The 142,260-nt window shown below is 44.7% G+C and overlaps 1 protein-coding gene across 3 annotated transcripts; it reads right to left on the bottom strand.

Annotated features, from left to right (window-relative positions):
* Positions 1-51,238: 51,238 nt before the first annotated feature.
* On the bottom strand, positions 51,239-127,636 carry B4GALT5 (beta-1,4-galactosyltransferase 5). Of its 3 annotated transcripts, none has more exons than XM_072735585.1 (9): positions 127,315-127,636; positions 71,557-71,691; positions 61,831-61,944; positions 60,889-61,013; positions 59,756-59,872; positions 58,938-59,125; positions 58,057-58,179; positions 55,326-55,427; positions 51,239-54,433 (listed from the first exon to the last, which is right to left on the bottom strand). In XM_072735585.1, the coding sequence occupies exons 1-9, from the start codon at positions 127,427-127,429 to the stop codon at positions 54,286-54,288; spliced, it is 1,167 nt and encodes a 388-aa protein (XP_072591686.1). In that variant the 5' UTR covers positions 127,430-127,636; the 3' UTR covers positions 51,239-54,285. The 3 variants fall into 3 exon arrangements, with proteins under 3 accessions (XP_072591686.1, XP_025870429.1, XP_025870428.1); XM_026014644.2 differs by lacking the exon at positions 127,315-127,636 and adding an exon at positions 126,505-126,529; XM_026014643.2 differs by lacking the exon at positions 127,315-127,636 and adding an exon at positions 71,848-71,875.
* Positions 127,637-142,260: the final 14,624 nt, after the last annotated feature.

Genomic DNA, 142,260 nt, shown 5'->3' with positions numbered 1-142,260 from the left:
TTTTTAAGATTTGTTTATTCAAGGGTGAGGCAGAGGGAGAGAGAGAGAATCCCAAGCAGACTCCTTGCTGAGTGGGATCTGGTGATGCTGAGTTCAATCTCATCACCCCTGAAATCATGAAGTCAGATCCTGTAACTGAATCCTACTCAGAATCCCCCATGGCTCCATCTCACTCAGAGTAGGGCCCCAAGTCCTTACAAGGTCCTGGAAGGACCAGCGTGATCTGCCCTTCCCCTCCCCTCCCCTTACCTCCCTAACCTCACGGCCCCCAATCTCTGCCTCCCCAAGTCTGTTCCAGCCACATTCATCTCTTGTCCTTCCCCAAGTGTGCCAAACTCACTTCCACCTCAGGGCCTTTGCACTTGGTATTTATTCCCTCTGTCTAGAGCTCTCTTTTCTCAGACTTGCACAGCTGGCTCTTTCCATCACATCCCTCATTCCTCTGTCTCTGTTCAACTATCACCTCCTCAGAGAAGCCTTCCTTGACCACCTGGTCTAAATGGTCATACCATCATTCTCTATTGCTTTAACCTGTTTTTTTTTTTTTTTTTTTTTTTAGATTTTATTTATTCATTTGAGAGAGAATGAGAGGGGTGAGGGTCAGAGAGAGAAGCAGACTCACACTGAGGGGGATGAAGATAGGGAAGGGGGTACAAGGATGGGACAGTGATGTGTGGGCAGAGGGGGGAATATGGTGAGTGGGGTGGGAGAGGCCCACATTCTGCCTACAGTCTCTACCATCGCAGCGTCCTCCTCAGTCCTGGGTGACTGAGCCACCCAGATGCCCCTGTTTTTTTGTTTTTTTTTCTTTCTTGACAGTACCTGATATTCTTGCTATCATGTTGAAGATTCATTTATTTGCCTGTTTAATGTTGGCTGTCAAAGCAGCTGGATGACCCTCATGTGTCCTCTGGATTTAGAACATCAAGAGGCGAAAGGAGTTTCCTGAACCTCTTGTTTATTTATCCAGCTTATCTGCCTACAAAGCCAACAATCCCAAAAAGGCCACAGAACAGGCCTGGAGAGTTTTCTCCAAATTTGGGGAGCACCATGGGGCGGCCTTCTGGCAGTGGGGTTCACAGCCCGGCTTGGCCGATGCTAAAGTGTGTGACTCTGAGCAGTCTGCTCTGCCTGAGCCAGGGTGCTGCATCAGTGGAGTGGGGGTGAGTAAATGACCTAATCCAGGGGACACGCCTTGGAGTGCCGGCTCCACAGGTGAGCATTAGTGACAGTTAACTGCTGTCAGCACTTAGCCCAGTTCAGCCTCTCACCATACGTGGGATTAGTGTTTGGTCTCTGTTTTGTCATCTGAAAAATGGGAAGAATGGTTCCTTCCCCACAGATCTGTTTTGAGGACTGAATTAAATGATGAGAGAATGAAATCACCCAGCATGGGGCCTGGTACACAGTAGGTGTTCAATAAATGTTAGCTCTTCCACCACACATCCCAGGCTTGAGTGTAAACCAGCAGCACCCCAGTCCAAATCACTCCCAAATAGCATGTCTCTCCTCCCTGCTCAATCCAGGGGCACCCCTCACCCAGGGGAAGAAGTTTAAGAGAACAATGTGTTGGGTCCCCTGGCCTCTACCCTTGCTAATGAAACCTGATTTTGTTCAGGAATTAGGCACATGCAGAGCGCCTGGCTGGCTCAGTCCATTGAGCATCTGCCTCCAGCTTGGGTTATGATCCTGGGGTCCTGAGATCAAGCCCCACGTCGGCCTCTCTGTTCAGTGGGGAGTCTGCTTCTCCCTCTCCCTACACCCCTCCCCTTGCTCGTTCTCACTCTCTCAAATAAATAAATAAAGCCTTTAAAAAAAAAGGAATTAGGCACATGTTCAGGAAGATGGCCCCGCCTTCTTCCCATTGGTCTGAGCCAACTGGGGATATCCCTCTTTGCTGGGGATTGGTCCCCAGACAAGCCAAGTGGGTGCCTTCTGGACCTCTGCTGGGGTTTCTAGGAGAATTTTTCCTCCCTATTTGCCTCCTGTCCCCTGGCGGCCGGCCGTTGTGTGAGAATGTGATGGTGGGGTGTTATAAGGAAAGGCCGGGAAGATGATTGCAGACCCCAAACCAGAGCTAAAGAATAACCATCCCAAGAACCACCTAACTCCAGCCTTTCGTTTATGAAATAATAAAATATCTGTGTTGCTGAAGACACCATGAGTCAGATTTCCTCTTGTATGCAGCCAAAAACATTTCTAGCTAAAACAAACTGCCAGCTGTGGCTGTGGTGAGGACTCCGTGAGGTCAGTGCATCCAAAGTGATTCTCACAGTACCAGCCCTTGCGAACTTTCAAATGTGTCCCTTCATCTTATTATTTTCTCTCTTTTTAAAAAGATTTTATTTATTTATTCATGGGAGACACACAGAGAGAGGCAGAGACATAGGCAGAGGGAGAAGCAGGCTCCCTGTGGGGAGCCTGATGCAGGACTCGATCCTGGGACTCCAGGATCACAACCTGAGCCAAAGGCAGATGCTTGACCACTGAGCCACCCAGGCGTCCCTATTTTCACTTTTATTACAGGTCAGACTTGCTAGCTTTATTAAGCTAACAGGGTATCCTCTTCATAGGGTATCCTAACTCTATGGCTGTGGCATCTTGCAGCACAAGCAAGCTCTGGCAAGAAGCAGAGATTCCAAACTCTCCTGACCCACGGGGCCTGACAAGGCTGTGCTGAGGGCTGGTATGGCTTTAAGACTAAAGATGAAGGAAAACTTCCCCAAGGGCCACCCCTCCAGTTCATGGTGGAAGGGCTAGGACATTCCAGGCTTGAGAGCTGAGTTCAAATCCCAACATTACCACTTGCTTGCTGCACAACCCAAAGCAAATCACTTCTGCTTGCTGAGCCTCAACTACTTTATCTGTATAATGGGCATGTTGCTGGTAGTGGTGATGGCAGGGAGTCACCCAGTACGGTTTCAACCCTGGCATCCAAGCCTTCATCTGGGGAGTGAAGCCCTGTGTCAGATAGAGTCTCAGGAAATTCCTTCTTCCCTCTACCTCTCCCAGGGGCAGTCACCCAGTAACAAGCATCCACATGTTCCTCTGTAGGAGTCTTGTCTCCAGATGTCCACTGTCCAGTAGACACAAGACATCTGGGCAACTCTCTGATCTCGCCCAACCTCTGCTCTCTTATCTAGCCGTAATAGGGTCATGAGGACAATGTCAAGACCCAACTCCAGAAAATGGGGGGCTCTGCTGGGAAAGGACGGCCCTTTCTGACCCACACCCCTGTTTTTTCTCTTCCAGGGACTAGATCTGGTTCATGTCTGCATCCCAAAGACCACAGACAAATTGTATTTGGAAAGGAAAATATGTGTGTTGCCTTCTTCAAAGCTAAAATCCAGCCCCATCAGAGAAGGCCAGTTTTAAGTATTTTTGTAATTATGGCTCTAAGTTTAGTTGGTAATTTAGACCATTAAAAACACGTTTTTCATATTAACTTGTCTAATCCCCACAAGACTCTATAAAATGGGTACTATTTGTACTCCCAGTTTGCCAGTGGTAAATACCAGGCCCAGAGACACTCAGTAAGTTATGCAAGGTCACACAGCACTTCTTTTGATAGGCTATAGCATGAGGACTTGAAGCCTTCTTAGGACAGACTAATTTCCCCATGTGGTATGAACACACCTTAGGGTTTCCTACCTCCCCACCTTTATTTGTGCTGGTTACCTGCCTGGAAGCTCTTTCTTCCTTTCAGTTCATCCAAACCTGTTATGGGAAGGAATGTTAGTCCAGGTCCTCTGAGAGAGCCAACATGGAAAAAAATATTCAAGAGATTTATTGGGGAAAATGCCGGGATGAGAGGTAGGGAGTGAGGAGGTGAGTATGGAGCCAGTAGAGGCTGGGAGGGAGGGAGGAAGGAGGGAGAAAAGAAGATAGGGTGGTTGTAGACTGCAGTGGCTTTCTAAGAAAGTTCATTACGGCTGACAAAAAGTCCTTATGCTTCCAGAGGAGCCCTGTGTCTCCTGGGAATGGGCCTGCCTCCTGCCTCCCTGCCTCCCTGCCTCCCTCACTGATTAACTGGGACCAGCCCCTGGGAAGTGTGATCTTGACTCAACTGTTAGGATGAATCCATGGTCTGTTGATTAGGCTCCATGCCAGAGGCTTGACAGGTGCATTTTCATGGCTGCAGAGGTAAGGAAATACATTTGCCATCTAAAACAACAACCGAAAAAATTAAATCAGTCAACAAGCTGACTATATACACTTCTATAGGCATGAATTCCATCAGTGCAAGAATACATTCTTCCACTTACAGACACTGGGCCAGGTTGAGGGGGGAGGACAGGAAGGGGAAGGAGAGACCAAAGCTGCAAAGTTTCTACTGTTTTTATGCTACTAAAGAGAGAGTGGCAAACTCAAGTCTCCAAAAAAGTCTGATAAATGAATGAATGAAGTGACCTGTCATATCAGGAAGGTGATAGGGAGTGGGGGAGATGGTGGAAACTGGAGAGCACTGCCCCATCCCAAGGGAAGCTCCCTCTTCTCAGCACAGCCAACGATGGATGGGCCATGTACAACTATGTGCTCAGTGTGGTGGCCAGGTCTTCTGATTCAAGAGAAGCCAGAAAGAGTAGCTCACATTATTTTAAAACACCTCAGAGGCCAGGGCACCTGGGTGACTGAGTGGTTGAGCATCTGACTTTGGCTCAGGTCGTGATCCTGGGGTCCTGGGATTGAGTCCTGCATCGGGCTCCCCACAGGAAGCCTGCTTCTCCCTCTGCCTATGTCTCTGCCTCTCTCTGTGTGTCTCTCACTAATAAATAAATAAAATCTTTAAAACAAAAATAAAATACCACATAGTCCAACAACACACATCTGCCACCTGATTTTGGCCCTGGAGGTTAGCTGTGCCAAAGGCCAGTGGCTAAGCCATTTGGGGATATGCAAAATAGATCTGGAGTTGGGATGTGGAACTCAAGTGCTCTGTAGAATCAAAGAAGGAGAATGGAGTTTTATTTTATATTTTCTTAAAGACTTTATTTATTTGACAGAGAGAGAGAAAGCAAGAGAGCATGAGTGGAGGGAGAAGGCCAGAGGGAGAAGCAGACTCCCCACTGAGTAGGGAGCCCGATGACGTGGGGTTTGATCCCAGGACTCTGGGATCACGACCCAAGCTGAAGGCAGATGCTTAACCAAATAAGCCACCGAAGTACCCTGGAGAATGGAGCTTTAGAAGGAGGCCTGAGAGACAGGAGGTAAAGGCCAGGCTGACATGAGGGCAGGTAGGGGCCCTATGCAGAAAGGCTGCCAAGTGAAATTCCCTGTGGAATTAGAAGTGGTCAAATAGTCCCTGCAATCGGAGGTATGTAATACTGAGTATTTATTCGTTTGCTGTGTTGGGCTAAGGAATAGCAACACACACACTCACATATAACACACACACATACACACACTCATATGTCATCCCCTCATTGCCCAGAAATGTTCAAGAATAATCTACTACACACACAGGGTGACCAAACTCATTCTGTTTGTCCAGACTTTCCCGGTTTTCATTCTGAAAGCACCACATCCCAGGAAATCCCTCAGTTCTGGACGACCAGGAGGGCAGGTCACACTATCAACACACATCTGCAGTATGTGAGTGGGTGGGACCGGTGGAGGTTGGTTCAGTGCTGTGGCAGCCATCCTGGGACCCTGAGGAGAGTCATTGCTAAGCCCCACAGTTAATTAGCATTCCTGGATCTGTCCTGTGGTAGATGAGACCATGGTGTCCAGTTCTTACACTTTCTCTGTATTAGAACTAGACATTCATAGCCTTTACCACATGTCTGCAGTGCCTCCCACTGTGGGCAGAGAGTATCTCCCTGACCAGTGATGGTGGACTTGGGCGTATGACATGCTTTCACCAGTGGGAAGTGAAGAAGTGATGGCGTGCCAGTTCCGAGTACAGATTTTAAGAGGAACTATATATTTCCATTTGACCTTCCTGGCTTCTGCCATTAGTCATGACACACAGAGAAACCTGAATTCAATCTGGAAACTGAAGCAGAGATTTCTCAGCAGACTTAGGAGTAAGACAAATGGAGAATTGTTATTATAAATCATGGAGCTTCTAAGGTTTTTGTTACCAGCAAAAACCAACTAATGCAGGCCTTATCTCTGAACTTTTTTTGTGTCAATTTGGGTAGATGTCGTTTGCATCAGTTATGTACAGAATAGGCTGCTTTTCATGCTTGGAATCCTGGTTTTCTCATCTGTACAAGGGGATAATGACAGGGCCCCCTTCCCAGGGTGGATGGGAGGATTCAAAAAGATCGTGTGCCAATACATACAGTAAGCACTTAATAAAATGGATGAAGTGTAATTCTTTCAGCACAGACTTGCTGAGTATTTCTTTACCAGCACTGTGTAAGCCTCTTTATCAAGAATTTTGAAGGAAGTAGGAAAGAAGGCCAGCCTTCCGTATTTGGTCATTTTCGTACAGGCATAGGAAAAAAAGAGAAAAAAAAAAAACATGTCTGGATTGGAGGCAGAGGAGGGAGGGAGGAAATGATCTGTTTTCTGACATCCAGGCCTTGCTGCTGATTGTCTCTATGATGGGGGCACATCCTTGGGTTAGGAGATTTGAGGTTCTCTAATGAACAAGGTTTTCAGCAGCCACAAGCTAGCCTCAGGCATCCGCCCCCAGGAGAGCCAGGATTATGTATTTATGTATGCAGGGAATGCAGTGGGCAGAGAGCCCGGGGGGGGGGGGGGGGGGGGGGGGGGGGGGGGGGGGGGGGGGGGGGGGGCAGCTCTCCGGACACAGGCAGGCAGAGCCGGGGAAGCCTCCTGTGCAGCTTTCCCAGAATGTTCTAGACTGGGATATGATGCCCCGGAGTGGTCTCGTCCTGCTTCCCAGGCTGCCTGCCCGAGGGGATGGGTGCTGGGGGAGAGAGACCACAGCAACCTCCCCTCCCTTGGTTTCCCCTGGACGGGAGTGCAGGCGGCCCCATGGATCCCAACCAGCTGCCTTGGCCCTTTGGAGTGGAAAAACTGATGCCACCGGACCTCAGTCTCCTCCACTCTTTACTGTCCTGCCTGAGCGCTAGCCTGACGTGGAGGACAAGGAGAAAACAGACCTGTGTTGATCCGATCTGTGGACAGACTCCAAGTGCTGGAACCTCCTGCCGCCCTGCAGCACCCTGAAAGCCTCAGAGTCTCTGCTTCCTCATGTAGGAAAATGGGGACAGCGATCCTAGCTGTTTGGTTATGTCTCAGAGTAGCTAAAGAGGACCCAGTGAGATAACAGGGGTAGGAAAAGTGGCTGCATATGGCAATATTTTCTCCTTCTCCATCTTGAAATTATACCAAAGCGTCAAGGAGAGTTAAAAAAAAAAAAAGCCTCACAAAACTCCATTTTTAGCAACATCAGTAGAAGGACATAATCCATAAACTTCACAGTGTGTGTAAAGTTTTCCAAAAGCAGCTTTAAAATAGGGCAGAAGCCACACAGGATGTAGTGAGTGGGTTCAGTGGTAGCAAATCTCAGAAAGCGAGTGTTCATCCCTGAGATAAAGGCTATCCTCCTTATTTATAGAAATGAGTGTAGGCTGGGGGCGCCTGGGTGGCTCAGTGGTTGAGGGTCTGCCTTTGGCTTAGGTTGTGATCCTGGAGTCCCGGGATCGAGTCCCACATCAGGCTCCCTCTGCCTGTGTCTCTGCCTCTCTCTCCCTGTGTCTCTCATGTCTCTCATGAATAAATAAACAAACAAATAAATAAATAAATAAATCTTTTTTTTAAAAAAAAATGAGTGTAGGACCCAGGGTGAGTAGTGTTGGCAGCAGAAGCCCTCTTGGATCTGGTCTGGTTCAGAGAAACAGAGTATAACAGAGAATTACAGAGAGGATAGTCACAGGAAGCAGTCTGGCTCCCTGGCGGTAGAGGAGATAACCATTCGCTTAGGAAGGCAGGCAACTATCCTTCCCCACATCCATGGGAACAATTGGCAGATAGGTGACCTAGGAAAAGCAAGCCCTTTAAAGTGCAAGCTTTAAAAAATAAACATAAAAGCCTGGCTCCAAAGATACTGTAATAAACCCTGCAGAAAAGAGCATTAAAATCTAGCAACAGATGGAAAAGGTTAACATGGAGAAGATGAAAATTGCCTCCAAATAATTTTGGCATGAATAAAAACTGAATGAGCAATCACCTCTCTGAAGGAAAACAATCAAGCAGAAATAATTCAAGAACTCAGAAAGAAGATGGTTCACAGAAGAAGCGAACGATGATGAACCAGCAGAGCTCAGGAAAGAAATAGAAGGAAATAAGATCACAGAAAGCAAGACCGACTTGGAAGACACACGAAGAACAGACCTTGTGGAAAATCCTGTGCGGAACACAGATGACAGAAATGAGGAAATTGGGTGGTGGGGGGGGAGAAAATGACATAGAAGACAGCGGAAGAAAGAAAATGATAGGAAGAGGAGACAAGACAGTGGAGAACCAAAGCGTGCAGGACTGGAACCTACAAAGAAGAAATACAAAATGATTGAACAGAACAGACACTTAAAGATATAATTCAAGAAAACTTGAAATGAATGAAGGCTTGAATCTACACAATAGGAGGTCACAATCTGTGCTAGGGAAAATGAACCAAAGTGGCCAACACGAAGCCACGTGCCAGGAGGTATTATACATTCAAGACAAAGAACCCTTTGGACAACTGGGCAAAAAATGAATGGTGTTGGGGTGCCTGGGTGGCTCAGCTGGTTAAGCATGTGCCTTCAGCTCAGGTCATGATCCCAGGGTTCTGGGATCGAGTCCCAAGTTGGGCTCCCTGTGCAGTGGGGAGTCTCTTTCTCCCTCTCCCTCTGTCCCTACCCCCACTCATGCTCTTGTTCTCTCATAAATAAATAAATAAATAAATAAATTCTTTAAAAATATTTTTAAAAAGCTGAACAGTGTCCTTTTTTAAAAAATTTTTTTATTTAAAAAAAATTTTTTTTTCTGAACAGTGTCCTTTACAATACTTGGGAGTTGGAGCCTATAATTCAAAGTTGATCCATCAAGGGTTCGAACGATAAGTACAAAAGTAAATGATAAAAATTCTTGACTAAAATCAGGGAATGGAGGGAGAAGAAGGAAGGAAGGAGAAAATGCTCCTTTCACCAGTGGGAGGTGCAGAAGTGATGGCATGCCAGTTCTGAGTACAGATTTTAGGAGGAACTATATTATATATCCTATATAAGAACTATAGGATCTTATCAAAGGGAACTAATAGACACTGTCTAAAGAAATAAGGGACTCAGGCTATCATATGTTATATGCACAAAAGGAGCCATTAGAGAAAGACTCCAAACTTATTAAATATTGGAAGAAGTACCTGCAAAAAACAAAACAAATTTTGAAGATGCAGACTTTACAGTGAAAGACTTTTAACTCTCCCCCCAAAACTCCCAAAATGACAGAATTAAGGGGGTGCTGGCTGGCTCAGTCAGATCATGCAACTCTCGATCTCTGGGATTTGAGTTCAAGCCCCATGCTGGGCATAGACATTACTCTAAAATAAAATAAGATAAAATAAAATAACATAACAAAATTTTTATAAAAAGGAATTACAGAAGAAAACAAACTGAAGGAAAGCAAAAGTAATTAATACAGAAATATGGAAATCAATCACTCTCCCCCTTGTTTTAATGAGTAGCCATGTAAAACAGGGGGGAAAGGAAGACTGATAAATAAATTCCCAAAGCTGGTCCTTTTGATGATGGCAGAGAAAGGCATCAACAGTGAAACAGATCAACCACTGGTTAACACAATCCCGAAAAAATGGAGATAGTGCAAGTGTGTATAATAAGAAACTATAAGGGGAGAATTAGCCACAGAAAAAGAGAAAATTGAAAGGATCATGAGGGTCTACTTCGTTCCTCTCTATAATTAAAATTGAAAATCTGGATAAAAAGAATTCTCCAGGAAAATATAATTTACCATATTTGGCTTCAGAATAGAAGGAAAAACAGACCAATTCCCAAAGAAGTACTTCTCTCAGGAACACACAGACCACATGAATATGTCATTAAAATTCAGATTCTGGTTCTGGGATTTTGTCCGAGACCCTCAGTACTCCCAGATGCTGCTGCTGTGTCTGGATAACGGTAAAGGTTGTGGGAGAAGTAGAGAAGGTTGTTAAAGATCTGCAACCTGCATCACCAAAAAAAACCTACTTTAGGTAGCCTCACAGGGAAATCCTATGAAACTTTTAAATAGTAAACCATTCTAATGTGTTTAAAGTTGTTTTAGAACATAGGCAAAGAAAGAAAACTTTGAAATTATTTACAGGAAGTGTGAGGTTGATATTAAAGCCTGGGCTGGCACAAAGAGAGTAACAACTTTCACTTGTAACTATTCAGGCAAAAATTCTAAATAACATGTTGGCAAACAGAACCCAAAGCACAATAAAAGAATAACACATCATCTGGCTCCTGGCTGGCTCATCCATGGAGCATGTGACTCTTGGTCTCAAGGCTGTAAATTCAAGCCCCACATTGGGTGTAGGGATTACTTAAAAAAAAGAATAACACATCATGGCCAAGTGGATTTTACTCTAGGAATGTGAAACTAGTTCAATATTGGAAAATCTGTTAATAATTTTTTAACATATTTATTTATTTATGAGAGAGAGTGTGTGCACTCAGGAGATGAAGGAGGGGCAGAGTGGGTGAGGGAGAGAGAATCCTCAAGCAGACTGTGCTGAGTGCGGAGAAGGACATGGGACTAGATCCCAGGACCCTGAGATCATGACCTGAGCCAAAATCACGAGCTGGCTGCTTAACCAAATGAGCCACCCGAGCACCCCTGCTAACATAATTTATGATATTAACAGATCTGAGGAGAAAAGTCATGATTCTTTCTATGCTAAAAAGGCATTTGAGAAAGTTCAGCATCCATTCTTGATGAAAACACATACACATGCATTCAATAAATAAGAATCCATGGATACTCAGTAAAATAGAAATATATATCTGCCTCTTTACCACGATAAAAGACATCTAAGTACATCATGCTTTTTGGAGAAATCCTAGAGGCATGTCCGCCAAAGGACCAAAACAAAAACATCCATTTTTACTACTATATTTTATTTTTTATTTTTTTTCACTACTATAATTTAAAACAGAACTGGAAAAATAAATAAATAAAAATAAAACAGAACTGGATATTTAAGATAGCACCAGTCAGTGCCAAATCAGATGGCAAAAGGGTTATAGAAGCATAAAAACTGAGCAGATGAAGGTAGAATTGCCAGTATGATACATATGAATTGATCCTATATGTAGGAAACCCAGGATAATGCAGTAAGATGTCAAGATACAAAATTAGCATGCATCAATCAATAGCTTTCTATATTCAAACAATCATCAAGTGGAAGATATATTGAAAGAAAATTTCCGGGGGTCCCTGGGTGGCTCAGCGGTTTAGCGCCTGCCTTCGACCCAGGGCATGATCCTGGCGTCCCGGGATTGAGTTCCGCATCCGGCTCCCTACATGGAGCCTGCTTCTCCCTCTGCCTATGCCTCTGCCTCTCTCTCTGTGTCTCTCATAAATAAATAAATTAAATATTTTTTTTAATGAAAGAAAATTTCCCACTTAAAATAACAAAATCAAGATTGAATACACTGAGAATAAATTTTTTTTTAATTTGTATTTATTCACTTGAGAAAGAGAGAGAGAGAGCATGAGCAGAGGGAGGGGCAGAGGCAGAGGGAAAAGCAGGCTCCCCACTGAGCAGGGAGACAGACCTGGGGCTTGATCCCAGAACCCTGAGATCATGACCTGAGCCAAAGGCAGACACCCAACCAACAGAGCCATCCAGGCGTCCCTTTAGGAATAAATTTAACAAAACATATTTAAGACCTACATGGAGAAAACTTGAAATCACTACTGAAGGACACATGTATTTAGTATATTTTTCAAATACTTGAACAAAGGAATACCATGATTTTGGATGGAGAGTTTCATCATTAAAGCAGTGTCTGTTTTCCTTAAATAAGTTCAAAGTTATCACAGTAAAAGTACCAACAACTTTTTAACCAGACAAGCTAATTTAAAAATTAATAATACAAAAAATTAATAAGCAAAATTACCCAAGAGATCTCTGGAAGAGAGGACCAGTGAGGGGAGAAGAGGTCTATCCAACATTAGACTATATTATATGATCTCTCTCTCCTTTTTTTTTTTTTTTTAGATTTTATTTATTTATTTGAGAGAGAAAGAGCATGAGCAGAGGGAGGGGCAGAGGGGGAAGCAGACTCTCCGCTGAGCAGGGAGCCCGACGTGGGATCCATCCCAGGACCCAGGAATCATGACCTGAGCTGAAGGCAGATGCTTAACTGACTGAGCCACCCAGGCACCCTTGCAATGAACTAGTACTATTAGTACTACTAATAGTACTACTACTATTTATAAAGAAATAATATTTTTTCTTATTTATTTATTTATTCATTCATGAGGGACACAGAGAGAAAGAGGCAGAGATACAGGCAGAGGGAGAAGCAGGCTCCATGCAGGGAGCCCGACGTGGGACTCAATCCTGGGTCTCCAGGATCAGGCCCTGGGCTGAAGGTGGCACTAAACCGCTGAGCCACCCAGGTTGCCCAAGAAATAATATTTTTTTAAATTGTTTTAAAATTTTAAAAAGTTAACTTTAGTACTTTGTGTATTAGAAACTACTATACGCTTTTCAATTTTTGTATTGTGATTATTTCTGGGTTTCTCAACTTTGGGCTCTGAAATGAGTTGGGAACTGAGATAGTGACACAACTATACACTCACACAGAAGCTTGTTGGGGGTTGACTTTCTTTCCAGAACCTTCAGAGAAGATGTCTAATCATAACAAAGTCCTTAGAAATTGTGAAATCTTATAGTTTCCAAACTATTCCTTGGGGCTTCTGGCTTCTGGAACCTCTGGGAAAGGAGGGAGAGTTGGGGCAGCCAGACAGGCCATGCAATGACTCTTCAGCCCCACTCCCATAGGCATCAGCTCCTAGATCTGTTCGACATTCATATAAGATCTCACGTTAAAAAAAAAAATCCACTGATTTTCTTAAAAATTAGAAAGCCTTTGGGTAGCTATGCAGCCAAGCCTCTAGTCCACAGCTCCAAATTCTGATGCCCAGGCCATCACCTAGTCCAACTGTCTATGGTTCTGCTTTCACAGAGGTGCTGTAGTGTAAAAGCTTGAGCTCCAGAGCCAGGCTGAGTGGACTCAAAGTCTGGCACCTCCACTTAAAAGCTGTGTGGCCTCAGGCAATTTCTTAACCTCTCTGTGCTTCAGTTCCCCATGTATCAAATGGGGATGGCCATAGAACCTACATCACAGGGTGGTTGGGAGGATGAAAGAGTATCTGAAAGCATTGGAAGCACTGGATAAATAAACCCTGTTAAACATACGTATCACAGCCTTCCAACCTTCTTCCATTAATAAAAATTTTAAGAAGAACCACATAAGTGGAATAAAGGGAGATCTATAGCTATTTCCCTCACTTTGGTGAAGGAAGATGGCTCCTTCCTTTGGTGATCAGGATTTCTGAGCTGGTAGGATACTGGGGCCATGTGTATTCTTTTCCTGGAGAGAGCTATCTGAGCATGAAATCAACTTATAGGGAAGCATAGCCAGGAGATGGGGAAAAATTGATTTCTTTAGGTATAATCTGAACCTCTGGATCCAGCCATGCCTGAAGCTAGCCTGCTCCTGACTACAGGAATAATTAAATTCTCTTTTTGGCTTAAGCTGATTTGGGTTGGGTTTCTGTCACTTGCAATCACAAAAAGTTCTCCATTCTGAGGATTGAATAAAATAGACCATGAGAGGATCTGTTCCATATCTGGTGCTCAAGACAGGGGAATGTAAGGAGCCCAAGGACACACAGCAAGAAAGGGATAAAACCCGGAATCACATTCAAAGCCCAAGTTAATAAGATCTACATGCCAGTGTCTCAACAATTCCTCATGTTTGGGTGGCACTTTGCAGTTACTCTAGTGCATAGGATGTGGCCCTCACACCAGGCTTAGAAGCAACAGCTGTCACCCTGGCATCAAGCAGAGTCCTTGGGGGCCAAGCAGCAGAAGCCAATCCTGGCTAATTTAAGGAAAAACAAAAACAAAAAAAAAAGGAGAAAGTTGGGTAATGGAAGAAGTTGAGCAGCTGGGACTTGGAAAGGACAGTAACAGGTCACCACCACAGGAAGCCGGAGGCTGAACCAAAGGGCCAGGTCTTCGGCCCCAACTGTTCCCCATCTTAGCATTAATTACCTTTAGTGGCTCTGCTCCCAAGAGAGAATCTGATTGGCTGAGTTTGGGTCATGTGACCACCCAACTGACCTTGACAGACAGCCAGACAAGGTGGAAGTTGTAGATCCCGGAAGGGGGGTTGGGGGCCAGGGGAGGCTTATTTTTTCAAGATGCAAGATACTTCATGCATCAAAACAAAATCTGTCTGGGGGGAAGCAGCCTGAGGACAGCCCACATTGTAAGTACTGGAATGCTCCTTTGTGCACCCAAAGATTAAGGTCCCACTACTACTAGAGCTTACACTACTAGGTTGCAAACTTCCTTACTTTGAATTTGGGTATGCAAAGAAAAATAGCCTTTGATACCCTCCTTAGAGGCCATCTAGTGCAATGATTGAGAGTGAGGGATATTATGGAGCCAGATGACCTGGGTTCAAGTCCCAGCTCTGCCTCTTACCGTATGACCTCAGGCAAGTCACTTGATTTCTCTTGGCCTCCATTTCCTTTGCAGGACACATGTAACCAGAGTCTGGCATATAATAAGTGCCACCAAAGGTTCTGCTTATGTTCCTGGCCTGATCTTGTCATGGACCTTCATGTGGGAAGAAATACAAAATCTTAAGCCAGGACAATAATTCCCACTGTTTGTTCAGATAAGACTGGTCTCACTTGGGTGCTTCTGGGACAAGTGTGCTTGTTCAGTTTTCTTTCCTCCCTTGCTTCTCTCCACGATGTCATCTGCCTGCACCCTCCTTAGTCACAGGGAAACTGAGCTCCAAGGAGAAAAGTTGAGGTTCCCAAGTGCCATTTAGTGAGTGTCCCCTCTGCACTAAGCAGGCCCAGGAGCTTGAGGCCCTCAAATTGTCATAATCCACCCCCACCAGGCGCCCACTTGTAGCAGGAGGACTTGAGAGTGCCTTAACCAGTGTTGGGAGCTTGCAAGTAATGGAGGTGTCATGAGACTCCAGGTGTTGGGCTCCAAAGCCTGGCTTTTCTCTGCTCCCATCAACTGTGTTCCCATTCTGAGTGATGGGACAAGATTCAGAAACTCCTATGCTCCTATTGGCCTATGTCACTTGATCCCTAAAGGAAAAACTCTCTACCTTATTGACAAAATGTTCAGTATGAGAGCCATTTGTCTAGAATAGTTGATATGCTTTTGGTTGTAAGGGATAGAAACTCAACTCAAACTGGGAAGAAGGAGAAGGAGAAGAAGAAGGAGAAGAATTATTTCTTGGCCCAAGCAGGACAAGTCCAGGGGTGGAATCCTGCCTGACTTCAGGGATCTGCGGAAAAACAGCTTCAGGTACAGCAGGATCCAAGAATTCCAAGGATGTTGTCAGGATTGGTTTCTCTCTGTCTCTCAGCTCTTCTTCTGTGTTGGCTTCACCCTCAGGTAGCCCCTCCCTGTGTGGCGTCAAGGTGGATCCAAGCAGCCCGGCACCTTGCTAGCTCAGAAACCCAGGGGAAACCAAAATCTAGCTCAGATTTTGTCAGCAATCTTAGTGAAAGTCCAAGGCCAACTAAGGCTGGCCTTCTTAGTCAGATGCAAATCCCTGTAGCCAGATGGGATGCTCAGGTTGGCCAGGCCTGGCGCTCCTGCCCACTTCCTGAGCTGGAGGTGGGGTCTGAAGTAGTGTCACTGCCTTGATACCTTAATTAAAGCTCTCCCTGGACCCAAACCCTTTGCAATGTGACTTAACTCCACATGATCTGAATCCGGGCTGACCATGAGACTAACTCTGGCCAGAGGAACAGAAATAACATGCATCTATAAGGTTGAACATTGGGAGGCTGCCAAGGTTTAAACGCCGGGTTGGCCATCTATCAGCTGTATTCATTTTCTGTGGCCGCTGTAAGAAATTACCACAAACTTGGTGGCTTATGACAACAGAATCTTACTCTGTCTCAGCTCTGGAGGACAGAGGCCAACACCAATTTCACCAGGTGGAAACCAAGGTGATCCCTCCAGAGACTCTCAGGGAAGTCATCCCTCTTCCCTTCCAGCTTCTGGCGGCTGCTGGCATCCCTTTGCTTGCTAACACGTCACCACAATCCCTGCCTTGGCCTTCCCATCGCCTCCTGCTCTGCTGGATGTCTGTCTACGCTCCACCTTATGATAACCCATATGGTGGCATTTAGATCCCATCTGGATAATCCAGGTTAATCTCATCCCGAGCCTTAATTTAGTCACATCTACAAAGACTTTATCTTTTACGATAACGTTATCAGGTGCCAGAGATTATGGCCTGAGCTCTTGGAGGTCCACCATTTAGCCCAGTACACTAGCTGCGTGACATAAGGCTTATGGGGTGTGTCTTAACCTCACTGTGCCTCCGTATCCTTACTGTCAATTGACAGCAGCTACCTCAGTGGGCTATAACGAGGGTTAAGTAGAGCAATCACATAAAGTACTTGAAAGGGTGACCAGCACATGATAAGAGCTTGGTGTGTGTTAGCTTCTAATACCTCGAGAGTCTTTGGCAGTGGCTAAAATTCCCACAAGGATGGTCCCTGTCTCTGTCCTGTTCATCACTGTCTTCCCAGTGACCTGCCACAGGGACTTGCACATAGTAGGTACTCAGAAAATATTTAATGCATGCATGCCACTGGCTGGCTGTGTGGCTTTAGGGAAGCTGGCTTTCCTCTCTGGGCCTCAGTGCTCTCCTTCCTCCATGAAGAGCTGCTGGTGGGGAAAGTACGTTTCTCTTTCTGGAAGGGTGTGTCTGTGTTAGGGGCGAAGGGCTCCAGGATCAGGGGCCAGCCACAGCTGCTTTCTCTCTGAATCACCAGATTTCTCAACTTAAGGCCAAGTGTCTAAATATTATGAGCAAGTAGGTTGGAGATAAGGTGGGGAAACCCTGATTGGGCCAAAGTGGCTTCAGCCAAGGTGCTGGGGCCAGATTTCTCCAGGACTTGTTAGCAACATGACTTAGTGCTCAACACCTGCCAGGAAAGCAGACTGCTGACCCACAACCAAGTGACGCCTGGCTTTGGTGGCTAGAACCATCTCTGGCAGTCTGTTCCCACAGCCAGTATCTAGTCAAGTCCTCGTGGCTCAAGTGGAGAAGGAGAGGCCCCGGAAAAGTGAAGACATCCAAAGTTACACTGTGTGACCCGCTGCCGGATGAGGCTAAGACCCAGAAGTCCTAAATCCCAGCCCAGCACCTGTAGGAACCACCCAGGCAAAGGGAGGAAGAAGACGGTACGCAGGGCTACAGCATGTGCAAAGGTCCAGGGGTGAGTGGCAGGATGCAAGCTCAAAAAATCAGGTGAATGAGAAAAAGAGGGCCCAGAACTTTAGACTGAATTCTGAGGGAACATGGAAACATTGATGGTTTTAAGAAAAAGAACAACAGGATCTGAGAGAGAGTCTTTTTCCAAGTGTGGTGCGTAGACTGTCAGAATCACCAGTGTCGGGGTGGAGAGGAGATGTCACAGGGAAGATTCCTGAGTCCACACCAGATGGGTTCTCCGTTTCAACAGACCAGCCCCCTCCCTGCGGTGACTCTGAAGCTCACCCACGGTGCTTTAGTGAGTTCAGAGATGCCGGGTCCCAGTCCAGTGAAAAGATCCGGACTCAGCCGAACCTGGTTTCAATTCTCAGCTCTGTCACTTACTCAGAGCGTGTGACCGTGGCCCTCAGTCTACCCTCCTCTAAAATGGAGACAATCTTAGTACTGGCCTCCCCGTTGTTTGAAGAATTGAATGACATAATGCACATAAAGTGCTCAGTGTAGATCTAGAACATTTTTAGCGGTCGAAACACACTGGTTGTTAGGGCCTCGCAGGGGTGGGTGTGTGGTGGAGGTGACGCATTGGGACAGGTGCAGAGGCCCTGAGTCCATGAGGAAGTGGCTGTGGGAATCCAAGCAAGGGGCCCATGGCTGGGATGTGGAAATGGGGGCTGGTGTTGCCCTCTGCACTGTGAAAGGCCAGTGCTAGGAGGCCAGGCCTAATGCTAGGAGAGGGTCTGAGGCTGGAGAGAGAGGCCTAAGGTCAACAGAGAGGTAATATTACCTCCATCCACAGCCATGTATTGGATGTTTAGCAGGGGCCAGACCCTGTATCAGCTGCTCGGTGAACCTGATCCTCACAGCAACCCTACAATGTGGGGATCACCTTATCCAAGGGTTTCTCGACCTCAATACTATTGACATTTGTACTGGATAATTCTTTGTTGTATGGGGCTGTGCTGTGCACTGCAGGGTAGTTAGCAACACCTCTGGCCTCTGCCCACTAGATGCCAGTTGCTACCCCCACCCGCCTACCTCTCCGCCGAGTTGTGGCTACCAAAAATGTCTCTGGACTTTGCCAAATGTTTCCCAGGGGGCAAAATCACCCCCCAGTTAAGAAGTGTTGGCTTTAACCTCATTTTATCTTATTTTAGGATTTTATTTATTTACTTGAGACAGAACGAGAGGGAGAAGTAGACTCCTTGCTGAGCAGAGAGCCCCACGAGGGGCTCAATCCCAGGGCCTTGGGATCATGACCTGAGGCCGAAGGCAGACGCTTCACCGACTGAGCCACCCAGGTGTCTCCCCTTCGTCCCCATTTTACAAGGAAGAAATGAGAGGCTCAGAGAACCAAAGTGCCTTACTCACAGCCACCCGGCTAGGAAACAGCAGATTTCAGACTCAGCTCTGGGGCTGCGTCTGATGCTAACCCCTGCTGTGAACGAGGACAGACCTTTACACGGCAGGCCTGGATTGTCTGTATGAGGAGCTGGGGGCCAGTGGTCGAGCTGGCCTAGACCTAGACTTCGACCTAGATTGTATGTTCATTGGGGTGGCTTTGGGAGGGGTGATGGACATCATGAGGGAGCCGGACTCAAGCCCCCCACAGGCTTCCTCTGGTTGCTGGCGTGGGGCTGGATGGTGGGGCTGAGGGAGAGGCGTGTGGAGGCCAGCAGGCAGGAGCAAGACGGGGCCGTTGGAGGAGCCTGGAACCCCGCTGCCAGGAGCCTCCCCAGAACACTTTCCAAGATCTTCAGGCTAAATATTTATGCAGTGAACTCTGTTTTCCTTCCTGTGTCGACAGATGGAGGCTCACAGATGGGTCCAGAAGATATGGGGAGACAGAGCGCAGGGAAACAGGAAAGGTCGAGGCTGGGGGCCAGAGGTTAGAAGTCAGGGGAAAGTCGTTCGTTGGAGGCAGAGAATGAACGTCTGTCCCCTCAGCTCAACATCCAGAGCCTTCCAGAGCTGGGCCCGTGGCCAACCCAGTCACCTCCCTCAGGGAGGAGTGGAATTTGACTGTGTTTGTGTTTTCTTAAGAGATGTGGACTCAAATGATATGTTTCTTTTGCCCAGACCTGATCTTTGTAAGGATGGGAGTTGGAGGTGAGGAGACAATTAAGTTCTTCTTGCCCACAGAAGAAACCACTTTTCTCTAGACCCCAAAATACTTTGTTTATACAGATGGCTGCTATAAAAGACCTGACTCTGAGCCCGTAAAGAAGGTGGATTTATGATGAGGGGCCTCTGGGTGAGCCGAGCTGTCAGAGCAAGGCCCTGAGGGGACAGCCACGTGGCTCATGAGGCTCCACTCCCATCAAAAGGACACGCCCTAATGCATCCCTCGCCCCTGTGGTTCAAGTGTCCAAGCGTCCCCTCTAGGCTGGGATGACGCCCAGGGCCTGCAGATCTCCGTGGGAAGGTTGCCTGCAGTGTGACCTGTTTCGGTTGGAAATGCCTTCGTGCCTCTTGGCCATCACGGAACGGTGAATGAGTGAGTGACACCACCAGTGCTGTGTGTGTGCACACATGCACACACCATGTTTGCATTCTTTTTTCCTTCTTTGTTCTTCCACCATCGTGACTGCGTCTGGAGGTGTTTGAGAGACACGCAAACAGGGAAAAAGCAACACTTAGTCCCCTCTTCCCTCTTGGAGGATAATAATGTCTTTCTGGATGTTTCTAGACTGAGACCAGTTCTTTATCTTGAGTGTGCATCCAAAACACCTGGGTGTCTCATGAAAAAGCAAATTCTGACTCCGTAGATCTGGGGTGAGGCCCAAGAGTCTGCTTTTCCAAGATACCTCCAGGTCTGGGCGGGGGGGTCACATTTGGAGCATGAAGTCATTGCTAGAGGTGGTCCTCATTGTTGCTGCCAAGCCCGCCATGCACGCTCCTGCCTCTAGAGGTTTGCTCCTGCCATCTCTGCCGCCTGGTGTGCCCTCCCTCTCTGCTAAGCCTCTGCTAAGCCTCTCTGCGAGCTCTTTGCCTTCTCAGACAGGGTACCTTCTCCAGGGGGTGCTTGCACCATTTACAGATTGAGGGACTCTCTGCACCAGAAGGATCTTGGAGATAATCTTGTTCATCTCTCTGCAGAGTCCCCGGGTGCTTTTGTGGCAAAAGCTTAAATCCCTGCTCAGGGCAGCCCTGGTGGCTTGGAAGGTTGGTGCCACCTTCAGCCCAGGACGTGATCCTGGAGACCGGGGATCGAGTCCCACATCGGGCTCCCTGCATGGAGCCTACCTCTCCCTCTGTCTCTGCCTCTGTCTGTCTCTCTCTCTCTCTGTATCTCTCATGAATAAATAAATAAAATCTTAAAAAAAAAATCCCTGCTCAACCTGGCTGAAGCAAACATAATAATCATTCATTCATTCATAGCTTATGTAAAGGAACACCTCAAAATACTGATTGAGGCAGCGTCTGCGATCATCAAAAATTACAATCTACATGTCAGTTGGGAGGCACTGGCCAGGAAATCTATCGCTGCCTCATACCCTGGAATGTTTGTTGCTGTTAAAAAGGATGAAGGGTTGCCTACGCTAACCTGAAAAATCTCCAATGTTTATGACCGAGAGAGAAAACCAAGCACAGAATGATATATACGATATGATACCGTTCATTTTAAAACACGCCAAAAAAGATCTTTGTATTTTCTACAAGTGTACCTTTGTGTGGCTGTGTAGACTGAGGCCGCATCTCTCAACTTCAGTACTGTTGACATTTGGGGCAGGATCATTCTTTCTTGTGTAGACAGTTCTGTGCTTTGTAGAATGCTGGGGCACCTGGGCGGCTCAGTCGGTTAAGGGTTGTAATCTCAGGGTCTTGAGGTCAAGCCCTGTGTCAGGCTCCACAGTCAGCAGGGAGTCCACACAAGATTCTGTCTCCCTCTCCCTCTGCCCATTCCCACACTTATGCTTTGTCTCATAAATGAATGAATGAATGAATGAATGTTTAGCATCATCATCCCTGGCCTCTATCCCTTAGATGCTGGCGGCACCATTCTCCTGACTGCAACCACAAAAATGTCACCAGACGTTGCCAACCATGCCCTGAGGACAAAAATCACCCTGTTTTAGAACCAGTGGAATTAGATCTGGAAGGGACCATTTCAAAGAGAGAAGACCAGTGGCCTCTGGGACTGCGGTAAGGTGTGGGGCGGGGATAGAGTGTTTTCATTCACCACAGATTCACTCCCCTATTTCATACATACTTATAAAGCACCTACTACATGCCAGGCAATGTCCAAGGCACCAGATGCCGCAGGAAAAAAAAAGAAACAAAAATCCCTGCCTTTGTGGATCTGACATTTTCATAGGAGAGACAGGCAAGCAACCAATGAGTAAGATATCAATACACAAGATGGTGCGAAGTGCTTGAAGACAAATTAGACAGGGAAGGGGCTGGAGAGGGGTCAGGCCAAGGTGGGGACTTCACAGTCTCAGTATGATGTTTTAATTTCTTAGAAGAAGGATTTCCATGTGGTGGGTAGTTTTAAATTCTTTCAAGACTGGGTGGTCCTGGCTCCCTGCAGCTGTAACAGCCTTCAAGGGATTGGACTCTGGTGTCTGGGAAACAGCTGGCCCCAGCCCTTCCTTCAAATCTTCCCAACTTCAGACAATAAACTTGAGAGATGCCCTCAGGTGTACATATGACAGCTGGCAGGCTGGCCATATGCGTGGAGACCTCATGGTTCTATAAAAATATGAATGGCTCTTGGACCCCTGGATGTCTGGTCCCTGCTACCCCTCTCACTTCCTCTCCCACTTTTCCCCTGACTCACTAGGATCCAGCCACGCTAACTTTCCTTCTGCTCTTTGCATATGCAAAGCTTGGCCCTGCCTCTGGGCCTTTGCACTTGCTGTTCCTATCGCCTGCCTAGAATGCCTTCCCCGTGGTCTCCCCACAACCAGCTGGTTCTTGTTAACCAGGTCTTGAGTCCAATATTGCCTCTCTAGAAAGGCTTTCTCTGACCACCCCAGCCGGAGGAGGCCCTTTCTCCAAATCTCTTCACACACCCCTCTTCCCAGGCATGTTGCCTTCATTGAACTTGCCACCTGATGACATGATTGTTTGATTATTTGCTGGATTATTATTGTTGGTGTTTCCCACTAGAATATCTGCCCCATAAGAAAAGAATCTTATTCCTTGATAAGGTACACAAACAAGGCCCTGGCACATGATAGATGTTCAATAAATACTCATGGAACACGAGTGAGTGAACGAATGAATGAGTAAACAAATAGAGTCATCACAGGTATGATGATTGCCTACCAGATGCTGAGTAAACCTTTCTCCATTAACTGTTGTTTCTTTTGTTGTGTTGCTATATTCGTGTACTCTATTATTATTGCTTAGCATTTCTTTAGATCAGTTTATTTAAAGAAAGTTATATAAAGGAGTCTATTTAGTTTTGTTTTTCTGTTTTTTTTTTTTTAAGATTTATTTATGAGAGAGAGAGAGAGAGAGAGGCATGAGCAGGGGGAGGGGCAGAGGGAAAAAGTCTCAAGCAGACTCCCTGCTGAGCATGGAGCCTGATGCAGGCCTCAGTCTCACCATCCTGAGATCATAACCTGAGCCGAAATCAAGAGTCAGACCCTTAACCAACCCATCCACCCAGGCACCCCTATATAGAGGAATCTTGACAACAACACGATATGGGGAAAATCACCATAAACTTTCTATAATAGCAAGAAAACTACACAAAAAAGTCCCATGGAGATGCAACAACATTATCCGTTTTCGGACACCGGTGGTGCTGCTGGTGCCAAGCCTGGGCTGCTCTGTTTTGTTGTCGACTTTCTTAAAGGAGATTGGCAAATGTCAGAGAGACGTGGCTCGCATCCCACCATCAGTAGGATTGAAGGAGAACTGAAATCAGTCTAACGTTCCCGCTGCACAACTTACCAGCATGTCAAGTCGAACCCCTAAATGGCCTAAGTCAGCCCCGGTACCACAGTGGTGCCATCCGAACCTCAGGGAAAGCCGAGTCAGCGCACATAATTTGATGAAAGAGGTTAAGGAAACTGACACTCACTTGGGCAGGTCACATGACTAGCAGGTGGGAAAGCCAGGATTTGAACCATTTGATTCATGTCCCAAGTTCTTTCCCTAGTCTACAGAAACTATGGTCTCTGATCTAAAATGGACTATTTAATTTCTGGCCCCTGGGTCAGGCAGGTCCCCGCTCCCCTGGCATAAGATTAAGAAGGGGTGCCAAGAATAACTGCAAGGTGGCAAGAACGTAGGATCTGGAGGTGCCCAGCCCTGCTGTGAACCTGGTTCTTTCCCCACCAGCTGGGGGCCAAGAGCCAGGCCACTTCTGCTCCACAAGCCTCAGCTTTCTCACCCTACACGGAAGCATTATCAGTACCTGCCTTCTGTACCCGGTCAGTTCTGGGCTTGTGCCCAGGTAGTCGGTGAAACACAGGCACAGACCGGGCTGCCATGAAGGTGTTCTACAGATGTGATTAACATCCGCACTATATATAGAGGAGATTATCCTGGATCACGTGGGTGGGCCTGATCTAATCAGTTGCAAGGCCTTAGGAGCAGAACTGAGGTTTCCCTAAGGAAGAAGAAATTCCACCTGTGGGGGCACCTGATCCAGGCTCAGTGGTCGAGTGTCTGCCTTTGGTTCAGGTCATGATCCTAGGGTTCTGGGATCGAGTCCTGCATCAGGCTCCCTGCGAGGAGCCTGCTTCTCCCTCTACCTGTGTCTCTGCCTCTCTCTCTGTGTCTCTCATGAATAAATAAAATCTTAAAAAAAGAAAAAGAAAAAGAAATTCCACCTGTGGACAGGAGTATCTGTATCTGCTCCTGCCTGAATCTCTAGCCAGCCCTTCCTGATGGCCTGCGCAGATTTGGACGTGCCTAACCAGATGGCCACCACATTAGCCAAGTCCTTATTCTCTCTCTCTCTCTCTCTCTCTCTCTCTCTCTCTCTCTCTATCTTCCCACCCCTCAGATATGCTTCTTTGGCATGACCTTGACTGATTCAAGAAGGATAAATAAGATAATACTCCAAAGGTCTGGGCACATAGTAAATGTTCAAGAAATACTAGTGCCATATGGTCGCTTATTCGGTCCCTCTTCCCTCATCTGAAAGAGCAGATCTCATGGAGGCCGTTCTGAGACCAGCGGACATGGCTGAAAAGCACTGACCTGGGAGTCAGACATCATGGGCTCAGGCTGGGCGCCTCCCCTGTGGCTTCCTGGCAGTGACCTCCTCTGAGCCTTGGCATCCTCCACCTCTAGAATGACAATAGCTTTACCTCCCACAGGCTTGCTGTGGTTTGATGCCACCCTGGCTCTCTGCCACCCGGGGCACCAGAGATATTTGGTTCAGCCTCGTGGGCCTCCACCCATGTTTCTTTCCTCAGCATGTCAAAGGCACAAATGCATTGTGCTAGGCATTGTGGGGGATCAGATGGCAGCCAGGACACCACACGGCCTATCTCTGCACATAGAGCAGGCAGAGAGCTCCGAACAAAGACACACCCTCTCCCTGGAGATGCTTAGACTTGAGGAGGCCAGGAGGGAGGGCGGTGGCAGAGCTGGCCTGGGTGACTCTGAGGTTTGGACCATGACCGAGTAATTTTCCTGCAAGATCACTGTTCTCAGGATTAAGTTCTAATCACCCAGCCAGCCAGGCAGCCAGCCGCCACCCCATCCACCTGCTGGCTCATCAGAGGATCATTCGAGAGCCTTCAGAGGATCATTCGAGAGCCTACCGCATGCCTGCACGGTGCAGATAAGGGAACAGAATAGGGACTAAACAGGCCTCACTCTGCCCCAACCCTCCTTCATTCCTGCTTCCTGCCTCTACCGGGACTCTAGGGAGGAGGACATCCAGTGACTAGAAGGAGCTCAAGGGGTGTTTCTCTATAGAGATCCAGGTCCTCCCATCTCGTGGAAAAAGTGAAAACCTGCAGTTTCCCTCCAGGGACTGAGGCCAGAGCGCCTGGGGTGGGGGCTGGGGCTGGGGCTGGGGCTGGGTCCCTGGAGCATCCACAAATGGCTGGTGGTGAAAACATTTCCCCCTCCGAGAGCTTTCCAGTGGGAGAGGGGAGGAGTGGGGGGGTAGGTGGGAGGCAGGCAGGGGTACTTGTGTCCCCAGATTGGGGGTGGGGGAGAGAGAGGCTGACAGGCACACAGACTGAGAGACGGAGACACAGATGACCAGAGAAAGACAGACTCAAGAGGCCAGCAGGCAGAAGGGGTGGGGTGCGGACGGAGAAGGGGAGTGTAAGGAGAGGTGAGCCTCCGCGGATTGTGAGGCGGTGCACTGGATCCTGTCCCTCCTGGTCTCAGGGCTCACAGGCCCCCCACAACCCTCAGGACAAGCCTGACCCTCCCAGACCCCCTCCCACTCCAGCAGCTCACTGACCAGGCCACCATCTCTCCCTGGTCTCCAGGACTTTGCTCCCGCTGTGCCCTCTGCCTGGAACCCGCCCCCCCCCCTTACCCCTGCTCATCCTGCAGGTGTCAGCTCCGACCTGCCTCCCCCAGGAAGCCCAGCCTCGATCCTTCTCCAGGGGCAGGTGCCCCGTCCCCGGCCACCAACCCCATTGGTTCCCACAGCCTCTGGGCTTCCTTCCCCCATCCCAACACTGGCTTCTCTGCATGGGGACTGTCTGTGTCCCTCTCTGTCTTGCCCTCTGACCAGAGGACAGGCTCCATGCCCATCCTGTCACCTGCTGTGCCTCAGGGTCAGGTATACCATGGAGGTGACCGGGATGGGGGTGCCTTCAGCTGGGAGGCTCAGGGCAAGAAGGTGAGGGAGCAAAAAACAGAGCGAGAGACGGAGACAGAGACAGAAAGAAACAGATGTTCAACAGAGCAGGGGCGCTTACAACCCGGCTCCAGAAACTATGACATCAGCCTACGGAGGCCGGATCTTGTCTGCCTGGTTCAGGGCTGTGGCCTGGTGTCAGAACTATGGTCAATATTCAAAAACTTTGGCCACTTGTCAACTGATCCATCCACTGTGGCTCCGAGGCAGCCCCCACCACTGACTCTGCGACCCTGGAAACCAGGTCCCCTCGGTGAGGCTCCCTTCCCTCATCTGTAAATGGGCATTATAAGGCTTAGCTCTCAGGTCCCACACATGTTAAAACTCAAGGGCCAGCTTTCAGGTGGATGAATGATCTCAGAGCTGGAGGGATCATGCGAGTCCAGGGCTGTCAGTTCAATCACCCTGACATCACAGGACAAGACTCAGAAATGACCAAGCGGGCTGGGTGGGGACTGTGGTAGCCACTACTCAGTTCCAATCACCAGCTGCCAGACCTTCTGATTTCTCAAGAGCAGACTTATAAATATAGCTTTACGAGAAGTTTCCCAACTTTTAAGCGGTGGCAACTAATGTAAAACATTTGAACACATCTGTGAGCAGGATGTAGCTACAGGCTGTGGGTTGCAGACTTTCAGTAATCCAACCACTGGTGGCACAGATGTGGGGATTGAGTCCCAGAGAGGGTGAGCCTCCCGCCCCAGGTCATGGAGTCCAGGAACTGGAGGGACAATGGCCATCTTTCTCTCCAGGCCTCAGCCCAGCTGCCCGAGCTCAGGGCACAGGCTGGCCTGCTCAGCCACAATCCCAAGGGAGGCAGCGCAGCCTTCTGCACCCAGGCCTGGCAGTGCTGGGATCAGAGGGAGGTTATAATATCTCTGCCCATTCCACCTAGACCGGGCCGTACCAGGCATTGAGATCCAGAGAATAATTCCAAGCATCGGGATGGACGAAGAAGCAAGAGGTGGGGTGGGGTGGGGGGGTGGGCACATTCCTTCCTCACTTCAGCAGGCCAGGGCAGAGCTTGGAAAGGGACAGATCTTGGTTCAATTCCTGCTTGGGAAGCATGCTCTGCTTCTGAGACTGGGACCCCCCCCCCCCGCCCAACACAGCACCACCTTTACAAGTTTTGTTGAGTGACTCCCAAGTGCCAGACCTCTCTCACCAGAGTTCATTTGACCCCCACAACCTCCCTGACCTCCCCCCTCCAATCTCTCCCACCTCTGCCCCCATCACAGTGGTGGGCCAGACATGCCCCCACCTCAGGGCCTTTGTACTTGCTGTTCCCTCCACCTGGTACACTTTCCCCTATTATCCATATGGCTCATGTCCTCACCTCCTTCAAGCATTTAATCTGTTAAATGTGACCTTCTCAGCGAGGCCCTCCCAGCCGCTTCACCCTGCTTAAAATCACAAACCAAGTCAACACCTCCACCCTCTCTCTGGTTTTATTTTCCCCACAGCAGTTCTCACCACCTCCCATATTAAAGATAACACTTGTTTATTTGTATTAGTCTCTTATTGCCACTGTAACAAATCCCCACTACTCAGTAGCTGACAGCAACCCAAGCTTCTTATCTCATAGTTGTGGAGATCAGAAGCTGGAGCTGGGTCTCATTAGGTGCAACTCAAGGGGGCAGGGCTGGGTTCATCCTTGAGATTCAAAGACAAAATCTGTTTCTTTTCTTTTTTAGCTGCTATAGGCCACCTGCCTTCCTTGGTTCCATCCTCCATCTTTAAGACCAGCAGGGGTGAGACTGGTCTCTCTTGTGCTGGGTCCCTGTGGCTCTGACCCTCCTGCCTCCCTCTTGGACTCAGAAGGACCCTTTTGATTCCACAGGGCCCAATGGATAGTCCAGGATCATCTCTCCAGCTCAAGGGCCATTGATCAGCATCCTTGACTCCCCCTCACCATGTAACCTAGCATATTCTCAGGTTCTAGGGATTAGGATGTGGACATTGTGGGGTGGGGGTTTGCATTATTCTGCTTAACACATACATACACACACACACACACATACACAATCAGCTCCAGGAATGCACAGAGTATTGTCCATCTGGTCTACTATTAAGCCCAGTGCCTGGTACTTAGTGGGTGCTCAATAAACATTTGGGGACCGGATGGGTAGATAGATTATACTGTGGTAGCCAAAGGAAAGGGAGGCATGAGGTGATTCAGACACCCCCCAAATCACCCTTATCCGACTCACATGGAGACCTTGACTCAGAAAGACCCGACACGCCAAAGGCTGGGGCTATGACTTAGCCCCTGGCCTTGCTACACCAGCCAGAGCGCGCCCACACCATCATTCTGTGCCCATAAAGAGAGGGTGGACATGGGTGGTTTCACCCCCTTATCGCTTAGCTCTGCCCATTCCAGGAAGGAACTGAGTTCTTGTCCTCTGATAGGCCATGAGCTGTGTGTGAGAGCCCCAGGGAGAAGGCCTGAAGTCTGGACAGCTCAAAGAGGGGAGAGTCCTGGCCCTGAGCCCATCCTCCAAGTGCTCCTACAACCCTCAAGCACTCTCCTCCCAAGGCTGTACCAGGCTGCTCACGCAGATAGCTGCCAGGGCCCCAGCCTGCCCATCCAGGGGTCACCGCAGCAGGTCGGAGGGGTGGGGGAGCAGGGGCAGCAGGACCCAGCATTAGTCATGTAGTGGCTGGAACATTCTCCCTCCCAGCCCTTGTGTGTCTTTCCGATTTCAGAGGAGACAGGCTCCAGCCCAGGTTTGCTCATGACTGAAAAATGTTCTGCCTCAAAGGACGTGAGCAAATGGCCCGCTGGAAAAGAAGCAGAAAAAAATGTCTTTCCAGCTTGGTGAGGGATGCTCAGCTGCACACGGCAGCACATGGACATCGTGGAAACAGATTGTTGAGTGAAAGAAGTAAGAAACAGAAGGAGGACCTGTCTATAAATTTAAAGCACTCACACTTAAAATACTACTATTGTGGGGCGCCTGGGTGGCTCAGTCAGTTAAGGGTTCGACTCTTGGTTTTGGCTCAGGTCGTGATCTCAGGGTCACGAGATCGAGTTCCACACCAGGCTCTGCGCTCAGCACAGAGCCTGCTTGAAATTTCCCCTCTCCCCCTGTCCTTCCTCCTGCTTGTGTGCATTCTCACTTGATCTTTCTCAAATTAAAAAAAAAAAAACTACTACTACTTGTTTTATGAAGACACATATACACCCAGGGGCATATGTTCTGGGCCTGGCCATCAAGGATGAAGGGAATTAAATTAAATCTAAATTTAATTAAATTAAAAACAGTGAAGGTCTCTGCCACAAACCAATGATGGCAGGTTTGACTCGATAACCAAAAGGTGCTCTGCTTTACTCTCAACTTAAAAACCAAAGTTTAGGGCAGCCCAGGAGGCTCAGCGGTTTAGCACCGCCTTCAGCCCAGGGCCTGATCCTGGAGACCTGGGGTCGAGTCCCATGTTAGGCTCCCCACATGGAGACTGCCTCTCTCTCTTTCTATCATGAATAAATAAATTTAAAAAAAAAAGTTGGGATCCCTGGGTGGCGCAGCGGTTTGGCGCCTGCCTTTGGCCCAGGGCGCGATCCTGGAGACTCGGGATCGAATCCCATGTCAGGCTCCCGGTGCATGGAGCCTGCTTCTCCCTCTGCCTATGTCTCTGCCTCTCCCTCTCTCTCACTGTGTGCCTATCATAAATAAATAAAATAAAAAATTAAAAAAAAAAAGTTTAGGGACACCTGGTGGCTAAGTACTTGAGTGTCTGCCTTTGGCTTTGGCCCAGGGTCCTGGGATCAAGTCCCACATCAGGCTTCCCTGCAGGAAGCCTGCTCCCTATAGGCAGGGAACCCTCTGCTTATGTCTCTGCCTCTCTCTCTGTGTCACTCATGAATAAATAAATAAAATCTTTAAAAAATAATAATAAAATAATAAAAACCGAAGTTTAGATTGAGCTACCTGCTTTCATCTATAGATTAACAAAAAATCAGGACGTTCATAACACACAGTGTTGGCAAACTTCGAGGAAAACAGGCATGTTGTTGGTGGGAGAGTGAATCAGTACAACCTCTCCAAAGTGCAACTTGATCTGATGCATCTAAATGTAAAATGCACAAATCTGTCATAAAATTTGACTTCAGGGATTGTTCTCACAGATCCACTCACATACATACACAAAGGTATCAAGGAGGAAGAAAATGACTATACCATTGCTTGGAAACAGCAAAAAGCTGGAAATAACCTAATGGTCCAACAACAAGGGAATGACTAAATTGAATACAGCCCAGCCCCACAAGCCAATACCATGCAGCTGTGAAAAAGGATGGTGCCCACCTTTTTCACATACGTGATAAATTAAGATCAGCAAGACCTGTCGAGCGAGAACAAGCAAGATGTGAGATGCTGGGAGTGTCATGCTTCTTATTGGTGTAACTAAAGTGTGTCTATGGTCAGTGTCCTTAAGGATGTACACTGTCTCCCATGGGAAACTGGGCAGGGGGTTGCTGTGGGAAGGAGAACCGGCAAAGCTGGGGGTTAAGGGGCAGGGGGAAAAGATTTCATTTTCACTGTATACCTTTTGGGGTATGGATTTTTTTTTTTACAAATTTGGACTTTTTTTTTCTTACCAATATCTCACCAATGTTTTGAGCATGATTTTAACAAATAGAAAAGCAAACTCATTTCTTCCCAAATTTAATGAAATGCAAATAACCTGAAACCAATGGTCTCTAATCCCTCCCCCAAAAGCACTATTAATAGTATTCCAGATTTAATACATAATCTGAAATGTTGACATGCTTCTGTGCTGTTTGAACTTGCATGACAGGCTGCATGACCTAAAATTACACATAAAACTTTCTTCTCTTTAAGTCAAAACGAGAAGGAAGTTTGTTGTAGTTGCAAAGGGGAGTGAAGACGGCAGCCTGGACAGGCGGTGGAGACAAAGAAGGGGCAGGTTTCAGGAGGCAAGCATCAGAGACAGGCTCCCTGAGAAGCCATGTTGTGCTGGGTGAGGGATAGGGTAGAGGGAGGTAGGGGGTAGCTCTTGGCACCCCCACCTGTATTTACTGGGCACTCACCGTGCAGTCCACGCCCCCGTGTCCTACGGCTAGGCCCTGTTCTCACTCGACCCAGCCATGAGGCCAACAGTTCTCATAAATTAATACAGCCTCTTTCCCTATTCACCAAAAAAGTCTCAGGGAAGATGCTCCATGGGTTGTTCATTGTTCTGGCCACAAGATACTGAGTTCTGATTGGCCAGGTCTGGGTCATGTGCCCATTCCTGGAGCTAGGGTTGGGCTCTACCTATCAACCCCATCTCACTTTCCTTACCTAATTATAAATTAAAATTCAAAGCAAATGAAGAGAGGCCCGAGGCTATATATTATCGAGGGAGACTTTTTTCAACCTAGAGCTCCAGTTTCTACATAGAAGTTGGATTTTTTTTTTCCCCCTAATTCCCCTTTCACTGAGAGTGAGGCTCTTCAAGGTTTCCTATTCAGGATTTTTGGTTCTAATTCCCTTCAGCTCAGTCTCCACTCCCTGCAGGGGATATGAAAATAAAGCCCCCCAAGTAAGGATTAATTACAACGGGAAATGGTAAATTACAGGAAAACTTGTTCAGTTCAGCCAAGTGAGCAACGTGAACATCACCAATAAATGACAGGAATAATAATCAATAATTGTTAATAATAACCAGCATCCTGGGCCTCCGAGAAGTTGTACCCAGGTTACAGCATCCCTTCTGTGGCTCCTCACAAAAGTATGCAATCTGAGTCTGTACATTAGGAAACATCAGGCTGACCCCAAAAGGAGGGACATTCTACAAACTGACCTGTACCCCTCAAAGAATATCAAGATCAAGAACAGAATCTCTCAGATTGGGGCAGCCCCGGTGGCACAGCGGTTTGGCGCCGCCTGCAGCCCGGGGTGTGATCCTGGAGACCCAGGATCGAGTCCCACGTCGGGCTTCCTGCATGGAGCCTGCTTCTCTCTGCCTGTGTCTCTGCCTCTATCTCGCTCTCTCTGAATGAATAAATAAATAAATCTTTAAAAAAAAAATCTCTCAGATTCGTAGAGACACGGGACGGCCAAATTAGATTGTGGATTGAGGGGGAAAAATTGCTATGAAAGACTTTACTGGGACAATTGGCAACACGTTTATGGATTTTAGATAGTATCTGTGTTAAAGGTGCTGAATTTGATAGCTTTGTGGTTGTACAAGAGAATGTCATGACTCTTAGGAAATGTACCCTAAAATATTTAGGGGTAATGGAGGATCACATCTGCATGTATTCCCAAATGATGGTGGTTGGGGTGGGGGACGGTACCTCTAGAAGGAGAGATAGAATGAATGACTGAACAAATGCAATGAAATGTGAACAACTGGTAAATCCAGGTAGAGGGGTTTTTAGGATTTGCATTCCTATTCTTGCAACTTTTATTTATTTTAGATTTAAAAGTCTTTTCAAAAGTTCCTAGGATCCCACCCACAGGATTAGCTCAGGCTGCAATTTTCCACTCTTTGCTTGTAGCCCCTTCAGACTTCCCTTAGAGTCTGTGTCCTCCATTTACAAGGCTACTTGCCACGTTTTATCCAGAATCCCGGGGTGTCCTGGCTGGAGGGTCTCAGCCGCTGGGCTCCCTGAGGGCAGGAAGGTGTCTCTCTCATGCTGCTGCCTCCAAGGCTCTGCAAATATTTGTTGAATGAATAAACAAGCCCTGGGTTATAGGCTGGGTTCAAATTGCAGCTCCTATGCTCACCCATAGGAAAGCCTCCTTACCCAGCTGAGCCTCCCCTTCTCCAACTGCACAGATGATATTTCTGTGGATTTAAAAAAAATTTTCAGGTGCACCTGGGTGGCTCAGTGGTTGAGCATCTGCCTTTGGCTCATGTTGTGATCCCCAGAATCCTGGGATGGAGTCCTGCATGAGGATCTCCCCGCAGGGAGCCTGCTTCTCCCTCTGCCTGTGTCTCTGCCTCTCTCCCTGTGTCTCTCATGAATAAATAAATAAATAAATAATCATTTAAAAAAAAAATAAAACATACAGAAAACCATGTGGCACAAAGAGATACCTTAATAATTATGGTTTTTAAAAAAAAACACAAAGCAAAACAAAAACACAAAGAAATACACACACTTACTTGGGACCAGCTCCAGGTAAAGACTAGAATTCAGGTGTCTCCCCAGAAGCCCCAGCAGGAATCTCGTCCCCAGCCCCTCCTCCCTCCCAGCATCACCACTACCCCGACTTCTAGGGTCATCACTTCTGTTTCTTTCTCATTTTATCACGTCCATGGGTGTCCCTAGATATGATACTTGGTCCTGCTCATTTTTTAAAACTCCATTTCTTTTAAAGTCTCTTTCCCTTCCTGTTTCCTGCTCCACCCCTTTGTCCTCTTTACATCTGTCTGCTGCAGACCCTGTGTCCTCTGACCTGCAGACTCCCCCCCACCCCAGGGAGAGGGGTGCTATGGGAAAGGGGGCAGGACGATGCTTGTAGCCCTGCCACCCGTTCCTCGTGCTCTAGCTTTGGCCTTTTCTGCAAAATGGCAGCAGCATCCCAAGGCCTGATCTGGGTATTTGCAGGGAATGAGGATGTGTGGGGAGTGCCTGGCTTGGGTGGGCAGCCCCCAAACGCAGAGGCCGAGACTATTTGCGGGGGCTCACATGGCCTGACCGCAGCTCCACCGGGCGGGGAGACACCTGGTCTCCACAGCCCCCCGATTCAGTCCCGCCGCCCCACCTAGGCAGGCCCATCCCAGGGGCAGCTGGTAGCAGAATGGCCCGTAATTTTAGCTGTTCCTCTTCCCTAAAATTATTTCTCATCTGGAAATGGTTTCCAAACCCTTCCCAGGAAAGAGGTAGTGGTACAGGGAACATTTTTCTATTAAAAACAAACAAAAAATACAACCAACCATCGAATGCCGAGTCTCTGCAGCCCAGGCTCTGAGAGGCCTGGCTAAGCACCAGCTGTATACCCTGCCCTGAGGGGCTCTTCCAGGGAGAAGCAGAAGGTGAGAGGGACAGTCAGGGCTCTGCTGCCAGGATTTCCCCACCCCAACCCTGGGCATGGACCCAGGGTCTGCAGACACAGGGCCCACGAGCTCCAGAAGGAGCTGAGGAGGAGCATCCAGCCTGGGTGGAGTGGCTTGCTCTAGCTGCTGGGAGACTTGAGGACTGTGGATTGTTCCAGGTAACGTAGGGCATCGGGTCACACAGAGGCTGCTTTCCCTACAGGGGTTCTCTCGAAGCTGCTCTGAGCCTCTCAAGGAAAAAAAGCTCCCGTGCTGCTGGCCTGTCCTCCTTATCACCTCTCTCTCTCTCTCTCTCTCTCTCTCTCTCTCATGTCCCTTTAATAAAGCTGCAGCAGGGCTCTGCTTCCAGGCCCGGCCAGTAAGAGGGTCTGGCAAGAATGTAATGAAGTTGTTTAGCTCTTATTATATTTACTTCCACCATTATCTTCGATTGGTGATAAATGACATAGGTTTTCCATTTCTGCTAATGATATATCGTTTCCTTTGTACAGAAACAGATTCAACTTAAAGAAAAAAAAAAAGATTGGTGGGGAGTTGATTTAAAAACTACATTAGGGAAGGTGGAGAACAGCACACAACACAGAGCTGACTGGAGGTGAGGAGCTCGGGTGCTGTGGCTAAGAGAGCAGCCTCCAGAGCCCAAGGCCTGGGCTTACCTCCTGGTTCTGACATCTTGTGGGCGGTGTGATCTTGGGCAAGTCACTTGCCCTCTCTGAGCATTGGTTCTTTACCTGTGAAGGAAAGGAAAATAATAGCACTTCCCTCATAAAATCATTCCTGAGGATGCAATAGGACAATGCTGGGAAAACACTCCATGCAGCACCAGGCTCATGAAAGACTCAATAAATTCACCCATTCAGTCAAAGCCCACTGGACATCCCTGCTGAGTTCCTGATGTTTCCTCAAGAAGCGGCCCTTCTTGGAGGTTTGCAGAGCAGGTTCCAGCCCGGCCGGCCACTGTCTGGTTGTCTGGGCAAGCTGCTCCCACGTCTCTGAGCCTCAGCCTCCCCATCTGTAGAAAGGGGGATGCTGCTGGCCCTTCGAGGTTCCCGCAGGACGGGGAGGGCCATTTTCTGGGACCCCATGGCTCCCTGTGCATCCTGGGTGTGACCCCAGGGACCTGCCCCTGCCTCTCAGTCTCAGAGAACTGAGCCTTACGATCCCTCTGCCTCATCTTACCTTCCTCCCACCTTTTTATGCCATTTTTGCAGACTCGGTTAATGGGGTTCCTTGAATTACCCCAGGGCTTTTGTACCTACTGTCCCCTCGGCCTGGGATGTCCTACCACTCCTACATGGGGACCTACTGTTCCTCCCTGAAAAATCCAGGGGGGCTTCCTCCCCTTGCCCTGAAGCCTTCCCTGAGGCCGGGTCAAGCCTCATCCCCTGGGCTGCCCCAGCTCCCTGGCTCTTCCCGACTCGCTGTTACAGATGCTCCGCTCTCCTCCACCCTCGGGGGCACAGCTCTCTGCCCCCCACCTCTCCGGTGCCAGCACCCAGATACATTCATCCCCTCCTCAAAGGAGACCATGCAAACGTCTAATACAATCAGGCGTGCAGCCACCCCAAGGCAGGAGACCCAGCACGCCGGGTGGGGGAGCACTGCCCCTGGCTAGGGACCTCACCCGCCCAGCCTCAGTTAGCACCTCTGAAGAATGGGGGCAACAAGGTACCCCCCTCCTTCTGGCTGTCCCGTAGACTCAGTGGGCTGAGGCATGCACGAGGCTCTAGCAGCCCCCCCCACCCCGCCCCGAGAGCATAAGCGCTGGGCCAGAGCAGGAGAGGGGCACCCCCGGGCAGGCCGGGGCTCTGAGACCAGGGCGCCACCGGCGCGAGGCAAGGGCCGCCCCGAGGGTGCGGGGGCGTACAGCGGGGCGCTCTCTCCGGGGCGTGCGGTCCGGGAGCCGCCGCCGTCTAGGGCGCCGCTCGCCCCCTGCTGGCCACGCTGCGGAATGACAGCTCGGCCTCTGCTCGCAGAGCCCGCTGCAAGGGGGGCACCGGTCCTGCCCCCGTCCTGGGGGAGCCTCGGCTTCTGCACCCATAGACTGGGAGAGCCTGCCTCACGGGGCCTGACGAACATTCACGCCCTCCTCTTCGCACGACGCCGGAGTTTAATGAGCACCTACTGGGTGCCAAGGACTAAAGAACACGACTGATACATCCACAGAAGTCCTCCCCTTTGGGGGGTGCTCAGGGCGTGGAAGGGAAGGAGGAAGAAGCCCGGGGATGGTGACGGAAGGGGGGCACGGTCGCTGTGGAGCTAACCCATCCATTCAGGACGCGCCCGAGGAGCACCTGCTGTTGCCAGGCCCAGTGCTGGAGGCTGGGGGGCGCGCACCCCGCCCCCAGGGAGCTGGAGGCAGGCTGCAAGGGAGACAGCGAGGTGAGACACGCCTTGGCCGTTCCCACTGTGCCTAACACAGAGCAGAGGGGAAGGAGGCAGGCCGGGGTGCAGTTCGATTTTACATAGTGGGGCGGGCCTTGCCGGCTATTTGGGACTTTGGCTTTCACCGTGAATGAGGTGGGAGCCGGAGGGCGGGGGCGGGGGGGCTCTGGGCATGGAGGGACATTGCAGACAGAGAAGAGGGGGGCGACTCCCTGAGCATCTGGGGGGGATGGAGCTGCCTTTGAGTGGGAGAAGGTAGAGGGTTCGGTTGCAGACGCGTCTGTTCGTGTGCATGTGGAGTTTGGATTTATCCGAATAAAACACCTCGCATGGACCTGACACGCCAGGAGCCACGGGCGAGCCGAGATCGCTGCTACCACTGCAGTTGGTATCATGATGATGATGATGATGATGATGATGATGATGATGATGCTGATGATGGTGGTGGTGGTGGTGTGAACCCTGGAGGGGTCGGTCTACATCTAGGTTCCTCCTGCGGCTGCGATTGTCCCACGCGGCCACCAGGTGGCGCCAGCGCACAGCGGGCCGGCCTGTGCCCCCCCACCCCCAGCGGGGTTCGGAGGGAGCCTCGCGGGCGGGGGCGGGGGCCGCCTGTGCGCGGTCGGAGGTGTAGCAGCATCCCTGGCTCCACCCGCTCCAGGTCGGCAGCGTGTGCCCTCCTCCCCGGGTGACAGCTAAACCGCCTTCAGACACTGCCAAGTGTCCCGGGAGGGGAAGCGGCCCCGCAGGAATGGGAGCCCCCGCCTGGGCCCCAGCGCCATCCACCTCGTGCACCTGCTGCGTGCCCTCTGTGTGCGGAGCCTGGGCTCACCTGGGACCCACTGAGAGGGCCCCCCGCTAGCAGAGAGCACGGGCCCCCAGGCCACAGGCAGCGCTCAGGCCCCAGGCACGTCGAGGTCCCCACCTGCCCTTGGGGGAGAGGAGCCCTGGGTTCCATCCACCTCCTGCCAGCTATTAGCTGTCCTGTGACTCTGGGCAGGTCACAGGACCTCTCTGAATGTCCCCGTAGGGAGCAGGAGGTAGGAGTCCACCTGAATGTCCCTGCAGGGAGCAGGAGGTAGGAGTCCGTTTTAGAGCCAGGCCCGGGTCTGGGACCCAGCCACGGGGAGGCCAGTGTCCCCTCCAGGAGCTCACAGGCTTGGACGCATGGCGCCTGCAGTGTGAACACCGCGTGTGCCCGGGCTAACACGGTCCCCGGCACTCCTTGATGCTTCCCTGCTTACGTCTCCTCCACTCTATCACCTGACACCCTAATTATCACACTCACTTCTCCGGTTTATCATCAGGCTCCCATCTCAAGCACATGAGCTCCCCGAGGGCAGAAGTTTTCGCTGAAGCGGCTCACTGCTGTAACCCCGGTGCCAGGCCTGTGCCTGGCATGCCGTGGGGGCTCCTCCGGATTGGCCGAAGAAATCCCCTTCTTCCTTTTTTTTTTTTAAATTTTTTTAATTTATTTATGATAGTCACATAGAGAGAGAGGCAGAGACACAGGCAGAGGGAGAAGCAGGCTCCATGCACCGGGAGCCTGACGTGGGATTCGATCCCGGGTCTCCAGGATCGCGCCCTGGGCCAAAGGCAGGCGCCAAACCGCTGCGCCACCCAGGGATCCCGAAATCCCCTTCTTCCACCTTTGCCCCCTCTGCTCCATTCTCAACAAGGCAGCTTAGGGGAGCCTGTGGAAACCCACCTCAGATCACGTCCCTGGGAACTCTTCTCAGAGTAAAAGGCAATGCTCTCCCGCTGCTCAGCCCTGCATGACCTACCACCCTGCCCCACCAATCTCCTCTCCCTGGCCTCATCTCCCACCATCCTCTTCTTGGTCGCTCAGTGCCAGGCTCGCTAGCCTCCTTGCCTCAGCTCACACACTTCGGCATACTCCTGCCTCAGGACCTTTGCACTTGCTGTTCCAGAGTTCTGTCTGGAAGTCTCTTTCCCCCAGATGTTGGCATGGCTCCTCCTTTTCATCCAGGTCTCTACTCAAATGTCACTGCCTCAGAGGGGCCCCCTGCCCAGACACTTTCTACCCATCATCTGATTTTGACAATACGTATCACTAGCCATTTTATTGGAATGTTAACTTCTTTATTATCAGCCTCCCCCCACTCCCCCATCGCACACACACAAAAGACAAATCCCTTCCCTCTCGGAGCTCATATCATAGTGAGCCAGATGGTCAGGAGGGGCCTCTTTGAAATGGTGACATTCGAGTTGTGACTTGAAGGATGAGGAGGGACTGGTTATGGGAGAAACTAAGCAAAACTCTCTTCTGGCAGAGGAAATAGCCAGTGCAAAGGCCCAGGGGGCTGCTCAGCCCTGTCTGTCTAGGCAGGCCCTGCTCATCTGGGTGGTGGTTTCCCAGGCCATGCTCAGCTGCTGGCTGAGAGCCCTGAAGTCATCAGGAAGCTGTACAGTGTGGCCAGGGGCTGGGCCAGACCTGGCCACACAAAGGCCCATTGACAGCCAGACAGGAAGGGCCCAACTGAGGTGGCCCAAGCGGTGGCTCCCTCTTGCCAGCTCCCCGGAAGCTCTGGCTGGAACAACTGAAAGCCTGGAACTTCCCAGTAGACTGCTGTTTCCCAGAGTAGGGGAGAAAGACACAAGTACTTGGCGATGCAGGGTGGGTGTGGGAGGGCTTTGAGGTCCCACAGCCTCGTTCTAAATCCAGCCCTGCCCCTGCCTAGCTGAGTTGACGTTGGCCACATCATCTCACTGTCTGCACTTCACCTCACCCCTAAAATGGGGTGAAAAACAGGACCAACTGTAAGGATGGTAGAGGCCATATGGGAGCAGTGGGGACTAGACGTGACCCAGCAAGTGGTTGATAGCAGGTGGTGGGCTGCAGTGTCAGCCATGGTGGCCAGCCGCGGTGTCAGCTATGGTGTCAGTTGTGGGGAGGCTGTGGGGGTTCTGAGCATAAAGAGCAGCAAGCAGATGAGTGTGGCTTGGGTTTCTGGTTCAGACACACCTGGGTTTGGCTCAGCTTTCCTGCTTTCTGGCTGGAGGCAGGTGGGATCTCCCCAGGCCAGGCCTCAGTTTCCCCATCTGTGAGGCAGGGATAATGGGTGCCTTTTTGGAGGTGATGACTGTAAAGCAGCCAGTGTGGCTGACAGGCTGAGGGCCCAGTCTGATGACAGAGAATGGAGAAGGCGTCAAGGCACGCTGGAGCCTCCGGGAGGGGAAAGAGGATGTGGGCAGGGCCAAGAGGCAGGTGGGCGACCCTTGCATGGTTGTGTGAACACATTTATAAGCTTGACCACAGGTTAGGGTGGTTGAGCACATCTCAGGCTGGGGCAGCAGCCAGAACAGAGACCCTGGGAATGGAAAGCCACACAGCAGCTGCCACGACCACGGACGTCTCAAGAGGTCCTGCCAGACAAGCTGGCTGGCCCAAATAGGGGCCGAAATCAGGAATGCAGACTTGGGCTGGGGCGATGGGGAGGCTTGGAAGGCTTGGGAATCGAGGGCCACGCTGTCGTGCCCTTGCAAGTTGGCACAGTGAACATCGAACAGAACATCGTGCTCTGGGCCCGCCACACAGCAGGTGCTCACGGAAACGGTTTTGAATGAATCTGTGAATGAATGGGGGAGCGAGAAGCCGGCCACGGAGAGCTGGGCCTTCCATGGCCCTTCTCCACCCATACAGCACCGGCGCCTTCAGGGACTTAGAAATAGCTCCGATCTGTAGAGGCTTGTTTATTGTGCATCTACTATGTCCTAGGTATTGCAAGAGCCAGGAACTAGGCAGATCTAGCCGTAGCATTTGCGGAGCTCACCTTTCAGTGACAGGTGTACAGGGACACCGACAAAGAGGATTCCTTCAGGTAGCCTTGCAGGTAGTGTTCAGGGCTAGGGAGGAAGCCGGATGGGAGTGTGAGGGGGCTGAGGAGAGAGCTGAAGGAACGGCCGGAGGAATCGCTGACAGAAGGGCATACTGGGCAGAGGGACCGGCACAGGCCAATGTCCTGAGGTGCGAATGCGCTCAGTGGGATGGGGGAGCAGCAAGGAGGCCAGGGAGGCCTGGGCAGAGAAAACCCGGGGAGAGGAGCCCAGGCCCTGCAGGGCCTCGTGGCGATGGGGAAAGAAACTCTCTGGAGGGTTTTGAGCAGGGCAATGAATAGGGCTTGATCTTATTTTCATTTTCTTTTTCTTTTTTAAGATTTTATTTATTTATTCATGAGAGACACAGAGAGAGGCAGACACACAGGTAGAGGGAGAAGCAGGCTCCCAGTGGGGAGCCCAATGCAGGACTCGATCCCAGGATCCCGGGATCACACCCTCAGCTGAAGGCCGATGTTCAACCAAGGAGCCACCCAGGCACCCCTTATCTGCATTTTCAATACTCCTGCCAAAGGGTTTACTCCTTGTTGTCCCCACTTTACAGATGATAAAGCCGAGGCTTGAGTTTTAATCATTTACCTAAGGCCCTCACAGCTACTAAGAGGCAGAGCTGGCGTCCAACCCAGCCGGTGGGTCTCTGGTGTCTGCGGGGCTGGAAGGGACTGAAAGCTGCCTGTGGGACCCAACCCAGGTCCTGAGTCATCAGGCTGGGCCCGGAGCTCACCTGTCACTGCCAGGAACCGCCCTGGGGAGGTGCCCTCAAGATCCCCCCTGGGGCTGCCCCAGGGTGCACCCATACCCTCTCTACTCTCTGATGGTTCTGTCCCCGGTCCTGCACCCAATGCCTTGCAGGAGACCAGTGACAAGTGACACGGGTGTGCCCTCCTGCTCTTACTATGGGGCCTGGGTGGGCGCCCGTCCCTCCCGGGGCCTGCTGCCTGGCCCCAGCCCGGTCTCCGGCCGCTCCCTTTGTACTCTGAGTCCTGGCCCGGTGCCCGCACTGGTACCAGGCCGGGGGCAGGAGGGCGGGGCAGGTACAGGCAGGCCGTGGAGAACGCCCGTGGGCCCCACAAGCCCAGATGCCTGCAGGTGCACGCCCCGCCCCATAACAGGACCCAAGAGGAGGGAGGCTTCTGCTCCAGAGCCTGGCCGCCCCCGTCCTCCATCCCCTCCCACATCGGGTTCCTGGGGAGCATCGTCCGCACCCCCAGACCCACTTCTCACTCTACCCTCTCAGTGTCTTCTGACCAGCTTTCCACCTGGGCCACCAAATGGCTCTAGAGGTCACCATTCTTGCTGCCGAATCCAGCTGTGCAACCCAGTGCTCGTGGTCGCCTCTCAGCAGCGTTCTTGCTGGGCTCTGCCTTTGGACACCGTGCACCCGCCCTGGGCGTCCCCGTCCTTGGGGAACCCCCATTCCACTGCCTGATGAATCTCAGATTCCCATCAGCATCCTGATCTCTCTCCTGGGCCCTGACTGGAAACATCCTAAAGAAGCATCTAGATATCCCGTCACCCCCACCCAGAACCTCCAGTCTTTGCTTTCCTTTGGCTTCTGTCCAGCTCCACTGCCACCACCCTGGTCCAAGCCACAGCCTGTGGGCTTGCCTATGGCCTCCTTGGCTCCCAACAGCAGCCAAAACACCAAAACATGTCACTCCGTGGCTGAAACTGCAGTGGCCTCTGGCTGTTCTCCCCACAAAATTCCCAAATTCTCACCACGGCCTACAAGACCCTCCCTTGGCCTCCTCCTTTCCCTTTCAGCCAAATTGGCTTCCTTTCACTTTCCCCAGCAAGCTAAATTCTTTCCTGCCTCAGGGCTTTTGCACTTTGCCCTTCCTCATTCTGTACCTCTCCTCCCTGTTCTCATCATAACTGCTTTGTTTCTTTTTCTTTTTCTTTTTTTCTTTTTCTTTTTTTTAAGATTTTACTTATTTACTCATTTACGACAAGAGCGAGAGGCAGAGACTCAGGCAGAGGGAGAAGCAGGCTCCCTGCAGGGAACCCGATGCGAGACTTGATCCCAGGACCCCAGGATCACGATCACGCCATGAGCCGCAGACGCTTAATTGCTGAGCCACCCAGGTGTCCCTGCCTTGTTTCTTATGTCAGCTGAATCATTACCTCCCTAGAGGTCTCCTCCCTGGCCATCCAACAACCTTGGAAGGAGCCTGACCCTGCCCCTGGTCGCTCTCAATGCCATCACCCTGGTCATTTCCTTCATAGCTCTTAGCATATCTGGGTCCCACATATTTCCTTTTGTATAATCTATCTCCTCCTCCTCCCCAGAATGTTGGTTCCATGAAGGCAGGGATTTAGGTTGGTCTTGTTCACTGCCAGAGACAGAAACCAGGAATGCGGCACAGTGCATGGCACATAGTAGAAGCTCAATAAATATCTGTTGGCTGTAAGGATGGCCGCTTGGATGGATGGATGTGCAACCAGATAAATGAACTTAAACTATACCTTTAATTATGCCACTCTCCCACTCAAGAACCTTCCTTGGCTCCCCATTGCCTGTAGAATAGACAGCAAGCTCTTTGGGCATCCAGAACTTTCTGAACTGGCCCCAAATAGGATGGTGACTGTACCCCCAGGAGATAAATCATTCAGGCTAAATCATTAGGAAGTGGACCATTTAGCTGTCTGTCTCCCCGTCCCGGCCAGGAGTCATTTGGGAGCAGGGCCTCAGTCATCTTCATCTCTGTGTCTCAGCATGGAGCCCCTGGTCAGCAACATCAGAGGTTTGATGAATAAATACAAGAATTAGTGAGTGGCTGTGTGAGCGAGTGAAAGTAGCCCTCCGTGACCCTAGCAGCCAGCAAGGAGGCAGGCTCAGAAGCGGAAGCTTCAGGCCCAGACAGCTGACCTTTTCAAATTTAGAATACAGGAGTAGTTTTGCTGTTTCAGGTGACTGCTCTTGGTCAGGGTTTCAAAGTGTAGAAAGCTGGAAAGTGTGGTGACAGGGAAACTTTGAAACCTGCCAGAAATGAGACTGGTAGTGTCTCTCAGCGGGTGAGGGGGAGGATGATTTGAATAACAACCCGATCCGCCAATTATGAGAGCCCTGTGGCCGCAGGTGAGTAAAAACACACTCCCATGCAATTTCAGGGAAAGCCACCAAAACCCACAGCATCAGGAGTGAAGGTTCTTGGTGCCTCTAGAAGCCAGCCCACTTCCGGTCTCTGCCTTTCAAACTGGACTCTCTGGTTCCGCAGGTGGGTTGGGAGCCTTGCTGTGACAGAGCAGAGGTGGCTGGGCGACGATGGGTGGGGCCCTCCTCTGAGTCACCAGCTCCGCACGGTGGACCTGCCCCACAGGGTGGCACAGTGTATTTTTAGGGCACGTCCGATCAGTCCCTAGCATTGACCAGGTTCTCTAGAAAGTGGACTCAGAGGTAGGTTTGTACGTAGGCCATTTGTTGGGGCCTCACCTGCGAGGGAGTGAGGGTAGCGATGTGGGGCCGAGGGAGACATCGGGCTGTGATGTGGTCTGAAGCTGGGGTGGCTATTCTGAGCTGTCCCCCATCAGGGCAAGGGGACAGGGTCTTCAGACCCCTGTGCAAACCAGACATTGGCCTTGCGGGGGGTGGCATATGGCTGCAGGCTGAGTGAGACCTGGAAGGGCAGACTTGGTCCTCCGTGGGAGCTGGGTGGCATTTCACACTGTCCGCTGTGGCCCGCTTCTCTGCCCCTTCCCTGCCTGGAGCCCGCCACCACCTGCCACCTGGACCACTGTCGTAGGCTCCCACTGGTGTCTTCGCTCCTGCTCTTGACCTGCCACCAACACCCAGTCCGAGACCAGTGGCCTAAAGCCGGAGGAGCTCCCCAGTGCATACACCAGACCTCTTCCCTCCGTTGCTTAAAACCCTCCAGTGGAAAAAAAAAAAAAAAAAAAACCCTTCAGTGGTCCCGCGACACCCCGATAGAATCCCAGTGCTTTGCCAAGGTCCACAAGACCCTGCAGGCGTGAGCCCCACCTCCGCCTGTGACCTGTCTCCCTCCCTCCTCCACGGTGGGCCAACCCACCGCCTTCTCTTTTTCTGAAGGCAGCTGTTCCACATCAGGCCCTTTGCCCTGGCTGTTCCCTCTGCCTGACACTCCTTCCTTTGTCTCCCATGACTGATTCAATGGCCTTCAAGTCTCATCTGAAATGTCCCCTCCCTACGGCCCTGAGCCGCCCCGATGCTACCACTGACCCCAAGAGAAGGAGCACCCTCAGACCTGCTGTAGGCCCCTGGTGTGTGGCAGGTACAAATGCTCCCTCCAAACCTGCACCCATCATGCTACAGCGGAGTGGGGCTGAGCTGTTCCCCTAATGACCGTGAGCGCGGAGTAATGATTCATCCTTCCCATCACATGCGAATTCGCTGTGCGGACAAACTAAGGGTAATTTATGCCACTTATGCAATGAATTCTGCTTGTTGCTGGCAGAAAACTTGCCGGCGAGGGGATGAGCCATGCAGCTCCCTTACGAGCACAGCCCTCCACCCTTCCCTGTCACCCTCTCCCCACCTGCCCTGGCCCCTCCACTCCTCACTCCTGCAGAACCACGATGTTCAGGACAGAAGCCATGTGACTTAAATCCAGAACAATGGTGGGTGGCCTATCGCAATAGCCAAATCGCAATAGCCAAATCGGAAAGAGGCTCCCTGTTGTATGGGGAGCCTGTGGGTAAGGAGTAGGGGAGGTCTGGGAGTAAATCTGCTCTGAATTCTAGAAGGGGCAGGGATGTGGAAAGATGCCCTATAGCCAGATCCCACATCTACAACCAGAGCTCCACAGCCCCCGGGGGAAGTCACTTCACTTCTCCAGACTCCGTTTCCTTAGCTGTCAGATAAAGAGAATTTAGGTGAAACCAGGGGTGGCCTGTATTTTGGTAAGAAGGACGAATTGAAAAACCCGGAGTCTGGTAGGTTCACCCTTCCCCTGCACACATACACCTCCTTTCTCTCTCTCTCTCCTCTCTCTCTCTCTCTCTGTTTTCAATCAGCAATGATCTTAACACCATCTCCTGCCACACGCTGCTGTGGGTGGTGGAGAGCTGAGATTCGTTGCCCACCAGAAGTTTACAGCACTGGGGTGGGGGTGGGGGTGGGGGTGGGGGAAGACAGTTGATAAGCCAGGGCACAGCTGAATGGACAAGGAGATTCACCTAGGCTGTGCTATGACAGAAAGTTACACAGGACTGGGACAGTCAGCTGCTTCAGACTGGGTGTTCAGTGGACTCGTACCATCTGAAATCAAAGAAGTGTCCCCAGGATGGGGAGACGCAAGGGAACGTTCCCCCCATCCCCCACCCGAGACTAATGTCCCCAAGTGAGCTTTCAATGCACTCCGATTATTCATTTACTGTATACAAAGTGCCAGGCTCAACCACAAAAATGTAGATTTTTTTGTACATCAAATGAATAGTGAGGTAAGAGGCTGGCAAAAATTTGCCAAGGGCCAGAGAGGAAGTATTTTCACTTTGGGGACCACAGGTAGCCTGTCCCGGCGACTCAGCTCTGCCATGGTGACCTGAGGCCATGGACCACATGGAAGCAGACGGGCATGACTGGGTTTCGGTGAAATTTTACTTACAGAGACAGGCAGCTGGCTGGCCCCGGCTCGCTGACCCCTGAGTTAGGCTGAAAAAGAGGGGAGCTATGACTGGTGAAGGGCATCACAGGACAAGAAAGGGGCCCCGGAGAAATGCAATCAACAGTGTGCTGGCTGGTTCATCGCCATGTGACACATACGAGCAGGAACATGGGAGGAAGTCAAGCTGCTCAACAAGAGAAGACAGGACAATGGGGGCTCTGTCAACGCAAAGGAAAAGGGAGGGGCAGTGACGAGTGACAGATAACACGAGGAGCCCGGCTGACTGAGTGACGGAAGGACACGCCACGGAAAGGATGAGCCCATGACAACGCTCAACTGCACCTTCTTTGATGCTGGTGCCTGGCTGCAGAGAGAGCTAATGGAGATTTAGGGCAACGCGGGACATGACTTTTTTTGTGTCCGTCATTCTGCCCGGCCCGGACAGATGACCAAAAAACATATAGGCAAAATAGATTTTTTAAAAATTTACGAATTAATTCAACAGACACTTAATCAGGGCTTACTGTGCTAGGGGGTACAAAGGCTTCGAGTGGAGATCACGGACGTTCCTGCTGGGTGAGGTTAAGAAGTAGAATTTTTAAAGATTTTACTTGAGAGAGAGAGAGAGAGAGAGAGAGAGCGCGAGCGCATGGTAGGAGTCGGGAGAGGCAGAGGGAGAGTCTCAAGCCAACTCCTTGCTGAGCGTGGAGCCCTACTTGGGGCTCGATCTTAAGACCCTGAGATTATGATCTGAGCTGAAATCAAGAGCCAGATGCTCAATTCACCGAGCCAAGCAGGTGCCCCTAATAAGTAGAATTTTATCATTTTAAAAATTGTGGTTGGGACGCCTGGGTGGCTCGGCGGTTGAGCGTCTGCCTTTGGCTCAGGGTGTGATCCTGGAGTTTCAGGATCGAGTCCCACATCGGGCTCCCTGCATGGAGCCTGCTTCTCCCTCTGCCTATGTCTCTGTGTCTCTCAAGAATAAATAAATAAAATCTTTACAATAAATACATAAAATAAATTAATTAAAATTTAAATTGTGGTAAAAATAAGTGTCAAATGAAAGTTAAATCGTAACCATTCTTCCATGCCCATAGCTCAGTATTGTAGGTACATTCAGTATACTTGGTAGGTATATTCACATAGTTTTGCAACCCATCTCCAGAACATGTGTATCTTGCAAAAATGGAATTGTACTATCGTTGGCCATCACTAGTCTGCCCCCCCCACCCCTTCTGAGACTCCAGTTGACCTACTTACATCCAGGCACAGGGATTTACACACAGCTGCGCTCACCGTGGGGCATATGGTGCAACAGTGAGAAACTGAAAGCAACTTCATGTCCATCAGGAGGAAAAGAGCTAAATAAATGACATCCAGTGCATACAGCTGTGTATGCACAGCTGTTGCAAGGGAGAAGGCAGTTTTGTTCAACAAAGATTTACTGCGAACCTACTACGTGCCAGGGCCAGTTCTTGGCAGTTGGGATAGAGCAAGAACAAAGCAGTCTCTACGTTCACAGGGACTACATTTTAGTGAGGTTGACAGTCAAGGAACAAAAAAACCAGTAAGAATACAGGATTCAGAGTAAGAAATCCTGTGGAACAAAATAAAGGAGACTCAGGGACGTGGCACTTTTGTGTTGTGTGAACAACACAACACATTGTGTGTGAACACACAATGATGCCTCTCTGAGGAGAGAGGGGACCCTGAGCTTTATTTCAGAAAACCTTTTTTTTTTTTAAGATTTTATTTATTCATGAGACACACACACACACACACACACACACACACACACACACACACACACACACACACACACAGAGAGACACAGGCAGAGGGAGAAGCAGGCTCCATGCAGGGAGCCCGACATGGGACTCGATTCCGGGTCTCTAGGATCAGGCCCTGGGCTGAAGGCGGCACTAAACCGCTGAGCCACCTGGGCTGCCCCTCAGAAAGCTTTTCAATCATAAAGAAGGTATCTCCAAGAAATTTTAGGATTTAAAAAAAAAGCCCAAGTAATTACAATTTATGTTTTTTTTTTGTCTTTAAAGTATGTATGTCTTTATCTCCCCATACATACATGTAGACCAACAGGCATCATCAATACCAGCCAAACCACTACCATTCAAGGGGGTGCGATTTAAGACCTTTCAAGGGTAGCCCGGGTGGCTCAGCGGTTTAGTGCCACCTTCAGCCCAGGGCATGATCCAAGATCAAGTCCCGCGTCAGGCTCCCTGCAGGGAGCCTGTTTCTCCCTCTGCATGTGTCTCTGCCTCTGTCTCTCATGGATAAATAAATAAAATCTTAAAAAACTTTTCAGTTAGCATGTACTCATGTATTAGTTTTATTAATCAAAATACTTATCAGCTGTCTGGAGATAAACCATTAAGAGCATGCATATAAAAAAGGAAGTTGGATCAGAAGTGGCTTAGAGGTTCAGAGCATTCACCTTGGGGTAAAAGTGACCGGGTGTTCAAATCCCAGATGTCTCTGTGTGCTAGTTTGGGGACCTAAAGTGAGCAGTGGCTTTGGTGGCTTTCATTCCCCGGCTGCAAAGCAGCGGCTCCAGACAGGGGATTTTTGCTCCCCAGGGTCATTTGGCAATGTCTGGGGACAGTTTTGGTTGTCATAAGTAGGGTGGGAGAAGTGCTGCTACTGGCCGGTAGAGGGTAGAGCCCAAGGGTACAGCTAAATACATGGCAGTGCACAGAGCACAGCAATGCCCTCTCCCCGATTCCCTGTACAAAGAATGATCTGGCCCCCAGTGTTAAGAGCCGAGTGTTGAGTGTCTCCCTCACGGGGCTGAAGACTAATTGGCACAGCCCCCGGCACAGAACAAACATCAATAAATGGGAACTACTATTTTTAGGACCGTACTTCCCCCAAATTAAAAAAAAAAAACCACTTTGAGTGGGGAGGAAGTGGTAATGTGGCAATGTCAGGAATTGACTCTGCTGAATCCCAATTCTGGTGACTTCTAACTGAAAGGGATCTTTGATTTTGTTTTTTTTTTTTGTTTTTTTTTCAACAGCCACTGGGTCTTCACAGGCTGTTTGCAGCCGTTGATTATAACTGAACGTAGTAGGAAGGGCTTCTAATTCCTCCAGGGTTTTTAGCTTCATCAGCAGCCAGTAGTTCAAGAACATTCCTACTAAGTTAGCCCTTGTCTCTCGGATGTTCACAGCTTTCTCTGGTCGACTCTCCCTGTGGTTCAAAACCACTCAGGTTTCTCTTGCTGGAAAACCAAAACGAAAACCCTCCCTGAGCCTCACACTTCCTCAGTGCCCAGCCTTCTCTTCTCATCCCCTTCCTGGGATTCCAGAGGTGTTTGCCTCACTGCCCCCTCTCAGCCCCCTGTGGCCTGCCCTGCCATGACCTTCTCCCCTTTCCGACAATGAGTTTCAAGCCTCATCCTACATCTTCCCTGCATTCAGCACTGCTGACCACTCCCCCTCGAACATCTCTTCTCTTAACTTTCCTGTCCTACCCACCGTGTCCTACCCACCGCTCGTTCCTCCTACCACTCTGATCTATTCTCACTCTCCCTCTTCTTCTCAAATGTTATAAATGGAGCTCTTAGAGGCTCAGGCCAAGGCCGCCTTCTCCCTCTATGCTCCTGCTCTACTCAGCACCAAAGCAACTGCATCCACTCCTAGATCTGCACTCATCTCCCACACGAGACTCATGATCCACCCTGGTTGCCGCTGTTCCTTGGAGCCCCCAAACTGGAGTATGTACAACCGCCTGTTCACCAGATCTGCTCGGTGGCCTCAAAACCCTCAAACTCAACACACTTACAGCTAGTCTTGTGGTCTGTCCTACGAGCCTGGCCCAATTCCAGCGCCCTTGTCCCAGGGAATGGCCTTGCCATCCACCCAAGTGGGGAAGCCAGAAGCTAGGTGAGTTCCTCCATCCCAACAGCCACCTGCTCCCTCAGCGTCCCCCAGGGTCTCTCCTCCCTACTGTCTGTGCATGATTGTGTGTACTTCCCTAATCCCCCCATTTCTCCTTTGCTTCTCTAGAGCCCCCATCCTCCCTGCAGCCAGAGCCATCTATTAAGATTACGTCTAATGACATCACTCACAGCCCCACCTCTGGGATCTCTTGAGGCCATTGCTCTGATAAAACCCAATCTCCCTCCTTACCTTGGCACACAAGGCTCCACAAGGCATCTGGCCTGCCCTCCTCCTAGCCTAGCAATCCCTGGTGCAGCCCTCTGTCCTCTGCACCAGCTTGATGGTTTTCTGATCCCGCAGCTCACCAGGTAACCCACTGGTCCCCCCTCAGGCCACCCACCTCCCTCCAGGGACATCTTCCATACCATCCACCTGTGGTCTGCAGTCATGTCTTTTTTTTTTTTTTTTCAGCACTCCTTGTGATCATAATCTTTTTTTTTTTAAGATTTTATTTATCTACTCTGGGGGTGGGGCTGGGGACAAGTAGACCCCTTGCTGAGCACAAAGTCCAGGGTGGGGGGCTTGATCCCAGAACCCTGAGACCATGACATGAGTCAAAATCGTAAGTCAGACACTTAACCAACAGAGCCACCCAGGCACCCTGGTTGTAATGTTATTCATACCTTCCACCTGGGGGTGTGGGGCAAGAGGACAGTAAGTTTTATGAGGCCACTCACCCTGTCCTTTGTGCTTATCATTATATTCCTAGCACCTGGACACAGAACTTTACACTCATTAAATATAGTGAATAGTAAATGTTCAACAAATAGAAGCTATGATTATAATCTCCAAGCAGAACCAGGGAGACAGCAAACTCTGGACTGACCCCAGAGGACCTTCTGGATCCAAACTCCATCCACTCTCATCCCCTCTTTGCCCACGTGTCTTGTTCGACTTGATGAGGGTCACCTGGGCCAAATCTGGAAGGAAAACTAAGTGTGGGTGGATGCCTGGGTAGCACGGTGGGGTTTAGTGCTTTTGCTACATTGGCTGAGTCTTTCCACCAGCTGGTCTGGTTGCAGGGGTCGGGGGCGGGGGGCTGTCTTTCTCTCAGGAGTACCCAGAGGTCAGCTGAGCAACCTGGAAGCCAAGCTGCTTGAAGGAACCCAGAAGAGCTGAACTCCCATGAGAAAGAGAGAGGAATGGCTTCCAAATAGCCAAATTGTTCTAGGCAAAGACAAACAATCACCAAGGTTTGGTTCTTGAGTATGTATTTTTTACTGAAAAAATCATTCATAAATTAACATACAAAAATGTACAAACACATGAGTAAATAATGTAATGACAAAGGACTATTTTTGTGAAAAGTGTTTTTAAAACATCTTTAGATTTCAGTGCAAAAACGTACCCCTGGCACCTCTTAAAACATAAGAGCAAGCTCAAAAAAAACGTAGTGATGGAAGGAAGCTAGCTACCTTCAATGCCATTGTCAACGGTGAGTGGACACAATCAATACTTGTGGCTGTTGCTCAATTATTAACGTCTGTGGTAGAGGAGCTCCAACAAGAATCCCTGTAATGTCAAAAGGAATATTTTTGCAATAACTCTTCGCCCAGAAAAACAGCATGAAAGGAGAAACATTTCCCTGCAAGCAGCTAAGACAAGACTGATTTAAGGGGTCACCCATCAGTAGCCTTAAAAGAATTTCAGCTGCCAAAATACGCACAAGGTCACATTTGGTTCTTATTGTTCTTTTTTTTCCTTTTTTTAATTTGAGAATCTCACACCATTAATAGCTCACGGGCCTGGCTGTATGTTCTTAACTTTTATGTTTCCCACACGATCCTCGACCTGGTGGGTAAATGACTAAGCGGTGCGCAGTAAGAGATTTCACACTAATAAAACAAACTCACACATGATCGCAAAATAATTTCAGTGACCTTACTTCAAGCAGTGAAAAGACACCTTTCCTTTTATCTTCAAATCAAGCATTTTCTTTTTAAGATCAAGTGTTGAGCCTTTTGCCAATGTTTTGTTCTTGGTGGGTAAATACGTTTGTGAAAAGCTTTGCACGGGACCATTTTACAACACTGCTGTGTACACACATATCATCTTTAACCAAGGACTGGCCCAACCTAGCAAATTCTTCCAAATGACATCATGGCTGTATCACCCTGAAAGTGGCTCACAGCCTTCAGTGATGAGAGAGGACAGGAGAAGGAAAAGGATGAGGAGAGTCAAGACCAGCACACCGGCCTAGGGGGAGGCAGGAGAAAAGGGAGAAAGAAATCTTTATTGCTCTGGGCACCAGACTTCAAAGGAAAACCAAGTGAGCTCCTGTGTGTAATGTTCTGTTGTGAAGGTCTTTCAAAGCATGAGATGCTCAACATTCTTTTAAAACATATGATACAACTTACCAGCATTTTCAAGGGCAGCAGCCTGCTCTCTCATATGAGCCGATAAGAGCTTTGTAATGCAGTTGCTTTTCTAAAATACCACTCTATTCTTCAAAAGAACAAAAGCACGAACAAAAAACAAGGCCTGGCCAATCACTCCCACAGCTTGTGGGGATCATATGTCCATGGAAGCGACACATGCAACGGAGAAAACCCCAACCCACACGTATCTACACAAATACACTCCCCTACACACACATCCATGTAAACCATGAAAATTAAGGAAGTTGAAGGCAAACAAGGCAATTAAAAAAAATATGAAGTACTTTTCAGAAAGTACTCCTAATCACAATATATAAATATGTTTTATGGAAAAGGAGAGGAAAAGACTGGCATTTTTCAGAATCCTGCAGAAGGCAAGAGGGACCAGAATCGAGGGATTTGGCTCAGGGAGAAACAGAGGCACAACTTCAAGGGCAATTCAGAATCTAACTTCAAGAAGTGCATGGGGTGTGAACCCAGCACACAGGCTTGGGTCCTGGCATTGTCTGTCCACCTGCAAAACTCAGATGGGTCTACCCTGGCCCCCAGCTGACCCACAGCACACAAATGTCACCTGCTCCCTGGCTTCTTCAGTCCATTGCTCCTTAGTTCTAGGAACTGGTTCATAATGTTGACAAAGAATCTTTCCAGAAACTGAAAAGGGAAATATTCAGAGGAATCACTGAAGCTAGCTGATAATTTAGGCACAGATTTCAGGAATTGTGGCCAAGTTCCAAAAGAGCAAAATAAAATAAAAAAGAGGCAGAAAACTGACCCACCCACCCTACCCCACCACTCTCAGTGATGAAAGAACAAAGAATAAAGTTCAGAGATCCAGGGGTGTGTGGACACAGAGGCCCCCCAAAGGGTCTGCTTTGAGCAAGAGGGCTCCTGTTTAGCAGAAGACGGGGATGAGACTGTACATGCCCAACTGGGAAGAGAGTCCACAGCAAAAGTCAAGAGCAAGACTTCTGGAAGAGGAGGATGGGAGGGGGCAGGAGTGAGCTACCAGTGATAGGCTGGACTGTCTCGATCTGTTTGCGACATGCCCTACGTCCACTCCCTTCCAAAGCAATAGCAATTTGGGAGGTGATAGCCTTCCACTGCATTTTAACTGAGTTCCCGCATTTGCCAACCAAATAAGTGATCTGATATATAAATCCTCGGTTTGAATTGGAGCCAGCTATAAAATTAAATTTAAAAAAGGCATTTTACATGGCTTATTTACAATTATACTTCTTCAAGAAGTGATTATTATAGGTCTATTTATCTTCCCCAATCCCTCCCCCCACCCTCCATCCCCACCCAAAGCAGGTAAAGAAAGAAAGAAAGAAGAGAAAGAAAGAAAGAAAGAAAGAAAGAAAGAAAGAAAGAAAGAAAGAAAGAAAGAAAATGAAACCAAAGAGAACACCAGAGATGGAGAAGAATGGTGTGTGGAGTTTCATTTGCTCTTCCTAAAACGCAGCTGCCCTGTGGTGGGGTTGCCTCTTTGCTCTGAAGGCCAAGAAGCTTCAAAGGCCATTCGTAGGAACAGGCTCGGCGCCAGGACCACAGCAGAGCTCAGTTCCGGGTCTGGAGATCCTGGCTGAGACGGGACGCTGGGGTAGGCGACCGGGGGGAGGAGAGCAGCAGGACAGACATCCGTCTTGTGAAAATAGAAAGCCAGTCCTGATGAAGGAAGCTCCCCATCCACAGTGAAGGCGTTTTGTGCGTGTATACTGTTCACATTTTCTCCTCAAACCCTGTGATCCTTCATCAGACACTGTATTTCTATTCTCTTCCTGGGTGGAGCCCCAAGACTTCACTCCCCAGGTTGCTTTCTTGGTGGTGGTGGGTAAAGCAAACACATGTTCTCTCCTCATCTCAGTACTCGGTCACCTGAGCCAGCTCGGGTGTCAAGTTGACAGTAATGTTTTTATACAAGGCGTCATATGTGATGTTTGCAAAGTAGTTCAAGTTGTTGAGGCCGTCCAGCCCTTGTCGTTCTTTGGACTTCCGCAGCAGAGCATACCTGTTTAAGCAGAGAGCAGAGTGGTGGCTCTGAGTGAGGGGCCAAAGCCCAGGGTGGTGCTCCTGCCTCACATGGCAGGGGACCGGCCTGCCCCGGTCAGCTGCACCACACCGAAGGTGGTTAGTATTAGAAACACCTTCTCTTACATGCTGGGTACTTCAGTTATGACATCATTCCATTTAATGCACCCACTCCTTAAGTAAATGAGGAAACCAAGGCTCCTGGTGTTCAATGACCTGCCCAAAGTAGGGGGAGTGGAAGGTAAGATATTACACATACATCAGATGAGCACGATCCGGGTCTGCATTCAGTACCTTCCTACTCCTATGACAGTGGAGTTCACGCAATCAGAGCTGGTGCTCCAGAGAACAGTCCTCCTCCCAGTAAACGAGACCAAAATGTACTTTTGAACACGTGGAGATGTCATTCTACTGACATGGCTCAATTAAGCCAGGATGGAACTTCCTTATCGAATGCACCCACACAAACAGAAGCTTGGGGTGCCCTTCCAAACTGGAGCTCACAGAATGGGTGCCAACCCTGCTTTGTCATGTCAGTGCAAGTTACACAGAGACCTTTAACTGAGTGGACTTTTCTCCAACGCCCTACCGGCTATAGAGAAGACCATGAAGCTTAGGATGTCAAATGAGCAATCTCCAAATGAGATCTATGATCATATTTTTCACCGATAATCTGATTTCACACAAATGCCTGCCTCATGGAAACATGAAAATCTATCTAGGAACTATAAGGCAGCCAAAACAGGACCATGGAGAGGAGGTGGGAAGACAGACAAGGGGGCTGCAATATGATATGCTCTGGGACATCTGGAAATGCAAAATATAGAGGATATTTGTAGAATATCCTCTACAAGAGTAAATAAACTACCAACCTTCCAAGAAACTGGACTTCTCCTCGATGGTGATGAGGAATAGACTTGTACTTCCCCGTGTCACCTTCTGGCCGGCTCACAGAGTAGCCTGCATTCTGTACTCTGTCCGAGACAAAAACGTTGGGCTAGATAGATAAAATGATCAAGTACCACAGATGACCACACCTGTGCCGAGGTTGAGAAATCCCAAGATAAACAACAGAACTTCTTCTGCATCCAAATATTCAATTGCTTACCCTCTGGATTAAGTTCATGGCTTTAGAAAAGTAGGTCTACAATACAAAAGAGTGTTGAAAAAGAAAAGAAATTCGAAATTCAAAATTTTGGGAGTAAGGCATGATGCAGGTTGTCAGTGACAGGTCCAACAGGGAGCATTCCCCAGGAGATGAGTGCACACATACTCTTTCCCTGCCGGCTTCTTTGGGACCTATCAAAAATGCTTTTCTCACTGGTGGACAGCATCTTTCTTGTCCATAAACTACTATAAAGCAAGTCAGTAAAGCCAGAGTAGCACTGTGTTTTCCCTGCTTATGAACTTAATTACTCTGCCCACCTCCCCCATCGCCAGGGAGATGAACTAATTTGTATGACACCCTCTGATCTAGATGTAAAACTTCACAACACTATGAGGAAAGCAGAACTAAGGAGGTGTTTGGTTATTAACCCTTAATGTGATAAAGACAGGATTTCCCAAGTTGGGTTTACTGGAAACTTGATAGGGCTATAAGAAATAATACGTGGAGGGAGACTTTGGATATCTATGTGAAACTTATGGTTGTCTTCATATTTTAAAACTGTGGGAGAATATTATTTCAACATCCTCCTTTTAACTCCAAGTTATACTCTCCTTTTGATATTGGGAAATGCATTCTTGCTCTTAATTTGGTAAGTGCATAGAGAATGTCTACTGTGTGCTTGGGAATTGTGCAGGGCACTGGGGTGAACCTGCTCCTGTTCCTGTGCCCGGGGGCTCCTGCTGAGCTGGGGACAGTGTGAGCTGAGAATTATGACAGATGTCCTGGGACAGCTCAACCAGTTACGTTCATGGAAAACTGTTCATCGTCACTAGGTTCCTAAGAAATCCAAATGGATGGATTAAAAGGAAGAGATGCCATTTTTACCTCTCAAACTGAGAAAGATTATGTCTGGACCTCCTCTGTCCAGTACAGCAGCCCCAAGCCACATGTGACTACTAAAGGGCTGAAGTGTGGCAAAATGTAAAAGGTGGTTTATAACCAGTAATGTAAGAAAGTAGGAATGTTGATGCACCACTGCTCAGACTCTTCTGCAACCTCTTTTGGAGAAAAATCCTGACCATAACTTTCCAAATTTGAAAGAGCATTTATTTGACTCTGTAGTTCTACAACTAGGGATTTAATTTGAAGAAATACTTGCATAGGTGAACAAGGATATTCAAAATTGTAAACAATGTTCCTTGACAGGAGAGGATTAAAATAAAATATCATGTATCTACATAAAGGAATACCATGCAATTGTTAGAGATAATGAAGCGGCTCTCTCTGTATTAACATGGTTGGAAAGAGAGACAGGATGGGTCTGGGTTGTTTGTATATGGATATAAAGATGTAGAGGAAGAGCCCTGTTAAAATGGCTACTTCCTGGGAACGAAATAGGACAAAACCATTATGCTGTTTGGTTTATTTATTTATTTATTTATTTATGCTGTTTGGTTTATACGCCTTGTATTATCTGACTTTTTACCACAAGTATTACATTGTAATTAAAAACAACCACTTTTTTTTAAAGCCCATCTATAGGGATCCCTGGGTGGCGCAGCGGTTTGGCGCCTGCCTTTGGCCCAGGGCGCGATCCTGGAGACCCAGGATCGAGTCCCACGTCGGGCTCCCGGTGCATGGAGCCTGCTTCTCCCTCTGCCTGTGTCTCTGCCTCTCTCTCTCTCTCTGTGACTATCATAAAAATAAATAAAAATTTATAAAAAAAAAAAAAAAAAATAAAGCCCATCTATAAAGTCAACAGATAAGAGGTGGAGATTCTTTTGCTTATTTGTTCCTTATTAGGTTACTGTTTACTTATTACTCTGCAAAAAGATCAGTTTACACTACTCAAATATAACATCATTCTTGCAAACTTGTATAATCCAAGTCTCATCTGATAGTAGAGGCAAATCTGTGTACACTCATCACGAATATGTGACCTCTGGCTTGGGGAGGTTTTAGTGAAATGTGCTATGAATATAAAACAGATATCAGATTTCAAAGGTATAGTGAGAGAAAAAATAAATGTGAAGCATCCCATTAATTCTTCATACTGATTATATGTCAGAAGGATATTATTTTTAATATATTGTGATAAATCTACTGTTGGCATGTATTATTAATACATTAAAATTAATTTCATCTCTTTTTCTTTTTTTAAAGATTTTATTTATTTATTCATGAGAAAAAAAGAGAGAGAGAGAGAGAGAGAGAGAGAGAGATTGGCAGAGACACAGGCAGAGGGAGAAACAGGATCCATGCAAGGAGCCTGATGTGGGACTCGATCTAGGGTCTCCAGGATCACACCCTGAGCTGCAGGCGACGCTAAACCGCTGCGCCACCGGGGCTGCCCTTTTTTAACTTTTTTAAACGTGGCTAACTAGGATGTTTCACATTACCTAGATGGCTTGCACCCTACATCTCATGCACAGCACTGGTCTGAGGAGCCTAAGGTAGCATTTTTAGATGGCACCGAAACTAGAAGAAGGGAGTACCTGTTCCACAGGTCGTCATCTTCTCCACCCCAACCCCAGAAAGCGTTCGGAAAGCCATTGATCTTCCGAAACTGTTCCACTGTTAAGCCGCTCACTCCACCAAAGAACTCAGTGTAAGGAAGCCTAGAAGGAGACATACAGCTTCGATCATCTGGGAATCCAAGGATGGTTTCTTCCCCTGGGAAGAGTCACCATTTCACTGGAGAACTCTGTCTTTTGTGACACAGTGCACTCTGTGCTACTACCCTGAACCACCTGCAGCCATTTCCTCATGCTGAGACGCAGGGATCTTTGTAGCTAACTACGTGTTTCTCTAATTGCTATGTTTCATAACAGCTTTATTGAAACATAACTGACATTCCAAATGATTCACCTAAAGTGTATAATTCCATAGTTTTTAGGCTATTCACGGAGTTGTGCAACCATGAACCCCAATCCATTTAAATACCTTTCATCACCCCAAAAAGAAACCTTGTACCCATTAGCAGTCACTCCTCGTTCCCCCTCCTTGCTGCAACCATTGCTCTGTCTCTATGGATTTGCTTATTCTGGACAAGTCATGGGAGTACAATCATGCAACATGTGGCCTTTGGTAACTAGCTTCTTTCACACAGGACTGTTTTCTTTCTTTTTTTTTTCCACAGGAGTGTTTTCAAGGTTCATTAATCTGGTCACATGTATCAGGACTCCATTCCTTTTTACTGTTTCCATGCTGTGGCTGTGCTAATAGTGTTTAGTGTTTCCATGCTGTGGCTGCGCTCCATTTTGTTTATCCATTTGACAGCCAACGCATGCTGAGGAGGAGCTAATTGGATTTTGCCATCTTTGCATCTCTCAGCATCCTTTTAGATTTAACCTCTTCCAGAGGAAATGATACTTACAGATACATATACTTGTCCAACTTCGTTGCAAAGTGCCTTGGCATCTGCCCACATCCATAGTAGTTCCGATCGCTTTCTGGTATATGATCCACATCATGAAAAATAAGACAGTCCCAGTCCAAATCCTTCATTGCTTCTTGAAAACCGACGTTGAAAAGCATGGCTCGATTAAAAGGTTGGGTGCCAACCTATAAGAAGCAGGACTTTATTTTTTAAAAGGACTCGAGGAGCAAAATCTTCACTGCCTCCCAGCCTATAGGAGAGCTTACTGAACCTGATTAGGACAGGTTACTGAGCCAGAGATGGCTTGGCCAGCACACTCATCACTGCCTCACAAACCACTTGACATCTGGCCTCAATTTCCTTAGAAATAAGAAGGGTAACAAGCCCAAGCTCCTCTCTCCCAAGACTGTCATAAAAGCAAGCATTCGACCTCTAACAGCATCTGGAGGAGTATCCAGCCTCATAAAGGGAAGAAAGAACAATACAGCCATTTTTACCCATGGCTCCTTATCTTAAGGGGAATTTCCCGGGTCGGAAGACCAAAAACACCACCCAAAACAGCTCTGACTAAAACACCATACAAGGGGCCTTTGTTCAAGGGTATACAAAGTTCCCTCCTGGACTCAAGTCAGCCAGGGTTGAGAAACATCCCAAACCAGAAGCAAAGAATTGCTCTCTGCTCCCCCTTTCAGCTCTGGGTGGCTCAATCCTAAAATTGCAGTTTCGCTGGCTCTGCACTCCAAAGGTGGATTGGCTGAAAGTGCTCTAAACTGCTGTCTCAGAACAGAAAGAATAGGAAAGGATGGGCCACTCACTTGCTCAACCACATAAAATGCAAATCGCAGGCGCTGGCGCTGAAGCATGGGAATCAGGTGTCTGAGCAGGACTGGGAGGTGCTCGTGGCGGTTCCGGAAAGGGATGAGGATTGCCACCTGGAGAGGGTCACAGCAGAAGAAGCCGCATGGTTAATCCCCTTGACTTCTGCTTTGTAGCAGGACACAGCCATGGAATCAGTAACCAGCTAGTTTCTGGGGTGTTCTGGAAGGTTGCCTTGTCCTCAACCTCAACTAAACAAAGAGCTATGTTGGCAGGTAGGCCCCTGTACATAGTGGACTTTGTTCTTACACGCACCATACTTTGTACATAGTGGGCCCACTGAATGAATTCACTCTAGACCACAACCCAGAGGAAGATATTCATTCTACACCATGACCCGGCACACAAACATGTCCATATATAAGCATACAACTAAAATGAACTCCACAAAATAGTACTTCCCCTTATGACAGGCAGCACACTTTGAGATTATATATAGAGGGATCTATATGTATGTATGATCTATACACATATATGAATTTTTAAAAGAATGCTGGTCATTAAATTGATATTATATCCCAGTGACAGGCTGGAAACACCCATCTAGTCTAGATCTGCTTTGTTCATTGCAGGACTGGCACAGAAGCAGCACTTGAGCAAATACTTGCTGAAATAATAGAAGTGAGCCAGATCCACACACTGATGCCTCCTGATTGTAGTCCTGTAGGAAGCCACTAAGCAATTCTAAGCGTCAGGCTGGAAGCTCCAGTCTTTGTTGTACTAAACTCATGGTAACAATGCCAAACAAGGCACCAAGTACTGAATTTGTGAAGATGGCTTTTACAAATGTGGCATGAGAGACCCACCAACACTCCCCCTTGTTGAACCAGTATTCTTAAAAGGAGACAAAAGGCTCCTGCTCCGTCATAGGACTGATGCATGTTTCTGGAACTAGAGAGTATCCTTAGGGAAACCCACACCTCCAGAGTGTTTCCATCGAATGCAGATACTTTGCATCGGGTCGTAGGGTACAAATTAAGAATTATCATAGTCCGTGAATCCCATGGTGTCCTGGAATGATGGCAAGGCCAGATGCCCTTCCCAGCACCTCACGCCTGATTTCACACCCTACCTTCCATCGAGGCAGGCAATCTGAAGGCTTCCAGTGACCTCCGAGCTTGATGGCTGGGTCTTTAGAGAAGATTTCATGGATGTCATCCATTGCGATTTCACTCATGTTTATGTCTATTGGGCCCTCTGAACAGAGAGGGGGTGAGGGGAAGAAAAAGAATTAAGAGGCCAGAAAGTGACAGAATGTTTTCCCCTTATGACTGGGGTTTCACTCTCTAGAGAGGTTCAATGCTTTCTTCAGCTGACTGTGTTTGTCACAGAGATGTGAGGCCCTTCCCCTGCTTTGCAACTCCCTGCATTTCAGTTCATCACTATTACTGGGTTAAGCAGCAAGTCAAGAAATTAAGACTGAGGGGGAGTGGCAGCTGAACTTCTCCAAGGGGAAGGAGGGAAGAAAGAGGCTGAGCTTGGAGCCTCTCTGCACACTTTGAGGCAAGCACAGACACAGGGTCCTTACTCAGTGACATTCGTCATATTATCAAACAAGTTATAATCAGTGTGGGATTTATACTGAAAGATAAAGCTGGTTGCCTGTATTTTCTCTAGGACATCCTAACAGATCCCAAGTCACCAGACGGGGGATATGCAAAGCAAAGAGTGAAAAACATGGTAGAAGATGGCACCAGGAACATAGGCAACTCTGTAGGAGGCGCTGAAGGGGGCCAGGACACACGGAGCTTTCATCTCCTGCTTCCAATGGCGGGGAGACATTTCTAGTCTCCACATAGCGGAGGCGTACTGAGAGATGGAGAACTCTCTCCCTTTCATTTAATTTTTTTTGAAGATTTATTTATTTGACAGAGAGAGAGTGAGAGTGCGAGCGAGCATGCACAAGCAGGGGGAGAGGAAGAGGGAGAAGCAGGCTCCCTGACGAGCATCTCCCTTTCACTTTAATCAAATAAACAGACACGTCAGTTTGAAAAGCAGGGTACGCTCTACTCACTCATGGAAGGGAGCCTCTCGGGGCAGGTATGGTTTGCAAAGTAGGTGAAGTCTTCAGGAAGAAACGTTGTGGTTTGTAGGAAGGTTTCACTGTGGTTCAAGTCAAGAGGGTAATCTAGAGAGGTAAGAAAAAAGGCAGCTCAGACCGGCACAAGTCATCAATTCTGCAAGTCTCAGAGGAATACCAAAGAAGCATTTTTCTTAGATATCATCTTTTGCAGAATCAGGACTCTAGACTAGCTCTTCACTGCAGCTAAAAATTTGAACCCATCAATAAAAAAGTTAACCAGATGACACCATTTTAAGCAGTGTCTCTATTCTTACTATTATTATAGCTTTATATGCTGTGTCCAAAAAACCCTACAATGTAATTAAAAACAAGCAAACAAAAAACAACCAGCAGCCCCCCACCCCATGTCTTCCTCTCTACAGGAACTGGTTTCACTTCTTTTAGCCAACTGCTTTAGCATTTACTTCCTGTATAGCTGTTCCAGATAATTCTGTTATGACTTCCCACTGTGGGGCCTGTGGATTTTTGCTCCCTTCCCTGCCCTGCCCCTACCATACACACACCCTTTCATCCTCTTGTCTCCAAACATCTATGATTGCTGTGGTTCAGCCCGTCTTTAGCATCTACACTGAAGTATTTATTCTATAGATACTATTTGTAGTTGAGAAATGTGGGAAGTTATGATTCCTTTTCTTTTCCTGCACAATTTGGTCTGTGGGCTTTGTTTTATATGGAGCCTGACCTAACTGCCACCACCATCCCTCTTAGGACATCCACAAGCATCAGGGATTCTCTCACTTTAGTTTCCCAAAGGAGGTCCCACACCATCCAACCCACTCCAGGCCCACTGGCTCTCCCTTGCACCTGCTGTACAGATGTCATCCATCGGCCTCCCGACCTCAGCATCCTGGAGACTCCCTTCACTGCTCACCAGTGTGAACCCTCACTCTGCCTGGGTTCAATGTTTCCCTTTTTCTTGCTGGAACACATCTTCCAAGTTGCTCCCTAAGCAGATGATGGGGAGTGGTTTTTGAAACCTTTGTACACCTGACTGTTTTTGTTCTTTCTTACTTGATTCATAGGTTAGCTGGGTTGACAGAATGCTAGGCTGGAAACAATTCTCCCTAAGGATTGTGGAAGTGCTATCCACTACCTTCTAGATTCCACCTACACCTACCTGTTAAATCTGAAGCCAATTCCAGATCTTTGTGCAAGTGACTGGGTATTTCTAAAAGTGTGATGAACTCTCTCTCGGTTCAAGAAATGTCACATTTCTATTTTAAGGTCTATTCTTACCCACTGTGTTGACCATTTGACCTTTACAGTCTAGAAATTCATGTCCTCCCTGTTCTAGAATCTGGGGGCAGGACTAGAGGTACCTCTGTGGGGAGGATTCTCTTCCTTCTGTATCCTACGCTCTTTCTGGAGAACAGAAAACATGAGTTAGATGTTGGACTTCCTCGTCCTCTGATTTTCTCATTTTTTTCAATCTTTTTAAGAAAGATTTTATTTATTTGAGAGAGAGAGAGAGCAAAAGAGACAGTGCACGAGTGGGCAGGGGACAGAGGGAGAGGGAGAAACAGGATCCCCGCTGTGCAGAGAGCTGGACTCGGGGCTTGGTCCCAGGATCTCTGGGATCATGACTTGAGCTGAAGGCAAGCGTTTAACTGACTGAGCCACCCAGGCACCTTCTAGTCCTTCTTTTAATTATGATTTGTTATTTTTTTTTAAGAAGTCCTTTTTATTTTCTGAATATTCATTTCTTACAATATACTTTTTTCATGTTTGCAATCCTTTTACCCTCACCTATCACATATGTGATAGCTGTTTGGCATTTTCTTTCCCCAGCATAGCCTGCTTCTCCCAGTTTGCTGCTGCTTATTTGTTTTGATCTCCAGAACCATGCTCCTTGGTCACCTGCTAATATTTAAGAATGGGGTACCAATCAGCTAACTGGAAGGGCTCTGACTGAGGTTCTTCATTGTAGGGTGTTCTGGTCAGAAGTCTGGTTTGGAAGCCTCCAGCATCAATATCTTAGGTTCTTTCTTTTTGGTCTAATCAGATTGCCCAGAGAGTGCTATTCTTTTTTAAGATTTTTTTTTTTTTAAAGTAATCTCTACCCCCATTGTGGGGCTTGAACTCATAATCCTGAGACCAAGAATCATATGCTCTCTGACTGAGCCAGCCAGGAGCCCCCAGAGCACTCTAATCTCTTACCAGAAGGGTGTAGTTCTTTTTACAAGCACACTGGGACAGAAGAGGAGAAAGGAGCTGGGTGCCCCTAAGCCAAGCCAGGTGCCCCCAAGTTGAGGGGCCCGTTTTGCCATCCCTGAGGGTGATCAAGTCTCTAGTCTTTTGCCAGGATGGGGAAAGGATCTGGGTATCTGACTGCTTTTTAAATAGCTTTCAACTAATTTTTATCTTAGCTGCCACTTTTATTCTTATCTGCAAAAGTACTTGATATTGCTAATTCCTGAGCTTCTGGGGGATTCTGCAGTGGTTAGCAGCTTTCCCCGAGGCCACATTAACAGTCTGTCTTCTCGGGTCCGTCTGCTTTCTGACTTCCGACTTCTTGCTCTCTTCATTCTTCAGGGTTTATGCCATTGAACTCTCTCTCCCTCTCTCTCTCTCTCTCACTCACACACACACACACACACATACACACACACCCCTTCCTGTCGTCCCTAGGGAATCTGCATGAAAGAGGACCTCCAACTTATGTTTTTACAGATAAAGAAACCAAGGCACCATATACACGACTGGTACAAGAAGACTTGGCTAGTACACAACAGAGAAACTCTGGGTTAGTGATCCTTCCATTACACTGTACTATTTTTTCAGAGTACTAACATCTTACTCACCGATCCCCTTTGGGATTCAGGCAGGTTCTATGAAAATTAAAACTTCCTATTCAAACTCGCTTTTGCGCTGGAGAATTCTACAATCTTCGACTCAGGTATTTTTTTAAATAACATTGTGAGAGGGTTTCCAAGAATCAACAGCTAATAAAATCAGTGAATCCTTTATATAGGCACACACTATCTGCTCTACAAGTGCCCACAGGACACAACTCAGAGTCGACTTGAAGAGAATTCAGTCTCTTAATGGGGGTGGGGGCGGGGAGGGGGACGGGGGGAGGACACAGAATGCTTTCTATCCTTTTTCTTAACAGCTTTCCTGAAAAACACCAAGCCTGCATTAATGGGCATAAACAAAACCAACATGAACCTTAAAGGCAAAATTACATTTACACAGAAATTTAAAAAAAAAAAAAAAAAAGAAATTAGCCCCAAGTCCTCAGTTTGTACATGCAAACCTGTCCTAAATTGATCTTTTTTGAAGGTATTAACTCTTCAAAAAGCTATGTCAAGAACCTCCAATACTAATCATTACTCTGGATAATTCTGATTTTGCTTAATTATATGTGTGTGTGTATAAATATATAAATGATTTTCTTTAAGAAAAGTTTTCACATGTACCAGACAATGTGTATTTTGTGATATGCACATATGTAGAGGGAAAAACTGCTTCGAAACAGCATCACGGTAATTACATTTGCTTCTCTGAAGGAGAAGAAATTCCCAGAGGCATTATAATAGCATTTTCATAAGCAAATTAAAAAAAATCACAGAAGAGAATAGTAATTCCGAGCAATGACAGAACCAAGCCTTAGAACTATAACCTAAACAGGAAATAAATGAAAACAAAAGTAACATGTAGAAGAGACAAGACACTTTCTAGCTTTAGCAATCCTACCTTGAGGGTGTGTGAGAAGATACAGATAAAGCCGTTTCTACTCCCTTCAAACACTAATAAGCCCCATAGCAACCAGGAAAACAAAAGACAAAAATCAGCACCACTTATTTTTTCTTCTGATTACTAAATTAATAGTCATTTTTTAAAGACCCCACAAATATACTTTTTTTTTTTTTAAAGATTCCATTTATTTATTTGACACAGAGAGAGAGAGAGAGAGATCACCAGTAGGCAGAGTGGCAGAGAGAGACAGAGAAACAGACCCTGGGATCATGAACTGAGCCGAAGGCAGACGACACACTGACTGAGCCACCCAGGTGCCTCCAAATATACAACTGCTAAGTGGAAGTAAACCTGCCCTACACCTTGAGGAGAAACCTCCCCCCTCAAAAACCTTTTTCCACCTAAAATTTCTAATTTTAAACCCAAAATTTCTAATTTTAAATTCTTTACATAAAAATTTAATTGAGGGCAGCCCCGGTGGCGCAGCGGTTTAGTGCTGCCTGCAGCCCGGGGTGTGATCCTGGAGACCAGGGATAGAGTCCCATGTCCGGCTTCCTGCATGGAGCCTGCTTCTCCCTCTGCCTGTGTCTCTGCCTCTCTCTCGCTCTCTCTGAATAAATAAATAAATAAATAAATCTTTAAAAAAAACTTAATTGAAACCTGCTTTCTCACCAGTAGAAACCTTTTAAAGAAGTGGAAGAGGCAGAGGAAATTAACGGCTTGTGAGCCGGTAAAGCTGCCTGGCTACTGTGGGGTGCCAGGTCTCCTTTCCAGCTGCCCAGAAATGGGCACTTCCAAATGACAGCTTTTTCCTCTTCCTCTTTTTTTTTTTTTTTTTTTTTTTAGATTTTGATTTTTAAAGTAATCTCTACACCCAGTGAGGGGCCTGAGCTCACAACCCGGAGATGCCAAGTCACAAGCTCCCTTGGCTGAGTCAGCCAGGCGCCCCTTCCTCTTCCTCTTCTACAGAGCATCCCTCCCGAACAAGGGAGGGGCTGGCAGGATAAAACAAGCCTGATGAATTTCTATGGCCATGGCTTTATTTTTTAATTTAAGTGTAATCTATTTTAAATCAGGACATGTTCTCCCAGCATGGGAGGTAGGAAGGGCAAAGAAGGCACTGCTTCTACATTTATAAAATGGAAAAACAACAGATATCCTTCCTACCTACAAATTCAGATGGCCTGATTATTCAACTTTGCTTTATACCAGTGGTTCAGCAGCCACGCCTGCACATTAGATCATCTATGAGACTTTTAAAAATCCTAATAATGCCCAGGCTATTTTCCAGATTAATTAAATAAGAACCTTTGGGGTACATGCGTTGATATTTTTTAAAGCCCCACCTTGGAAGGGTTTTTCCATGTGTACTCAGGCTGATGGCTACCCCAATATATAGGGGTGGCAAAAATCTGCCTTCTCCCTTATCTTACTAAACCCAGTTGAGCAGGGGCTGGGAAATGCTGACCAATAGATTCCAGGAAGAACCACCACTTTCCCTTTCCATTTGAGAAAAGACCAAACACTTGCCTCTCTGCTTGAAAAATGTGGAAATTTATATATACTAGAAAAATGTCATCAGAATGAATATCTGTACAATATAAAGAATTAGCATTTTTCACAACTTAGCATGCCTAAGGATGACCCTGCACCTGCTCAGTGAGCAGACGTTGGAATGCTCATGGGCTGAGCATCTAAAAACTGGAAAGAATAAGAATATCTAGCTCACTGAATATATTACCAAACACCTTATGACTTTATTCATATTATTTGCTTATGGCAACAGACCTGTTTCCAAGGATGTGGGCAAGAGAACATTCTTCTGAGTACGTGACTGTAAGAGGGTCTGGGCCAGAGGTGTGAGGAGGTTTGTGTATATGTGTGTATGCACGTATATATAGAGGTAAGAAATGTCCCTCTGGGTGAAAGTTACAGGTAGAATGACACCTCCAAACTCATATTTAAGAATGAGAAAGGACAGGTGAGTGGTTACTCACCTTATCTATAAGACTAAGTGGGGGGAGGGGGGCCGCCGGCTGGCTCAATAGATGTATGACTCTTGATCTCAGGTGGTGGGTTTGAGCCCCACTGTGGGAGTAGAGATTACCCCAGAACAGAAATAACTTTAAAAAGAAAAAAAAAAAACCCTAAGTGGCTGGACAAGATGAACCCAGAGAATTTTATTCTGATGCCAATGTTCTTTTGAGCATCTCTGCCACTACTCACAGGAAGCTCTGCAGGATTCCCAATCTCACACACACATGGCTTTCGGTGACAAGAAACTGCTTCTCTAAGTTATCACATCAGGTGTATTTCCTGTCTTACAGTCCTCATTCCCTAAAGTGCATTCTTATTAGACAATCACCATTTTAGCTTTCAAAGGTAAAGAAAGCTAGCATTATTACAACGTCACACAAGGCTTTTCAGCTACACTTGGCTTAATGAAGGCTGCAGATCGAAGGTGCATGCCCTAGCACTGTGTCCAGGGTGCATGCAGCAGCAGAGCTCACAGAACCACCTCAGTCCTGCGACCACCACAGTCCTGCTACCTTTGTCAAGCCTCCCAATGGCTCCTGGAGGGAGTGGTCAGGTCAGAAATGACAGTCACCCAACCATCTCAGCAGCTTCAGGCCCAGAGTCTTCCCTCTGACCGTGACTGACAGAGAACTACTTTGAAATGAATAAAAATGGTGGGTTTTCACTGGATTCACTGCCAGTGAAATACTACTTCCTTTTTAATACTTCTACTCCCCAAGGATGTGCCAACAACACAGAAGCCAATTAAGATGGTAATCTCGGAATTAGGTTACACATAAAATGTTTTCTTGTTAAATCTATTCACTCATGCACTCAAAAACCACTTCCTGAGGGGCCTATGTGCTAGGCAGTATAATTGTGCTGGGGCTACACAGACTGGAGAGGCAATGAAGGCACTGTGGGTTCCTAGAGGTCAGCAAGCCCAACCCCACAGCCACATCAAGTCCTATAACTCCTGGGTGCTTCTGCCCTCTCATCCCTAAAGTGGGAACACAGCATTTACCACACTGAGTTCCTATGACAAGTCCACAAGGCAATGCAAGTAAACTGTCTAGCACATAGTAAGACAGCCCCTGATAGCAAAGACTTCCAATTTATAAGGGAAATAGATACCATGAATACAAAATGGATTATTACTCCAACCAGAGGGATGCTGGCAAGAAGTATTTTGGTGTATTATAGTTTGAAAATAAACACATGTAAAGTCAAATAATAACGAGTCCCAGGATATGCCTTCCAAGGGTGCAAGTCACTCATTACCTGGTTTTCAAGGACAATAAGGCCTGAGGGAGTCAGTGAGATCCTGTGCTTGTGAAGGGACAGGAATCCTGCTTGTGCCCTGCTAACTTCGGAGATAAAACAGACTACTTCGCCAAATGCCCAGATGGAAGTCCTAGCATCATCTGACCTTGGCCAGGCATGAACACTTGGACTGGATAAATGTCATGGCAGCACAAATGTTCCTTTTTCCTCACTGATTCATCAGGGGAAAGAGCTCTGGAGAAGCAAAGGACTCCCTAGTTTCATCACATGATGAGAAGCAGGTTTGGGGCGGGATTCAGGAAAAGTCATATGACCCATCACTCCAACACCCCCAAGTTATTTGTATTACACAGAAGTAGAAGACACATAAAATCCTGCCTACCGGACAGGGCCACGCTTGAGTCAAAGGAGACACAGTGTGTGAGGATTATTTGCAAAGTCTAACGCCGCCACATACGATGAATTAGGAAACAGAAGTGTGCTCAGTCTTCTCCCAAGACCTCAGGCACTCTACTGGTTCCTCTTCCAGGTCTGGTTCAGAGCTCAGGTAATTGTCCCCTGAAACCACAATTTGGCTGAAAAACTCTGAAAAGTCAATCACTTGCTCTTTGCAAACACGAAGAAAAGAAGTATTAAAGCTTCAGTTTGCTAACTCTACTCCTTTGTTGCTAAAGTGGCCAGCAGGGCAGACTGAAGATAAACGAGGATGTGGTCAATTCTTTTAAGAATTTCACTGCTCTCTGAGAGGCAATGCTTTCTCCTGAGATCCCAAGCACCACAGAATTCTCATTTGCAATGTTTGCAAAGCAATTTCACATTCTACAGTGAGCTCTGGACAATCACAGGACTCACTACATTAGAAAAGAGGGCTGATTTGGAGAAAAGAATATTTCTTAAACAATGCTCAGAATACTGCACTAGGCTTGAGTGAAGTGAGGAAAGCACACTAGTTCTCAGTTAAAGAAATAAAAGGCAAATCACAAATGCTTAGCAAAATAAAATCTCAGAATCTATTTTTTAAATAAAAATCGCCCCTGGCCAGATAGGAGAAGCCTCACGATCGTCCCATTTAACCATCTGGAAATACTTTCTATGTTCAATTTTTGGAAGAGTTAAAAAGAGAGACAAAAAAGACAGCTTTCAAAGGTGAAGAACTCGCTGTGTTTAGCGTTTATAAAAATAGTTAAGAGTCAAAACTATGATTCAGGAGCAAGTTCTTTTAATATAATGTTAGGCAAGCCATCTAACCTCTGTGTTCTTTCTTCCTCTTTATATAATTACTGCTTATAAGATAATAAAAGCCACAGGTAAAAGTTCCAAAGATCGAGAAGGCAGAAATGTTCATTCTTGTGTCCGTCATTGCTATCTTTAGCTTAACAGTCTGAAAAGCCTTCTGCAAAGCTGAATGATTCTAACCACCAAACTCAGCCGTGTAGCTAGCAGTAAACCACAGGATGAAAACCACACCTGACAAGAGAAGGTAAACCAGGTGAACAATGAAACTTTTTCCAGAAATTGCTTTTTTAATTTGTGGAGACTGTCCTAGATTATATGATTATTAGGAAATGGAAAGTTGTTAAAGTCTCAAAGCATTCATAAACAAGGTACACAAGTCCTACTGGGCTGACCAAACTCAAGTACAGTCCAACAGGAAGAAAAGAGTTGGAGCAGCTCTTACAGTGTGGCAAGCAGAGCCAGATTTGCTTTGAAAATACCGTGGAGAGGCGCCTGGGTGGCTCGGTCTGTTAAACATCTGCCTTTGGCTCAGGTCATGATCCCAGAGTCCTGGGATCTGAGTCCACATTGTCAAGTCCGTATTGTTGGGCTCCCTGCTCAGTAGAGAGCCTGCTTCTCCCTCCCCTTCTGCCCCTCCCCCTACTTGTGTTCTTGCTCTCTCGCTCTGTCAAATAAATAAACAAGTAATCTATAAAAATGAAAATAAAATGGACCACCACTAACACCACCATATGCAACAAAACAAACCAACCCCACAACGTTGAGCTGTTAAATAAGTTAAATAAGGAAGTCTGGTTGTATGGGAACATTTTTTGAAATCAAATTCTTTCCAGAAACAGCTTTTGGTTGCTCCTGTTTTGCTGGTGTCCTAAACATACACTTCATTTTGGTACTCTCTTGGAGGCTAGACCACTGAAAAAAAAAAGGGGGGGGGGGTCTTAAAAGATACTCCTTACACCTCTTCTACCCTGAAAAGTCTTAGGAGTGAAACTGCAGCTATCCAGCCACCCTTAATATACTGTCAGCAACATGAACAAGGATTCATTTTGCAAGTCTCTTTTTTAGTAACGAGGTAATATGACTGGCCAAACCTTCTCTCTTTTATAATGTACTTTTTCCCATCAAAAATAATTATTCGGACCAAATTTACCTTTGTGGGGAGGAGACATTCTTTTTTTTTTTTTAATAGTTTTTTTTTTTTTTTTAAGATTTTATTTTTTTATTAGAGATACAGAGAGAGAGAGAGAGGCAGAGACACAGGCAGAGGGAGAAGCAGGCTCCATGCAGGGAGCCCGACATGGGACTCGATCCCCGGTCTCCAGGATCCTGCCCTGGACCAAAGGTAGTACTAAACCGCTGAGCCACCCGGGCTGCCCGGGGAGAAGACATTCTAATCAGACCACTTTTCTACTAACAATATACCTGAGTCATTCACACTGCTATTCCTCTTCGCATAAGCACTGCGAACCACCTGCTCATAAACCTGAGCGCCAATAGTTCTCATGTTGTCCCGGATCAGAATGCCTTGAGCTTGCATCATGAAGAGGTAGGTGTTCACTGCAGAAGACAAAAGGGAAGGGGAAAAAGACGTGAATTCAAAAGCAATCATTAAAACAAAACAAGAAAACAAACATATTTGGGCTTTCCTTGTTTCCTTCTTTAAAAAAAAAAACAAAAAACTTATTTCAGTTCTAAAATCCCAAAATGCCTTACCTCTATTTTTCATACTGGGCTCTATGTTTCCAGGATAACAACATTTCCTGGGTAGCTCAGTTGGACTAAGGGGAATTTCTGTCAGTATTCGGCAGTTTTAGGAAAAAAACCCAAACAAAACCCATAAATTAAAAAAGCTATATTCCACCAAGTCTTCAAATATCCAGTCTGTATCCCAGCACTGTGATGATCACAAAACCTTTATGGATTGATTAAAACAAGTATTAAAAACAATCTCATCTCACTTTAAGTTTACTTCCCCAGTGCTCACTGGCTATCCTCAGAGAAAGGAAAGCAATGATCGTTCTGCCTACTAGAAACATCTAGGTCCAGATCTGGTCTCGGCCCTAAAATCCAAAGCAACGGGAAGAGAACAGACTGTTTGGTCCCAGTGTCAATTGAAACACACTCCCTTTATAATATATACAAATACTGAACTATTACGTTGTACACCTGAGACAAATACATCAACTATACTTCAATAAAAGCAAAACAGAACAAAAAATTCATTCTTAAACACATGATTATTCAGCTTAACAGTCCAATCATTGTCATCCCTAGGGAAGGAACTCCACTTGAGTTTTTCTGAAGTGTCTCTGAGATGTGAAATGAGGGAGTCAAAAAGATGACTCAGTAGAGTTCCTGTATTCCCCCTTCCAATCTCAAACACCATGCCATCCATTTTCAAGGAGCTGTAAGGTTTTAAAAGACGGCTTCCTAACCAGCCATTCTAATCTACCCACTTTTCTCTTCACCACTGTAGAAGGGGGCGTGTCTTACAGGGGTGGCACATTTACAAATCCAAACTCCGGTGTGCGCTGGAGATCATCTGGACGGTTGGCTGCCCTCCAACCAGGCCTCAGGCAGATATGCTACCAACAGCCTGGGCCACTCTGCCAGACTTGATACACATGGCCTCAGGCTGTCCTGGCTCTTCCACAAGACATATTTTATTGACACCACTTCATCATTATTATCACAGTGTCCTGTACACAATGCGCAGTAAATAATGACTAAATGGATGAACCCTAGATGTCAATTTACTTTATTTCAAGCTACTGTGTTTGGTGCTTGTACTGGTGACAGGGGTGGGGATGGGGACAGACCAACTGGCAAAACGCTCCATGAAAACCTCAGGTTGCCCACATTAAACAGGGACATAAACCTAAGGATAGCAATGATCTCTAAGGTATATCCTGAGCCATAAAATAATAAAAGACAAGTCAATGTTCATAATGCTCTCAGAACCAAGGTAGTTTCAAAGTAGGCCTTGCAGCAACTGGAAGACAACCATAGGTCAATTTCTGGCAGGGGCAGAGTAGAGATCAGATAAGAGTATTTATTCTCTATGGCCAGGAAAGTTATGGGAAAAGATAGCTCCAAATGCTTAAAAAAAAATTCTGTGAAGCCAATAAAAAGCAAGAGCCACATCTCAGTTTTTATCTACAGCAGATAGCACAGTGCCTGGTCACAGGGGTAAGACAGTCTAGAAATATCCCTAAACAGAAGATTTAAACTCCATCCAGTATCGAATTTCTAATGTGGTTTCACGGTTTTTTGTTTTTGTTTTTTTTTTTAACATTTGGGCTACAAAGTAAGTACATTATACATATTACATATAACTGCCCTGAAATCTTCCTTCTATCCCCAACATAATACTAAACTAGCTGTCTTCAAGAATATGAAAACAAGGGCAGCCCGGGTGGCTCAGCGGTTTAGCGCTGCCTTCAGCCCAGGGCGTGATCCTGGAGACCCAGGATGGAGTCCCGTTTCGGGCTCCATGCATGGAGGCTGCTTCTCCCTCTGCCTGTGTCTCTGCCTCTCTGTCTCTCATGAATAAATAAATAAAATCTTAAAAAAAAAAAAAGAATATGGAAATATTTATTTATTTATTAAAGATTTTATTTATTTATTCATGAGAGAGAGATAGAGGCAGAGACACAGGCAGAGGGAGAAGCAATCTTCATGCAGGGAGCCCGATGTGGGATTCGATCCCGGGTCTCCAGGATCACACCTTGGGCTAAAGGCAGGTGCTAAACCTCTGAACCACCCAGGGATCCCCGAAACAAATACTAAACATTTCATGTAAGGCTGTTAGCTGGGCACTGCAAAAAATATACCACTTCCCTTCCTCTAAAGTTCAGTCTTCTTCATACTTTTATCTTCTGCACTGCAAAGGACACTGCTGTTGGCTCCTCTTTTAAATTCTCCACCCCTACCCTACTTTTTGAAGATTTATTCATTTATTTGAGGGAGCCAGCGAGCAAGCAGGGGGAGGGGCAGAAGGAGAGGGAAAAGCAGATTCCCCACTGAGCACGAAGACAAACACAGGGCTCAATTCCAGGACCCCCGAGATCATGACCTGAGATGAGGCCAAGAGCCATCCAGGCGCTCCCTCCCTCTATTCTGGAATCCCAAGTGGGGCCCCTGAATTTGCACTTGCATCAAGCTCATAAGTGAATGTGGAGGGTCTGAGGACATTTCCAGAACGATGGCTCTAGAGAACTTCAGCTACGTAATAAATAATGAGTAACACTGAGCCCTTAATTATGTAATTCTTTATTTCATTTAATCCTCATAATTGTCCTAAGAGGCCAGTAATACTATTCAATTTACAATTTCTAGATCTCAGGTTCTCCATGCAGCTTCACCAAGGTCAGCTGAGCAATGGACCTTGCACCAGGTATATCTATGCTCAAAGGACTAAGCTCTAAGACCTCGCTCATCCCTCAAAGATTTCAGGTACCCACATGGTCTACATGATTATTGCTAAGAAGGCAGTCTTTATCTCCTCCACAAAGGTGCCAGATGGATCTTTCTTAATTACAGATTTATCCATGCTGCTCCTGCTCAAAAGCTTTCCATCCAGGGACTTCCGCTCCCCTGTCTGCCATGCAAATCTCATTAATTCTTCAACCCCCAGTTTACATATATCTTCGGTCCTCCTCAAATTTCTGCAGTACTGTTACAGATTATTAAAAAATGTGCCTTTTGTTTATATTTTGTCTTAGTTGGCTGTCTCACATGTTAAGGTTGTCATTCAATTAACAAATGTACATAAACCACCTATTTATGCTCTTTCTGATTATCTACAGGAATTAGCACAATGCTGAAAAAAATAAAAGGGTGAGGAAGAAAATAAACACAAATTCATAGCCTCAGGATTGGACGGGATTGTGAAGAATACTTTTCAACACCTTTAATGCTTCCACACCAACCCCACAACCGTGCCTTCCAAGAAGACTGAGTCAGTATGTAAAACACAGCCGTCTTCGAAGAAAATCCTACTTTGGGTTGGTTCCAAAATGTTTCCCAATCACTTTTACCCACTGGTTCTCATTCCACCTCTTGACAGAACAGTCAAATCCCTTTCTCCCGCCTGGAATAGCCCAAGACAGCATTTTCAATTTCCCTCCATCCACCTAACCCGGCCCCGCCTCCCAAGGCTAGGCAGCCCATCGTCCTTTGTGTGCCCCTCCTCCACATCCTGGCTGCTGGCCTGGGGATACTGGCCCAGCAGTCTTCACTTGACAAGAAGTGGTGCCATGCTCACAGAGCAGTCCAGGTGCAGGCTGATGTGCCCAGAAACAAGCAGGACCACCAGCAACCCTCCTCCATCTGTTACAGAGTGGTCCACTAGACCCCCTCTTGGTGATTCACAATGCAGAATAATACAAGGCTAAAGAAATTCTACACTAGAGATGTTCAACTATCTAAAACCAGCCATGTCCCAAACCAGCCCTACTTCCTCCAGATGATTAACTAAGCAACATCAAGTGATTCCCTGCAGAACTTTGGGAAATTCTGTTTTAGACATTTCTATTAACAGAATTTAGAAGTTGCCATTATTTGTGGGTAATCAACTGATAATTGCTGAATGTCATAGATAAACAGCAGTCACACCGAATCATATTAAGCTTGCTGGAGGCAAAAATCCTCCATTCTTTCTAAATATGGGCTGCTAAAGCTGCCTCTTTCGTCTTTTGTGCTCAGGCACTTGGTTATACAGATCAAACCGCAGGACCTTACAAATATCCCCATTAAAAGTCCTGTTACTAAATTGGCATGTGGATCCGGTCTAAGCTAGGAAGTTCATATGCACACACATTGCTTTTGATCTAAATTATTTCATTTAAAATTCACATCTTTGTAAGGTAGATATCATCTTGATTTTTTATTTTAGATAAGGAAGCCAAGTCCTCCATCAGTCATTTGCCCAAGGTCACATGGTCAGTGAAGTAAAAAAAAAACAGAGAAAGGGACATCATTTTGAAGTTTTTGGGAAAACAGTTCTTTCCAATAATATGGTCTCTATCATTGGTTGCTGAATCACAGCTGAAAAAAAAAACACCCTAATTTAAATCGGCACACACTTGTTAAGTCCTTCATTGTGTCAACAAGTATCTACCGAGCACCTGCTTTCCTGGGTACTTTTTACAGGCAGTACTGGCCACAGGGGGCCAAGGATAAGTAAGACAACACAGAATAAGGTACAGACACAAATATGAAATTATAAAGCAGGGTGATAAATGCTAAAATAACATTTACTACAAACTCAGGCTTACTAATTACTTTCTTACACTTCCACAAGAAACCGTAATTACTATCCAGCCCCAGTATCTAGGTTGAGGGACCTCTCATGACCATAATGCAGTGGAGAAAAATAAGCTCCATTCAGGTTTACATAATTGGAAATTTCCATCCAGGTGCCAATGTAAGCAGCCTTGGGCCATGGCATTAACTGGAGCGTTTCTGGAAGCAAAGCACTGGGTCTCCTAACCGGAAGACATACTCTACTTTCCATTAGAATTCCGGTCAGCCTCCATATCCATATGAATCAGGTAAATGATTTTCACTTGAACACACATAGTAATAAATGACTCTGACTTATAAAATTCCTCACAAGATAATGGGACCTAACATTCCAGATTAGGGGCAAAATAATTTGAGGAAAAGACAAAATTACAAGATTCTCTATACTTAGAGATTTCATAATTTTTTAACCTAAAAATGTGTATTCTTAATGTTTGTTACATCTGGCTTGGTAAGCTAAAAGCAGAAAAAGAAAGTCACTCTTTTCCTGACCACTCTTAAAGATCTGTGTCTTACCCTCAAATACACAAACATCCCAACATGCACACAAGCATGTACACACACAAACAGCCCAATCTAACGTCCCTTCTTTATTTTCCCACTTGACATACTACACATTTTCTTATTTGCCATTCTATTGTTATTTCCTCACTAGAATGTGAGTTCCATGAGTGCAAGGAGCTATGCCCCTGGTGGCTAGAACAGTGTGTCTGGAACATAGAAGATGTACAACCAATATGTGAATAAGTGAGCTAGGACACTAAACAATTGAGTCTTCTGAACTAAGCTGTGCCCAGAAGACACAGGTTTGGGATTCCAAGTCCTTCTCTTGTATTAGCTCCTTCTCCTTTATGGGAGAAATCCAAAATGTCGTTCCCCAACCTATTCCTAAGAAAAGTTAAGCAATTCCTTTTTATTAATTCAGCATAGCCACTACATAGATTAATTCCCCCCCAAAGGTGTTCTCTGGTACTCTCCCTCCTCACAGTTTTTTTTCATGTTCCTTAATATAATGCACAAGTTTATTCAAAACCTTGTACGACAGGGACAACTGACATCTGTCAGTTAAGCGTCCGACTCTTGGTTTCAGCTCAGATTATGATCTCATAGGTAGAGATCAAGCTCTCCATGGGGCTTCTTGTTCAGCAGGGAGTCTGCTTGAAGATTCTCCCCCTGCCCCTCTCCCCACTTGCATGCACACATACTCTCTCTCAAAAATAAATAAATAAATCTTTAAAAAACCACAACAAAACCTTGTACAACACTATTTATAATAATAATAAAAAAAACCACTGGGAAAAACCTAAATGTTCATCCAAAAAAGACTGGTTGAAAAAATTACTGTACATTCATATGATAAAGCACTATGAGGCCATAAAGAGTGAGGAACCATTAAAAATAGCTCCAAACTGGAAAGAACTTACAAGTCCATCTACAGTAGAACAAATTAAAAATGTGTAGCTTATCTGAATCTTGGAATACTATATAGCGACCAGAATGAACAATCTGCATGCAACCACACTGATCTCTCATACATCCTGTAGAACAAAGACATCAAAAAACACATGGTATTACTCCATTTACATAAAGTCTAAACAACTAGTCTACAGTGTAAGAAGTCAGGAGAATAGGTATCTCTGGAGTGGGCAGTGGAGAAACAGGGCTTTGAAAAAAAAAAAAAAAGAAAGAAACAGGGCTTTGGTATTTTTTTTTTTTTTTTTTATTTCTTGACCTGGGCACTGGTTACACAAGCGTGTTCACTTCATAAGAATTCATCAAGCTGTTCACTTATTTGTGAACATTTTAATAAGTATGTTATATTTCCATAAAATTTACCCCCTCCAAAAAACCCCAAAAAGAATGAAGAAAATATGCGAACCAAATTTCAAGGTTATCTTTTTAAATGAAAAAAAGCAAAGAGCGCTAATAGTGTGCACGCACACATGTGTGTGCTGTTTCAGCAACGAGGTGAAATTTTATACACTCACACATTTTTATAAAAAGAAGCATACAAAAGGCAAACCAGGTAAAACACTCATTATACATCTGTTATGTGACAAGAACTGCCCTCTGCTCTGTGGATAAAAAGTTAACTATAAATAAGATACAGTCCTTGTGATTATCTGCAGTACAGGACCCAGACAAGGAAACCAGCAACTAGTCATGTTTCCAAGGGACAGGAGAGTGGCTACTATATCATACTGTGAGGGCAACGTTGGAAAAACACTCTCAAGAAGGAGAGTCTAGGGTAGGTCTTAAAAGAAGAGTGCAGAACAGGCTGAGAAACAGCACCCATGAGGATGACCGGGCATCAAGGGAGAAAGTGCACTTGAGGACTGAAAAGCAGTTCAGTACGCTGGACTGAGGGTATGTATAGCGAAAATGTGAGATGAGGCTAGAAAAACAAAGGGTGCCAAGATTACAAAGGGCTTTGTGTGCTATATTTAGGGGCCTGACATTGAAGAAATAGTCTAGGATCAGATTTCAGGTGGGCCAACTAGTAGGTATCAATCAAAACAAGCAAATTCACCCCTACTCACTTTCATGGCTTCAGATAAAGAGCTGATATTTTTAGTATCTAGACCTAAGTTCCTTAAGCAAAGGAAGGAAGTTCTTTGGATGAACTGAGGCTGTGTGTGTGTGTGTGTGTGTGTGTGTGTGTGTGTGTAGAATCCCACTTGGTTACTAAAAGTTGGGTGTCCGAATCTTACCAAAAGCCCTATTTTCAATCTCCGTGAAGCAGCAGGAGGAATATCCTGTCTGCCAAATTTAGAGCCAGCAGATGGAGTAAAGATGTCAAGATTGAAAGCCAGGGACCACTCATACCAACTACAGTGGGAGAGCTGGGGTGGAGGGAGGGCTTTTGACAGGCAGCAAAGGTGCTGCTTCACATTTGAGTGGGCTGCCAAGCGCCCTGTCCTTCCCCTGGATGAGCTCACACCAGGCTTCTCTGTTCTGCCCACCCCTACAGACCACGCAAGGTGTGATCTATAACAGTTGTCAAGTACATTCCAGGAAAACACTGCAACAAATCCATGAGCTAGGGTTGTATGCCATGTCCACACTCTCAAAATAAAATAAAGGATGGGGAGAGAGAGAGAATGTAAAGAGAATAGAAGCAGAAAAGGAATTACTAGAGAACAGGAAGGCTGCTCACTTCCTCTCCCTTCCCCCACAGACAAGAAAGGATACAAATTAAGGAGAAAGAAACAAAGAACAGACATGCGTCATAGGAGTTTTGGACTTGAGTTTTGCCATGCCAGAGTATTTGCAAAACCTGCACTACCATTTTTGACCAATATTTTCCGAGAAAAACCAGAGCCTGAAAAACAACTCATTTCTACCAGCAAAAACAGAGATTAACAGTGTTCACTGCTCTGCACAGAGGTGCTCTGTAAAAAATGCAGTCACTTATTCTGCTTATAAAGAGATGGCTCCCTGGGAGAAGTAATACACTTACCGAGCACCTGTGTGTCAGCACTTTCTCAAATACCTGTGTCACTTCGTTTCCTCCTCACACTAAATCCAGGTAGGTAAACCACACCCTCATTTTTAAATTATTTATTTATTTATTTTAATTTTTTTCACACCCTCATTTTATAGATGGGGGGACTCAGGCCTGGAAAAGGAACCTGTGTATAGCCAAGATCTGTCTCCAGAGTCCAAGTTTTTTTTTAAAAAAATACTATGTTCTATCAACTTCTCAGATTCTCAAATGTCTAGAAGTCCCTTGACTACACAGCTATTGTTCCCACACTTTGCTTACTGATTCCTTTTATTTGGATCCTCAGTGTCAATATCTTATACTTGACTGGCTCCCAGTATCACACTTCCATAGTGGGTGCCAATGCTTATCATATATGGTATGGTGCACCCCTAACATTTTATTAAGTTTTATAAAAATGTAGTAAGTCTGAGGCTGTACTATGAATCCTGAATTTTTTGCATTTCAGATCTACTTAAAATGTTGGCAGCTTATACTCTACACTGAGAGATATTAAGATCCATGCTTGCAAGTGCACAGTGATACATATTTAAGAAAGAAAATAAACCTGCTTTGTCTTTTTTTTTTAAGATGCAAGGTATTTTTTTCAGGGCACCTGGGTGACTCCAATGGTTAAACCTCCAACTCTTGATTTCAGCTCAGGTCGTAATCTTGGGGTTGTGAGATAGAGCCTGGCGTGGGCCTCCACACTGAGCGTGGAGCCTGCTTAATTAAGAGATCCCTGGGTGGCTCAGTGGTTTATCGCCTGCCTTCGGCTCAGGGTATAATCCTGGAGTCCTGGGATGGAGTCCCCCATCGGGCTCCCTGCATGGGGTCTGCTTCTCCCTCTGGCTGTGTCTCTGCCTCTCCCTCTCTCTGTGTCTCTCATGAATGAATAAATAAATCTTAAAAAAAAAAAAAAAAAGAAAAGAAAAGAAAGGAATTTTTTTGACAAAAAATTTACAGCCTTTGGCACATCTATATTAATGTTCAGGAGCAACTGTGTGGCAATTTTCAAACAGAAAAGTATTTAAAGAAAACTGTGTTTTGGGGGAAGACATTGAGAGTGAAGAACCCCCAAAATTATTTGGGGGAAAATTTCACTCAACAAGTCTTTTGCGGGATCCCTGGGTGGCGCAGCGGTTTGGCGCCTGCCTTTGGCCCAGGGCACGATCCTGGAGACCCAGGATCGAATCCCACATCAGGCTCCCGGTGCATGGAGCCTGCTTCTCCCTCTGCCTATGTCTCTGCCTCTCTCTCTCTCTCTCTCTGTGACTATCATAAATAATAAAATTAAAAAAAAATTTAAAAAAAAAAAAACAAGTCTTTTGCTTTCCTAGTTCTTCCCACCTGAGGCAGAAAAACCACCAAGTCAATCACAGAGAGTTCTGTTTTCCACCCTCCCTAGTTATTATTCCCAGCTATTGAAAAAAAAAAAAAAAAAACCCAAGTGGTAAAAATTAACAACTATGAAATACTCTGTAAACATTTCCACTGACCTGTTAGTCTATTGTCTGTTAAATTATTAAACTGTACATGAGATTAGAAATGAAAATTCTGCCTAAACAGATATTAACTAGCCGAGTAGCCTAAGGCAATCACTTCAGCTTCAGCTTTGTCTTCTTCCCCCAGATTCTTTTTTTTTTTTTTTTAAGATTTTATTTATTTATTCATGAGAGACAGAGAGAGCGAGAGGCAGAGACAGGCAGAGGGAGAAGCAGGCTCCATGAAGGGAGCCCAACATGGGACTCGATCCCAGGTCTCCAGGATCATGCCCTGGGCTGAAGGCAGCGCTAAACTGCTGAGCCACCCAGGCTGCCCTCCCCCAGATTCTTAATAGCATGATTACCAACCTCTGCAAGTACATACCCACAGGAGGGGCTCAGCCGACACAGAGGCCCCAGTCCTGCACTGTGTAACCTGCATGAAATCCTGGGTCAGAGAAAACTATACATTACCCTTCTGGCACTGCAGCCACCCTGGCCCTGCCCTGGGGGTAAAGCTGTAGAGAGGGACCAATAGGGCAACATGGCAGCTGACTCCAGGCAAAGGTTGTGCCCACCTCTCAGGCCTCACCTCATGGCCAGGCAGGACCACTCTTCCGTCTGAATGTGCTCTGGTGATACTTGCTCATACTAAAGTTTTCATGGCCCATTTCATAGCTTTTCCTGATATCATCCCACCCACTCACCCCCGGATTAGAATGGTCTTGGCTCTTTTCTAATTAATACATAAACTCTTATCCAAGACCCCATACATCTGAGCAGGGCTCTTCCAGCAGGCTGAATGCATCTTATGAGTACAGACTGTCTTTTTTTTTTTTTTCAATCTATAATGTCTGATAAATAGACACTTGGCTATTAAATTAATGAATTACAGCCCAGCACACAGCACGCTGTTATGGCTATTTGGTGGAGGTGACCTGTTTTCTAAAGCCAGATATATACTGGCTTTTCTGCAACCACACCACAAAGATTCAGCCAGAAAAGGGCAGAGTGAATCTTACTACACTTAACTAACTTCGCTGGTGTAAGTGCAAATTTGTATAACCTTTTGGAAAAACTATTTGCAAGTTCAACAAAGAGCCATAAAAATGCTCATATCCTCTGATCTCACAATTTCAGGAAACGATTCCAAATATGAGGACATTCTTTGCACAAAGTCTTATTAAATTATTTCTAAAGGCAAAAGTTTGGAAAACAACTCAAAAGCAACAATAAAATAATGGAGAATTTAACTGTGATTCATACACTTGACAGGATCTTATATAGCTTTAAAAAGCTATGAAACTTTATAAACACAACAAATGTACAACACCTAGCACAGACTACCACACTTAACATGAAAAGAATTGTTACATTATGGTAATTAGTGCTAAATAATAAGCATATGCATGAGGCTGGAAGCAAGGTTACTCGTGTGCTTAGGTGTTAGTAGTATGTGAATTGACTTTTACTTTCTTCTGTTTCCACACCTTTTCTCTACAACAGTTCTATATATATCTATATAGATATAGATATCTATATCTATATAGATTTAATTATACAAAAAAAGACTCCTCTAGCAAGACTGGATAATTTATCTGACAATAGACATTAATAAACAAAACATTCACAATTTCATTCTTTAACTGTCAGGCTGGGGGGGGGGGCGGGGGAGCAGGTTCATAAAGTATGCAGCTGTCACACTTGAATTCTCTCCACATCAACATTCTATTCTAGAAAGGTTGTCAATAATGGCCACTTGTCGGGACGCCTGGGTGGCTCAGTGGTTGGGCGCCTGCCTCCGGCTCAGGTCATGATCCTAGGATCCGGGATCGAGTCCTTCATCGGGCTCTCTGTGGGGAGCCTGTTTCTCCCTCTGCCTGTGTCTCTACCTCTCTGTGTGTGTCTCTCATGAATAAATAAATAAAATCTTAAAAAAAAAAAAAAAGGCCACTTGTCAAGTCCTCCCTACCTTGAAGCCCAGAAGAGCTTCTCAAGATCAGAAATGTCTACAGAAACCAAGAATCTACATATTGACAAGGGGTTCTAGTTTTCGGTCTTTGGGAGTGAAGCATACATCTACTGCACACATGACAGATATGATTGGAAAAGTAAGAAAGCCCTCGTGAAAATCTTCCTTCTAAGGAAGAAGGTAGAGGGGAAACTCTGACTGGAGAGGCCAGCAACACTGGTTTGAGTCCTGTCCCTGGTTGGCTCTGTGGTTGCTTTTCTCAATCTGTCCAAGCAAGCCTTGACCCCATCATGGATACACAGGAGGTCCATAGATAAAATTACATCACAAGCATTCAAAATATAAGGTGATATCATATTGAAAAATTCTGATTCTTCTCACTTCCCTTTGGACCTTGAGGGTCACTGAACTGCAAAGCCTCCTCACATTCAAAATCTCACAATTTTAAGTGTTTTCTCCTTTTTTCACAAATGGACAGATTTCCATTTGTTTGCCTTCCTTCCTCTCCCTGTCTATAGCTGGTTAGGGTTTGACTGCCTTACACTGTTGGCCTTATTTCTAGAACAATGGTGCTTCAGCTCCCTTCATGATAAAGCTGGAGGGCCCCTAAATGGATGGGAAAGCACATTCCCAGAGCCACTTCCTTCTCCATACATGCCTGTCAGGACATAATACTGGAGTTCCTTACAACGAACAAGGGTCATAAAAGGGCTCCTGATTTTCTGATTTCCTCTCTCATCCTGCTGAAAAATTACATTTTAGTGATGATTTAAAAGAATGCAATTCTATAGCAAGGAGTTGAATCTCTTTACCTCTGAAATACTATCTGCCTACAACTAAGTTTCTCCTATCTTTTTGAAAATATGAAACATAATATTTTAGGATGAAGCTAGAAGTTGCTTGCATTTTCAAAAGACTGATAATAATGGGAGCATCTGGGTGGTTCAGTCAGTTAGGCTTGTGACTCTTCATCTTAGCTCAGGTCTTGATCTCAGGGTCATTGAGTTCAAGCCCTGAGCTGGGCTCCACACTGGGCATGGAGCCTACTTAATAAAAAATAAAAATGAACTGGTAATAATGAATGTTGGTGAGGATGCAGGGAAATAGGTATCTTAGGCCTGTTGAAAGGAACATAAACTGGAATAACCCTTAGAGGGCAACCTCTAAATCTATATATAAAAATAAATAAATAAATAAATAAATAAATAAATAAATAAATAAATCTATATATATTTAAATGAAATGTTCACACTCCAACCCAACAGTTACCACTTCCAAGTATTCGTCATAAAGAAATAATTGGATAAGTAAGTGTGTTCAAGGATGTTTATCTCGGTGCTATTAATAAAACCAAAACCAAAACCTACCTAAATGTGCAACAAAAAAGACCAGGGACAAAAAATTATGGCAAAGTCATGCCATGGAAAAGTAAGCAATCATTATTTCATCTAAAAACAAAATCATACTTAGAACAATGCATATAGTATACCACATTCGTATTAAAGGAAAAAGACAGGGGGCACCTGGGTAGCTCAGTGGTTGAGCATTTGCCTTTGGCTCAGGTCATGATCCTGGGATCCTGGGATTGAGTCCAGCACTCGGCTCCCCCACAGGGAGCCTGCTTCTCACTCTGCCTATGTCTCTGCCTCTCTCTGTTTCTCTAATGAATAAATAAATAAATAATCTTTAAAAAAATAAAGAAAAAGACAGGAAAATATATGCATAAAACGATTTTTAAAATTTGTACATCAAATATTCAGTGCCATCTCTGCTTAGGATTATGGGGTCATCTGCACTTTCTTTTCTATGTTACAATGCAGCATTTCCATGGCCATTAGAAAAATCCTTATATAAGGAAGTTCTCTGTTCCAACAGTGAAAGTTCTTATAGTAACCAAATCTGTTTGAATTGACCCCAAATTTCAAAGTTTCCAGAATTACTGAGAGTGCCTTTTGCACATTAGCACCCACTGAATATCTATGAACGTGGTCTTTTTCTTTCTTTTCATTTTTTTAAAAAGATTTAGTTACTTGAGAGAGCACACATGCATGTGCACGATGGGTAAGGGGTAGAGGGGAGAGAATCTTAAGCAGGCTCCATACCCAGAGCAGAGCCCAGTGCAGGGCTCGATCTCATGACTCAGATCATAACCTGAACCCAAACCAAGAGTTGGATGCTTAACCGACTGAACCAACCAGGTGCCCCGTTCCTTACATTTAAAAAAAAAAAAAAAAAATCATACATTTTCATGGGTGGTGGGGGGTGTCCAAGGGTACAAAAACACAGCCAAGCCTTTGCCTTGTTAGCTTCTGCCTTATTAGCTCCCCACTCTTCATTGCTCCTGACCCAACAATTTCCCCAATACTAAACCATTATCCCAACTTCACATATACCCAAATGATTTGTAATTATCCTAAAACTTCTGATTCTTCTAGTTATAACTTCACCAAGCAAGCTTCCTCTACCCAGCCTACAATCCCAAAGTATTCTTCCACAGACCGTTCTTTTGGCCTCCCTCCTGATCCTCTTTTGGAAAGGAGATTATTCTCCATGTCCTATGGGGATAATATATTGTAATCATATTACTGTTAGCCTGGAAGACTGTAACAGACTAATAGGGTTATCTACTCTTTAGGAATTTAAGTGTTTCCAAAAGGCATCATTCTAGCTGACATTAACACTCACACTGTCAGACACATGAAACCAGAGCCATCATTTCCATTTCTATAGAAAGGCAAAAACTGGGCAGCCCAGGTGGCTCCTTGGTTTTGCCTTCAGCCCAGGGCCTGATCTTGGAGACCTGGGATGAGTCCCACGTCAGGCTCCCTGCATAAGCCTGTGTGTCTGCCTCTCTGTCTCTCTCACGAATAAATAAATAAAATCTTTTAAAAAGAGAAAAGCAAAAACTATCGGAGAAAGAACTTGAAAATGTCTTGACTCCAGGCATAAACAGCAAAGAAAGATCTTCCCTTGGCACCCTATAGGTATGAACCCTTTGTCCAGACCAGATTGTTTGTCCAGACCAGATGGTTTGTCTTGAGCAGACTTGAAACTATAGTCCTAGAAAGGGATCCTATGAGCCATGCAAAACACTGGACTCATTTTCTCTCATCTGTGTATTGCTTTGTCTTTCACTTGATCCACAATGATCAGACATTAGCATTGCTTTTTTTTAGCTAAGTGACATTCACATGGTTTAGCACTGTAAGACCCACCAAGTCCACCGAAACAGAAGGGCCAACCAAGAGAATGCTGGCAAGTGTAATGTATGCTCAAAACTTGTAAGACTAGGGCAGCCCGGGTGGCTCAGCGGTTTAGCGCGGCCTTCAGCTCAGGGCGTGATCCTGGAGACCGGGGATCGGGTCCCACGTCAGGCTCTCTGCATGGAGCCTGCTTCTCCCTCTGCCTGTGTCTCTGCCAATCTCTCTCTCTCTCTTTCTCTGTGTGTGTGTGTGTGTTTGTGTCTCTCATGAATAAATACATAAAATCTAAAAAAAACAAAACAAAACTTGTAAGACTACTCTGGAACATTAAAAAAAAAATCCTTCCCAGATTATTTGATTGCAAAGGGGAAAATGTACATTTACAATGGAGAGTTCAGACAGGCACCTCTTGACCAAGGGATCAGGCTGGGCATCCCTAACAATGGAACAAGCTAACATTCATTACCTTCAGAATATTCTTGCCAGAAACTTGTAACCTAAATCTTTTTTTTTTTTTAGGATTTTTATTTATTTATTCATGATAGAGGGAGAGAGAGAGAGAGAGAGAGAGAGAGAGAGAGAGAAGCAGAGACACAGAGGGAGAAGCAGGCTCCATGCAGGGAGCCTGACATGGGACTCGATCCTGGGTCTCCAGGATCACGCCCTGAGCCGAAGAAGGCAGGCGCTTAAACCGCTGAGCCACCCAGGCTGCCCTTGTAACCTAAATCTAATCAAGCTTTCACAATTGTATTCCAGAACTGTTTATAAAAATTCAGAGGATGAAAAAAACACATCAAATTGAACACCAAGCAATTCCAGAATGTAGAACATTCTACAAACAACTGGCCTGGACTCTTTGAAAAGTTGCTATAATGAGCAGTAGGGGCAGGGGAGGGAAGGCGGCCAGACTGAGACCGAAGTGGGGCTTGAACTTACAACCTCAAGATAAAGAGTTGCATGTTCCACTGACTGAGCGAGCCAGGCACCCCTATCCTTGTCATTTTTAAGAGATGCATTTAGAGGTATCTTGGAGTATCTAAAATTTAATTTCACATGGCCCAGGGGGAAAAAAAAGAAAAAAGCTAGAGTTAAAATAAAGAAAAATGGTAATAATTGTTGACCCTGGATGAAGGGGTAATGTGTACACTGTATTATTCTTTTAGCTTTTTTGTAGGTCTCAATTTTTTCATAATAAAAAGCTGGAGGAGAAGTTTGATTTTGGATGTATCTAAATTGCCAACTAAATCTAAAGTATATTAATACCATACTAAAAATCCTGTAAATGGATCAAAAATTGTAATACAGGGAGTAAATACCTAAGTAATGTACATAAGTAGTTAAAGCATTCAGTGGCTATTCTATGCCAACAAAAATTCTTTATTTTCTTTCTGAAACCAATAGTTGCATTTACTCTTTACACATAATTCCAAAGAACAGAAGAGAAACTACAAATAAATTTTCTTGATGTTCCCTCAATTTATATTTGAGTGGCTTTCCAAAGCCTTCAAGGTCAAGTTCAAATTCCTCATGCATAGCATGACTTATAAGAATCCATGAAACCTGGCCTGTCTCTGCAATTTCTTATCTTGCCACTCCCCAATTCCACCCTCAATGGACACAAACAACTCTCTGGAACCAGCCAAGATCTCAGACAACACTGCTCCTCCTCTTGTCTGGAATTTAAAGACACAAAACCCAAGATGAAGACAAGGAAAAAATCCTAGGAAAAATCAACCATCACAACGGAAGCAAGTGCTCAGGATGAAAAGGGAGGGGGAATGGAGAAGATGTCAGTGAATGCCAAACCCAGCGTACTTTCCTCTCTTTGAAAGTAGCATTCCTAGGTTGACTTGTTTGCTGTTCCCTTTCAAAATTACATTTGCAGGTCTACCGAAAGAAAAGTGACTAAAATTCCTGAGGCTGACCTTACTCTCAGACAAAACTTCTTGGATTGCACATCCCACAATTAAAAAAAAAAACCTGTATAGGTTAAGAGTAAGAACTCAGTATGCCCAAAGACTTTAGGAAAACGACCCTCTGCTGACAACAACAGAGCACTGAAATGACACAAAAATTAAATTACCGTGCTTTGTAATAGATTGAGTACTTTATTTTTAAATATTAACAAGGTTGCCGGAGGGAGTAAGTTTATCACGGATAAGAATCCCAGCAGGACTCCTAGTTCACTGAGAGGCCAATTAACATTTCCCACCACGCCCAACACCTAGACTCTCCCCAGGCCTTCCAAGTTGCTTTAGGACTCTGGGGTTTTTTGAGCAGAGGCCCCTGACCAATAACCTACTACAATCGATGCTCTAGGGGCTCTGTGCGCAGGGAGGCTAAATCTGAATTATTACAACCACGTGAGCCAATTTCCTACACCTGGACTTGGTTCTGCTTCTTTTCCTGTCTGAAGACCGAATAACGTGGCGGTATGATTTTTAGTTTTTCTTCTCACCTTGGATTCCTCTCCCACAGTTATTTTGAAAATCAGCAAATGCCTAAACATTCATAAACTGTCAGTAGCCATCTGTGATTTTCACAATTAGATCACTGTTAAAAAGGAGCAAAATTTTTAGCTCTAGACTTTACTTAAACAATCTGGCAAATCAGTAAGGGGGTGATTTTATCTTTAGAGCAGGGTCATCGTACTATGAGGCCACCCTAAAAAAAAACCTCAATTCTTAAGGCTCGCAGACCCTGAGTCTTCTGGTTAGAAAAGAGCCCCCCACCTCTTAAATCCAGCTCCCAAACAAAGCTTGGCACTTTCTGGATCCCTGCTCATAAAATGACCTGTCCACTGATAGAGTGAGAAATTTTTGAGGGATTAAGATATTATCAGGTAAAAAAAAAATTGTTCTAGAAAGGTCAAGAACTATATAAGAATTAAATTAGGGGGTGTGCCTGGGTGGCTCAGTCAGTTGAGGATCTGCCTTCCGGCTCAGGTCATCATCTTGGAATTGATCCCCAAGTCGGGCTCTCTGCTCATGGAGCCTTGCTCTCTCCCTTTCCCTCTACCCCTACCACTACTAGTGCATGCTTTCTGGCTCTATCTCTCTCATACATACATATGTATATATAAAATCTTAAAAAAAAAAAAAAAAAGATCGTTTGGTGGGTCCCTCTGTTCTGGGTCTGGAAGGCACCCATTCATCCTTTTTTCTCTCCCTCTCTGACAAGGGTAGCATCTTCAATCAATAGCTTAACTTCATATCTATTTTATTACCACTTCCAACATAAATTATTTAGCCTGAACACAGACATAATCTCATAAAACTACTTGGTGTTAGTGTCCTGCTGTGAGCATCATTTTCTTGAGTGTGTTGTGCTTTAACCACAAATTAGCAAAAGACACTTCAAGAAAATCTTTCTATGGGTCCATTTACCGACTGAGCCACCCAGGCACCCGTGAGCTCCTCCTTCTTGAAGAAGGCCCATCGTTCTTCCGGGTGACACTGTTTGTCCTTGGCAGGTACATACTGACTGCAAAGTCTCTGAAGGCTCCACAATGCCAGGGCTAGAGCAGCACACAACAGAACTAGTAAGAAGCCAGCTGACCGAGGAGAGACACAACCGGATACAAAAGAGTTGAGCAGCTGTCCTGGTCCAGTTGGGGGAGGAAAAGGAAACAGTACTCAACAAGTGTTCTCGCTCTTTAAAAGCACAAGGTTAGATGGCATTCGTCCCCTGTGTTTACAAAGCCTAGTACCTGCTGCTTTCTGGTGAGTAATAATGAAGGGGAGTCATTCTGAGAAGCAAAGAGTTACTTCTGTATTCCTCTACCTACAGAAAGGCATAATCATCCCAAAATTATGGGACTAGGGCATCCAAATACCACCCGATGAGGTGTGTGTGCCTATCTTTTAAGAAGTGCTGGAGTTTTGCTGACTTCTTTGCCTGCAGCCCTTTCAGAAGAACCCTGGAGTGTTAGCCAGGGAGCACTATGGCTTTCTGATGTCATGTGGTGAGCATGGGTTAGAAAGAAATCACAGGGCTTTAAAGGTGGTCACAACCACACAAGCTGAGCTGCCGTGCAAAGATGACCCACACTCAACTGAAATGCAAGTTGCTCCTGAGAATGAAAAGTCTTAAAGTAACTTCCCTCCCCAAAGTCCAGCCCCAAGGTAACACCACAGACACTACTCTGGTAAAATGTGCATCATCTCCTTCTCCTTCCACCTCGCCTCCCCACTGCCCCAGCACGGCACCCAAGAGCAGTTTCCCAAGGAAGCACTTCCAGGACAGCACTGCTCTTCAGTCCACTGACAACTCGGGCTAACATGTGCTATTATTTCTTTTTTTTATTCCCCTGTCATACCACTTAGACTGTAAACATCAATCTCTGATGCCAAATGCTAGGTGCATATACTTCTTGGCAATTATGTTAAAATCAAGCTTCCTTGATTTTACTCAATCTACTTCTGATTTCTGAAGTGGAACTGTCTGCATAGAGAAGGGGGGGGGACACTGTTTTTTTATTATGCAGCTGAATGGATAGAACAAAATTTAAATATAACCAGAATGCAATACAAGGTAAGAGTCACGCCTTCCAAAATTACATATAGATTTGGCTAACATAAGTGAAATATCTTTTAGTGTTCTTTTTTAAAGATTTTATTTATTTACTTGAGAGAGAAAGAGCACAGAGGGAGAGCGAGAAGCAGACTCCCCGCTAGCAAGGAGCCTAATGCAGGGCTTGATCCCAGGACCCCAGGATCGTGACCTGAGCTGGAGGCAGATGCTTAACTGACTGAGCCATCCAGGTGCCCTGTGAAATATCTTTTAAGTCCTATGTTAGTGCGTGTTCTAAAAGATATTTTCTATATTGGGGGTGCCTGGCTGGCTCAGTTGGAAGAGCGTACCACTCTTGCTGTTGGTGTTGTGAGTTGAAGCCCTAGATTGGGCATAGAAGACTACTTAAAAGTAAATAAATTTTAAAAACAATTTTTTCAAAAGAGCTATTTTCCACCTTAAGACACAGTAAACAAATTTTATTTCTTCAGAGCATAGGAAAATGGCAAGGTAGAGAATCAGATGACATTGGAAGGGAGCCTAGATCTCTCGCCCCTCCTGATATGCCAATCAGATACAGCCTAGGGCTCCTGAGCTAAATTAAAAGATGAAGGTCAACTTGGTTACTAATTTCCCAGAGACAGCCCAAGGGAATCAAGATAGAAAAGCAGAACCAACCCTGGAACTCAAATGGGATTAAATGCATGTCACAACATTATTTATAGTGCAGAATAAGTAGATAATGATTTGGCTGGACAAGAATTTAGGCCCTTTCCTAGCTGATTCACCTACTGTTCAAAGAATGTAGGTGCTTTCCTATTGTAGCCACAAGCTAGGCCGTGAGTCCTTAAGCGGATACACCCAGGTGTGGACACAGCCTCTGTAGGGCAAGACTTACAATCAGCTGGCCATGAGGTCTTGAAAAAAGCCTAGCAATGCATGCTTGATAAAATACATAATCAAGAAACCCTAGAAGCCATCCAGGGGCTCATGGGGCTTTAGCAGGACAAAGGGAGGCAGATAGGTAGCAAGGGCACATTCTTTCCAAACTTCCTCCTTGCACAGCCTCATCAAGAAGAAACTTCAGAGTTAAGGGGTTTCATTTAATTTTGATGAAGTATTATTATTTCCATTTTATAGAAAAATAAGCTAAGAGGCAATCACGGCTCTGATGTGGCCTATGAGCACCCATCAAGCTTGCTACTAAGACCCTTGGTGATCCTTGGCCTCTGGAAGTACTTCAATACAGGCTGCCATGGCTCTTAGGGCTAACGGGCAAAAATGAAAAGTTCTCAGGGTTCCTGGAGCCCAAAGCAAAGTCTGCCCAAAATTATGGGAGGTATATTCATTTCATCCCTTGCCCACTAGATGGTTACATGAAAAGAGAAAAAAAAAAGGGAAATTTAAAAACCGAGGGCCAGACCCACAGTTCAAAAGGAGGGAACAGTGGATACTTTGATCTTCTTTTTCAACTCCTTATAGTGGACTGTTTTCAGCACTGGTGGGATGACTCAAGGAGCTTTGGGAAGTGACCTGAAAGCTCTACCAGAAACGACTACACCAGGGCTGCATCCTGAAAACAATCTCTTGCCTCTAATTTTCTTCTCAAAACAAACAAACAAAAAAACACAACAAAGGTGGGGTTTTTCTTGGCCAATTGCCAGTCTTCAAGTGAAAGTAAAAATTAATTTTGTTCTACTCCTCATCATTCTCTGCCACTACAGTAAAGAACATTACTGAGCCTCGCCTAGGAGACTGAATGTTGGTTAAACAAACAATGCCTTGTTCACAAGTCAACGGTGGACTTAACTCCTGAACCCCAAAGGAGGGCCAGGTTCTCCGTCAATGCACTCCCAGCCATAAATACTGCTCTTATCTAGCACAGAGCCAAGAGCTTATTTAGGAGATACGGTGAATAATGCCACAAATGCCTTGAAGCAACAGGCAAACATAGGACTTGCCCCCAATCTTAGCAATTTGTCAAATGAGCAAGCTGTAAAATTATGCTCTCCAGAAACACCTCTCATCCCATTTCCAAAAGGAACTATTCTGACACGACTTCTACCTATATGCTGTCACTTTTTAAGGTTTTCTATTTCAAATGAGGATAGCTTAGCCTTTGATTAAAAATGCCATGTAAGGGATCCCTGGGTGGCGCAGCGGTTTGGCGCCTGCCTTTGGCCTGGGGCGCAAACCTGGAGACCCGGGATCGAATCCCACGTCGTGCTCCCTGCGTGGAGCCTGCTTCTCCCTCTGCCTGTGTCTCTGTCTCTCTCTCTCTCTCTGTGTGTGACTATCATGAATAAATAAATAAAACCTTTAAAAAAAATGCCATGTAATATCAGAAAATCCATCAGATTACATTATAGAGTCAACCATCCAGCTACTTATTATCACTGTTATGATGTTACTAGTTGCACAAATAAGAAAGGCTGAAGGGGCACTGCCCCAAGCTCTTACAGCTTCCCAGATCCACAGATCAGGAATGTTCTGGAAGACAAGGCTGAGTCATTGAGACCTCTCAGAAGCAAGGAACTCCACTTCAAAACAGGACTCAGTAAAAGAGTTTGTATTAATTAATTATGCAAAGGAGTTTTAAAAAAAATATTCAAACACTGGCAGGCTACAACATGGATGAACCTTGAGGATGTTATCCTAAGTGAAATAAGCCAGACACAAAAGCACAAATATTGCATGATTCCAGTTATATGAGGGACCTATAACAGGCACATTCACAGAGACATAAAGTAGAAATCTGATTAGCAAGGGCCAGGGGAAAGAAGGACTGGGGAGTTGTTGTTTAACAGGTGCCGAGTTTTTGTTTGGGATGAGGAAAAAGTTCCAGGAATGCACAGTGGTGATGGTTGCACAATATTCGCAATGAACTTAATGCCACTTGACTGCATGCTTACAATGATCAATGTTATGTGTATTTTACCAGGATTTTTTAAAAGCTGCATGTAAGAACTAGAATTAGTAAGATAAGGGGTGGATATATTAAGCCTAACCCAAGGGCATGAAGGTTTTGTACTTAAACTCTACTTAAGAGTGAAAAGAACTAGGGTGCCTGGGTGGCCCAGTCCATGATCTCAGAGGGTCATGAGATGGAGTCCAGCTCTGTGCTGGGTGTGGAGCCTAAGATTCTTTCTCTCTCCCTCTGCCCCTCCCCCACTTAAAAAAAAAAAGAATGAAAAGAATCAACATTCCCAAAGTGTAGAAACAATCCAAAGCTACAACCACTCCCACTCTTCTCCATTCAGTCTCATGACTGAATGCCATATGCACGCTGAAGGCTCCCAGAATGAGTCCTGCCTTGACCTCTCCTGCACACTGGTCCACGGGTCAAATGCATCCTTGACGTCTCCACTGGGATGTCTGACAGTTTCCCCAAATTTAACTTGTACTCAACCAAATCACTGTCCTCACCTACTACCTGCTCTGCCAACATCCTTCCTGTCCTGGTTTAAGGATAAACCCTACCCTGCAATCTCACCCCTTAACAGCCATTCTCAACCAGGCACCCAAGGCACCCTTTTAAACAGAAGTCAAATGATCTCAGTCCTCTTTATTCCAAAACTCCCAATGAATTCTCATTTCTCTTGGAGAAAAAGTCAAACTCTGAACCATGGCTGTTTCATAAATCAGAAGTCAGCAAAGGTTGGGGGAGCTGGGGAGGCAAATCCTGCCCACTGTTGTTGTCTATGGCTGCTTCCACCTCTCCAAGCTACAAGGCCTACACAGCCTGCAACAGTTACAGCTGGCCCTTTACATGTGTTAAGTCTGCCCCCAGCTCCAAATGATTTGCGCCTTGTCCTCACTTCTCTGAGGGCAGCTCCTTTTACTTTGCTCCAGTATCCTGCTGTTCCCAGATACCCCATGCAAGCTCAAGGCCACTGCCCAAGGGGCTCTCCTTTCCTCTTGTGCATCTGCAAGGCTTACTCACACAACTACTCAAAGTATTCAGTTGTCACTTCAGTGAGATCTTCCCTAACCACACTATATTTAAAATGTTGTGCAACCCTCATCCAGCAAAAAAAAAAAAAAAAAAAAACCCACACATCCTCACTTTCCCTTTTCCTGCTTATCTTTCTCCATGGCACTAATCATTTAATATGACATATAATTTTCTTTTTCATCTGACTTGACCCCTACGCACTAGAACATTAGCTCAAAGAGAACAGAGATTTTTGTGATTTCTATTTGCTTATCCCAGTGCCCACCGTACAGTAGCTGGTATACAGTAGCAGCCCAATAAACAAATAAATGTTACTTAGAGCTGAAAGAGTAGGTGTGGTATGGCTAATGAGCCTAAGGCAAAAATTCAAGATTTCTATTCTAATGGTGAGGGAGAAGGGTCAAATGATTAACAGAATAGATGGGAAAAATTAGGATACATAGTTAAAAAGAATCTCAAAATACAATTTTGACTCATGACACATTCCAAATATAGACAAATACCTCTAAAATTAAAGATAAATTTTTCAATTAAAAAAAAATCAAATACAGTTCAAGTTGCAATTAAGTAATAAATACCATCTGTGCTCCTAATTTGAAACCTGTTTCAAGCCCTAGCTCTCCAATTTATTCATATCCTACTGAACTTTATTTTTAAACTTCAAAGTCAACATCTTAATTTATATATATCCTATCATTCCATTCCAGTTCCCATTAATACAGCTTTCCATTCCACCTTCTTAGCTAAAATGACCAGAACTGGGGGGAAAAGAAATGCTTCCATTTTGACGAAGAAGGTTAAAGAAAAGATATGTTAGAAAAAAAAAGAAAAAAAAACTTGGAGCTGAGAAAATGGATAACTCTAGTTTCTATAAGCAATATTTAAAAGAAGAAAAATATATAAGTCAAAGATGGAAGAATGGTAGTAAATTCTCTGTCCTACAATCAAGAACAAGGAAATTTCTAAGAAACTAGTCTTACGGCCAGACAGCTTACTAAATACAATTTTGATATTTAAGAATAATATACCTGAAATGAACTCAAAAACTACTATTTGTTTATGTTTAGAAAAAAGCTTAGAAAAAATAAATAAATAAATAAAAGAAAAAGAAAAGAAAAAAAGCTTAGATCCCTGGGTGGCTCAGCGGTTTAGCGCTGCCTTCAGCCCAAGGCGTGATCCTGGAGTCCTGGGATGGAGTCCCCCGTCGGGCTCCCTGCTTGGAGCCTGCTTCTCCCTCTGCCTGTGTCTCTGCTTCTTTCTCTCTCTCTCTCATTAATAAATAAATAAAATCTTAAAAAAAAAATCCAGATTTCTAGTCTCTCCAAATATTGGAAGATCTAGCCACTTTGATGCAATCATCAGGTGCTGAGAGGCTGGTGGCCATCTCCTTCTAACAGAATACAATCTTTTTAGTTGACCCTAATCACCCATTTACACCCTCTGATCTAAAGTGAAAAAGGAAAATACTTTATAAAATCAGAATTTCATTGTTTCTACCCTCCAAAGAGTTACTTTTATATTATTAATCTAACTAGATGCCGCTTTTAGGCAACAAGCTTGAGCAATGGAAAGATGATTAACCCAGAAGGGCCCCACTGAGCTGAAAACAAATCAGTCCATCAGGTGACCCACCTCAAAATACCCATTGGTCAGGCCCTAACTGACCAATGGGCTACTTAAAACCAGGCACAGTTACCAAAACAGGGAAAATGCCTTCTGTCCCCTTCCTGTCCTCACCTTCCCTCTTTAAACAGGGCCCCCCCCCCCGCCCCCACTGCCTGCTTGCAGACAGCCACTCCTTTGCTGTGTATTTGATAAACTTCTATTTTCTTTGTCCTGCCTCAGGTGAATCCTTTCACCATCTGTACCACTGGCTTCCACCCGATCGAGTCACCCCACATTTGGGGGTCCCAAACCAATCGGAGAGGCACTCCACTAACCATCCTTCAACACATGAGTGTCTACTATGGAACAATAAGGATCCAAAGACACTAAAACAGAACTACAGTTTAGTGGTTAAGAGCTGACCTCCAGGGGCACCTGGGTGGCACAGTGGTTGACTGTCTGCCTTCAGCTCAGGTCATGATCCTGGGGTCCTGGGATAGAGTCCCACATCAGGCACCCAGTAGGGGAGTCTGCATCTCCCTCTGCCTCTCTGCCTGTCTCCCATGAATAAATAAATAAAATCTTAAAAATAAATAAATAAATAAATAAATAAATAAATAAATAAATAAATAAATAAATAGCTGGCCTCCACAACAAACCCCCTAGACTTAGTGCAAGCTTTGTCACATATTAACTGTGTGACTTGGTCAAGTTATTTAGCCTCTCTGAACTTCACTTTCCTCACCTATAAAATGAAGCAAATATTAACACCTAACTCAATGGGCTAGGAAGATAGACAACACATGCAAAGTTCGAAGACCAGGGCTTTGTACATTGTTAACATTCATGTGTTAGTTCAAAATTTATTGAAAGAAATCACTAAATTGTACACCTGAAACTAATATTACACTGTATGTTAACTAACTGGAATTTAAATAAAAATTCTTTTAAAACTAATGGGGGAAAAAAAAAGAAGAAAAAAAGTTGGTCCTTGAACTGACATATGCCACAAGGCAAGAACACAAGTACAAGTGTACAAATCACTAAGTGCCACGTGCTATTATTGGTACTTTTTTAAAAAAATTTCATTTATTTATTCATGAGAGACAGGGAGGCAGAGATACAAGCAGGCTCCATGCAGGGAGCCCGACGGGGGACTCGATCCTGGGTCTCTAGGACCACGAAATGGGCCGAAGGCGGCGCTAAACCACTGAGCCACCCAGGCTGCCCTATTATTGGTACTTTTTTTTTATTTTATTTTATTTTTTTTATTTTTTTTAATTTATGATAGTCACACAGAGAGAGAGAGAGGCAGAGACATAGGCAGAGGGAGAAGCAGGCTCCATGCACCGGGAGGCCGATGTGTGATTCGATCCCGGGTCTCCAGGATCGCGCCCTGGGCCAAAGGCAGGCGCCAAACCGCTGCACCACCCAGGGATCCCCTATTATTGGTACTTTAATAGAAATTGAGGCATACGTGTAGGCTTAATAGACATGCTAAAGAGCCACTTGTTCAAATAATTCTGTCCCCTCTCCCCAGCAGACAGAGAGGAAGCTAAATGGGGTGCGATTAGTCTTTCCTTCAGCTCAAATGAAGGTCTGAGTCAGGACCCTGTGGTCCCAAGCTCACAACTGAACTTCTTACAGTCCTGTGGGGCTTAGAGATAGCAAATGTCAGACCCCTGAGTTAGTGATTAGAATAGAGTGGGTCTTCAGGAAGTCACAGTTCCTATTCTTTTGATAGGCCTTCTATTTTAGAATAATGTCAGATTTACAGAAAAATTGTGAATATATTGCAAAGAGTTCCCTACAATTATGACTTGTATCCACACTGTTATTCTGGTTGTGAAGACTCAGAAATGATTTCTAAGCTACTTTGAAGACACATGACAAAGGTGAAGACTGTCACTCTGGGAAAATCCTGCTTGAAGCACTTAAACACACCAGACCACACCAGCAGGTTGATTTAACAGGTCTGATAGATGTGTTACAAGATACATTTAAAGGCAGACACGAAGAGGCTATGATGCTCATCACAGATGCAGCAACACCTTCTACACGCTACCCTCTCTGGCAGGAGCTTCAGCAGGTGTGGCAGTATCTCCTCAACTCACACCACAAACCCAGAGGCTTCGAAAATGCCTTTTATGCCCTGCAGGGCCCATCACAACACAGTATTTCCTAACCAACCAGAAAATGAAAAACTCTGGGGTCCAGACAGGCCTGCACTGAAAGCAGCAGGAATAGCAGCTGCTGGGCTCTCGAAGGTCAGACTCTGAGTAGTGATCCAGGATGCTGTGGGCTGGCAAAGGTAGGGGGGAAAATGTTGGATATGAGCCTGGATCTGAGCACTGGCTGAACAATTAATTACCAGTCCCATTCCCTCCTATATGTTTGACTCCTGGCAGCTGCCTATGGTAAAAATAATGTGAAAATATCATTTTACATTTTACAAAGTAGAAATCAGAGACTCAGAAGAGACATGTGCAGACAACAGCTAGAAAAGTGGGAAAATAACAGTTATTGTCCCCAGAAATTGAATATGATTCACTCTAACATTTGGACCAACTTTTTTTCCTTTTCTCAGACATACTTTGAAGAGCTCTCAAAAGCTTTCCGTCAAAGACTCGTCTGGATAAGTTTTTAAAGCCTCATTCTTTTTTTTTTTTTTAAGGTATTCTTTTTAAAAAAAATCAATTTATTTGAGAGAGAGAGCAGGAGGGCAAGTGGGGGGCAGGCAGGGACAGAGGTAAAGGTCAAGAGAGAATCTTAAGCCGACTCCGGGTTCAGCATGGAACCCATGGGGCTTGATATCATAGCCCTGAGATCTTGATCTGGGCCAAAATCAAGAGTCAGACAATTAACCAATTGAGCCACCCAGGCGCATTTTTTAAGAGTAAGAAGAAAGCATCATCTGAATTGAGTCATTAGAATGATTCGTGTGGAATGCTCGCTACAAGATCTATGTATGATTTCTCCTCTTCATCGGTGCTGTGATGCTGCTCTGCAATCTTCTCTGACTCAGCACCTAAAAGGCATGATGGGAAGGGAGTACCATAAAAAAGCCATGCATTATTAATAAGAGCCTTGGCATCAAAGCAGAACAATTTGGAAAACAGGAAAATGTCTGCAGAGTAAGAAAAAGAGTAACAAGCAGCTTAAATCCCTTTTGGCAGCGTTATACCATTCAGAAACATCCACTTGAAGTCATTTCTCTTAAGCTGGCTTTTTCTCTTTTAACCCTTAGTTTTAGCCCCAATTTGGGTCTCTCTGTCCTTCCTACCTGAAATTCCAAATGTTATTTACAGTCTCTGAGCAGATTTCTCTGTGTTCATTTGCTCCTGTCAGCTCAAAGGATGTACATGCGTCAGATCACACTGAGAAGAGACTGCAACAATACTGTTCTGCAGAAGCCTGAGGAGACACCACCACATACGGGTTCCAACAGCCCCCATCACCTAGAAATCAAGAATCTGTCCTCTCAACCCTAGGACAAGTGAACAAGTGACCTCAACTCCCCATTCACAGCACATAAGTGAATGGTGACCGAATCCAAACATTCTTTTTTTTTTTTTTTAATTTTTATTTATTTATGATAGTCACAGAGAGAGAGAGAGGCAGAGACACAGGCAGAGGGAGAAGCAGGCTCCATGCACCGGGAGCCTGACGTGGGATTCGATCCCGGGTCCCCAGGATCGCGCCCTGGGCCAAAGGCAGGCGCCAAACCGCTGCGCCACCCAGGGATCCCCGAATCCAAACATTCTTAATACCATTTTAGGACCCCAGTATCTACCATCAAATAATCAGGCAAGAATGAAGCTGGAAAGCTGTCCAATGATAAAAGTCAATGACCTGCATAACTCAGAGTTCCTTCTAATTCTTTGGCACTATACCAGATACCGCTCTAAAGGAGGATGAAAAATAGAAAACTAATCCTTCCTCTCAGAGGAATGGTTCTCAACCAGGGGTGCTTCTGCTCCCCAGGGGACATGTTGCAACACCTGGAGGCATTTTTGGTTGTTGCAGCTCAGGGAGAGAAGTGCTATTGGAGCTAATGGGTAAGAGGCCAGAGATGCTGCTAGAATTCTGCAATGTGCAGGACAGCTCCCAACAGCCCAAAATGTCACTAGTGCTGGGATTGAGAAATGCTGCATCTAACTTCTTTGTGCTAAGACTTATTTTTAAATTAACTGTTGATATTGTTACACAAAAAGCATAGTAGTGATGTATAGATAATTTATAATGGTGGTTAGAGCAAACAGATCATACTTATCTCAATTTCCTTTGAACTGAATGTGTTTTATTTAATAAATGCAGTATAGACTATTATCATCTTTTCTACACCTAGGAAAGAAAACACATCAACAAGTATTATATAAAGTAGTATCTACTTCTGACTGAGTAGCTTGCTATAGATCAAGGATAGATCAAGGATCCCTCAGAGAACAACTAGAAAAGCCAGATTTAAAAAAAAAAAAAAGAGGTGTAAAGATTTTGCAGAGCTGCTGAAGCAATTAAGAATTCAGGGAACAAGATCCTGGAGAAGGGTGAAACCCTTAGAAGTGAGCCAGCTTACTGCAGTGGGTTTATCATTCAGGGTACCAAGAATAAGGCTAAGGGGGGGCACCTGGGTGGCTCAGTTGGTTAGGCATTTGCCTTGGGCTCAAGTCATAATCCCAGGGTCCTGGGATCAGCCCCACATCAGGCTGTCTGCTCCGCAGGGAGCCTGCTTATCCCTCTCCCTCTGCCACTCCCCCACCTTGTGTGCATGTGCTCTCTCTCTAATAAATAAAACATTAAAAAAAAAAAAAAAAAAAGAATAAGATGGAGGGAGCACGCAAACAGTCCTGGCACAGGACTGGAGCCACTACTAAGAGGCAGAGAAACCAGCAGAACTTTGGCAATAGCTCCTTGGCTGAAGAAACAAAAATAGAGATTTAATGGGCCAGAATCCTAGTGAAAAGAATTGAGCCAGTTTTCCCCTTAAGCAATTTGTAGAATCCCACAACTGCAGAGGTTAGAAGGCTAAGGCACCAAACAAAAAGCCTCTGAAGAACATAGGAGAGTTCATCACTCTGTGTGCTGAGGAGACAGACTCAAGTCCAGGACACATCATGGTAAACACCCAGGTTCTCAGAACTCCCACAGGGCTGCTCCCTAAGAGTACAGGCAAACCAGAGGTCAGTGGAGCCTTACCACAGCCACACCCTACCCTTGGTGGCTCATTCCCTGATAGGATAAATGGGATCAGTCCCTACCCTATTTGCCTGGCAAATGGAGTGAGCCCACTCTAAAGGAGGATGAAACAGGGATCCCTGGGTGGCGCAGTGGTTTAGCGCCTGCCTTTGGCCCAGGGCGCGATCCTGGAGACCCGGGATCGAATCCCACATCGGGCTCCCGGTGCATGGAGCATGCTTCTTCCTCTGCCTATGTCTCTGCCTCTCTCTCTCTCTCTCTCTCTCTGACTATCATAAATAAATAAAAATGAAAAAAAAAAAAGGAGGATGAAACATACAGGACTACTCTAATTCTTTATACACAACATCCAGTTTTCAATTAAAATTACCAAGCATGCCAAGAGATAGGACCAAACAACTGAATATCAAGAGAAGAACCAGACAACAGGAAAAGATCCACAAGTGATACAAATATTGAAGTTATTATTCATGGGCTTTAAAAATAACTACATTAAAAAAAAAAAAAACTACATTCAGGGCACCTGGGCAGCTCAGTCAGTTAAGCGTCCAACTCTTGATTTCAGCTCAGGTCTTAATCTCAGAGTTGTGAGCCCACCCCTGTGTGTTGGGATCCATGCTGGGCACAGAGCCTACTTCAAAAAAGTAATTATATTAAAAAAATAGAAAAAATAAGGAATACAGTTCCTGCACAGAAACTGTAATCCATTAATATTACTGTGTACTAGCAAGTCAAAATTTGCTTCATTTCTAAGATGCACTGTGAAGAAACTCTATGAAATTGTGCCTTTTAAAACTTGTATTTACTGATGAAAAAAAATAAAGATGGAAAGAGAATGAAGAATTTCATCTTAAAATTAGAATCTATAAAAAAGTATCAAGTAAACATTCTAGGACTAAGAAACACAGTAACTGAAACTAAGAAGTTAATAGATGAGTTTAAATTGGATTAGATACAACAAAAAAGAGAATTGGTGAACTAGATGTCAGGGCGATACAAAATATCCGGACTGTGAAGTCTGGAGAGTAGGAGAGGAGAACAGAAAAACACAGATTTATACTGAGCATTAGCCGTAGAAAGTGTCTGGGCAAACAGGGTTTATGTGTCCACTGGATATTGTATGTGGAAATGAACACAGGTGGTACTACCTCTTTGACAATTATAGTTTTTGTTACTTGGTCATTTCCAGAACAGTACAGTAATCAGAACAATAATTTTGGGACTCAATGAAAAAGATGCTGAATTTTTTTTTTCAGATTTATTTGAGAGAGAGAGAGAGAGAGAGACAGCAAGGGAGCACGTGGGGTAGGGTGGGAGGCAGAGGGAGAGAGAAACTTCAGCAGACTCCTCAGTGAGCCACTGAATGCGGAGCCCAACATGGGGCTTGATCTCACAACCCTGAGATTACATGTGAGCTGAGACCAAGAGCTGGACACTCAACTGAGAGTATGTACCATTCAAGTGCCCAGAGATTCTTAACATAGTAAAGATCAAGAATCTCGTTCTCTTTCAATCTCAAAGTTAAAATGATCAAGGCAGTGGTCAGATTCAAACAGCTCCATTTCTGCTCCATGGGGACAGAATCACAGATACTAATTTATGACATTATTTACACCAACATTTTATTATGGAAAATTTCAAATATATAGCAAAGTTGAAAGAATTTTACAGAATATACTCACCATCTTGATTCTATGTTTTAACTTTTTCTTTTACCATAAATATATCCATCTAGCCATCCATCCATCCACCTCATTTTTTTCATGCATTTCCAAGTATTACAGACATGAGTAAACTGCTCTCTAAATACTTCAGCATATCATTAGTAAGAGTTCAATATTTGCATAATTTTTGCCCTTTAGATATAAAGTTTCATAAAATGAAAGTGTGCATTTGCTGAGTTTTGATGACTGTATACCTGTGTAATCCAAATCTCTATCAAGGTATGAAACATACCATCAAGTTTCCTCAGCCCCTTTCTGGTCAATGCCAATGCTCATTTCCCCCTCCCAGAACAAGTGTCATTTCTAGCCCACTTTTTCAGAAATGCATCTTGAACAACCTTCAAGTCTATAGTGTGAGGAATCAATCTTAGAAAAACAATGTTTTGGGGCAGCCCGGGTGGCTCAGCAGTTTAGCGCCACCTTCATTCAGCCCAGGGTGTGATCCTGGAGACCCGGGATCCAGTCCCACGTCCGACTCCTTGCATGGAGCTCGCTTCTCCCTCCGCCTGTGTCTCTGCCTCTCTCTCTCTCTTTCTGTATCTAATAAAAATAAATTTAAAAATCTTAAAAAAAAAAAAAAAGAAAGAAAGAAAGAAAAACAATGTTTAAAAAGAACAATCAGGGACGCCTGGGTGGCTCAGTGGTTTAGAGCCTGCCTTCCACCCAGGTCGTGATCCTGGAGTCCCGGGATCAAGTCCTGGGATCGAGTCCCGTGTCGGGCTCCCTGCATGGAGCCTGCTTCTCCCTCTGCCTGTGTCTCTGCCTCTCTCTCTCTGCGTCTCTCATGAATCAATAAATAAAATCTTTTAAAAAAATTTAAAAACTTTAAAAAAAGAACAATCATTTTAATCATAAAGTATTAAATGAAAGCACATTCCTGAAGTCAATATTATATGCTTATATATGTAAAGTAGGGGAAAAGTGGCATCTTTAGATTCCTATAATTCCTTTGAATTCCACGTTAAGTGATATTAATCTAACGTTAATTTGCAGCCAGTATCTTTCAATGTAATAATATTTAGCCCCAAAGAAGGCACACTGATTGGTATGCCCAACATATGAACCTTTTTATTTAACAACTACTCGTTTGTTGAAATTCTATTGTTATTAATTCATGGAAGCATAAAGTATTCTACAGAAGAATCCTCAGCTATGGATTTCAATTTTATCTATAATTTACATTCCTTTAATACTTAGATTTCCTTTCTGCCTATGACCCAACTAAATCTTTCTTGGCAATAATGGACTGTTCTCTCTGCTGTGAACTATAGTTACCTGGCTTTATCTGGCAACCGGTTAATTTAACATTATATTAGCAGACTACACCAAGTTCTGGTCCTAGAATATTATTTAACAATAGATAAGAGCTATAATGATCAAAACAGTGCTTGTTGAGTCAGGCAAAATTTCCTTGAGGATTAGTTTATTATTTTAATTTCTGAGACTGCCTATAGATGGGGAATTATGAGTCATTCTGATAAAAACAAAGGTGCAGCACCAATAGCCTGATTCATCACTACTATAAAAAACACACACAAAGAATGTGCTTTTATGGCATATGTATGATAAAGTCCATATTTTCATAGAGGATTGAAAAGCTGATACTTTGCCTCTAGATTACACTTTAATATTTTAATATATAAAACCATACATACAATATGAGCTCAATTATGTTTCTGAAAAATTATACATACTAAAAAAATATTAATAGTATATTATCTTTGGGTTATGAGATTTTATGCTATCTTTATTTTATGCTTGGCTGTATTTTCCAAATTTTATACTTTCAATGTATTACTTTTATAATCCAAAATAAATATTAATTACTGGGGAAAAAACCGAAACCCTAGCAGTAACTGACCTGTAATGATCCCCATCCTACTCTGATTATGGAGCTACAATGCCCTTTGTACCTGTTTGATCCTTGCTGCTCACCTCAAAGATGCGTATAAGCTGGTTTTCCCAACCACAAAACACCCTGAAATCCTATGGACCCCATGTCTGCAAGAGAGTACTTGAACCGTTTTAAACCTATGCCCCCACAATCATGCTTTCTCCCTATCTTCAGTATATTCCCATCTGCCAAGTTTTTTTTTTTAACTTATTCACTGTAGTCTGCATTATAAAAACAATAGGTATGTTGAGTGTGCTTTTTCTATTTATACACAAGCCTCTCTCTGCCTCACCCCCAACAACAAAAAAAATCCTGGTATCATCATATCATCACCATCATCATCATCATTCAATGCCAACTTCATGAAAATCCTTGGTTTAACAACTAGACTGGGAATGAGCTCTAGTCTTGGTACTGCCCAGGAGACAGTAAATCCTTCACCATCTCTAAAATTCCATTCCCCCATCTGTAAAATACAGAGGTCATTCCAGTAATCTTGAATATATTCTCCCACTCTTTTATGTTCTAATTCCTCGAGCCTGTTATATCCTGTGCATGTAACCTAGTCCCCAAAACACATCTAAGATTATAATCTCCCAGAAGGCAGACTATCAATCATAGTAGCAGCTAACATTTACTGGGTCTGCTTACCACTGCCAGGAACCTCGCTAAGCACTTCACTGTAAACTAGAACTATTATCATCCCTTGAGAAAGCTGAAGTAGGAACTAAATGGTTCAGTAACTTGCCCCAAGTCACAAAACCAGCAAATTGCAGAGCTGGGACATAAGCTCAGAAGGTGTGGCTCCAAAGCTCAATGCAGTTTCTTATCTCCCATGGGCAGGCAAATTCTCTCTGCCCTGAACATACCAAACACAGTACTTGTATAACTTGGGAAAGTGTTTCTTTGTGTGTGTGTGTATTTTTTTATTGGAGTTCGATTTGCCAACATATAGCATAACACCCAGTGCTCATCCCGTCAAGTGCCCCCCTCGGTGCTTGCTGATCACCCATCACCCCATCCCCCTGCCCACCTCCCTTTCCACTACCTCTTGCTCATTTCCCAGAGTTGGAGTCTCTCATGTTCTGTCTCCCTCTCTGATACTTCCCACTTATTTTCTCTCTTTTCCCCTTTATTCCCTTTCACTATTTTTTATATTCCCCAAATGAATGAGACCATATAATGTTTGTCCTCTGACTGACTTACTTCACTCAGCATAATACCCTCCAGTTCTATCCACATTGAAGCAAATGGTGGGTATTTGTCATTACTAATGGCTGAGTAATATTCCATTGTATATACAGACCACATCTTCTTTATTCATTCATCTTCCGATGGACACCGAGGCTCCTTCCGCAGTTTGGCCATGTGGACATTGCTGCTATAAACATTGGGGGTGCAGGTGTCCTGCCGTTTCACTGCATCTGTATCTTTGGGGTAAATCCCCAGCAGTGCAATTGCTGGGTCGTAGGGTAGTTCCATTTTTAACTCTTTGAGGAACCTCAGGGAAGTGTTTCTAAAGGTCTATAAGGCAGAGTGACTGACAGATAAACTGGAAGAGTAAAGAGAGAGAGAGAGAGAGAGCTAGCCAGCTTTCTACACCTCTGTTTTCAATAAGTCTAGAGGTTGAGTACAAATATTCTTATTCTTCTCATGGTTGTACATCATTAAGAAACAAGCTTACTTTCCTCGCGACTTCCCCAAAGCCTGGCTGACAGTGTGTTTATTCTCAGATATGATTAGCTCAGCTCCATGGTTAGAGAGCAGTGCAAATGAGGTTACAGTGCCAGTTCGACTCCAGGGCAGGCCTGCAGCTTTGCATCAAGAACAGCTCTTTGCATAACGAGTAGCCTGGGGGAAGTTCCCCAGTCCTGCCAGCTACCTCAAGGGTTCTGATACCAGTCACCAGGGAGAGCTGTCCTGAAGAGGGGCAAAAGCACAAAACAATTACCTCTGCACCTAAAAAATAACTCGAAACCACATATGAACACCCACTTTCAACACAACAATTAGCCACATTATTCCATTCAGAGAGAAATAACAAGACTGAGATGGGGGATAAACTGAGTCAACTCAAAGCTGCTCTTCCTTATGAACATCAAACAGCTTAAATACACTTTGTGAAAGACCTTAATATTCACATTCACTTCCAAAGAGAAGTAAGAAAAGTTTTGATCCTTGTACTTCAAAGCGCCCTTTCTGTAGAAAGAGCGAAATTGTGCCCAGATCACAGGAGAAATGGGCTTATCCAGCCCCACTCCGACCACTCCTGTGGGTCCATTCCAGAAACACTTAAGTGGCACTGTTTCCGGACAACTATTCTTCTGTCACTTTCAAGAGCTTACACTTCCTCTTCCTAAATCAAAAGGAATAAAAAACTGTGACTCAAAATCTCAGTATGGCCAAATGTATCCTAATCTTACAGAAGCAACCTCTACATAGTCAAGAACACAGGCTCTAGGGAAATTAAAAAAAAAAAAAAAAAAGCAGGCTTGGATTCAAATTATACCTCAAACCTCTCACAAGTTCTGTGACCTTGAATAAATTATTTAACCCCTCCCAGCCTTGATTTCCTCATCTGTAAAACAACTGCATGTCACGGAAGTAGGGTGTTTTAATAGGATAATATGTAAAACAAACCTACAGAAAAGGCTCAACTAATGGAAGCAGCACCTGCTGCCACTGTCAAGTTGGGACACAGGAAGATAGGCCGCTGAACTAGAATGGAAGAGTAAAAGGAGAGAGAGACAGAGAAAGGGACGCCTGGGTGCCTTAGTGGTTTAGCACCTGCTTTCGGCCCAGTGCATGATCCTGGAGTCCTGGGATCAAGTTCCACATAGGACTCCTTGCATGGAGCCTGCTTCTCCCTCTGCCTGTGTCTCTGCCTCTTTCTCCGTGTCTCTCATGAATAAATAAAATCTTTTAAAAAGAGAGAGCAGAGTGAGAGAGACAGAGACAGAGAGAGAGAGAAAGCTAGCCAGCTTTCTACACTTCTGTTTCTACAACCAGAAATGCAAACTACTGACCAATATAGTCAATTCTGGGAAGCAGGCTTTCTCAGACACTACAGTTCCTATGTCACAGGACTGAACAAGAGGTGGGGGGGGGGGGGTGGACTCACAGAATTAGGTGGGTTAAATGTTTCACTTTGTCACCCTCTGGTTAGCTAAAAATGTGCAGCCTACGGGAAGAAATCAAGAATTACCTTGTGCATTGAAAGACACAGAAAATAACCTAAAAAGATTTTAAGACAGGTATGGTGATTCTATCAACATTCAGAATATAAAACTAGGGTGACATGGCCCAGGTAATTTTTCCTCCAAAAACGTGAATTTACTTATCAAAAAGTTTTATATAGCCCCCTTCTTTTTCCAAAACAATTCAGTCCTAAAGCCATTAGGTGGGGTAAAGCAAGGGAGGTGTCTGTGCTGAGGTGTCCAGGGAAAACACAATGGGTCACAAGGGGATGCCTAAACAGGCAGGATGAGGGCTGCCCTGCATGCAGCATCAGACCCAGGAAGGGTGAGGAGGGCATCTAGCAGGAAAGAGGGGGGTGCCAAGGTCGGGGTGCCACAGCCCAAGCAGGGGTGAGAGGAGTGCCTGCCTGGGAAGAGGAGCAACCTGGTCCAAGGTGTGTGAGCCCAAGCAGCATAGAGAGGACACTCATGCTGGCAAATGGGCTGGTGCAGGGTGTGGGAGCTTAAGTGCGATCAGGAGGGAGGAGAGCCCAGCAAGGGGAATTGAACTGTTTGGGGTGAGAAGAATGTCCAAATACAGACTGGGGATATAAAGCATACAAGGGATTGATCAACTAGGTAAGTGTATTAAGAAAAATGGGAGCTAAGATTCTCACTGAGAGAGAAAGGAATTACAAATATGGAAAGAGAAAACTAGACTGAACCCTGAGGTGTTAGATTTAAATTGCAGGTATTGATGTGAACTCCACAATTTCCCATTTACATGTAGAAATACAGATGTCGATGTGCATAGCTTTATATATTGAGGCAAGAAGCCTTAACACTCCAATAGCAATGAGTGCCCCCAGTACCCAGCTCTTGGCTTCTGAATATCCATTCTTCATTGAAAATAATCAAAATTCTTTGGAAAATAGCTGATTCCAGGTCTGGGATAAGGAAGGCACAATGCGCCTAGAACAAGTTGTTATGCCAGAAAGTAAAAATGTGACTCTGAATTTAATTTTTTTAGTCTAAAAGACATTACTGGGGCAACTGGCAACACTCTGATGGGGGCTGAAGGATTAAAAGGCCATAAAGTATCAATGTTAATTTCTTAACTTTAATGGTTGGCTGGTCTTTTGTTGAAATAACCTTGTTTGTTGAAAAACATAGTCTAGTATTTTTGGGGTGATACGAAATCATGTCACCAAATGGTTCAAGAAAAAGTCAATGTACTATAATCGCACAAAACTTTTTAAAAATCATTTTTAAAAAGTCTCATACATTTAACCAAATTACGTCACAATTTTGTCTTATAGACAGTTCTGCTATGATGCTTATTTTGAAAATGCACATTTGTTCCAAGACAAGTGATATATGACAACAATGAGCATAATTGGAATTTCACGTTTACTTATGTGCAATTTCACCCATAAAGAACATGCAGAAAACTACACCCCACTACACACACACACACACACACACACACACTCATGCACATGCACATACCCCAAACATCTACCAGCTACCTCACTTCATCAAGCAAGTGTCCTACACACATCTGACATTACAATGTTTGGTACTGTTATCAATCCTCCTTTCACCCACTACATAATAACTCACAAGTTGGCTGTCTTGATGCCCACATCCAAGAGCAAATTTCAGGTCTTTTTCAAAGTAAAGTACCCATTTTTTTTAAATGTTATTTATTTATTTCAAAGAAAGAGAGAGCACAAGCATGAGCCAGGCAGGGGCAGAGAAGCAGATTCCCCACTGAGCAGGGAGCCCAATGTAGGGCTCAATACTAGAACACTGAGATCATGACCTGAGCCGAAGGTAGCTGGTTAACTGATTAAGCCACCCAAGAGCCCCTAAAGTGCTCTATTTATGGTTTTTCTTAACCATTTAAACAGGTATAAACCTGTGCTCGGTTTTCATTAGTATCCTTTTTCATTAGGTTCCTTTTTTTTTAATGAGTCACTAATAAAGTTTTTGAGGGTTGTGTACCTAAATTCACTTTTTCCATAAGTTCTATAGCTTTTATTTACCAATTTTGTGGACATGGTGATTTTTAGGAATGCCTAAGTCACATTACAGCAGAACTAATTGTATTTAATTTAGCCACCTTTACAAAGACTAACTTGCATGACATTCATGGTGTCCCTATTCTGTATGTATTAGGTACCTTAAAAAAAGAGGGTAGAAAAAGAAAAGATGACATTCAGTTGCAACCTAAATTTCCAGCAATTCAGAAAGATTCTGAATTTTCATCCTAATGTTTCAAAAAAACTAGAAAAACCCAGTCAGCCTAGAGAAAGCCATACAAAATTAACTATAATTCCTTTAGCTATAGAGGGCACACTGTGTCACATAGCTACATTTGAAAACACTAGGGAAATAATGACAGCAATGTGTATGTTTAATGTGGCTGCAGCAACCCAACCAACTCCTTTTGTTTTGATCTGCTCTGACTTACCTTTGACTTCTCAGTTATTCAAACTTTAGTTACTTCTGACAAACTAAAGAAAAAATACCACACTGGAGAAAAATAATCCGAAGTACAAGATTTCCAAGAAAGCCTTGATTTCTACTTTGCAGAATCCAATCAATGGAGAAACTAGATCAAATATTACACTTTCACATTAAGTTAGCCACCCTGGTGTACAATTTCATGAAATTTTAAATCTTCTACTTAATTTTATTAATAATATTTAGGAACAAGATTAAATCAACTTGACACCAAAGGGGCTGCAATTTCCTATCAGGTTTTTTGCCTATCAGTAAACATAGCAAGTATAGCCTTCCTTTCAAGAATTCCCTTGCTAGAAATAATCTTCTAGCAAGACATTATGTTTAGTTATAGTGAGGGGAAACACAGAACTAACCAGAAAAAGATGTTACAGCAGAGAAACTGCAAAAGGTTATTCCAGCACAAAACGGCACTGACTAAATTGCTACCACTCTTCTAAAAATCAATTCTCTCAGACTAACAATTCCTAAGCAGCAAAATTTTCAAATATCTGAGTGTATCTAAAGATGAATAGGAGACGAAGAAATGAAAACACTTGTGATGAAAACATGATTACAAATAAATTATTGTAACTTTATCATTGTTGAAGTTCATTTAATAGTTTAAAAATATTGTTCAACAGAACAAGGGTGGTAACATTTGTGAGATTCTAATTACACATGCATGATTCATTCCGGAATGTTTCTGATGACACAAACTTACATAAATAATCTACTGGTAAGTTTATTCAGCTATCACAATGAAGAGTCAGTTTTTCACACATACAATACAACCCAAAACTATAGCTCTAATCTATGCAGACTGTTTAACTATTTTAATTATAAAACTATTAAATTAACAGAATAATACTAAAATTAAATCAGTGGTAGTAATGTTTAATTCGTGGATACTGGGGAATGTTACTAAGCACAAACCGTAAAATCTATGCCAAAACAAGTCCTCTTTAAAAGAGGTATTTTTCCCATTTTCCCTTGCAAGCTTTGTACTTGGCTTTGGTCAAAGCTGACATAAATAGCTACAGAAATTAGCAATATATTCTCAGGACAAAAGGCCATGGAAGCCAAAAGAGCACAGGTGGTAGACAAGCTAGCAGTATTGTTCTGTTCCCAGCACTCCTGGCCCCCCCACCCCCACGCCTCTGGCTTCAGCATCCTTAGCCACAGCACCTGCTCTTGAAGCTCAGCAGAACTTCCAGGTAACACCACAACATGGGAAGATTTATCCTTTGCAAACATGCTGACCCTTGTTCTTCTAGCTCTAAATTCTGAGGGTTCTAATGAACAGGGTCACGGAAAAAATTAAATCCTCCAGAAACTTCACCACAATCAACTGCTTCAGCCCTGGTCTAGTACATACCTGTTCAGGGGAGCTGGTAACCCAGCAGGAAATTTCCTCTTTCCTCTCCAGTCTCTACTCCAACTGAGCACTGTGATCAAGGGACTAGGGAAGGGGAAGGGCATAGTGATCTGGTGAATATCTAACTAGTACCAAGACTTGCAAACACATGACAATATATCTCCTTTATCGTTGCAATAATCCTGCATTTATATACTGCTCATCTTCCCTTTTTACATATTAAGAAACACACTCATTTAAGTAACTGGCATCAAACAAAAATTAAATTGAACTATCCAAAAGCTTTACAAATTTGGTTACTAATTAACCTAACCCTATTCTTTTTTGTGGGTTTTCTTTTCTTTCTTTTTTTTTTTTTTTTTAAAGATTTTATTTATTTATTCATGAGAGACGCACAGAGAGAGGCAGAGACACAAGCAGAGGGAGAAGCAGGCTCCATACAGGGAGCCTGATGCGGGACTCGATCCCGGGACTCCAGGATCACGCCCTGGGCTGAAGGCAGGCACTAAACCATTGAGCCACCCAGAGATCCCCTGTGGGTTTTCTTTTTTTGGAAGGGGGGGGGGGTCTTTGGGCCCTTTTACCTTTTATATTCTTCATAAATACAAAAGTCACATCAAAAAATTACCTTTGTTCATGGGGGTCCACTATACTGTTTACTCTGCTTTTGTATAGGTTTGGAATTTTCTATAAGATAAAATAATTAAGGAAAAGATCTCGAATTTATTTTTTTTTATAAGATCTCAAATTTAAAGCTGAACAAAAATGTAGCTCTTTAAGTTAATTGCCAAATGGAATTCAAATAAATCCAAATTTTCTAATTCATGCAAATCTTAAGATTTCTCGATACTTAAAACCAGAATGAAAAAGCCAGGCAAGCCAACAATGAAACAGAAAATCAAGCCAACACCAAAAAAAACATTTCACTTCCCCTCTCACATTCTCTCTCCCTCTCTGTCACATACACACACACACACACACACACACACAGCACAATGAAGGTTTCTAGTTGTGCCTTCCAGACAAAACAACTGATGGGTGTTGGCCTAGCACTAACTGGCTCAAGCTTTTTTTTAAAAAAAACATTTTATTTATTTATTCATGAGAGACACAGACTGACAGAGGCAGAGACACAGGCAGAGGGAGAAGCAGGCTCCTCGCAGGAAGCCCGATGCGGGACTTGATCCTGGATTCCGGGATCGTGACCTGAGCCAAAGGCAGGCGCCCAACCGCTGAGCCACCCAGGCATCCCAAGCTCAAGCTTTTATTGAAAACATCATTTTAGCAATAGAGACAAGGTTATTTCCACCTTCCACCCAGTAGCATGAAGCACAAGAGCTAGTTATTCATGAACAACAGGCACACCATCCATATGGACTTTCAGTTTCAGAAAGTGTTTTATCTTCACCTCTCCCTGGATGAAGTAAAACATAAAACAATTTCTCAGGTCCTAGACAAAAACTACCTCTCCAATTAAAGACTGGCAAGCATATTCACAGCATAAAGGTATAACTTTTATAAATTTGAAAACACCAAAGCCATTAACCTAAATACTTTCCTAATTAAAAACAGAAACATGTTCCTCTCAATAGATGACAATTATTGTAGCTGCCCCATCCTAAATCAGGACTGATTGTTTTCCTATGTTTATCCTTTTTTTCATCTAACTGTCAAGTTTAGGTGTAAGACAAACCATTAATAAATTCATCTGTGACTTATAATTCCAAAGCATTATCACACTCATACTACATAAAATACAAAGCGCTTAGAAGGGTTAAAATCCTTGCTGAGTACAAAACGGGCAAAACTTAAAACTCCTACTTATCATCTACCTGCAAACCAGGCCCAACATAACAAAACATCAGACTGCGCTGAGCATAATTAATCTAAAACTATGCTATGATTCAATTATAACGAACATATTTGCAAATCCATTGTTTTTTCTTCATCCTTTTAGTTCCTCACCTTGAAACTTTTCACATACCGAAACGGAACTGGCTAGTTGTCCTCTTCAGCACCTCAGATCTGTCCACCTCTACTTCACCTCCTGACTTCACAAATACTGACTGAGCACCTACTGTGTGCCAAGAGTGTTCTAGGCAGGAATACAACAATGATCAAGGAAGATAAGTCCCACCCATTTAACACTGAATTAGAGGTCTGATGATGGGCAGGAGTATAGGAGTTAGCCAGTAAAAAGGAAAAGGAGAGAGCCTAGTCAATGCTGGAGGGATAGGAGAGGAGTGGCATAAATGAGGCTGAAGAGGCAGGTAGAAGCCAGATCATGAAAGGCCTTACAAGTTACAATAGGGGGTCTGATTCTATCCCAAGAGTAATGAAAGTCACTGAAGGGTAGGAGACCAATTGAGCATGTCTGACAAATGCCTTATGAGCACCTATTCAGTGCAGACTTGTACTCTAAAACCAACACTCTTCAGGGTGGAAGAGGCCTAGGCATGTAAATGCATCCCTCCTCCATTGGTCCAGAGAGCACTGGTGTTATAAAGAAACTTCAGGTCACTGCTTACCACCATCACCATAACTCCATTCTGGAGATAAACAGCAGACACATTCCTTGTAAATATGACCACCACCAAAAACAGGCACAACCAATGAGCCCAATGGGGTTAGAGATTAAATGTGTTTTCAAGAATTTCTTAAAAGCTTTTTTGTTGTCATAAATATCTACAGTTAAATTATATTCACTATTATTTCTAGAAATTAAGGAATGTTAACACCAAGTGAACACTGGTTGAACTGACTGAACTGACCTTCAATTAAACACACCCATCCAGGAGTATAAAATCACTCAAAATTGAAAATTTCTTACTACAGGGAAGCTGTACTCCTTAGCTGAAAAGTTAAAAGCAACAGAGCTATGGTGTTTACTTCATTCATCACTGAACCCCCAACCCTACCACACTGTAGGGGGTGTAACATACAGAGGTTAAATTAATGAAGTTAGCTCTAATAGCCAGATCAAGCAAATGAAAAGCCAAGTTTATATATTTTTTTCTTTTATCACAAGCCTCAAAACATAAACATTTTCTAAGTACCCACCTGTCCTTAATCACTACCATTATCACTCACATTTAGACAAATACATTTGCAATTCAGCTGGTACCAAGGACAAAAAAAATAATAAATTGCCATATTTTACCTTGAAGTACAGGAGTTCAGCAGATTTCACAAATTAGATTTTTCTATACTCCTCATTCTTTAGCACTCTTTCATTTTCTGATAATGTTATGAAGGAAATAGGGAAAAAACCCTGTGCTCGCATCACACATCTCCCACTTCATGCAGAGACCATCCTGGCAGCCTGTTCTTCACCTCCACCTCCAACTGCACCTGCCACCCTATGCCGTTTACCGGGAAGCACGGGGAAACAGAATGCTCTGGTGAATAAGGAATTACCAATTTTCTCCAAATCAGAAGACAGAAAAAAAAAAAAAAAAACAACCCATGCTTGAGACCAAATTCAGTCATGCCTCCGTGTCTTTCATTCTCAGTAACAAAATACAAAAGGTGCTGGTTAATGGAGATTTGAGATTTAAAAAAAAAACGCCAAAAAAAAAAAGCCAAGTGAAACTTACTTTTCCCTATCTTAAGAGTCATCAGCCCCTTTAATTTCTATATGGAAAATAATGAGTCCAGTGTTTCATTAACTACATTCACCAATCTATAATATTTTCCAAATTTCTCTTCTATGACATATGTTTAATCAGTATACTGTATTGTCTCCAACACCAAAAATTTGGTGTCTCAACATCTGGCCTTGCCTTACGTGGACTTTCAGAGAACTGCAACTAAAAGCAGAAAATATTTGTTATATTTCAGTCCTATTAGACAACATAATTAACAAACAAAAAACAAATAAGATTTGGACAGGCCCACTTCCATCAGAAAAAGAAAAAAAAATCACAGGCCCATTCTAATACTTGAAACAGTTAACACAATCCACAGACCAGGTTGAGTGTGGCAAAATAGTATCCATTTTAAAGATTTTATTTGTTTGAGAGAAAGAGAAGGCACAAGCAGGGAGGGGGCAGAGGGAGAGCATCTAAGGGAGACTCCCTGCTGAGTGCAGAGCCCAACTCAGGGCTGGAATCTCACAACAGGGAGATCATGACCTGAGCTGAAACCAAGAGTCAGAGGCTAGACTGAGCCACCCAGGTGCCCCAAAGAGCAACTATCTTAAAGACAGAGTCAGAAACCAAGCAACCAGCATCAACCTAAAAGAGGTTTAAGAGCAAGATAAACCAAAAACCCTTGATTCCTGCTTCCTTAATAATCAGATCAGTAGTAGCTTGTGCAAGAAATGCCTTTTGGTAACTTAAAGCATTTAGAAGTGCCTATCAGACCCTCACGGGCAGAAGTGGTAATGAGCACATTGTAGGGGAGCAAAAGTTAAGTGATACTTAACGGAGTAGTACTTTTTTTTTTTAAGTACAAACTAAAGAAAAAAAGATAAATTAAACCTCATTAAAATTAAATACTTGTGCACATCAAAAGACACTATCAAGGGATCCCTGGGTGGCGCAGCGGTTTGGCGCCTGCCTTTGGCCCAGGGAGCGATCCTGGAGATCCGGGATCGAATCCCACGTCAGGCTCCCAGTGCATGGAGCCTGCTTCTCCCTCTGCCTGTGTCTCTGCCTCTCTCTCTCACTGTGTTCCTATCATAAATAAATAAAAATTAAAAAAAAAAAAAAAGGCAAAAGACACTATCAAGAGAGTGAAAAGACAACCCACAGAAGGGGAGGAGATATTTGCAAACCATACATCTGGTAACAGTCTAACATTCAGAATATATAGACATCTTCTCACAACTCAGCAATGGACAATTCAATTTAAAAAATGGGCAAAGGACCAGAACAGACATTTCTCCAAACAAGATACACAAATGGCTAATAAACACATGAAAAGATGCTGATCATTTGTCATTAAGAAATGTAAAGCAAAACCACAATGAGCTATCATTTCACACCTACTAAAATCCCTATACATTAAAAACAAAAACAAAAAACAAACATAAAAAATGGAAAATAACAAGTGTTGGCCAGGATGTGGAAAATTGGAACCGTCATCCACTGCTGGTGGGAAAACGGTGTGCAGCCACTGTGGAAAAGTCAGGCAGTTCCTCAAAAAATTAACTAGAATTACCATATTATCCAGCAATTCCAATCCTAAATATATACCCAAAAGAACTAAAAACAGAGACTCAAACAGATAATTGTACACAAAAGTTCAGAGCAGTATTACTCACATACCCAAAAAGATGGAAACAATTCAAGTGTTCATCAACAGATGAATAAACAAAATGTGGTGGCAGGTACATATGATGGAATATTACCCAGCCATAGAAAGAATAAAGTTCTGATACATGCTATCACATGGATGAGCCTTGAAAAAACTACGAGAGGGTCGCCTGGGTGGCTCAGCAGTTAAGCATCTGCCTTCAGTCCAGGCAAGGCGTGATCCTGGAGTCCCAGGATCGAGTCCCACATCAGGCTCCCTGAATGGAGCCTGCTTCTCCCTCTGCCTGTGTCTCTGCCTCTCTCTCTGTGTGTCTCTCATGAATAAATAAATAAAATATTTAAAAAAAGAAAAGAAAAGAAAAGAAAACATTGTAAGAAGTGAAATAAGCTAGATACCAAAGGACAGTATGATTCCACTTATACAAAGCATCTAGAAAAGGCAAATTCAGAGACAAATTAGATCAGATACTAACAAGGGCTGAGAAAAGAGGGGAATCAGGAATTATCGCTTAATGGGAACAGAGCCTCTGCTTGGGGTGATGAAATTTTTGTAAAGAGCACTGACGGCTGCATAACATTGTGAATGTAATTAAAGCCACAGAATTACACATTTAAATTAATACATAGCAAACTTTATGTTATGTATATTTACCCCCAAAGAAACAGCAAGGAAAACAAGTACAAAGTATTGTGGAGCAAAATGAATTCAAAGTCACTTCAAAATCAGGATTAAGAGAAGAAGCCATCCTTTCCCTAAAGTAAATGCAATCCAACAACGAAGAGTCTGGGTAGATCAAGACAATAGTACCTTCATTCATTCCATTAAATGTTTAAGTGCATACAATGTGCTAGGCACTATTCTAGGCATAAGAAAATCATAATTCAGAAAACTTTCCTATCACTACTTTATAGACTAGGAGGATATGGATAAAATGAGTTTTTCCTAATAAATTAAAAGATTAAATGATTTTAATGTACACAGTTTCATGTAATAAGCACACCAAAAATCCTAAATTGGTCCACATGGTTTAACTTCCTTAAAGTTCCTTGCCAATTTGTCTTCTTCTAAACTGGAATACAAGATTTTTCTTTTTTTTTAACTATAACGACCACTGTGCAGCATTTGGGAAAATACTATTTTCTTTCCTCTTTTTTTTTTTAAATAAACAATTTTTTTTTATTTGACAGAGAGCACAAGCAGGGGGAGCAGCAGGCAGAGGGAAAGGGAGAAGCAGGCTCCCCGCTGAGCAGGGAACCCAATGCAGGGCTAGATCCCAGGACCCTGAGATCATGACCTGAGCAAGGGCAGACACTTAACCAACTGAGCCACTCAGGTGCCCCAGAAAATGCTATTTTCTGACCTTCACAAGACAATGGTCTAACGATCAGAAAATATAGGGGTGCCTGGGTAGCTCACCCAGTTGGGTGTCCAACTCTTGGTTTTGGCTCAGGTCCATGATCTTGGGGTCATGGAATCAAGCCCCCACATTTGGGCTCCATGCTCAGCAGGGAGTCGGCTTGGGATTCTCTCTCTCCCTCTGCCCCTCCTTCCATGTGCGCGCTCTTTTTCTCAAATAAATAAATAAAATCTTTTTTTAAAAAAAGAAAATAGATACATTACAAGCCTGAGTATAATTTAGGCCTGGTGCCTAAAAGCAGAACTCTTCAAAATGGGATAATTAGCAGGTTTAGGAGGAAAAAAAATAGCCTTTTCCCATCTTTCTGAGCGAATGGTTTTTCAACAATGAGACCTGAGCAAAAGGTTTAACTATCTATTAATCATACTTTTAGGACCACCTGGAAGGTGAAGAAAACAGTTCCCTTCTTGCAATATCTACATGTTTTACAGCTCTTTAATAAAAAATAATAGTCATGCTCACTGGCATGGCCTAGATTAATTTAAGTTTTAAAATACAACACTGAGCCTCCCTACAATCCATGCCTGCCTGTGCCTGACACTCTACAGCATTTTCATCACCATAATTAGGCCACGAATTGCCTCAGAGAACTGTTCATAATTGATGACTGTAACTAAGGCAACTCAGAAACAATGACCAGGTTCCCTTCTAGTCGTTGCAAAGTACCTGGGTGTCTGTAACCTGGGAAGGAGGAGTAATAATACCTAGAGTCTAATAACTGCTTACTCAAACTAATGAAAGGAGTGGGGACAGGGGCATGGGAGAAGAGATGGTACTTTAAATGATCAGTGGGACTCCCAGGTGCCCCAGGGACTCTCTATGCATCATAGGTGCTTTAAAAGGGAATTTACCCACTTCCTTAAGTGCCTGGGAAAACACTGCATTCAGGGGATCAGCAGGAGGCCTGAGTGTTCTTCAGGATAAAGCCACAATATAAAAAAAAGAACTTACTGGGTCAAAATGTAATATTCATTTTCACTTAACATCCAATTACCTAGAGGACTGAGGATGGGGCAGGAGCTAATGAGTCCAGGGCTCTCCCTCACACTTAAAAGCCAAAGTGTGAAACTAGGGAAAGAATGGATTTAGCAGATTAAAACTTAAAAGGATTTCCCCAAGGAAAGAAAGAAAGAAAGAAAGAAAGAAAGAAAGAAAGAAAGAAAGAAAAGAAAAGAAAGAAGAAAAAAGAAAAGGAAAAAGAAGGGGAAAAAATGGCTTTAACATCCCAAAGATATTCATATAAAATTCTTTTTTAGTTTTTTCCCTTGACCAAGACAATACAAGTTTTGTTGCAGTTTTGTTGTGGTTTTTTGTTTGTTTGTTTGTTTTGTCACAGTAATTTCAAACCTATAGAACAGCACAAAAATTCTTTTTAGGGCAAGCGTCCTAAAACAACAGATTGTACAGTGTGAACTTCTCCATCACCCCAAAGAATGCAACCTGGCCATGTGGCGATTCATGGCAACACTTCACCACTTCAGCAGTGTCACAGAAGCCACCGCTCAGCAAATCACCAAAGGTGGGAAACCATGTGAGTGGAAATGCGAATTTTAAAAAGATGGGGAACTATTACTTGACAGAAGTTGTTAGTTCTTCCACTTTCAGGTTCACGCTACACTTGCTTATTAGACCCCTGTAACCTCAAATCCAAAAGGAACTGGAGAATCTCTACTATCATCCGTGTCCTCCGTTTACAGAGAGCAAAGCTGAGGTAACGCTTCATATCTAGTTCCTGGTAAAGTCGGACCAGAGCCCTGGTCCCCCCAGCTCTGGGGAGCAGGAGCATGAGAACACAGAGGATGTCTCCCATTTACAAATAATCATTATCAACACAGAGCTTGATGTCAAGCTCTGTGCTAAGTCCTTTTACACAGTATCAGACTGTGTAGAAGAGAGAATCTTCCACTTGGTAGGTGAGAAAACTGAAAATAACTTGCCCGAGGGACCTGGCTGGCTCAGTCAGTAGAGCAAGTGACTCTTGATCTCAGGGTGGCCGAGTTCTAGCCCCACATTGGGTGTAGAGCCTACTTAAAAGTAAAAAAACACTTTTAAAAAAAATCTGCCCAGTCTGCCACTCTCCCCACTCATGCACTCGCTGTCAAATGAATAAATTAAAAAAAAAAAAATCTGTCCATTGGGTGGGTTGATTCGAACCTAGGTCTGGCTGGTTTCAAAGCTAATGTTCACTCTTATTCCACAGTCCTTACCATGGCTATAGGGTCCTACACAGCCTAAGCCCTCCCACCTTTCGGAATCCATTTCCTCCCACTCTTCCATCACTTAAAAAATCCAGTCAACCTTCACTCAAAATCACCCTTGCCTCTCTACTTTTACCTGTGCTGGATGACCACTGCCCCCCTCAATCCCTACCCTGCCCACCACCCCCAAACTTGTGAGTGACTCATTCTACACATTCAAGGCAAGTATCACCTCTTCAATAAGGCTTTCCCTAACCACTCAATCTAAAACACTCAGTCATTCCTACCACTATCTGAAATCGCCCTCCATATTGGCTGGGCCCCCATTAGGATAATGGGGGCACAATAAGGGCAAAAACCTCTCACTGAAACAAAAGCACAATGATGGCAGAAATGGTCTGCCTTATTCATGTCTAGACTGCTAAATACCCAAGACTATCAGACAAGAGGAAGCACTCAAAAGAAGTACTGGTTGAATAAAGGAATGAATGCCTCTCTGAACTCCCATCTCACTAAGAACAAGTATCACATAATTTAGCAACTTACTACAAACTATCTTCTATTTTCCCCTAGTTGTTTCTTGTGATTAATCTTGTCTTTTCAACCATATTGTGCATGTCTCAGGGATATCTTATAGTTCTCAAGTTTGGGCAAGTTAATGACAACATGGGCTTATATGATCATCTATAAAATGAAAGAAGCAGTCAGAAGTCTAGAATTCAAGTATCTCCCATAGCTAGTAACATAATAGGCAGACACTCAAATGCTAATTATTGACCCATAGATCTCAAATCCATTTTCTCACAACTTTCTACAAAAATACACCTACTGTACAAAGGCAGGCACACTTTTACTCAGCTAGTATTATCAGAAACCTAAATAACGGCCCTTATGCTAGTAGGCCATGCAGTCCTGCCTCCTCTCAGGACCGCCCTATTAACCTCTTTTAAGCCACACCCAACCTGTTTGCTTCTGATTATCCTTTATCTTAACCAGTGTTAACTTCCAGTTTTCTGTATTTCTTTGACAGGTCTCAGCAGCACCATATTCCTTATTTCTTGCTTGCTCAAGTTCTGTTTTATATGGCTGGATGTATCCAACAGATTTTCCAAGATCAAAAAAGCTGCAAAATTAGGGAAGTCAGTATTTGGCTTCTAGTGCTTTGGAATGTCTACTCTCCTGAAGAGTTCTAAAGACTCATCGCAACACAGAGACCCTCTTTCCTGGTAATTTATTATATGTTGTTCCCACTGGCCTGTCGAGCTCGGGCTCCGGAGGTGAGGGGAAAATGTCAGGAGATTAGAGCAGAATCATCTACTGGCTACACGACTGACGGCCTGGAACAGTAACTGATACTGTTTGAAAACTGCTTCTAAAGATTGTCCAAGATTAGCATATTTTCACCGTTAAAGAAGCCTCAACTGCAAACCCAGACCTTGTTTCCAACATAGCAAAATTTTGCAGGAAAGACATAAAACATCACTGAAGTCTTGGTCAAACGTGTGCTGTTTGGTTTTAAAACTTCAACTTACTCCCTAAATATGGTTTTCTTCTAAGAAGACTAACACGACTCAGAAAATGTTTGAGCAAGTGTGTGTGCTCACAAGCGTGTGGGAGGTGAAGATCTTTAACAGGATGAGGTTTTTTGTTTTTTGTTTTTACTTTTTTACAATAAAATAACCCACATTCTACCACTTGTATATCCTTCCACCAAAGCTCAAGAACTTTGGCACTGAGGCACTTAAAGGGCATTTTCATGTGAGGAAGAAAAAAAAAGAGGCTGTTTTCATACTAAACGGTGGGGAATCTGAAATTTTCCTGTAGTTGTTAGAAAAAGTTGTATTTGATTACAAAAAACATGTATCTTATCTGAAATCATAGGTCCAATATCTGCACAGAATGTGAATGAATTATCAACTTTCTGTATATAAAAACATCTCATTAAAAGTTTGGCTAAGTTGCTAATTATTGCAGTTCTAGTTTTTCAAACAGCTTTGAGTTTTTGCCAATTTTAAGATCGGGGAATCAAGTGACTTGTTCAAGGTCATTTGGTCAAATCAGGTAGGATTAGAATTACTAGTTCCTGCCTCCCAAAAGCCAGTTGTAAATCAAACTAAGCAGGCCAAAAGAGAAAAATCACTCCCCATTTCCTTTCCTCAATAATCAAAGAGCAAAAGAAAAATCAATTTAAACGACAGAACTTCAATTAATAAATTTTCATCAATCCACAGACTAGTACCTCTAACCAGGCATAGGCACCTACCCTCTCAAAATCAGTAACTTCTCTATAACCTGCCCATCTGATGGCACCATAAATTTATTAAGATGCTTTTCAATCAGAACTTCATATGTATATCTATAATATCACTTCTCTATCTTCTAAAAGACCTGGTCAGACTGGAATATGGATATACTCTGAGCTGTCAGGTTTCTTTCTTTCTTTCTTTCTTTCTTTTTTTTTTTTAAGTTAAAGGATCATAAATAAGTTCAAAGTTTTCTTCAGAACTCTAAAAGGAATAGGGAGAGTTCACCAGGACAAGTGAAACAGTGATTAAGTGAGAATCGGTCAGGCTGTGGCTGGGAGAGAACTAGAGAGAACTAGAGAGAAGAGGCACAGATGCATCTTCATCACCATATCAGCTTCCTCCTCCATTTCAAATCTACCATCTCCATTTCTCTTTCTTTTTCTTTTTTTTAAGTGAGTGGGGAGTTCAAGGCACTCCCCACCCTGAGATCAAGAGTCGGAGGTTTAACTGACTGAGCCACCCAGACACCCATCCACATCACACTTCTGACCCATCCTTTTCATTTCCACTTTCAAATTGCTGATGTAAAACACTACTTTTTAATTAGTAACAAAAATGTAATCTTCAGTGAAGCCATATTTTGAAATCACTAACTGGTTTGGGACAAGGATACTGAGAGCACTCTGTATTTGTTACAAACACACTATAGTTGTATTTAGTAACACTCCTCACATCCAATTTTCTAAGTCAAATGGCACCATCACCCCCTTTTCAGATGACCCTCAAGTCCAGGAAAATTTCCCTTTGCTCTCAGACTATAGATCACCAATATTAAGAGCTGGCATTAGATCTGAAAAATACTAAGTGAATGGGTAGGCTGACATTGTGGCTGAACTATATCATATATGAACAACTTTATAACTAACATGATTTTTCTCTTATCTCAAATTCAATTCAAGTCTACCTATTTCTGAATACAGCTGTAATATACTCTTTGGAGTGATTTCTCTTTAGGCCCTTGAGCAAAACAGGGTCACAGGGTATACAGAGCAAATCAAAAGCAGGACTGGAAAAAATTAAACCCGGAAGGAAATGTAAATCTAACACTTTCCAATATGCCAGAAGTCAGAGTTGTCATTATTTGAAATGAATTAGGTTGAGCTATTATCACGCTGCCTCTATACAACTGTTTTCGACCTACAAAAAAAACAGAAATTTCCTATGGCTCAACCTAGTATTATTTTCTAAGCTCATTTTAATAATTGTCTCAAATTAAGGTCTTTGCAACCCAAAGCACATAAACCCTTAATATTTCTCTAGATTACCTTAACCTTTGGAAAGATTTGCCACCCCACTGCCCAAGGCTGGTCGTTTGAAAATTTTAAGTCTATTAGCAGGAAAGCTAAGAGAAAAAAAACAACAGCAACAACAAAAAGACCCACCAAACTGCTGAATGCATGAACCCTAAAGCCATTCCACATCTTTTTTACGGCTTGGCTTTCCCACTAACAGAATCTGAATCCTAAGCAGATCTGCCCTTTAGGGGACTTCTGTTTGTGAAAACTTGAGAGCTTTGCATCTTTTTCACTCATCAGTGATACAAGAATCTGTAGATGCCCATCACTTTACACTGGGGTTCCAATGACCTAAAAAAAAAAAAAAAAATCTATCCTTCAGGAATTTTAACGAAGTTACTAAATTCCATTTCTGCTGGGGAATCTGGCTTGAAACCTTTCTAATCTAAAGGGTGGTATCACCATCCCAGTGGGATCATTCTGCCATTTGGATATGGCTGATTTATGTACAAACAACTGAATTAACCAGTCACTTGGAAGTGGTTATGGCTTCAAGACAGCATCTAGGTCCAAATCTATCTTTTCACACCCATTGTTATTATGTCTAATATCCAATATACTAATGACCTCTTTTCTCAATTAGTTTCACTAATTACACACCTGTTCTTGTTCTGCCAAAATTCCTATCTCCTCATCTGATCCATCAGTCCACATGCTATATACTCCACCAGAGGGATCCTTTTCCCTCAGATACTTCATAAACTGTTAGGGCAATCTGATGTTGCCTATTCTATCTTCCCAGATCTAGTTTATAGTACAAATCATCAATATTATAAGTGAAATATGCTCCAAAAAAAAAAAAAATCAGGAGAGAATCTCCTGCTCTATCTGGAAATTTCTCTATTCAGCTAGTTCAGTGTTGACAGGTCAACAGAGAATGGCACTAGTCATTACTACAATCCTAAAGGGCATTCCCCTATAGTTAAACCATCAACCCTTTCCTAACATCCAAATGACCCAGACTTTTTACAGCAGAATTTACTCTCCTTGTCCCAGCCCCAACGGCAGCTTCGGGTCTTTTTTTCACCCTGAACCAAGGTTTTCTCTAGAGCCCGTGGTGATGCTATGCCAGGCAAATACATTCATTAAACCTTTATTTCTCAAAAGTTACATATAATAACTGCTTAAAAAAAAAAAAACTCTCTATGCATCATAGGTGCTTTAAAAGGGAATTTACCCACTTCCTTAAGACCCTATGAGGTGTGGATTTATACTCCCATTTTACAGAGGAGAAAGGCTGAGGCTTAGTAACTTGCCCAAGGTCATAAAGGGCAGGGATGTGAATCCAAGTCTGACCTCAGTGTCCTCTGACCTTCACTCTCACGCTGTCTTTCCTTCCAATCTCTTTCTTCATGTCCTCAATGTCTGCTCTGTGGTCTTAACAAAGTCTATGCTTGGGCAGTGCTCAGTTTTCCCCAGACGGTCTTGCCTTTAAAGGACATGCCTTTGAGAAGAACGAGTACCCATTCCAATTTTTCTCCATGCTCCTCCTTCCCACCTGGCACCATCTCCCCGAGGCTCTTATCACAAATCCTCCTCTAGGGCCAATTTACATGTCCTCTCAGTCCCGAGCAGAGCACAGGATACTGAAGGGCCATCTTCCACCTCAAGACTAGCAGAGGGCAGCAGTGACAGCGTGGAAAGGTCCAGACAGCAGCCTTCCCCGAGTCTTCATTCAGAAGGAAACTGTGGTCGAGGGCCGGAGGGGGTGGGGGAAAGAATTTGGGGAAGGAAAAGAGGTACAGGGGAGGAGATAACAACAAGGGTGTGCCCTTGGGGGAGGTGGGGAGACGGAGATGATGGGGGGGAGGGTGTCACTCGGCGAGGAAGGGGCCACGGGGGGGGGGTGAAGGTGTACGCTGGGGAGGAGGGCCTGGAGGTGGATGGAACGGGAAAGTGGAGGGAAGAAAGGGCAGGGAGGGGGAGCAGGAAACGGTGGCCTCCACCGGGAGGGGAGAAGGAAGGATGGATGGGAACCGGGGAGGTGGGGCGCCGCGAGCGCCGGGGCTCCGCGAGGGGGAGCGGGCGGGCCGGGGGCGCGGGGTCCGCGGAATGCCGGGAACCGGGGCCTCGGGAGACCCGGGCGGGGGGAGCGGGCGGCCGCGCGCCGAGACGCAAGGGCGGGAAAGGGGGCGTCCCGGCGCTGGCGGGGGGCACCGGCGGGCTCCGAGGGGATGGAGTCCCGAGGGCCGGCGTGCGTGGGCGGCCGGCGGGTGCAGAGGGCGGGAAGGTGCCGGCGTCCCCCGAGGCCGGGCGTGCGGGCTCCCCGAGGCCCGGAGCCCCCCGGGCCCGCGGGACCCCCTCCTACCTATGCCGGGCGCCACATAGACGAAGTAGAGCAGCGAGGACGAGAGCGAGAAGAAGAAGAGCGCGGCGAGCAGCGAGCGGCGCGGCAGCCGCAGCAGCCCCCGGCGGACGCGCATGCTGCAGCCGGGCGGCCGCGGGAGAGCCGGGCCGGGCCTGCTCCCGCTCCCGCCGCTCCCCGTCCGCCGCCTCCTGGGCCGCCGCCGCCGCCTGGGCCTCGGCCACCACCACCTCCCGGGCCTCGCGGGCCGCCGCTCCCAGCCGCCGCCTCGCCGCTCCCAGCCGCCGGCCGCCGCGGGCCGGGCCACATGAAGCGGGCGGGGGCCTGAGCGGCCCGGAGCTAGAGCCGCGGCAGAGCCTGGGCGGGGCGGGCGGCGCGGGGGGCGGGGCGGGGGCGGGGCCAGCGCAGCCGGGCACCGTCGCAAAAGAACGGCGCGCGCGCTCGCCGCCGGACCCCCCGGCCCGGCTCCCGCGGCGGAGCGGCGGCCCGCAGGGAACGTCGCCAAATGGCGACAGCCCCTCTTCTGGCGCAGCCACCGCCCAGGCTCTCGGGGAGCGTCGCTCAAGTGCCGGTCGGATCCGCGCACGGGCGCCCCCAGCCCGCGAGCCAAGGGGCCGTCTGCAATGTCTGACGCGGTCGGTCGCCCACTGCGACAGCGGAGATTGTAGGCTTAGGGGCTCGGCGTACACCTTCACTCCTTCATTCGTTCGTTCGTTCGTTCGTTAATTCATTCATTCAATTCACCATTTATTAAAGGCCAGACATAGACCAGGCACTGGGTTTTGGTGCCGGGGATGCTACAGAGGACAAAACAGACAAAATGAAAAACGGTCTTCACGAACGTACACTCAAATACAAGGAGAAAAGGAGACAAATCACTTTATGGTACCGGGTACTGATGAATGATATGAACACAATAACAGGAGAATGTACCGGAGGCAGGCCGGTGTGGTGAAGGAAGGCCTCTGAGCAGGTGACAGGAGATGAGACACAGAAGGGTGAACAGCAGGCACAAAGGCCCTGGGGTTTAAAAGCCTCCTCTGTGCCCAGGTCATCCAAGACCAGCACGGATAGAGTCTAGTGAGGCAAGGAGAACAGCAGGGATGAGGTTAGATCTCTAGGCAGGGTCCACAGCCCACAGAACCATAAGGAGTGTAGTGATAACGGTTATCAATGTGAAGACGTGCATTGAAAGATGCGGGTCTTTACTTATCTCAATAAACTTCCCCAGCAGCCCTGAAATGTGTGCTCTTATTATTCCTGTCGTACAAATGAGGAAACTGAGGCTCCTCGATGGAGAAGCAGTTTGCCCAAGCCTTACAGTAAAAGTGCACATCAAAACTGACCTGTCTCCCAAGGCAGATCTGTGACCACTAGGTGGTAACTTATCTCAGCATTCCCTCCCTCTCCTAATTCTCTTCCTGTAGGCAAATTGGTATCCTACTTCATAGGATACTGTGCGACCACCACCAAAACCATACTCTAAGATCAGCCCAAGGCCAGAAGACCTCCAGAGTCCCTGTAGACCCACGGTGAGGGCCAGAAGAACCAGCCCCAGCTTCAAGAAGTTACCAGCTGAACTGGGGAGGAAAATGTTCCCTGTGTGGACACATCTCAACCTGGAGAGGCTGTCTTGGGATACCAGAAGCAGTCAGGAAGAGAGAGGGCTTTGCAGGGACTCTTTGAGAACCAACAATAATCCTGCTTTCTCTTCCTAAAGTCATTCCTACTCTATTACAGTGTAGAACCTTCAAGCGACACTCATAGAGCCAGACTGTCTATGTTCCCTGACTCCTATCTCTTCCTGTTCTTAGCTAAGTGACTTTAGGCAAGTTACTCAACGTCTCTATGCCTCTCAGTAAAATGGGGGATATTATTAGTAACAACTGCATGGGTTGTTGTAAGGATTTGAGTAATATATGCAAAGCCAGGCACATGGTAAATGCATGTTAGCTCTCACCTGACCAATCCCCTTGGAAATGGTATGGGGCAGAAAAAGCGTAAACAACTAAAAAGAAAAGCAGAGAATTTTTACTCAGATTGGGTTCAAATCTTTTCTTAGTGTCAGCTGGCTGTGTGATGTTAGGCAAGTCACTTACCCCTCAGATTCTATTCACTGTCTGAAAAATGGACCCAGTGATGCCCACCTCCACAGGGATATGATTCGGAGTTAATGAGACAGCTGAGCTAAGGCCCTGACCAGAAATCTCAAACTAGGAATAATAGTTGGAATAATCTGACCCGCAACTACTTTTTGTTGGGCCCACACCATGGTACCTCCCCCACCATGTCTCTAATAAACATTTCAAACATACAGAAAAGTTGAAAGAATAATAGAAGGGACACCTGTACACTCTCCACCTGGATCCAACTATTGTTATCATTTTTCCAGATTTATCTTTCTATATGCCTAAGTCCACTTTCCTACCTCTTACTCCGAATTATTTAAAAGTAAGTTGTTGCTTCACTGGTGGTACTTCATGCAGAAATCCTTTGGCAAACATCCTAAGAAAAATTACATTCTCCTATATAACCACAATAATAATAGCACACCTAAGAAAATGAACAATCATACTATAAAATGTTATGATAGGTAGTGCATTCCCAAATCTCCTCAATTACTTAAAGGATATCTTTTATAGCCATTTTCTCAACAGTATTAAATCAAGGCTTACACGTTGCATTTAGAATTATTTCCATAATATTTATTTACCTACAACAGTAGCTGTACCTTCTTTTCATCATTTCTTTCAACATTTTATTTAAAACATTTTTAATTAAAAAAAAACATTCTTAAACTTATAGGGAAGTTGAGGGTATTATACAGTGAACACCTGTATACCACCATACAATGTTTTGTTTAACTGAACTAATGCTGGATCAATTGGAGTTCCACGTGGGGAAAGAAAAAAGACTCTTCACTCCTATCTCACACTATCCACAAAATCAATTCAAGATGGATTGTAAATCTAAATGTGAACGATCACAAAAAAGCTTTTAGATGAAAACAAAAAGGAGTATCTTCATGTTGGGGTGGGCAGAGATTTGTCATGACACAAACACCAAGCAGAGGGGAAATTTTAACAAAACGGGCTGCATTAAAATAAGGATGTCTGGGGTCCCTGGGTGGCTCAGTCAGTTAAGTGTCTACCTTCCACTCAGGTCACAATCCTGGAGTCGTCGGATTGAGCCTCCTGTCGTGGGGTTCCCTGCTCAGCGGGGAGCCTGCTTCTCCTTCTCCTTCTGCTGCTCCCTCTGCTTGTGCTCTCTTGCTCTCTGTCAAATAAATGAATAAAATATTTTAAAAAAATAAGAATTTGTCTTCATCAAAACGAATAAGGAAAATCACAGGCAGCACAGTAAAAGAAGAAATAGAAATACATAGCTTATAAAGAACTCATACAGAATTTTTTAAAAACCCACGGACTTACAAAGATTAACAATCAAATAAGGGAAAAAAACAGACTTGAACAAGCATTTCATAAAAGAAAGTACCTAAATCACCCGTAAGCACTAAATCTTCTGAAAAATGCAAAGGAAAACTACACCTCTATACCATCTGTGGGCTGTTGGTTCCAAGGAAAAGAGGGAGAGCTTCCAGCCAAGGCTTGAGGAAGTCAAACTTTGAAAGGCAGAGTAATATGAAAGTATGACTCTGGGCCAAGCAGACAGAGAGGCAGAAGGCAAAGCCAGGAGTGAGCACTCTAGAAGGCAAGGGAAGAGGTGCCTCTGTCCTTGTGTGTAGGCCAACCTGGTTTTGAATGCCTCTTTTGGAATCCACACTCCACCATTTCCCATCTGTAAAATGGCACTCCTAGGAGACGACTATCTCAGCGTGTGGGGGGCACGGGTGTGTGGAAATACCTCATGGACTTGTGCTCTTCTGAACATGCTGGGGCAAAGAAAAAGAGGGTCTAGCCCCTCTGGAGGACAGAAAATGGGCTCCAATGAGGAAGGCGGTGGTGGCCATCTCACCAACTCAAAACAAATGTCCTTGACAATTGTATTCCCTCACCATCCACCTCCACCCTAGCCTACGTGGGCAAGGAATTCTGCTGTTCCCTTGTGAAAAGAGAAAGAGAAGCCTTCCCACATCTGGACTAGGTACTGATGACCAATCTCTACTTCTGTCCCATCTGAAATAACAATGTATTGAAAGAGATTGGGATCTTTTTTTTTTTCAACCTTTTCAGCTCATGGTAGGTTTCCAGCTCGCTCAAACATGCACCCATTCATTCATCCTTCATTTACTATTAGCCCCTCAGTCAAACAAGGTCACTGCACTCTGATCTCTACTGAAAGGTAACCTCCTCTGAAAGAAATTTCCTTTAAAATTCTCCCCACAGAAATGAACTAGGGGTGGGGGAAGGGGAAGTGGGCAGGGGGTGACTAGGTGACGGGCACTGAGGGGAGCACTTGAAGGGATGAGCACTGGGTGTTATTCTATATGTTGGCAAATTGAACACCAATAAAAAATAAATTTATAAAAAAAGTAACTAGAATTTAAGTATTATTTATACATTCTTCTGAGTAAAGGTAATTTGATGTTGAAAAATAAAATAAAATAAAAATAAAATTCTCCCCACCCCAGAATTCTTTCTTCCCTTACCTGGCTTTTCTTATCTTCATTGTACTTTTCATCCCTAACATTATATTATAGATGTATGTGTTTATTTGTTCATTTTCCATCTCCCATACCAGAACATATGCTCTATGATGTCAGGGATTTTGTTTTCTTTTCTGCTGCATCCTTGCCTCTAGCACAGTGCCCAGGACCCAACAGGTGCTCAATAATTGTTGGAGGGATGCTGAAGAAATAGCAGGTCCACTCTGAGCGTGCTGGGCATGGCAGATACACAGGTGCTTAAGATAAGGTTCTTGGAATGCAGCAGCAGCACCGACAGGAGAGTGGGTAACTGTGGTACAAGGTAATAACGACTGGACTCCTGAGCCAGCAGTCGGGGGGGGGGGGGGGGGGCGGAGGGGGGAGGTCCTATGAGATGGTCTTTGAAAGGGAGCTGAGATAGGCTTGCTCAAGTGGCAGGGAGAGGAGGCCTGCTTGGCTGGAGCAGCCGGTCAGTCCAAGGACAAGGAAAAGACAGAGGGCAAGGCTAGAGGTGGCTTGACCCTGTGGCTCAGCAGGGGCCCCTCCCTGAGTCAAAAAGATATGGAGACCAGCCAGCCAGTCCTGCCTCTTCCTTGTTCTTACCCTGTGATCTGGGCAAGGCATTTCACCTCTGTGAGCTTCCATTTCCACATCTGGTTCCTTCTTCCAGGGGTTTCTATGAAGACTTGAGATAGTATGGATAGAGTATCCGGCACACAGCAGGTATTCAATCACTGTTGCTGTTCTCACACTTTTTCCTGCAGGCCATAGGGAACCATTGAAGGTTGTAGAGGATGAGAGTATCCTAAAGAAAGGGAGGTCCCTGGAGAAATCCCAGAGAGGACAAGTTGGGCCTCCTGTGTGCTTGTCAGCACCCAATTAATAGGCTTGCCCAAGAAAGGGCCCCACAGCCTATGGTAAAAGATCGCAAGTAAAAGGTCACAAGTGACACCATGTCCTTCCTTCCCTCTCCTACTCTACTAGAGGAGGTTCCAGAAACCCTCCCTGAGGAAGTCCTTGCTCAATCCAAGAACACTAATCACCAGTAGTGTGATAACATCACAAAGCAATGACTATCTCAGTTCCAACTCCCAGAGGCATGAGCAGATGAAGATTCTTGACGTGTGCATAACTGCTCTCCATGTCCGAGGAACCTTGGCATGGAATGCTTCCAGTGCCAGGAATGTTTGTTGATAAACATTAACTGGGGGGGTTCACCCTGGTAACCTTTAGCCAGGCAGTGGTTAATCAGCCTCTTTTAGAGGCAACCAAAGTTCAGAAGCAGAAGTGACAGGTATTCCTTTCTGCCAGCAGCTTTCAGAGCCAGTCTATCCTTTGCCACTCTTGTCCCTCTGCCATAATGGTCATCAATGTTCTGCAGAGCTGATACCCCACCAGCTGAGTTCCAGAGTGAGAAAATTCCTCAATTCCATCATGATCAAGAAATAAAACTTTGTTTTAAGCCTCTGAGATGCAGGGACTGTTTGTTACTATGGCACTACCTGGCTTATCCTAACCAATCACGAATATACATTTCTGCAACATGCTTTCTCTCGACATTATTTTCATGAGCTATATCCACCGTGACGCAGGTAGCTTGGCTTTATTCATTTTCACTGTATATGGCATTTCTAGGCCACACTTTTTAAGTCTTCCTTCCTGATGATATCTATTCAGGTTGTTTCCTTTTTTGTTATTGCTGGTCCATCAATCCTTAGCTAAGATTTAAAAAAACAAAAACAAACAAACAAACAAAAAACCCCTAAGACCTAAAAGCTTTTTCGTAATTTATTTGGCAGCAACACCTGACCTGACCTGAACAACTTTAGTGACAAAACTTCACCTTGATAGACAGAAAGCTGTCTATAATCTTTATCTCATTGTGAATATTCATATGTTCCACTGAGGAAATGTGTAGATTTTTATTTACAAAGTGATGGGGATCCCTGGGTGGCTCAGCGGTTTGGCGCCTGCCTTTGGCCCAGGGCGTGATCCTGGAGTCCCGTGATCGAGTCCTATGTTGGGCTCCCGGCATGGAGCCTGCTTCTCCCTCTGCCTGTGTCTCTGCCTCTCTCTCTCTATGCCTATCATGAATAAATAAATAAATCTTTAAAAAAAACAAAAACAAAGTGACCCATCCCTCTCAGGAGTATATAAATATTCAGTGTACCATGTAACCTTTCAAAATTCTGTGATTTTCACAATTTCAATACACATCTGGCCCCAAGGGATTTGGATAAGGGATGGTGGCCCAATACAAACAGTGCTGCAATGAGCATCTGTGGAGGAATATGTTTTCCAAAGATGGTCTCTAATATTTCCCATCTCCATGCTCTTCTAGAACTTTCTTTAATTCCCCTTTCTTTGAATCTGGGTGGGATTGTGAATCATTTATAGCCGATAAAAAGATGTGGAAGTGACACTACAGAGCGTCTGACTTTTTGGTTGGGACACACACCTTTGGAACCTTTAGCCATCATGCTATGAGGAAGCCATATGGAGTAGCCACATACAGGTGCTCTGGCCAACAGCCCCAGTAAAGATCCCTCAGCCAACAGCCAGCATCAATCACCAGACATAAGAGAGGACAAACCCTTAGATATTCCAGCCACCCACTCCCGCCCCCATGAAGTTATCCTAGGCCTTCCAGTCTTCTCAGTTGAAGCCCCAGACTTGCTGTCCCCACTGTGCCCTTTCCAAGTCCATGAGCATAATAAAATAGTTATTGTTTACAACTAAGTTTAGAGTAGTTTGCTACATAGAGATATTAACTGTAACACCATATCTATACATATCTTATACATATACGTGTACATGGGCAAAGGTTTCTCCAGAGCACATATATACAAGAGTGGATTTGCTGACCAATAGGGTTTGCACGTCTTCTGCTTAACTGTTTTTAAATTGTTTTACAAAATGGGTATACCAATTTACACTCCCTGCAGCAGTGAATGAGGGTTCCCATGACTTCCTGCCTCGCCCACAGTTGCTATGATCTGATTTTTCCAAAGCTCTGTCCCTCTGCTATGAAACTCTTCTGTAGAGAGAAAGATATGAGGAACTTGTATAAAAGAGTCAGCAAAAGTCCTCTAAGAGTGGGATCCCTGGGTGGCTCGGCGGTTTGGTGCCTGCCTTTGGGCCAGGGCACAATCCTGGAGTCCCGGGATCAAGTCCCACGTCAGGCTCCAGCATGGAGCCTACTTCTCCCTCTGCCCGTTTCTCTGCCTCTCTCTCTCTCTGTGTGTCTATCATAAATAAATAAATAAATAAATAAATAAATAAATAAATAAATAAATCTTAAAAAAAAAAAGTCCTCTAAGAGCACCATTTCTATAGAGGGCTACGTCTTTGCAGTCAAAGACTTATTTACAACTCTTTTAGAAATTCTACCATGGGAACTAACTGGGTGACAGGCACTAAAGGAGGGCATCTGATGGGATAAGCACTGGCTGTTATACTATATGTTGGCAAATTGAATTTAAATTTTAAAAATTAAAAAAATAAAAATAAAAACTCTACCACTGTTTTCTATCCTGGACAGAAAAGCCTAAGGTGTAAGGGTTGCTCCTGGGAGTATTAGCTGATAGAAGTAATTTTCTTTTCTTTTCTTTTCTTTTCTTTTCTTTTCTTTTCTTTTCTTTTCTTCTCTTCTCTTCTCTTCTCTTCTCTTCTCTTTCTTTTCTTTTCTTTCTTTTCTTCTTTTCTTTTCTTTTCTCTTCTTAAGTAGACTCCATGCCCAGCATGGAGCCCAATGTGGGGCTTGAACTTATGACCCTGACATCAAGATGTGAGCTGAGATCAAGAGTCAGACATTCAACTGACTTAGCCACTCAGGCACCCGAAGAAGTAATTTTCTCATTCAACAAATATTTATCAAGTACCAAACTATGTGCCAGGCATTTTTATAAATTTAAATACTAACAGAAATAATGATGATGATGATGTCTAGGTACCAGGCATTTATTAAGCTTCTTTTTTTTTTTTAAGATTTTATTTATTTATTTATTCATGAGAGACGCAGAGAAAGAGAGGCAGAGACACAGGCAGAGTGAGAAGCAGACTCCATGCAGAGAGCCCGATGTGGGACTCGATCCCAGGACCCCAGGATCACACCCTGAGCAAAAGGCAGACACTCAACCGATGAGCCACCCAGGCGTCCCCATTTATTAAACTTCTTTAGCCACTTCATTCACCTTCCACAACAGCTCTAATTTCCTTCCCTTGCTTTCATTCCATGTGGTTCTCTGGGGTTGCTGACTCCATTTCCATCTTTAGACTTGTTATGTGAGCCAGTCTGGTCAGTCAGAACACAGTAATCCTCTGGTAATAGTGATCAGTTTGGGGTTGGACAGACTGGTCAGAGCCAATGAGACTCAACTCCCAGATTTAAGTGGGTGCATATGGAGAAGCCAACCTTCTCTGTCATGCTAGACATAAACATGAAGGCTTGTGGGGCTGGAGCAAGGCAACCATTTTATCAACATGTGGAACCTGGGAATGAAACTGACATATGAAGAGAGGTTGATGTGAGCCACAATGAGAAATTGAGTCCTAATGACGTAATTTGAGTCCTGAATCCAGTTAGTTCTGGTGGCCATCGTTTTACCCCTCAGTTTTGTATCTGCTGAGATTTTCTGTTTTGTTTTATTTTAGAGAGAGAGTGCACGGGCAGTGGGGAGGCAAGAAGGGAGAGGGAGAGAGAGAATCTTAAGCAGTCTCTATACCCAGTGTGGAGCCCAAAGCAAGGCTCGATCTCATGACCCTGAGATTCATGACCTGAGCCAAAATCAAGAGTTGGACACTTAATCACTGAGCCACCCAGGTGCCCCTGCTTTGTTTTGAATTGAAGCATAGTTTAAGTACAGAAACATTCACATATCACAAGTGTATAGCTCTCCTATGTAGAGTAGCTCTAGACACTTCTATTAGAGCACTAGTTACACAATTTTACATATGTACACAAGGACGTATGTTCGAGTGTAGGTATATATTTAAAGACTTAAAGATGCACTTATATAGTACTTACTCAGTGTCCAGCATTGTTCTAAGCACTTTATACATAGTAACTTACTTAATCCTTACAAAAACATTCAAGGTGTGTACTATCAGATGTGTGGATAAGGAAACTGAAATCTAGAAAGATTAAGGAACTTGCCCAAAGTCACACAGCTGGTTTCTTATAAATTACGTGACACACAATATGATTAAGTGCTAAATATAACATTAAAGAAATATTACACATTTCTTTGAGGGCGAGGGTTGTCTCTTTTCCACCTTTGCACCCCAGTGCATAAATGAGGGCCTGGCACAATGTAGATCTTTGAATGAAACTTTATGAATTCAACTAAGCCTGCGGTGGGAAAAATTTTAAACATCTCTCCCAAAAATCCAAATAGTAAAAAAAAGTTATCAGGGTGTTTCTTCTCCCACTAATGCACAGAAAAGCAGACTTCTTTTGTAAAGGGCCAGATGTTTTTGGTTTTGCAGGCTCTGTCACAACCACTTCATGCTGCTATTGTACAACAGCTAACGTGGCTGTATTCCAGTTAAAGGTTATTTTCAGACAAGTAGTGGGCCAGACTTGCGTGTGCTAACCCCTGCACTAGAGAACGAGTCTTCATTTTATCAAAGTTTTTACTACAGATTGTTGTAATTAGTAAAAGCAATCAGTACCTTAATTTTTGCTTTGTTTTAAAAAAAATATTCTTCAGCCACTACCCTTTGGTCGATCCCATGTACTTCCTTCACTATATTAAGCTTCAAGAACACTATATTCATCATATCACTTTACTTATCAAAAAACGTTGGGGGCTCCTTATCACTTATAGGATAAAGTCTAATCTTAATTTGACCTTTAAGACCTTCCGTGATCTGATCATGACCCTTTGTATCTCTTCTTTCCAACACGTAAGCGAGGATGTAAACATCTCAAAGTTGTTGGGTGAGGAGTGTGCTTAGTAACATTCTATGATTCTATACTGTAGCATACTCAGACAACATTCCATGATTCTACACAGAAGAAAGGGGTTCAGCTAACATTCCTACGTCTATACAGACAAGGAAGCTCTATAGACATTCCATAATGACAAGCAAAGAGGTCTGCAAACACTCAATGATTTTATAGAGACAAGCGCTCTGTAAATAATATGAGATTCAAGCCACAAAAAGTAGCTCTGCAAACATTTCATGATTCTGTATACATGAGGGTGTTCCTCAAAGACAGTTCATAATTCTATATACAGGAAGGAAAAGTTGTTCAAACACCCTAAAATTCCAGATACAAGGAGTGCTCTGTAAACATTTTAGGGTTTTATACCTAGGAGGAGACCATAAATATTTCATAATTCTGTAGGAAGAATAAGGCCACATAGATCTTCCTTGGTTTCCCAATATGCTTTGCAAACAGTTAGTGATCCTGGAGAGGGAGGGCTCTGCAGACAATTAATGATTCTACATTAATTAATTTCCTCTACAGGAGGAAAGTGTTTATTCCCCTGATCCTACCTAGAACAAGGGTGCTCTATAAAGATTCTATGGTTCTAATCAGAGGAAACTCTGCATGAAGTTAGTGCTGCTACAGGTAGGCAGGTGAAAATATTTCTCAATTTCACACAGAGGAGGCAGCAGTGCATAGAGGCCATGACTATGCACAAAGTGGTATTCAGCAAATAACTCATGATTTGATATGTAGGAGAGGGTTCAGAACACATTCCAAGATCTTATGCAGATGAAGAGGGTCCAGCAAACACTCCTTGATTAGACCAAGAGGACAAAGAATCTCTGCAAATATCCTCCAGTGTTATATATAAGAAGATTTGGAAGCAGTTCATGATTTAATACACAGGAGAGTGCTTGGCAAAAGCTTGGGGATTTTGTGGGCTGCAGTGGGCTTGGCAAATCTGGTCTTATGAAGGAAAGCTGGGGGCTGCGCAGTTTTATCAATGGACACCAGAGGCCAGAGGCTCAAAATATTTCAAGTGCACATAAAAATGTTTTAGACTTAAAAAACAATGTTGACTCCAGAATATAAAAAGGAAACTGCAAAAATTGAAATTAATCAGCTTAATTAAAATATCTACAAAATATACTATTAGGGCAACTAGTCAACTGCCTCTGAATTCACATAATTACATCTAATTGTATCTAGTAGACCATGGGAGTGCATTTTGTTATACTTAATGGGATATGCGTGGGCCTTAAAAAGTCATGCCAGAAGCCCAGAAAGATCCTAAAATGGCCCTAGATGGGGAGGGTGCTGGATAGTTCCTGTGGGAAGGTCAGAGGACTCCTATCTCCAAGCCCAGCTCCTGAACAGAACACTAACATTCCAAAGCTGGGAATCTCCCAAGAGATGGACAGGGCTCCAAATATCACCACTGATTAGGGGGAAGGACACCCATGACGACAACAGGGAAAGCCAATTAGCCAAGGAAATTACATTGTGGCAGGTGTCTGGAAGAATCAGATACTGTCATGGTCTCAGGAAGGAAAAACAGCTGTTTCTGTTTCTCCGCCTTCCTCCCACTACACATCCTCTCAGGGGAGGGCTTTGAGTTAGTGGCAATACTTGGAGCAGAGTAATGGGGGCCAGAACAAGGAGCTACGGCTATAGCTAAGGCCATAGCTAAGCCCCAGAGCCACAGGCAGGAAAGAGGAGTGTTGATCAAAGACAGTGAGGGAAAATCTGAGTCTAGGGTCTTAATATCCCAGAGCCTGGCCATAATCAATCAACCCAGACGACAGCAAATGTTATATTGCCCTGAGCTAGAGGCCACAGGATGGGCAGAGGTTATAGCTATGTTTCTCAGTTTTCTTAACCCATACCCCATTTCAATGAACATGAAAGCAACTTGGTCTCCTTCGGCATCATTTTAGATTATAAATTTTTTTTTCTTCAAAAGAAGAATATCTTTATTTAGAGAGAAAGAGATTTCCTAAACCAGGCACAAAAAGCACAAACTAGGGGTGCCTGAGTGGATCAGTAGGTCAAGCATCTACCTTCGGCTGAGGTCATGATCCCAGAATCCTGGGTTCAAGCCCTGAGTCTGGCTCCATGCTGGGCAGGGAATCTGCTTCTCCCTTTCCCTGTGCCTGCCACTCCCTCTGCTTGTGTTCTCTCTGTCAAATAAAAAAATAAAATATGTTTTTTTAAAAAGCACAAACTATAAAGGAAAAGATTAATATATAGGAGTACATCAAAATTGAATATTTCCTCTGCAGCAAAAGACCTCACAAAGGGGAAAAACAAGTGACAAGCTGGAAGAAGATAATCACAACCAATATAACAAAGGAATTAAATCCAGAATTTCTAAAGAACTCTTATAGATCAATAAGGAAGAAAAGATAATCATCCCAATGAAAAAGGACTGAAGGATTTGAATGGCATTTCTGTGAGAATGGGAAACATGAAAAGATGCTCTATATCCAGATTAACCAGGGAAATGCAAATCAAAACCAGAATCAGATACTGCTTTACATCCAGAGATTGACAGAAATTCTATTTCTACGTATGTGCTCCAAAGAAATTTTGGCAAGTGAGCATAAGGACATGTATACAGGGTGTTCATTACAGCATTCAGTCTAACTGTGAACATTTGCAGGCAAACTAAATTCTGTTATTAGAGGAGTAGGCGAATAAAATATGGTTTTACTGGTCACATGATGACACACTATACACCAGTTAAAATGACTGAACTAAAGCTTCTCTATGTACCAATATGAGAAAACAGCAAAGCTGCAGGATCACACATACAGCAGGATAACATTTGGCCTAATTGTAAAACTTATAAACAATGGAACCATAAATATTACAAGAAAATATGAAAGAGGGCCTTCTAACTATGATTAAAAGTTCAGAAGCTATAAGGGCACCTGGGTGGCTCAGTTGGTTAGGCGTCAGATTCTTGATTTCTGCTCAGGTCATGATCTCAGGGTGGTGGGATCAAGCCAGCGGCTGACTCTGCACTCAGCAGGGAGTCTGCTTTAGATTTTCTCTCCCTCTCCTTCTGCCCTGCCCCTGTGCACTTACACACACACACACACACACACTCTCTCTCTCTCTCTCTCTCTCAAATAAAATAAAATCTTAAAAAAATCCAGAAGCCATAAAAGAAAAGATTAACAAATTTGACTACATTAAAAAAACCTTTATGACAAAAACAGAGTAAGAGAGAAAAAAACCACCATATACAAAGTCAAAACACACATGACAAACCACAGAAAAAAATCCTGCAGCTCATACCACAAAGAGCTACTCTCCTTCATATAAGAAGAGCTCTTAGAGACAGATAAGAAAAATGGACAACAGCCAATAGAAAAACGGACAAAGGATGCAAACAGACAGTTCATAAATAAGGAGACTCAAATGGCTGTTAAACAGACGGAAAAACCACTCCTCTGCTCTCATTCTAAGAAATGCAAATGCAAACCACCTTGCTCCATCTATCATGCTGGCAAAGTTCCAAAAATCTGATAAGAGTTTGAGGCCAAAATTAAAAAAAAAAAAAAAAAAAAAAAAAAAGGGATCCCTGGGTGGCGCAGCGGTTTGGCGCCTGCCTTTGGCCCAGGGCGCGATCCTGGAGACCCGGGATCGAATCCCACATCAGGCTCCCGGTGCATGGAGCCTGCTTCTCCCTCCGCCTGTGTCTCTGCCTCTCTCTCTCTCTCTCTCTCTGTGACTATCATAAATAAATAAATAAATAAATAAATAAATAAATAAATAAATAAATAAATAAATAAAAAAGAGTTTGAGGCCATAGGGCACCTTCAGGATTCCCAGTGGGGTATACATTGGCCCAACCTCTCTGAACGGCAATTTGGCAAAATCTATCAAAATAATAAATGCATAGATCTTTTGACCCAGCCATAGCATTTCCGGGAATTTGTCCTCCTTGTGTGTGAGATGATATTTGTATGCAATTGTTTATGGAAAGCATAGTTTGTAATAGCTAAAAAAAAAAAAAAAAAAAAAAAAGGGAAAACAACCCCATTGTCTGCTATGAAGAGACTGGTAGCATAAATTGTGATCCATCAAATCACAGAATACTATGCAGCAGTAGGAAAAAGAAATGACAATGTTCTGGACATCTGGGTGGTTCAGTGGTTGAGCATCTGTCTTCAGCTCAGGTCGTGATCCTAGGGTCCTGGGAGCCTACTTCTCCCTCTGCCTGTGTCTCTGCCTTTCTCTCTCTGTATCTCATGAATAAATAAATAAAATCTTAAAAATCTGTATCTCATGAATAAATAAATAAAATCTTAAAAAAAAAAAGAATGACAATGTTCTCTACAGATTGGTACAGAAAAGTCTTTAAGATACACTGCCATGTGGAAAAGCAAGTATGGTA

The sequence above is a fragment of the Vulpes vulpes genome, chromosome 14 (assembly GCF_048418805.1).
Source record: "Vulpes vulpes isolate BD-2025 chromosome 14, VulVul3, whole genome shotgun sequence".
Classification (NCBI taxonomy): domain Eukaryota; kingdom Metazoa; phylum Chordata; class Mammalia; order Carnivora; family Canidae; genus Vulpes; species Vulpes vulpes.
Note: the sequence above shows the minus strand (reverse complement) of the source record. Positions and strands in the feature narration are given on the sequence as shown.

What these genes read in the sequence shown, in the direction of transcription:
- B4GALT5 (XM_072735585.1), bottom strand. Translation starts at nt 127,429, where the DNA reads ATGCGCGTCCGCCGGGGGCTGCTGCGGCTGCCGCGCCGCTCGCTGCTC. An exon ending in CTATGTGGCGCCCGGCATAG is followed by an intron (nt 71,692 to 127,314) that starts GTAGGAGGGGGT and finishes TGTCTTCTGCAG; the next exon opens with TGAACACCTACCTCTTCATG. An exon ending in GATGACGACCTGTGGAACAG is followed by an intron (nt 55,428 to 58,056) that starts GTACTCCCTTCT and finishes TGTCTCGGACAG; the next exon opens with AGTACAGAATGCAGGCTACT.